The sequence below is a fragment of the Platichthys flesus genome, chromosome 7 (genome assembly GCF_949316205.1).
Source record: "Platichthys flesus chromosome 7, fPlaFle2.1, whole genome shotgun sequence".
NCBI classification, from domain to species: domain Eukaryota; kingdom Metazoa; phylum Chordata; class Actinopteri; order Pleuronectiformes; family Pleuronectidae; genus Platichthys; species Platichthys flesus.
In genome coordinates, this window is record NC_084951.1 from 21,357,524 (window position 1) to 21,500,093 (window position 142,570).

At 42.7% G+C, this 142,570-nt stretch overlaps 9 protein-coding genes and 1 non-coding gene across 11 annotated transcripts in view; 4 read left to right on the forward strand and 6 right to left on the reverse strand.

The window, feature by feature from the left end:
* Positions 1-6,143: 6,143 nt before the first annotated feature.
* On the reverse strand, positions 6,144-8,173 carry kcnk15 (potassium channel, subfamily K, member 15). Its single transcript, XM_062392331.1, has 2 exons — positions 7,312-8,173; positions 6,144-7,148 (listed from the first exon to the last, which is right to left on the reverse strand). The coding sequence occupies exons 1-2, from the start codon at positions 7,592-7,594 to the stop codon at positions 6,145-6,147; spliced, it is 1,287 nt and encodes a 428-aa protein (XP_062248315.1). The 5' UTR covers positions 7,595-8,173; the 3' UTR covers position 6,144.
* Positions 8,174-14,270: 6,097 nt separating this feature from the next.
* ogfr (opioid growth factor receptor) lies at positions 14,271-20,869 on the forward strand. The gene is made up of 7 exons (XM_062392330.1): positions 14,271-14,593; positions 15,134-15,199; positions 15,981-16,062; positions 16,170-16,248; positions 16,654-16,720; positions 17,587-17,735; positions 17,827-20,869. Exons 1-7 carry the CDS (start codon positions 14,468-14,470, stop codon positions 18,863-18,865), a joined length of 1,608 nt encoding a protein of 535 aa, XP_062248314.1. The 5' UTR covers positions 14,271-14,467; the 3' UTR covers positions 18,866-20,869.
* A 996-nt stretch (positions 20,870-21,865) lies between these two features.
* col9a3 (collagen, type IX, alpha 3) lies at positions 21,866-35,588 on the forward strand. The gene is made up of 32 exons (XM_062392344.1): positions 21,866-22,013; positions 22,936-23,004; positions 24,326-24,361; positions 24,773-24,844; positions 25,029-25,082; positions 26,699-26,734; positions 27,154-27,177; positions 27,284-27,337; positions 27,812-27,865; positions 28,000-28,041; positions 28,147-28,203; positions 28,370-28,423; positions 28,529-28,582; positions 28,862-28,915; positions 29,026-29,079; positions 29,208-29,261; positions 29,350-29,403; positions 29,483-29,536; positions 29,623-29,676; positions 29,802-29,846; positions 30,050-30,103; positions 30,265-30,318; positions 30,922-30,975; positions 31,076-31,147; positions 31,870-31,905; positions 32,130-32,174; positions 32,542-32,574; positions 33,533-33,679; positions 33,798-33,852; positions 33,950-34,132; positions 34,459-34,536; positions 34,812-35,588. Exons 1-32 carry the CDS (start codon positions 21,948-21,950, stop codon positions 34,994-34,996), a joined length of 2,037 nt encoding a protein of 678 aa, XP_062248328.1. The 5' UTR covers positions 21,866-21,947; the 3' UTR covers positions 34,997-35,588.
* A 366-nt stretch (positions 35,589-35,954) lies between these two features.
* On the reverse strand, positions 35,955-39,217 carry LOC133957128 (uncharacterized). The gene is made up of 6 exons (XM_062392570.1): positions 38,742-39,217; positions 38,312-38,468; positions 38,175-38,220; positions 37,959-38,079; positions 37,025-37,166; positions 35,955-36,339 (listed from the first exon to the last, which is right to left on the reverse strand). Exons 1-6 carry the CDS (start codon positions 39,215-39,217, stop codon positions 36,238-36,240), a joined length of 1,044 nt encoding a protein of 347 aa, XP_062248554.1. The 3' UTR covers positions 35,955-36,237.
* Positions 39,218-40,981: 1,764 nt separating this feature from the next.
* Positions 40,982-58,530, reverse strand: LOC133956949 (neuroblast differentiation-associated protein AHNAK-like). The gene is made up of 3 exons (XM_062392322.1): positions 58,353-58,530; positions 49,656-57,945; positions 40,982-41,105 (listed from the first exon to the last, which is right to left on the reverse strand). The coding sequence occupies exons 1-2, from the start codon at positions 58,375-58,377 to the stop codon at positions 49,979-49,981; spliced, it is 7,992 nt and encodes a 2,663-aa protein (XP_062248306.1). The 5' UTR covers positions 58,378-58,530; the 3' UTR covers positions 40,982-41,105; positions 49,656-49,978.
* LOC133957132 (death-inducer obliterator 1-like) lies at positions 58,511-77,356 on the reverse strand. Its single transcript, XM_062392573.1, has 15 exons — positions 77,229-77,356; positions 76,087-76,146; positions 74,206-75,352; positions 73,851-74,082; positions 73,337-73,678; positions 72,714-72,894; positions 61,146-61,674; positions 60,735-60,894; positions 60,339-60,455; positions 60,107-60,229; positions 59,819-59,981; positions 59,124-59,736; positions 58,848-59,001; positions 58,643-58,739; positions 58,511-58,524 (listed from the first exon to the last, which is right to left on the reverse strand). Exons 2-15 carry the CDS (start codon positions 76,130-76,132, stop codon positions 58,511-58,513), a joined length of 3,918 nt encoding a protein of 1,305 aa, XP_062248557.1. The 5' UTR covers positions 76,133-76,146; positions 77,229-77,356.
* Positions 77,357-77,738: 382 nt separating this feature from the next.
* LOC133956968 (MYND-type zinc finger-containing chromatin reader ZMYND8-like) lies at positions 77,739-94,783 on the reverse strand. Of its 2 annotated transcripts, none has more exons than XM_062392347.1 (20): positions 94,257-94,783; positions 89,182-89,252; positions 88,352-88,512; positions 86,247-86,390; positions 85,696-85,809; positions 85,508-85,600; positions 85,324-85,411; positions 85,184-85,239; positions 85,016-85,093; positions 84,798-84,913; positions 84,217-84,692; positions 83,618-83,746; positions 83,391-83,543; positions 82,289-82,801; positions 80,848-81,327; positions 80,589-80,737; positions 80,309-80,389; positions 80,148-80,226; positions 79,789-80,028; positions 77,739-78,881 (listed from the first exon to the last, which is right to left on the reverse strand). In XM_062392347.1, exons 1-20 carry the CDS (start codon positions 94,268-94,270, stop codon positions 78,703-78,705), a joined length of 3,414 nt encoding a protein of 1,137 aa, XP_062248331.1. In that variant the 5' UTR covers positions 94,271-94,783; the 3' UTR covers positions 77,739-78,702. The 2 variants fall into 2 exon arrangements, with proteins under 2 accessions (XP_062248331.1, XP_062248330.1); XM_062392346.1 differs by having other exon boundaries at positions 86,247-86,468.
* A 2,768-nt stretch (positions 94,784-97,551) lies between these two features.
* On the reverse strand, positions 97,552-97,624 carry trnak-cuu (transfer RNA lysine (anticodon CUU)). Its single transcript has one exon. It is a non-coding gene; the product is annotated as a tRNA-Lys (tRNA).
* Positions 97,625-98,842: 1,218 nt separating this feature from the next.
* Positions 98,843-108,442, forward strand: zgc:113278 (Translocating chain-associated membrane protein 1-like 1-like). Its single transcript, XM_062392054.1, has 11 exons — positions 98,843-99,265; positions 100,590-100,650; positions 100,755-100,873; positions 101,322-101,438; positions 101,550-101,608; positions 101,938-102,022; positions 102,623-102,693; positions 103,949-104,053; positions 104,140-104,283; positions 104,808-104,980; positions 105,121-108,442. Exons 1-11 carry the CDS (start codon positions 99,146-99,148, stop codon positions 105,192-105,194), a joined length of 1,128 nt encoding a protein of 375 aa, XP_062248038.1. The 5' UTR covers positions 98,843-99,145; the 3' UTR covers positions 105,195-108,442.
* A 10,313-nt stretch (positions 108,443-118,755) lies between these two features.
* Positions 118,756-142,570, forward strand: part of LOC133956380 (nuclear receptor coactivator 3-like) — a 62,853-nt gene continuing 39,038 nt past the window's right edge. Inside the window, exon 1 of the mRNA XM_062391360.1 lies at positions 118,756-119,074. The gene's annotated coding sequence lies outside the window, so the exon portion shown is untranslated. The remainder of the gene's footprint in view (positions 119,075-142,570) is intronic.

The window sequence follows — 142,570 nt, forward strand, 5'->3', positions numbered from 1 at the left end:
TAATATCTTTAGATGTAATCCGGCTGTTTCTAATAAAGTGAGTGCTGGCAAAACAAGTTGTCATTTTTATGTTGAGGCGGCGGAGGTGTTGTCGGCAGCTGCTGAATGTAACTAATAAAGTAACTTGTTATATAACTAAGTTACTTTTAAAATCAAGTAACTTGTAAAGTTACCAAGTTACTTTTAAAAATCAAGTAATCTGTAAAGTAACTAAGTTACTTTTTCAAAGTAACTGTGCCAACACTGATATTGTAAATATCAATTCTGATGTAAATAGTAGTATGTAGTATAACGACAATATTTCTCTCTGAAATTTCAAAGTATTGTAGTACTACGGTAAATATACTGCCTGCCTGTGGATACTAACTGTGGTATCTGGTAACTGTTTGATAGCAATGACAAAAGTATCATATTGAATCAGTGATTATACAGATGATTTTCTGTAAATTGATTTAAAATCAAAGGGAAGCAGAAATTGAGAATTTGTTAACCACCGAGCAGCAGACAAACAATAATAATAATTTACGCAGCCACAATGAGTAATGGGCATTAAATCTGATTCGATTTCACACACACACACAAACACATCATTCAGATCAGTGGCAGCTCGTCTTCATTTAAAATCATTAATGACTTTCCTGCAGAGAATTCAGCAAAGTGTGTGTGTGTGAGAGAAAGAGAGAGAGAGAGAGAGAGAGAGAGAGAGAGAGAGACGGTCTCCAATTCATCTTCTCTCATCTCAGATCTCAGTTTGAAGTAAGTGTTTAATTATTGTGTTGTTTGAGCGGAGCCTTCATCGTGCTCCGACAACATTTGCGGGGAAATGAACGATGGAAGATTTAGCATCATCATATTGGGATCAGGGCCTCATCTAGATCTTCATCATCGCTCATCTCCATCCGATACGCAGATCAGTCGTGTCAGGAGTAAAGAGGATGGGGAGACTTATTGAGGGCACACAAGCTACAGCTGGTAAAACATGTTCCATGCAAAGACCGAACCTGAAACTGAGAGGCTCTCTCACTTCGCCGTCCTCCCAGTGCTGCATCGTGAACAATGTGAAGAAGAAAATCACTGTTTCACATTTGTAAGATGTTCATGGCTATTAATGCACCAACACATAATTTGAATACACCATGTACAGTCTGTGTACTTGAATTATAGGCTGAGGAGAGGAGAGGAAGCCTTTAGACTTGGATTCACTGTTTACTGAATGAAATGTTCCATCCATCCATCCCACTTAACTGCCAGCTTGACGGGGGGTCATCATATAGAGACAAACATCCATTCAATCTCACATTCACACTCAAGGACAATTTATAGTTCTCCATTATCCTATCATCAGTCTGCAGATCTTTGGATTGTGGGGAGGAACGTGGAGTACTGGGAGAAAACCAATACAAACACTGTGAGAAAATGCTAACTCCTCACAGAAAGACGCCGGTCAAACTGGGATTCGAACAGGAAACCTTCTTGCTGTGAGGCGACATCTTTCCATCCTCCTGCCCTGACTCTATGTTATTCTGCGAGGAAATATTTGATTTGGATTTACTGATTTGTTTTATTAATGTGAAATTGCTTCATACATTTACTTGCCATCACAAAAAAGACCTGAATGAAATGGAAACAAAAAAGAAAACTGCCAGACATTTTACATTAGAAAAAATATGCAACGATAATGAGGAGAATTTAGCAACGAGACGACAAGAGCAGATGACGAAGATGCATTGAGAGCGTTTGCAAACAAAATCACTGTCTGCTTCATTCTCATTTGTTTGCACCGGTGATGAATTCAAAAGAATAAAGTCTCATAAAATGTTCAAATCAATTTTAAATAATCGTCATCATAGCCAGTCATATTTTGTTCAAGCCATCAAAACATGTGTCTGAGTGTGTTTCTGTGCTGCAGTCATCAAAGATCCACTCAAGAGACTAAAGAAGGAATCTTAACCTTCTGTACTCCAAGTAGTTTCTGGTAGTTTTTCCCTCCTGATACATTTTCTCACACTGTGGGCAAGTTTTTCACTGCAATTTAAAGTCCTGCTCTTCTGTGGAAACAGCAGGATCATGACTAGAGAGACCATGTGACAATTCTGAGTCTCTGAGATCCACTTCATGGGATCCATCATCCACTTCACTTCTACAGGAGAAAAAAAGAAAAAGGTTATAACGAGACTGGAGATGAGGAAGAACAGGAAACATAATGTTCCTGCAACGTCAATATTTTCATAGTCAAGATGAAGTTGCAGCGAGGGTCGGAGGTCTCTACTGAACTCTCCACAGACTACCAGCTCCACCGCCCATTTCGATAAGTCTCCCATTTGATAATCCCTTTCAAAACCATTTGAGCAGGAGACGTAGCACCTCACTTTGAACCATGTCCTTGAGCACAAAAAAAAATCCTCACAAAACCCCAAAAACAGTTTGAGCAGATAATAAAACGGCAGCACGAGATGAAGGGATTCATCTGTCGCCGGGGGGGATCTTTCTTGGGTTTATGTTATACTGATGTTTAAAGAAATCCACTTCAACCAAGGTGAATTCTACCGTTTGGATTGAATAGAAAAAAGGACACACTGTCGGGTACAAAAAGAAAGAAATAATTAGCAGTGTGATTATACTCTAAGTTCTTTGAAACTCATCCTTTTCAAACGCAAACCTCCCGTTCAAGGACGTGGTAATGAGACCAGCATGTGGCCAATCCACCATTTATCATGATGCACCGTGCAAAGTAATTCTCTAACTATTTTAACCCCTGTGCCATTAAAAGCTGCCATAATCCATCAATTGAAAACTAACTCCATCTGGGTTCTGTGCCAATACGTTGTTTGTACCAGTCAAGCAGTTCATTTAATAACTAGTTCCTGGAAAATACATTTTCTAATCGATGTGTTTAGTAGAAACCATGTAGCATAATTTGCATTAGAAAGGATAGCTACAAATGTTGTGTTGACAGATATCGATTGTCCAAGGATATAATGGCAGCGAGGCCGTTTAATGAGAAAAGTGTCTGTGGATCATTTAAGTGCAGAGGCGCACTGAGAGAAATAGTCTGAACTATTTTGGTATTTTACTTGAACTCAAACATTTTAAAACAGAGACACTCGACCATTGAGAGGATGTGAATCTTTTGTCATTTTGGTTTCTCAGTGTCACAGGGATTATTAAACAAGGCCCTGATCCGTCTCAGATCACATTCTGGTCATGTGAACACACTGTTCTTCTCTGATGCTGTTGAATGTGGGCCTAAAAGGGCTGTAGTAGACAGTAGTAGCCTCTAGTAATACATTCAACTCACCTCACAGAATATGATTCAACAGTATTTTTGTAAATAGTGATGTTTGGTCCCAGTTTTACTTTGTATAATCTTCTGATAACATCCACCTGCAACCATCACTTTGGACAGATTCAATTTTCTGATCTGGATCAAGAGTCCAAGGACTGAGGAGACTCATGCGATGCAGATTGTAAAGCACCTTCGGGAAAAGGTGTGATTTGTGATACTGCTTTATAAATCTAATTATTTATTCGCATTAACTTCATTCTGCAGTTGTGAACTATAGTTTGATAATGACCTGGATCAAGAGGAACTTGACACCACAAGGTTAAGAAATGTATAGATCCTTAATCTATACAGCTCAACCTGTCCCCAATTATAAATTGCAGCTGTTGACATGTTTCATATTTTATCATATAAGGGAAATGTACAAACTCAGATGAACCTCATTGATTTACACAATATTTAGAAATAATTCACCATTCTATAATACATAGTATGATAATTATCAAACTGGACATTGTATCTGTATTTTTTTCTGTTACACAATATATCACATTTTTTCTTTTATACAATATGTAACTTGTGCACAGGAGTTCATGTATTTATGTGACCGAAACTAAACTTGGCTGTTTTCTGTATGAATCCGAAAATAACTTTCAGTAAATGTTGTAATATTCTCCATCATGTCTGAATTGAGTCTAAGTTGTAAATCGCAGGGTCGAACAGGGGCCAGCTCACTACCACCACATGGACATATGCTGCCATCAAGTGGTTAAATCTCTCACATAGCGCTGTGTGTCTTCAAACATCCTCAAGGCCTTCGACACTGCAGAGGGCCCCCTCGTCAAAGTTATTGCATCACACTTCCCTTTTCTCCCTGTCGTAAGATCACAGCGGTGAGAACAATCTGACAGTTGAACACAGGAAGGTTCAAAACCAGAGCTTGTGATGTGAGGGTGTGAGGAAGTGGGTAAACATTCCTCTTTTTACCCCCGAGCAGCCAGAGCAGATGGGATTTCACAACCAATCACCGTTTCAGCTTCTATCGGCCAATCACTTTTACATTTATATGGAAAGTAGTCGCCTCCTCCAGCCGATCAACAGATGGCTTGAGATGGAAGCTCGGGGGACACTTACTGTACAGACTTCATGGTTTCGGCTCCACGTTGCAGACAGAGAACAGCTTTCTGAAGATGGCTGCAGGAGGAACTGTGCAGATGTTAAGACACATGATCTCATTGTATCTGATGACAGTTGAGATTTGTTGTTTAATCACTTGAAATATTGGCTTGGACTTATTCTTTATGCTGTTGTTTATGGGATTTTTACTGTTTACTACATATCTCATCCAGACAGTCATACGTGGGAGAGTAAATTTGTTTAGCTCAGCACACATATATACTTATACACACCCACATATATGCATTTACTATAGCAGATAGTTGTTGTATCTATAAAAGTGTGATTTATACAGTCGGCATATAATTTAGTTTAGTGAAGTGCAAAGGAGAATATTTGCCTCTGAAGACATAAAATAGCATTAAATGAAAAATAAGTCACATACCAAACCCAGAGTAAATGTATTTAGTTCCATCTTATCACCGTTATTTTCCAAATATGCATTAACTTGATAACTAGCAGGTCAAGCTTTTGGTTAAAACTTGGTTAAACTTTATTACACACACACACACACACACACACACACATATATTTAATTATTTTATAACATGTGAACATTTAATTTCAATAACTAAAAGAAACTTTTTGACCCCATTTTTTATTTTTTATTTTGAAAATAACCAATAACCTATGAGTACTGGGTTTATTATGTCAGTTAGTCTCCGTGTATGTTAATTCAGAGATATCATTTAAGCAACTCTTCCACCCTGTTTCCTCGGTACCACTTATATTGTGTAACAAGTACTGCAATAAAAGAAGGAAGGAAATAGACATGAGTCATTTTTTTTTTATTATGAAACAGAACCGGGGAAGACGATTGGTCACAAAAGCTGCAAAAAGAGTGGATTTCTTACACCTCCTAATGAAATAAGTACACTCACACATTCAAAGGTCATGTCCTTAGGTGTAAAAGAACAATGAGACTCACATCGAATCGGACTACAAACCAAGTCGACAAAGGAAAAAAGAACCTCTTCCGTAGAAAACTGCCACTTCTCCGGGAGTGGTGGAAGCTCATTCAAAACCCTGCTACATACAAGTTGTGTGCTACGTCAAGCAAAGGGTCATGACTCAGTTATTCAACAAAGCGTCATCTCTTTACGGAGCTGAGTGATGCACTGAAAAGTTGTTCTATCCCCCACCCCCCCACCCCTCCCCAATGATAAGACAGAAGACGATTCATTAAATTCACTGAGCTAAGACGCCACATCTCAAGTGGTTTGTTAAAGTTCTTTAAGGCTTTTTAATAAAAAAAAAAGTATAGTGACATCCTCTAGCTGTGGCGTGGAAACATTTATGAGGAGCAGAGACCACTTAGCTTCACTGAACAGTTGTAAATGAGCACTTTGTCCAAAATACTGCTGCTAAAAGCCCAAACTTCTACATCTTCACATGGCACTCATGCAGCCACATTGTGTGCTGTACATTCATTTTGAGCATGCACTGCACTTTGGCTTACATGCAAGGAAAACTGCAGAACCACTAACACAACTAAGGGCATGGTAAAAGATAATATGTGCTTTTCAAATTAAAATGTAAAATATAGCCACAATAGAAGTTATTCAGTTGACAGAATCATTGTGTTTTCACATGCACAAAAGAGGTGACACAAAGTACAGAGTCCTCAAAAATACTGTTAGTGTTAATACACTCAGTGCAAACACTTTCCTTCACCATGGTGCTCTTCACACCGACCTTCTCCTTGAGCGGGGGAACTCCGGGAAGCTGTGCCCAGGCGAGAGCGTGCTGCCTGGGGAGGAGAGTCCAGTGTTGTCCCTGGAACCCGGCGAGCAGCCCTGGATCCTGTAGGACACTGAGTTGTAATAAACAGAATTGATTTGGCAGCTGTGGTGTTCACTGTGGGACATGAGGGGACTATCGCAGACCCCTAAGCGGTAGCACACACAGGAGCAGAGGGAGCTGAGGCTCGACTCCGGCCTTACTCTTCCTGCCTTGATCTGAAAATGCAGCTTGTGTCTGCAAGGGCTTCGTCTCCTCTCCTGATCCTCGGCTGGGAAAGCGATGAGGTTGGTGCGGCTGGTTCCTTCCTCCATGGGGAGGAAGAGCGCGCTGTGGCTGCGCACCACGCTGCTCCTGCTCCTCCCCCTGTGGCTGCCTGTGCTCTGCTCACCCCCGACATGGAGGCTCACAGCCCCATCCAAAAAGCCCCTGTCCCTCTTCAGCGATGCCCTTTCCTGAGCGTCTCTCCGCTCATCCTCAGTGTTCATGGTGAGGAAGCGAAGCACCACCAGATTGAGGAAGGCCCCGATGACGGTCAGCCCCACCAGGATGTACAGGAAGCTGAAGGCCACGTAGGGCGTCTTCTCCTGGAGGTCGTCCTTTTTCTGCAGGGCCACAAAGTCCCCGAAGCCAATGGTGGTGAGCGTGATGAAGCAGTAGTAGTACGCATGGAAGAAGCTCCATCCTTCAAAGTAGGAGAAAGCCACAGCTCCCACACACAGTGTTCCGAAGCAGGACAGGAAGCCCACCAGGACCATGTTCTCCATGGACACCTCGGTGCGCTGGAAGCCTATGCAGTGCTTGGTCTTGTGCAGGAGGTAGCGGACGAATGTGTTCATCCTTTCTCCCAGACTCTGGAACATGACCAGAGTGAGAGGAATGCCCAGCACGGCGTAGAACATGCAGAAGACCTTTCCTGCCTCTGTGCCTGGTGCTGCATGTCCATAACCTTAATGCAGAGGTACAGAGATTAGAGATATAGCCAAATTCCTATTTTACTTTTGTTTATGTGAGATTAAAACAAGCCTAAAATGATGCAGACTCAATACAATGCTTCACTGCAAATACAGTAGAGACAAAAAAAAGAAGATGGATGCATTACACGAACTTACCAATGGTGGTGATGACTGTTATGGCAAAGTAAAAAGAGCCAGCGAATTTCCACTGCCTGCCGGCTCGGTGGGGCTCAGCTTGCAGCACCACTCGCTCGATCTCGCGGTAGTCGCCCTCGGAGAAGCGATACTTCTTCTTCATCTCGCTGCGCTTCTGCTCCAGGATGCGCCGGCGGGAGCTCTCCGACTCGGACTCGAGCGCGTCGAACACCGCGGCGCCGACCAGCAGGTAGGAGAACATGCAGAGGATGAGCGACAGGGTCCGGACGTTTTGCTTCTTCATCCTCGGCGGTTGGCACAGTTACAGGTGGCACTGCTGCTCCCCCTCCTCCTCCTCCTCCTCAGCGCGGAGACTCCTCATCGGTGATGCAGCCTGTTGCTTGAAAACGCGGGCTGGTCGGAGTAAAGCTGCACCTGAAAATCTTATCTTTAAATACCTTGTTGGGGGAAAACGCGCATATTCTGCGGTGCGCATCGAGGAAGGCGGAGGCTCTGGACGAGATCATCTGTTGCGCCAAGTGGCCTCCTCGCATGCGCAAAGCAGGCACCAATACAAGGATGTGTGTAATGTTATATATGGAGCCTGTGTGACACTTGGCCTCACGAGCAGTCCTCTCCCACCAGGGGGACGACAAGTGAGGTCCTGGCTCGATCCGCAACTGGTCCTGAAGCTGCGCGTCCGAGCTGGAGGCGTCCAGAGGATGAGGAAGATGGAAATCATTGAATCTACCCTGGAATGACATCTTGCCCAATAACTCTTTACGTTTTGTTTGTTAACAGGCTCAATTTACTTCCATAAAATGTAAGTTATTGTATCACTTAAGAAAACATGATAATACAGTGATTAAAGTGAGACTGTGCTGCTGAGATATACACAAAATAATCCACCATTACAATTACAGTTTTAATCTTTGTTAATCAGCATCATTACGGCTAATAACCAGGGCTGCATCATTAATTATTTTAAATATGAATTATTAATATGCATGTTATCATCATCATTCATTGTTATATCAGTTACTCATTAGTTCCTGGTCTCTCTCTCTCTGCTCTCGCCCCAACGGGTCCATGAAAGAGTCTAGTAGAACCAGAGTTTTATTCCCATTAGGATGGAGTTTTTCCTTTCTCTTTCTCATTGTGGGAACTGTTGGTTTTCTCCACAACACAATGAAAATGAGATAAAACTTGATTTACTCTTATTTTAAACACCCAACTTTAACCCATGGTGAAAACATGAATATAAAGTTGCCCAATTTACACAGAAACCAGCAACAACAATTAAAAATGTATTTGCGACAACAAATTAATGAAAAATTTACCAATATACCAAGCTAACATGAAAATACAAATATGTAAAAATCAGTAACCATACATGCTACATGTGAGTTTAAATGTTAAGTATCAGGATTGATGAAATTTAATTGAGTTTTTGGGCTTCATGACCTCAGCCTCTGTTTGAAAACACAGTGATGTGTGTTTCACATCTAAAGTGGCCGAACAAACTGCATCACAACACTCGGCTTCTGGAAACCTACTGTAAGTGATGCTGGTTGCCATGGTTACCCGTACCAGACTCTCTGTGAGGTTGAGGCTAATATGTAAAGTGTAATGATGCAGGGCCTTGTTCAGTGAATCTCCACTTCTCTGCAGCATGTGAACCGGTGAAACATGTAAAAAAAGAAGGAAAAAGACATTTCCCACAGTTTTACCAGAGACGGTCTGAATGGAAACGTCCTCCTGGTGTCACGGGGGGGGGGTCTCAGCAGCACTGGCAGGGCAGGTGCATCACTCTGTTTTATTTTTCCATCCTCTCAAAACACAGAGACCTGCTCTGCTTTGGCCCCTGTTTGTGTTAAGTGGTTAAATCAGCACACGTATACCTGTTGTGATTCAAAACATGCTCTCCATAAATCAATTACATCTCAGCTGATAAGAGAGGAACCTGAAGCCCTAATAGCCACTCATCAATCCACACAGCTTGTACTCACATCCTTTTCAAAGCCCGGGGAACTAAATGAGGAGGCCCATCAATCCCCATTGGGCCCGGGCTTAAGGAGAAGTATTTTAACTCAAAGAGACGCCTCATTGATTTAGTCTTGCTCTCTGTGTTCTCCAGTCCCAGGTGCTATTTATACATGTGTATATACACACACATACAATATAATAAATTGCAATATATTAAAATACTTACAATTTATTATTGAAGTGTTTTGTCCATGCAAGCTCTCAATTTTCCCCTTTTGGTATTTATGATATTAAGCTCTGTTAAATATATAAAGATATTAAAATGTAATTATAGATACATACATGGGTCTGTTTATATTGTTTGCTTAATGATAATGATGATTATTTACATTGAGATTATTGACTCTCACCTGGATGGTTAGTAAAAAATTTGCTTTCAGAACATTTTCTATTGGTGCAGTATTATAAAAACGTTTTGTTTTTAAGTCTCATAAAATTAAAGAGACCTCATCAGTGTTCCTGGTGATGCGGAGACTATCTATGCAGATGGTGCGAAACCATTTTAAAGATGCACATGGCATCATGCAGAGAAAAGAGGATCTGGTGCCTGAAGGCACATTTCTCCACTAAATAAAACCCATCTGCCAAATCCTGCAACAATAAAAATGTAAATCTTACAAAAATCCTAGAGGAAGGTTTGTATAAAAAGAAATGAAGCTGCTTTGTTAAAGCCAAACTTTTAGAAAAGAGAAGTGGCTCCTTAGCAGGGATCAGCAGCTGTGCTTTGACAAGAATAGGAGAGAAAATTACAGACGGGGGACAATACAGAAATGCAAGATTAGGAAGCAGCTTCGTACAAAGAGGATTTGTCTGCAAACCTGTCATTTGTCAAAGAAATCAGCGAGAAGAGGACGACAACCTGAAGAAAACCAGACATGGACATTGTGAAGGTAACTGCAAGGGCTTTAATCCAGGTATTGATCTGCTGGCTTGGTTTGATGAGTAAAGTCGTTTAATATTTCGGACTTTGAAATTGCATTTTAGGCTTCAAGGTTGTCCTCATCATAAATCTTTGTGTTTTCTATTAAAAATATAGATTAGAAAGTTCCCACAGTTAGAGTCTCTACCAATAACAGGACGCAGTATTAATTTAAAATGCAGTCACATTTCACTATTGAACTCAAAGCAGATCGTTGTACAGGAGCAGTATGATCGAGCTACAGTATAAAAGAGAAAGAAGCTTTAAAACTAAACCACAACGGGAGGATAACAGGGAGGAGGAGGCTTCGGTGTCATGATACAATAGAACATAATGTCTTTATGTGCCAGCCACAGAGTAGAGGCAAGAAAAGCCACAGCCTCTCAAAGCAAGTGTATAGAAATGTAATCCCTCCCTGATAATGTTACTTGAAGACAAAATTGTAAAGAAAAAAAATAACTTTTCCTTCTCAGTTCGATGTTTTTCTGATAAATTGTTTTGTCATTCATAGTGTTTCTAAGGTTTAATTTCCATCTTTGGCATTTTAACAAAAAGACAAACTAATTATAAATATTGCTTCCATAAGTCATGTACATGGTTAAGAGACACAACCAAAAACTCCCGACATTAAAAGGATATTGGGATGGAATTTTCGTCTCTTATGGTATTTTACAGAGAGGTGATATGCAGAGAATTGTGTACTTACATTAGTATGCTGGAGGCACTGATACCTCAGATACCTATCTCATATACGGAAAAATTGAAAAACATGATTTTGCGTTTGCAGAGGCTAGCTCTCCTCACACTGCAGCTCTCAGACATACTTTGTATGATTTCAGGATGGGGTCTCTTAAGAAACACTTGCACTACTGTCAGCACATCAAGTCAACATGTTAGAATAAACATGCCTACATCTGCACAGGAGAACATGCCAAGTAAAACAAATTAAGGCAAGATTATGGATGGACATGGATCAAATGCTGAACAGCCTGACCGAGAACAGACTGAGGGTCTCCAATGGGTCTTCACTTGCAAATTATCCCGGAAAGAGACATGAGACGGTAAACGGTCGTAGAGACATGATCCATAATCACAAGGAGAGACCCAGCAACTGCAAGTGATGCAATAAGCTACTAGATATGCTGAGTGACCGGAGACACTAAATGATGCAAGATCAAAAAGATACAAAAAAATAACAATCTAAAAGAAGATTGAAAACTGTCACGAGTTTACTTTAAATCTCTGGCATCCGTCTTTTTCGTCAGACGATGGCAGCGCCCTGGTTGGTCAGGCTCAGTTGTTTTGGGAGCAGCTGGGTGTTACCGGAGAAATTGGAGTCTGGCTCCTGAATTTGTTGTTTGTGCTTCCTTCAACATCTTCTGTCCTCACGCTGCTGGTTGCACTTTTCTTCGCCCCTCTTGACTCTGTCTCGGACAGCGTGGCACCGTCTCCTATGATTGTCGGGAAGCTGTTCCCAGCACGGCGGGGTCGGTGACTTTATCTCACCATGTGATGTTGAGGATTCGTAGTAGGGATACCAGGTGAAAGTGATCTGCAAATAGCTGGTGCAACGGCTCTGGTGAACACAGTTCCCCCAGACGACCCTCAGCTCCATCCTCCCACTTCCTGCAGGGATAAACTGTAACAGGCAGGAAACCTAGTTGAAATGAGGAGCAGATTAGCAGCTTGTTTCAGAGTCAATCAATTCCCTTCACAGCCACACAATCAGTCTGGTTTCATTCAAGTATTATCATCTCCGTTTATGTTAACAAATCTTTCCATCTGCATTGACTTCACAGAGAATGAGGCAACGTGGAATCCATTTTATTATGAGGCAGAGGCGCTAAATGGCAAAAGCAAACACTGGATGCCTGCAGAGCCCTCTCAGTTTCCACAGTAACTAGGACCAAAAATAGAAATCCACACCAGCGGCCATTCAACATTGAATCCCCTGTGATAACGCACGGTTCTATTTATACCTCTAATGCTGAAATATACTCTCACGTGTTAATGCATTCGACTGGTTGCCGTCAAAAGATGGACATCATAGTCCAATTACATGTTCGCACTTCTGAGTCCGTCCTCGTGCTGCGGCTCCTTACTGCGTGAAAACTGAATCAAAGTCATGATACTGTGACACCGAAGATGCAACAAGAACATATGCCACAGTGTAATGACACTGGATCTCTGGATGTATTGGACTTTGCATTCATTTGTGTGGGTGGAGGGTGTAAGAGAGAGAGCGAGAACAAAAGCATGTGAGTTTGTGTGGGAGCGGCCGCAGTGCTGTCTAACGCACCTAACACAGATACATTCTTATCTCGTCTTTATTGTGTTGGCGGTCGACACAGAATGTCCTCAGAAACACTCCTCAGAATAAAGACAGGCACAGACTGCTCCATTTATAACTACATGCACAATTTTAACACATTTAGCTGTGTATTGATTACTCCCAGTCGCTCCCTGTGCATCTATTTTTTCCAGCCTCATCTCATTTCTGGTAATCCAGTCCTGCACAAAATAAAAATGATCAGTCAATTATCAGTCCACAGAAAACAGATCAATTCATCAGTTTATTGCTGATGTAATCTCCACGCTGCTTTATTTTGCTGTATAAGTTCATAATGATCAACCTTGGTTTCAAGATATTCAGTGATGGGCATTTATCACTAAATGGTAATTACACTGTAATTGTTTCAATAGAGCTATAGTAGCCCCAAAGGAGACGTAAGGTGCTTTATGCTACAAGTCACACACATTCACATACACCTGCATACAGTGCTTCTGTTATATAGTTATAATTTGTTATTTTACAAGTTATCATTACAACTATCATAGCTTGACTGCTGCTCTAGGTTAGATAAGAGTGAAAGTGAACATTTTAGACAAACTGACTCACACCAACTGGTTTACAGTTTTTATTTCCAACGAACAGAGCAAGTGTGCTGCCTTCAAGCTAGGTCGGAAAAATCCTATTCTTACTTAGAAAGTACATAACACAGATAGATAGATAGATAGATAGATAGATAGATAGATAGATAGATAGATAGATAGATGGATGGATGGATGGATGGATGGATGGATGGATGGATGGATGGATGGATGGATGGATGGATGGATGGATGGATGGATGGATAGATAGATAGATAGATAGATAGATAGATAGATAGATAGATAGATAGATAGATAGATAGATAGATAGATAGATAGATGGATGGATGGATGGATGGATGGATGGATGGATGGATGGATGGATGGATGGATGGATGGATGGATGGATGGATAGATAGATAGATAGATAGATAGATAGATAGATAGATAGATAGATGGATAGATGGATAGATAGATAGATAGATAGATAGATAGATAGATAGATAGATAGATAGATAGATAGATAGATAGATAGATAGATAGATAGATAGATGAGACTAGAGATAAACAAGAGACTTGATACAGGAGATGACAAACTATGTACAAGAGACAAGTGTGTAGAGTTGCAGTAGTTGTTTGCATTTAAAGACAATGAAATTTAGGTAGGAATATGACATACACAATATGTGGTATAAGACATTTAAGATAAGATAATCCTTAAAGACACGAGTACAGTCAGAATAAATATGCAATATTTATATATGTAGGGAAATGTTAAAATATATACATATAATACATATAAATAGAATAGAACTATATATATGTATATATATATAAAGTGCAAAAAGATTGAATTGCAAAGACAGAAATTAATATTGCACAGACAATAACACAAAAATATTGTGAAATTGTTATGGTCTAATTTGTCAGGAGTTGGTGTTTAGGCCAAATGTATAATAAACAGCTTCCTGAGGTCGAGAGGAGATGAACTATCATCTAATCTGCTGTGACACGGTCATAGTGTGACTCTTGAACCACGACGTCTTTGTCTGAACAGGAACTGGTTTCTTTTTCTAGATTTTGAGGTCACGCCAAAGCGAGACTGAGATGACCGCTGCTCCGCGGGGGTGCGTGAAGGCGTCGCGAGCACCTCAGCCGCCCGCGGAGGAGCCAGTGACGATGGAAGCCCGGAGAGAGGCGGGTGGTCAGGGCCGTGTGTAACCGCAACATGCGAGGGTAAACCCGCGTCCGTGTCCGCTCACAGACGGCGCTCACCCGGCACCGACGCACGTTCGGTACCGCTGCTCTCCCAAGACGGTGTGTGTTTGATATCGGAACAGGATGGAGGACGACTGTGTGTGCGAGTACGACTCGACCTGGGACACCGAGAGCGACGGGGACGAGCCGGCTGCGGAGAGCCAGACCCGCCGCTCGAGTCAAGACAAGAACAAGACCAGTTGGACCCTGGTACGTGTTGTTTCCCGAACCTCCACTGACACGGACAATGTTAGCCTGGTTAAACACGACGAGTCGCTGCTTCCCCAACCGGAAACCACCAAGACTGCAGAGCTAATGTTAGCTTAATGCCCAGCTGCTGCAGGCTGGCTAACTAGCCTAGCTAGCCGCTGTCGTTAGCTCTCTTTAAGAGGGTTATAAGTCCCCCGGCAGCGCTGGTGTGTTTTATTTCCAGCTGTTTGCAGTGGTTTCTGTTAATATGTCTTAATTCGTGGTTTAAATGTAAGGCTGTGAAGCTGCTAAATCCGTTTCCGGTATAGTGTGTGTGTAGGGGGGGGGGGGGGTTGAATAGCTTGGCCTTTCCATATGTCAACTTGTTTAAGGCTGTGTCAGGTTCCTGCTGTCATGTTGTGGCGTCGTCGGTAGAAGACATCGTGTCGGTGCCGCTTCACGTCAGTAAACCGCCACCCCGTGTGCTGTCTGTGATCTGTGCTCTTCGATCGAACCCCGAGACACTTGATGCAGTTATTTCACTTTCACTTTTGCTTGCAGTGGCACCACACGCCCAGAAACACGAGGGCAGCAAAGGACATGCAGACGTACAGGAGAGGATATCCAGTAAGTAGCAGGCTACACGTTGCATTAGAGCTGTAGATGAATGCATCGCCAGGAGTTATAACAGAATATGGTTATGCATCACGCAAGCATTGAGGAGTAATAATGTATTCATATAATTGATAGACCTCAGATTAAGTTAAATTTGTCCATCTCTGTCCAATCACAACCTTCACTCAAGATCAAACTTAAAGGAAATAACGTTGTGACATTTAATGTCATAATTATCTTCACTGATTTATATGAAATCTTAATATTGATATAATATCTGGCCATCTTTTCCATCCGTATAGCTGCTTTCAGACATGCACAGATCTCCAGAGAATCTCAGGACATTCTCCGGAGGGGCTGTATTTGTGAACACAAATGTTGAGTGAGAGGACTTTCTCCGTCTCTAGCCTTCTAGTAGAAACCCCGGTAATGTCCGAATGAGCCGATGTGAGAACACAGCAGTAGACAGATGTTAAAATGTAATAAAAACAAATGCAATACAAATATCTCAGGAAAAAAAGGCGGAGCCGTACACGTAGAAGACATCAACGGAGATGGCGAGACATTTTGAGGATAAGAGTTGACGCCAATGAGCTTTAATCAAAAAGCAGAATCAATAAGCTACCTCCTGCCTCTGCCGGCTGCACCACCCCTCACATAAATTCTGAGAGGGTCCAAACCCAGTTGTTCAGACATTCTGTCAATTCATTTGTGAAAACGGCTTCTGTTGCACAACAGAAAACATGTTGTCACGAAGAGTTATGACACATTTCTTTTGCTTGTTTTTCTGCAGAATCTCACAGATGACGAATGCTCAGAAGACAAAATGAACAATTTGCAGTTTTATCTGAATAAATTTCCCTCCTCCCCTGATGGTAAACACATTTGGATGTTAACACTTAACAAGACACTCCCAAGTGTTTGGGAAAAGTTGTCTGTGTGTGTGTGTTGAAGTTAATACCTTCTTTCTGGTTTGGTACAGATGTCTACATAGAGTCATTTCATAAGGAATGGAAAAATGACTACAAGAGACTGGAGAGAGTTCACTCCTACATCCAGTGGTATGTATCGTTTGATTCTTCAGGTTTGTGTTTTGTTTGTGTCTGCAACAAAGTCAATGTTGTCTTATTTTTGGCAGACACATGACCTTGTAGTCTGGGTTTGTGTCCCTACCATCGGTATTCAAACTAACGATGCTGGATTTTTCAGTGTTGTGTTTGTTATGACACAATGTAAATTGTAGAAGCAGCTTTCTTATCCCAGTCACTGTAACTTTGGCAAAATAGAAAACGGGGAAGGACGTCTTGTGAGTTCAGAGTCGTGCAGTGTTTTTCTTTTCTGGCGTGAAGCACCAGATGATAATGGTTTTATGTTTGGGTTGTGAACAGCTGACGTCTTCATTGAATTAGAGCACAGTTTCATTAGGTGTTAATTGGTTTTGTGTTGTTTCTCTCTGCCTCTGTAAGGTTGTTTCCACTGCGAGAACCGGGGGTTAATTACATGGCTTCAGAACTCACCAAGAAGGAAATTGAGGTAAGATGATGCTATAAAGTGTTATATAATAAGAGAGCGTAAGTGAAAACATCAGTGTGTTCCTGCTGAATTTGATAACTTGCAGACCTTCATAAGCTCAAGAAGTTTTGAGCTTATGAAGTTTTTTACACAAAGCTTTGTAACAGAAGGTGTTCTCTTTCTGACTGGTTGAAGGTGAGAGCATCTTTTTAGAAGCTCCAGAACCTGAAGATGGAAAAAAAACCTTTGTAAATTATTAATTTGTTTCAGGTTTTCAGGTTCAATGTCTTTTTTTTGTATTGGTGTCTATAATGTGTGATAAAAGCATATTCATCAAACCTTAAAGAACCACCACAATCTCATATCAAGTTTTACCGGCGTTGTAAGAGTAACATGTTCTCCTGGAGCAGCAGCTGAAAAATCCACACTGTCCTTTGCTGTGGATCATTTGCTGCACATAAATCTTCCTTTTCATACACTTCCAAGTACAAAACATTTCCTTGTGGTGTTTACTACGCTTTGGGTTTATGATGGATATATTTTTAATATAGCATGTCTTCAACTTGAAGCAACTGACATGGAGAAGCTCAAAACGACTCAAATGCTGCTTTGAGAAACGTGTCAAAATTGTAGAGCATTTTTACTCTCTTTTAAACTTTAAACTTCTAAGATCGATAATTATCAGGAAATAGGAGCAAGGTCTTTTTATTTGGACATTTTCTTCTTTTCTATTCATTTTTCTGCATATAACTACCATCAGTTGGCTATGTATTGATGCAAACCTACAATACGCTTATAATAGTGTATTTAATATGCTTTTTTACACATTTTGACACATTACTTATATTTAAGATTACATTTTTCTAATTGATATTTTACCTCCTCAGGCCTTTAAGAAGAATGAGGAAGCCAAAATGAGACTAGTCGAGTCCTATGAACTCATGTTGGGCTTCTATGGCATCCGTCTGGTCAACAATGAGACTGGTGAAGTGAAACGGGCCGAAAATTGGAAAGATCGCTTTGGAAACCTGGAGCGGTAAGTGTTGCATGTTCTCACCGCAGCACCTTTTGAGATATATGTACTTTTTCGTTGTCAAATTCAGCTTCAACTTTCTGATGTCTTGCAGGAATATGCACAACAACCTGCGCATCACTCGCATCCTGAAGAGCCTCGGGGAGCTGGGATTCGAGCACTACCAGGCCCCACTCGTCCGCTTCTTTCTGGAAGAGACTCTGGTCAAGAAGACCCTCAGTAGTGTTAAGCGCAGCGTACTGGACTATTTCCTGTTTGCTGTGTTGGACAAGCAGAAACGTCAGGAGCTTTTGCGCTTCGCCTATCTTCACTTTGAGCCAAAGGACAAGTTTGTGTGGTGTCCCAGGAAGATTCAGAAACAGTTCAGGAAGACCGACAAAAGACCCGATGCCATCGGGAATGGAGACGGAAAGGATGAAGCGTTTTCACGGAGTAAAAGCAAAGACGGGGAAGCAGGTGTGCAACCGAAAGAGGAAGGAGTGGAAAACTTAACAAAGAGTCAGAAAGGAAGCGATAAAACAGAAAGTAAAGACAAAAACAAACTGTCAGATGAATCTGCTGAGCCAGAGCCAGAATCAGAACCAGAACCTGAGACTGTGGCAAATGGAAACACGGAGGTTGAGTTTACTAAAGAAAGTCTGGGGAATGGAAATGTCTCTGATGAGGAAATGGATCTGTCGCTCAGTCCTGACATTGTGGCAGCCACAAGTGAGCCCGGTGCCGACAGTGAGAACAAACTGACCAACAACTCAGACGATACCGTCCAGAAACCCGACAACAATATGCAGACAGAGGACATCGACAAAAAGAACCCACCGAAGAAGAAGAGGGAAGATGAGCAGGTGCTGCCAAGCAACGGCTCGGCCGGGGACCCCGCCTGTGTGCAAATGGAGGAAAAAACCATCGCAAATAAAGCCACTGGTCCAACGAGCCCGGCAGCGCAAACCCCTCTAAAGACTTCGAAACACTCTCCCACTCTTTCATCTGGAAGGGAGGAGAAAATCCCAAGGACTGAATTTAATGAAGTGCCAGATAAAAAAAAAGAAGACGATGAAGAGGAGGACATGTCGCTGGAAAATGTGTCGGCAACAAATGGGTCACAGATGAGCATCGGCAAACCTGAGAATGAGTAGAGAAATGGGACGTTGATTCAGCATCAAACCCCTCGAGCTCAGACCAAAACTATGGGACTTCAAGACTAAACCGGATGTTTGATTTGACTTTAAATGAAACATTATCTAGGGACAGAGAACTGAGAAGTCACTCTGAGCCTTATTTCTACTGTATTTAATGTTGAGATAATGATTCTTTTCACTTTGAAGGAGTATATGGATTTATTCATTCATCAAATGTGGGACTGGATTTGACTCAGTTTCTACATGTCCATCAGATATTGAAGAATAAGTCTGGTGATATTATATATTTCATTTTTTTGGCTCAGCAAATCCCACGAAAAGACCAAAAGTGATGAGTTAGTTTATTTGTTATTTGATTTTGTTTCTAGCTCCAAGCTCCTGTGATCCTAAGAAAGATTTCATCCTTTAAAAACTGGTCAGACACAAATTATGTAAGTTTTGGTTTTAAAGGGCTACATATAATTTAAAGTGTTACTCAAGCAGGAGTAAAGAGTGTTTTACTGGGGGATGTTCCCAGTGTGGGAGATCGTACAGCAGCACAGTGGTGTACGTGGGTTTATTGTAATGAAAGTGTCACCAAGTGCGACACTGTGGCTTCAATTATGTGACGTGGACTCTGAGGGAACAGAACACGTTTGTTTTTGGTCTTTTCATGGGATTTCTGTACAATATGAACATTACCAGACTTCTCCTTTAAGGCAGTAACGGCTGAGACTGTCAGCAACTGATATGAAATATCTATAGAATACATAAAGCACTATTAATGTATGTCAATGAAATGATTTCAGATTTCCTAACAACTAAATACTTTCACAATTGAACTTTTTTTTTTGCACTGAGGAATAATGGAGAGATTTTTTTTGGTGATGAAAAACAACTTGTTCTGGACCCCGCTGTTCAAATGGATTTAAGATTGAATGTTGCACGTCTGTGCGTTTTCGCGCAGATCTGAGGAAGTAGACTTTTGATCACCTGCCAAAAAACAATGAGAGACTGGTTGATTGTACGATACGTCTGTTATCGGCAGAACTGAAAAAGCTTTGTCTATAATTTAAAGTCGGCTCTGTGTTCGTTTGAGACTGGATATTTACGAGCCAGAGTTGGTTATATTGATGCATCTTTTTTATATTTGCACTTAATTTTGAAATCTTAATTGTTGAAGTTATGATATTTACATAATTAAATGGGAATAACTTTACAAAAGTACTGATTCCTTTATAAATGATGCTTTTTCTTGTTTTTTCTTCTGAAGTAAACACCTGGCTGTTGACAAAGCAGAATAAAGTTATGCTATTTTCTGATGCTTGTTATGACATTGATCTGTTGAGTTAAAATCTGAGTGCCATCATCATTAAATCGCTGTCGTCAGGATAACGCTGTCGGCTTTGGCTCATAATCCTGATATTCTTCTTCTCAGCCGTATATATAGTATGAAGCACTGGCCCTCGGTGAAGTGGTGTGACTCACAGGAAGAAGCATGTTAAACTTAGAGATACTGACGCAACACGACTTGTACAGATACGCAGGATCAGTGTGGAGGTTGAGGTGTGTTTTCTAACTGCGTCGTCTGTGGCTGCCTCCATCTACAGATCCTCCAGTGCCTCACCTGAATATTATAAATAACACTGTTGGATTGTTTTAAATTCAGACCAGAGCTTGCTTGTCCTCCTCAAAATGGACTGTGATAGTTTGATAACTGATGTACTTCTTCTCTTGTGTAGATCCTTTTTCTGTTCAAGATATTTAATAATAATAATATATTCAGAATATACTTTGTCTGGGGTAGTGTTGAAATGATTAGTGAGCTACATTTTGTATATTCCTTTGACTTTTTGGAGCCTGAGCTTTGTTTTTCATTTTTATCTCCAATAAGGAGGTTATGTTTTCACCCCTGTCTGATGTTTTTTCAACAGGATTACGCTAGAAACTACTGAACAGGTTTCCATTCGACTTGATGGCAGATGCGCCAAGAAAGAGCTCATTAAATTTCCTTAACATTGAGAGATGGGATTTATTTGTCATTTTCACTCAGTGAATAATTCTCATGCAGATCTTGATGGGGGAATCAGGAACATCTAGGGGACTTTTAGTATTTTGTGACATCTTTATCAAAGTCTATCCATCAATCAAGAAAATGATCTGCAGATGAAGGGGTGAAGGTCATTAGTTGGAGCTCTGGGAACAGATGGGGAGTCAATTTAAGTATTGCAGCAAAACCTAAGAGGCAACCGCTCTTAAAAAATGTTTAAATCTCAAATGCCTCAAGTGTTTTTTTGCGGTTTTTACCAAAATACATAGTCAGAATACACTGAAAAATATGCAAAAGGTAATTCTCTCTTATTAAGAATTTATGCTGATTAAAACCTGATTGCTAAAAATCCATCTGTTTTCTTCATAAATGCAAGTTTTGCTAATCTTAAGAAAAGTTGTACCTGGTCTTGTATTTTATGTAAGATAATGATGTCGCCAGGGTTATGTATAAAGTTTGGATTAGATTATAACCAGAGGGATATGATTACAATTTGCTTCTGAGTTGCATCATGGGAAATGTAGGATTCTGGGACTTTACATCAGGATACTAGAGGCATTAAATCTGCCTCCTTTGAGAAACCAGGTGTATTAAATGGATGTGCAGCACTAAATGTGAAGGAGTTCTTTATTGTGTTTGTGCTTCATGGTGACACCAAGGAGCCTCTAAAGGTCTACATCACACACATGAAGGTTTCATCTAACACTTCAAATCTCCAACCTCTGGATATTTTTAACACCTTCAGCTCAGCCCACTTCTTCCCCGTCCGAAACGGCTCCTCTCTGCCCCCCCATGCCTCCCTCACCAGTCCCACACCTCCTCAACCCCCCTCACCCCCCTCGCCCCTGTGCACTGTGCGCCAGACTGAGTTCAGCCCCTTCGGCTGGAGACTCGGGTTTATCTGGGAGCAAAGGGAAAGCCATTCAGGAGCTGCGCGCCGTGTGGTGAAGGAAGGCTCCGTTGCGGACGTTGGGGGGGAGCGAGAGAGTACCACGAACCGGGGATTTTACCTTTTCCACATAAAAGTTTGTGAGGCCGAGTGGAGGAGACATGGCGGTGTTCTCTGCTCTGTGGGTGCTCTTGCTGTGCCAGCTTCTGACTTCATCCTCAGCCCAGGTAAGAGGCACCAAGTGCCGCGTCCGTCTCTGCATCCAGCCCCTGGAGCTGCTCTCTGTGGGGACGTGTGCAGCTAAAGTTCATAGCCGTGACTTATTGTGAGAAGTTACTGGGACCTGCACATCCCCTTGTTGATAGATCAAGTGTCTCCTGTTGCTGCTGATGAGGGTCGCTCTCTACCTGCAGCTGCTCGAGGCCCGAGCTGCCTGCGCGTCACACGGATGCTCTCTGGATGTTTCAGTGCAGTCAAACAGTATCTTAGTGCAGTTTTTGTTCCTTTGAGTGAACGTGGAAAGTGTTTTTCTTCTTCAGTCGTATCATTCTAAGTGTCTTCGGGTTCTCGGTCCTTTCGCACCACTTGGTGAAGTCGGGGTTATGTTGTCCCTGAACCTGTGGAATGCGCAGGATCCGTGCCACGGCGCACAATGCCACCTCTGTTCACTCAGCCTACCTCACTGAGCTGAACGCAGGAGCTCATTTAGAAAAACATGAGATGTTTATTTTGCTGACACGAATCTGGTTTATCTGTGTTTTTTGTAGAAATCTAGCTTAAATCGCACTCTGCTTGTGCGTAAATTCGGATTACAGCGTCTTTACGCACGCACTTGTTTGCCCATAGTTTTGATAGTGTTGCAGTTGTCATGAATAATTTATATCTAATTATATGTTTAGAATTTGCCTAAATTATATCCTTTCGTTAACATTATCCTGATTAACTATTTTATATCATTTTGATTGATGTTTTCACCATTTTGTCATCAAACATTGTCAAAGACTTATCACTGAATTATCCAGTTGATCTCCAATCTGTACTTTTCTTCTTGAGGTGACTGCATCATATAAACTTTGGATACATGACAGTCACATATGACACATGAAGAAAGGCAAGGTTCTGAATCTGAATTTGAATTTTGTGTCACAGAGGCCGGGCCCCAGAGGATCTCCGGGGCCATCAGGACCCTTTGGACCACCAGGAAGAGATGGCACTGATGTGAGTTGACCCGGATCCTTACTTAAAGATCATACGCCTAATACATATTTCCTATTTAAGATTTAATATTCCACCAACTGCAGTGGGTGAGGAAAGTGTCACCTTGTTTTCTCTGTGTGAGTAATAAACTAATAAATATTTTCCTCCTCTGTATAAACATTATGAGGAAAATAATTTGTATTAAACTTGAGCCACACACACACAAATCACAGGGATAGTTCACAGCTCAGTGGCTTTGTATCCTGGACTGTTGCACTTCAAAATCTTATTCAGATTTCATTTTAAATTCCCATTCAGGTGCAGCTTTGGTAGAAAAGTGTTTTCTTTCTGCTTAAACGGGGCTGAAATGTTTCTAGATGTTTTATCACAGTGACTCCTCCCACAGCTCCACCTACAGGTATTAAATGATAAGCATGGACATCAGGTGGGCAGGGTTTAGCTGTGTATGTACTAAGTTTACTGATAGAAAAAATATCTGGTTAATTATACCTTATTCCTATATGCCCTGTAAAGCTTAGATTATATTAATGCCATGAATGGATTCTGCTTCATCTTTAGTTTGTGTCATTGACTAATTCAACTTGGTTTGTGAACAATTCAACAGAAATCCAAGCCCCCAGATTCTTTATTATCTAGGATATGATGTTATTGTAGAAATCTGAGAAAAATGACGCAACAAGACTTAATTTGGAAATTGGATAGTTGAGAAAGTCAAATTAACGAAAAACTTGGGTAACTTGGAGGACAAAACTCTAGACTAAAAGAAAAAGACTAAAACTCTGTCGATTCTTTTTATTTGATTTGATCTGCGACATGAACAAAAATGTTTTATGTCCAAATCTGTCTGGTATTTTCTTAGTAGTTGATATTTCTGTGACTCTAGTGAAGTGCGGGCACACAGAGGGCTCATTCATACATTCCCCAACCCTGTGAGACCATCTAGAGTTTCACCTCACACCTCCTCCCTCCACCTTCAGCCGCCCCCCCAACCCAACACTACCCCCCCAGTTCTAACCAAACCGAGGCTTCCATCATGTGACCAGTGGGCATCGGCTCAGTTTTTTCTTCCCCCGGTTGCTGCAGAAGCTAAACATTGAATCCTTTTCACTGGTTCAGACCAGGGACTTCACTGTAATATACCAGTTACTGATGAATTTGAAACACAAGCAGACACTAGACGTCTTTAAGTCTGCGTGTCAGTGGACTTTAAAAGGCTTCATTTGTATGATCCAAATTAAACTCCAAAGTGAACTTGAAATGAAAAGGAGCAACAGGTGTCTCTCTGTAGCTGTGATGCTCATTTGTCCTTTATAATCAACAGGGGAAAGATGGACCTGCTGGACTGCCAGGGAAAGCTGTGAGTATTCCAACTCGTCCAGCCAGTTTTATTTACAGTTGTTTTTATGAGACCAAGCTGCGGGTGTCAAAGTGCATCTCTTTAATCTGTAGCACAAAGGGAAGTGGTCTTTTTATGTAACTATGCTGCAAATGAAGGCCAAAATAAAATGTAAATTTCGGATGAGAAGACAATGAAAGACCAGCTGCTCGTCCAGTCTGCTGCAATTTGTGCCAGAAACAGAAAAATAGAACCATCCTCTCCAAAATTACAAATTTGTCTCAATTTGCACAATGTATGATATTGTCTTTCCTTAGACTCTTGATCCCGGTTTAGAAAAACCTCCTGGTTAAATCATTTCATAGGTTTGAACTAATGAATATATATATAAATACATTTCCTGTGCACAACTTCATAAATGTCTTTATGTAGGGTCCTAAAGGAAAAGCAGGAATACCGGGCTCTCCTGGGAAACCAGGCCTGCCAGGACTTCCAGGAGTTGATGTAAGTGTCCACAATTAACAAAACACACACACACAATCACACACAGACACGCACACAAAAATCATCTCTGCCCAAACCAAGTGATGTCTCTGGAACTGGGACTATTGATTATTGATTGTGTCAAAGCAGCAGAGCACAGAGTTAATCATCCTGTTGTTGTATAACGTTCTCTCTCTCTCTCCAGGGTTTGACTGGTCCTGACGGTCCTGCTGGGAAGGATGGGCCCCCTGGGGACGCAGTAAGTGTCTCGCTTAAGTCTCGTGATCTCTCTGGGATGCTGAGGATCCACTTACACATACAGACAGTTTAGTTCTGTGACCCGTGGGCCTCAGATTGCCCCTTGTTCATCAGAGGTCAAACACACAAACGCTTTCGCAAACTCCTGCATCCTGAGTGGAAGCTGTTTACAAAGGTCTGTAGGAGAATCCAACAGGGACGAGGTTTCCGTGTTTCCGTGTTTTCCTCTGTCAGCCTGGATTTGTTAAGCCGGCTCAGCGTCTTGGTGGGAATATTTTTAATGAGGGATCAGAATGGGATTTATTTCTGCTGCTTCCCTAATCCGGCCCGGAATGCAGCCCGTTTCCCAGACTGCAGGATGATGATGATCGGTTGCCCTAATGCCGAGGGATACAGGTGTTATCCTCCGAGATGAGACGGTGGAATGTGGAATTACAGCATGTGTGGGACATCAACCCTAATGCAATATCTCATAATTAAACAGGGAGACGTATATTTCCCAGGATATATACAAGGCACAAAAGAATAACTACTGAGGGAGCTCTGCTGCAAAGCTGCAAAGTCACTGTCAAGACAGATAAACGCAGCCGGCAGTTCAGCTAATTAGCAAATCTAATGAGGGAGCCTGCGTCAACCAGTGTCTCTAATTACTCAGATTACTCCAGTTGTAGCCGGATCACTGGGGCTTGCGGTGCTGGAGACACAAACAGGATCTGGCTGCTGGAGTTTGATACAAGAAGTCAGCTCAATGTTCAGCAGCAACCCAGATATTCATTCATTCTTTAAGTGTAGGGCTTTTAGTTGTTGTATTCACATGTCATTTTCTGTGTGGTAATGATTTGTTGTCTCGTTTGCGCTCTGGGGAATGTGGTAAATAAACGTCTCTGTGTCAGGCCTGATTATTTGGGGTCTTTTGCCCTCTTACCTCTGGGACAACACAAATACAGCTGTGAGGGGTGAACAAACAGCTGGAGGAGGAGGAGGAGGAGGAGAAGAAGTAGGAGGAGGAGGAGGGGTAGAAAGGAAAGAGGAAGAGGAAACCACATGTTTATAATTCATGTGTAGATTGATTTGTAGGAGTCTCATTTCATTTCACTGAAAGCAACCATAAGGGTGCATGTAAAGAAATAGAAGTTTAGTAACAATTATTATTATTTGACAGCAAACCACACTTCACATGCACGTGATCGTCCACATTCTTGTGTCTATGTTACTGCACTTTATTCTCCTTCTGTCTGCCAATACCGCTTGTGACATTTCTGCCTTTATTAGTGATTTATTAAGCATTAATTATAAATGGGTCTGAATCATTAATCATGGCAAAAGAGCGCTGGTCAATGATACAGTGTATTTTCAACACAGTTTCCATTATAGTTTTAATAACTATGAAGTGATTCTATAGTAAATAATAAACAATGTAGCAACACTAACAAACAGACAAAATCGTTCAGATAATGCTTATTACAGGTGACCCTATTAATAGTCACGCTGTTGGTATGTAGCCTACACTTGATTTATTCAAATGTAACGCAGCCAGTGATTTTCATGAGAATGTAATATATTTATTTTGAAGTTGTCTGAAAGGTTGATTGTGATGTTTCCCTTTTCTCTCCTCAGGGGGACCCTGGACCTTCGGGGCCACCTGGACCTCCTGTAAGTACCCCCACACACCAAGAAGCACCACATCACACCATTACACAGCAGTGACTTCATGAAGGAATCCACCTCGCTCCATCCATTAAACAGTATCAGTCATCAAAAGAGAAAAAAATCTGCTCATGCACAATCTGCATTTTTCACAATTACACACTGGAAATAACTTCAGAGAGTCGAGTTCTGCTCCAATCAAAAGACGCGTCGCGATAAGATGATGAAGCAGCGTCACACATCATCGCTCTCTTTGATCTAACCGGACTGAGACGGTTCATATTCACCTCACGGCAACCACCAGGGACCAACTGCCCAAGCAGATTTGATGCAGTTTCTTATCACGTGTTGGGTCCTGATGCTGTGAGAAAATCCAATCGCCTCTGAGTGTTTGTGACTTAATTTGTCCTCCTGTGTTTCCGTAGGGCAGAGGGAGAACAGGAGCTGCAGTGAGTACACGACTATGACATGTCATGTCCTGCTCTAGTGCAGAAAGTTGAGGAAAGTCATATATTTGGATGATTTGCACTTTTACTCAGTGTCTTCTGTTTGCAGGGTTTACCTGGAACCAACGGGTTGCCGGGCGGAGTCGGACCCCAGGGTGCAGCGGTGAGTAACTGATCCCCTTGATTAGACTATCCATCTATCCATATATCTATCTATCTATCTATCTATCTATCTATCTATCTATCTATCTATCTATCTATCTATCTATCTATCTATCTATCTATCTATCTATCTATCTATCTATCTATCTATCGATCAGAATCGTATATCAGCAGAGGCTCAGTTATTCAGACATTTGCTCCAAAAACACTGGATCATGTGCTTCTCATTGTTTCCTCCACCAAGGCAGTTATATTTTCACCTCTTGCTGTTTGTTTGTTGGTTGGTTCATTAGCAAGATAATGCCAAAACTAGAAAAAATTGGTGGAAGGATGTGCGTCAGGAAATAATCCAGATCAGGCGTCAATGAAACATGTGATTGGAGACATTTCTCAGTAGTGATGATGAGAAATCTCCTCAGTTACTTTAGACTGAGGTGCTAAAGATCCCTCTGATCTTTCCTGTCTTCTCTCTCAGGGAGCTGAGGGTCTTGCAGGACTTCCCGGACCTGCTGGCTCTGATGGACCCCCAGTAAGTGCAGTCATCATTATAGACTTGACGAATGCTGCTGGTACAATATGGTCCCACGTTTTCACCACTGCCACCCAGTGGATCTGCAGAATGAAGGGAACGCTCTGACTCCTTGTGTCCTCTCCCTCTCTCAGGGTCTTCCTGGTACTCTTCATGACCTCAGCGGTGACCTTCTGGTAAGATGTAAATCATGCTCCCTGTCAGGGCAGTGTTAATGCCGGTGACCTGAAGCTGTGTCCTCTGCAGACAGTCCTCAGTGTTTTGTCTCTTTCCCTCTGTAGTGTCCTGCAATCTGCCCCGCTGGTCCCTCTGGTGCTCCTGGGATGCCGGGATTCAAGGTAGATAAATAAAGCTCCTGTCATGGGTTCTTCCTTTTTCTATTTGTGTTTAATCATATGTCGCTCAAAATATGTCCTTGGAAATATATACAACATAAGTCACCCTGACCTCACCAATATGTTTCCTCATGCCTGTACTAACCTCTGTGTATTTTTGCTCACGTAGGGTCACACAGGACATAAAGGAGTCAAAGGAGAGCTTGGAAAAGATGGAGAGAAGGTGGGTTTGTGAGGAGACAAATATCCGGGCCTCTCTCCCTGATTCTAATTTGTTTCTGCGATTTGTTGTTTTGATGCAACACTAAGTGTTCTGTTCTGTCTCCAGGGTGACTCTGGTCCACCTGGTCCCCCGGGTATTCCTGGCACTGTGGGTCTGCAGGTGAGTGACATAAAAACTACTCAGGGAAATGTCTTATCATCCCATCGTCATCTTCCGTCAACAACAATTATTGCGATAATATTAAATGTTTTGCTGTTTATCAAGTGGTTGTCATTCTTCGCTCATAAAGAAGAACTAAAAAAACGCAACCTTCAAACGAGTCTTTAAACTTAGAAATAAATAATAATGTGACATTTATCGTGATAATTATCGATATCTGAAAACGGATTGTGAGTGTTGTGTGTCTGAAGCTCACGATGACCTGATGTTGTGTTTCAGGGCCCACGTGGTCTGAGAGGTTTACAGGGACCGATGGGAGCTGTAGGAGACAGAGTAAGCAGTGTTTAGAACATGACTTCTCTTCTCCTCTCCACCTTTCATATCACTCTCAATAATCACACACCAGTTTGCCTCCTCTGACCTCCTCCTCTGTTCGTCTCCAGGGTTTTCCTGGTTTCAGAGGCAAACCTGGCATCGCCGGCATCATCGGAAAGACAGTGAGTGTCTCCTTGTTGTAACTTATGATGCAGTGGAATAAAAACGGCGTTTGATAGTAGCTTACAGCAGGAGTCGACGGCTGCTCCCATCAATGAATAGCTGTGTGTGTTTCATCTGATGTCTCCAGGGTGATGCTGGAGAAAAGGGACCACAGGGATTCAGGGGACCCAAAGGAGAAATTGTAAGTAAAGACTTTGAATCCTGACTATTAGTTTTTTAACGTGCACATAAAAGGAGTATAAATTACATCTTAATGTGTCTTTCAACAGGGGAAAATCGGTCCCAAAGGAGGCCCAGGGGGATCAGGACCCAAAGGGGAGCCTGTGAGTGCAACAAATTATACTTTTTAAAAAATACGTCAGTGCTCAGAACCATATTGATCATATTCCATGTCTTCTTCAGGGTATTCCTGGCAGAGATGGCAAAGATGGTACGCCGGGATTAGACGGCGAGAAGGTAAGATGTCCTTTTCTCTTCCTGTTAGATGTTTAGATGCGAGTCCAGAGCTGACGCAGCAGTCACAGTGATGTTTGTGTCGACAGGGTGATGCCGGACGCCACGGAATCGTTGGAGAGAAAGGACCAAACGGCCTTCCTGTAAGTATTGTGATGTAGACGTGGTGATACTGTGACATGGAATCAGTCATTAATTTCATTCTCAAAAAAGTGATCAGTTCTGAGCATGTTCCCCGTAGCTCATAATTGTGTACTTTCTGTTTCAGGGTCTACAGGGAAAGGCTGGTACAAAGGGATCTACAGGAGAAGTTGTGAGTATTTAGACACCAACAGACATTAACTCGAAATCAAATCACAACAATGGAGAACAAAAGAACAAAAAAATCTTGTGTCCAAGAAGCTTCGTGCATAAAGTATCTACAAATATCTACAACCAACTTCGTTAGCCTTCAATCCAACGATGACCGGGACGAGTGAGAAACAGAAAACTGAACTTTTGTCTTTTTTCCAACAGGGTGACGCGGGGAAGACTGGGGAGACAGGGCCCTCTGGAGAGCCAGGTATTCCTGTATGTATCTGATGGGCTCCTCTTTGGGGGTGGGGGTGGGGGGGGTACTACTGGGTCACAGCCTCTCTGACATTTCACCCACATGAAACTTTAACAGTGATTGTGTCTCGTCTCTAAACGTTTCTGACGCGTCTCCAACATCTCTCCTCTGCTGCCTTCAGGGTGACATTGGTGTCCCAGGAGAGAGGGGGATAGCCGGACCCAGAGGAGTGACCGTGAGTGAACGTCTACACTGTGTGGATATTGTGTGTTATCAAATTGCTGCACTGCGTTTATTCCTTTCATAGCTTCAAAAGCATATGTTACAGGATATTTTAACATAATCTCGGCCCCATGTACGAGGCAAATTATGAGAATTTCTGCTGCACAGAGGGACGTCTGGTGATTTTGAGCAATTTGCAGGATTAAGATTGAGTTTTATGGTTCTTATAATCAGTGCGGACAATTGAATGCATGCCAGAGAAAGAAAAATTATAATTATAAAGCAACCGTGTAGAATGCTTAGAGGTTTCTCGCATGAATATGAGATATAATAAACATCTGCCCTTCGGAGTTAATGATATTCTGCTGCAAAGGCACGGAGAGCGTCGCTGCTGATTCAGGGTCTGAGGTGGAGTTAGAGGAAATGCAGGTCCAGTGATGAGAGCAGATTCTCATAAACAGAGAGGTCTTTGTTTTTCACATCAGATCCTGTGACGAGCAAAAGAAAAATGATAAAACAGCACAGGAATGAAGAAACGTCTTTGCGCCTTTATACAGTTGTTTGCTGTATTATGTGTTTTATAGTGCGATGACATGTGAGTGTCTGTTTCCAACAGGGAGGAATTGGACCAGTGGGCAACACTGGACCGCAGGGAGTCAAAGGCTTTCAGGTCAGTTGCATGAAATCACTTATCGTCATCACTATTTTTAAATGTTGTTTTTTTTGCGTTACCTTACTGACTGTGTGTGTGTGTGTGTTGTGCGCTGCAGGGGGTGGCAGGAGGATTGGGGGATTCAGGTCTCCCAGGCCCGACAGGAATCCGTGGAGAGTTTGGTGAAAGGGTGAGTTTGACGTCAGTGACGATATGAAGCGTGTGCCGGGGTTTAATGCCACCCATCATCCAGGATACAACACAGGGCTGTGGCTATTTAAGAGTCTTGTAATAATGAAACATATTCTCTTGATTAATCATTTGGTCTATATAGTATCAGCAAATGGCAAGAGAAAACTTCCAGTTTACTATCACAAAACACAAATAAGATAAAATAGAAAATATTCAAATCTTTAGAAGATGGGACCATTTTTTTGAGACTCGATAAACTCGATGAATCAATAATCTGAATAATTGCAACATAGTTTTTGTTTGATCGAATAATTCTTGCATCTCAAGTCCAAAATTCAGAAAACATACAGGTCAAATGAAACGTCTCTGCACAGACACAGCAGAGACATGTGTCTGTCCCCATACGAGGGTCCTGTGTGTCTGTTGCCAGGTTGTACCTCCTCGCTCTGAGGTATAAACCGAGCGGTGGTCGACACAAAGCGGCCTCCTGTTCAGAAGGTGAAGACAGAACAAAGCCAGTCTTTATACCGATCCCAGTTCCCCCCAAAACAGCCCACCTCACTTTACTCCATCCCCCCCCTTCCCTCTCCCGCAGTCGGCCTTCCGCAAAAATATCTCTCCATGCAGCTCATTTACTCTCCTCTCTCTCTCTCTCTCTCTCTCTCTCTCTCTCTCTCTCTCTCTCTCTCTCTCTCTCTCTCTCTCCTCAAACCCCTGCAGGGTCCGAACGGAGCTTCAGGAGCCAAAGGAGACATGGTAAATATCTCTGAGTCAAAGTTCAACTTAGGTGTGACCTCCCCTGAATGACTTGTAATAGTCTGCACTCACCTGTTATATGTAAAAGAGATTTTTATACAAGAGTTTGATGTTTGTTGATGCTGAGATTGTGATGTCAGCTCAACAAAGTCTCAGTTATTAAAAAGTATAAAAATGACAGTTGGATGAGATTCAATCACATAATCCAGATGTTGTCTCTTTAGGGCGTCGCAGGAAGTGACGGTTTACCAGGAGAGAACGGAGAACCTGTAAGTTCTGTCTTTCATATTTGATTTCATATCAGTGAATTGATGTATAACTGATTCAGGGCTCTGCTACCTGACAGCTGACTGTCAGACCAGGTGATAGACAACACCAATTTGAAAGCCTTTACACTGGTTGCCTGTTTATTTGACTTTGTGGTTCTGCACTGGAATTTATGTCCCAGCAGTTAATCAGTGATTCTGAAAAGCAGCATGAAAACCATGGGTGGTGCAGATTTGATTTTTAATCGTTTACTGTGTATATGTGAGCTCTATGAAGCCATAAACATCATGTTTGAATTATTCATAGATTACTTGTTGTATAACAGTTTGTTTTCATGTATATTCAACAAAAATTCAATCTTTTTTTCAGGGTCCCTTCGGACCAGTGGGACAAAAAGGAGAGGTGAGCGACAGAGTTACACAGCAGATGAATTCAACAGATCCCTTTACTCAATCTGAAATTTCTCTCTATCATTTATCTATTTTCTGAGCTGATAATTTATTATGAATGTAAAGCTAATCATTTCAACTTTTATCCATTACTTATAACAATTTAAAAAAGTTATACAGTACTTCTACCTACGTATATCAATAATTTTCTTCTTGCTCGATAATTGCTTTTCACACCAACAGTCCTAAAACAGTGTTCAGGTGTTAAACTGACTCAACGTCAGTTCATTCATTCTCATTTTTAAATCTCCCAAATTCCAATTTTTCAATCAATTTGAGCTCAACGATCTTCCACACGCTCCCGAGCAGCTGCACAAACACTCCCTGCAGAACTGAGACCCCTGGTTGTGTGTTACTCCGATTTGTGTCTATCAGCACAAAGCACATGAAGATGTTGTGTGTGGGTGTAATTAGCAGCAGTTTGCCCCCCCGCTCCCTCACTGAACATTAAAAACAGGAGCCGTGCTCGGAGCTGTCGCCCACTTGTCAGACCTGTTGCATGTGATGCAGCCTCACATTCCAGGTTTAATAGGATTAATTAGAGATAGGTATTGCTGCTTTAGTTTTATTGGCCTGTTTGCTGCTGTCGCCATGAGAGAGAGAAGCCGAGTCACATCAAGCTGCAGCAGATTTTATGTAACTGGAGTTGCGGCGCCGAAGAGCCTCCTGCTCACAGTCTCATTTACTGTTTGCTGCTTCTCTTTGGAGTAATTATCAAGCAACGAGCCGCCGTGTGAATCCGCCCCCGCTTTGTCTCAACAGAGCCGCTTCAGTTTGCTCGTTAGCTTGTGTTCAGTGATTAAAGCGGAGGATTGTGGGAGTTTTTTTTAAGTTCCAGTCTGAAAGGGAATTTTGTTTCAGTTTTGTGAAATTTAACGAGTCATTAAAAGGGTAATTCTCATTAATAATAGTCTGGAAAACGTGGTGAGCTGGGACCGAAGGGCGTGACGGGTCCTCAGGGAGAGCTCGGGGCCAGAGGGCCTCCAGGAAAACAAGGGATAATGGGCTTCCAGGGAGAACAGGGTCTGCCCGGGATCTCAGGAAAGACAGGCGTACCTGTGAGTATTTTATTTTCTCCTCTTGGTATAAATCTCCTGACCGACGGAAGCATATTAAATGTTAATGTCTCATAATAAACTGCACGAATGAGGTTGCATTTGAAAAATGTCTCTCCAGGGTAAACTGGCGAGCGAGCAGCAGATCAGAGAGCTGTGTGGCTCCATGATTGATGGTGAGAAACCCTAATTAGCATTTGTCCATAATTCATTCTTGCATCGACTAAAAGCTGGAAATTCATCTCTTGGTTGTTGTTTTTTTCTATCACACAGATCAGATAGCCCAGCTGGCCGCTAACCTGCGAAGACCCCTGGCCCCTGGCATGGTGGGCCGCCCGGGCCCTGCTGGGCCTTCAGGAACCCCAGGAGTAGCTGGGTCTATCGGGCATCCAGGCACTCGTGGACCACCAGGGTACAGAGGTCTGCCAGGAGAGCTGGGAGACCCTGGTACCAGAGGTAGGAAAAATAAACTCTCAATCACTATTGGAGCCAAACAAATAAATCATTTCTTTTTAGTTTTATTGTGACATGTTTAACTCATTAAAATGACAGTGATATATTATCATACATTAAACCATTCGATTTATGATACAGATTATTCCATGGCAATGCATAAGGAGCACGTTTCGAGTTTTAAATATTTTATATACAGGCAGGTAATATGGTGACATCAATCTCAGGGTAGTGTTGTATAACTCGATCTTTTAAACTTCAGATATTATTATAAAACTGAACTTAATGACAGTGTTATGGTAAATTCACTTTTGAATGTTTTACAACAGGTGATGTTGGTGAACAAGGTGACAAGGGACCTGTTGGTAAAGCCATTGATGGGCCAACTGGAGACCAAGGACACCAAGGTATGAGGCTCCGATGTGAGCTACAACACTGTGGGTTACTAGAATGTTCATATAGACCTTACTCATGGAGGACGTATAAAACCAGTAGGGCTGATGACAGCTGCTTCCACTTGTAGGGTTTACTGGTACAAATGGAAGGGAGCTATCAGTATGTTATTATCTGTGAGAAAAATGGACTCTTGGAGATGTTCTGATTGTCCTATAACAGCTTTTAAATACTTGATGCCAAATCATTTGATCCACGCAACTAAAACCAACTCTAATCTTTTGCGTAGGTCTTCCTGGAGTTCCTGGAATCGTCAAAGATGGCCGCGATGGATCTGTAGGAGATCCAGGTGAGCCTGGAGAGTCAGGCAGGGTAGGTAGGACTGGGCACCAGGGACCTCCTGGTATCTGTGATACCACAGCCTGCCAGGGAGCAGCAGCCGCTGGGAAATCCTCCAACCCCAAAAACCATTAAACAAGACTTCCTGCACCCTGCGGCCAACCACCCCACGCAGGAAGGGTGAAAAGTGAGGGAAAGGAAGAAATGAAAGAAGAGTGATCACAACAAAAAGAAACTGTCCTCCTCCTTTATTGAAACAAATGTATAACAAGATGGGAAGAGTAACGTCAACAGAGGAACGTCCGAGGAGAAACACCAAGAGAAGAGCAACTGAGAGACAAAAACATGGAGATGATACCTGAAATAAAGTGGACAGAGACACGAGTGCAACAGAACAAGTGCATTGCTCCAAATACTGTCACATCCGACTTGATGACCTACAAAATTTCAAAAAATGAAAACGAAGAGTCCTTTTGTGTATAAAAACTTTGTACATGTTATTTCAATGCCCCCCCATTACTTGTTTTAAACGAGTGTTGGTCTCTGCAGTGAATGTGCATGCATCACAGCCCATGAGTGGAAATCACAGGTGTTACCTCAACATACGAGCTTAACGTGTAATATATGGAAATAGGTGCCGGAGGCGAGAAGCTGTGTTTGTACTGTACAAGGAATAAAAGAAACAACTACCCAGGTGCCCAGACATTGTGTAGATTGATGCAACAAAAAAAAATTATTCTAAATTACATGTGAAGCTGATTCTCCAGATTTGAGAATCAAATGTTTTCAATCACAACATCCACTTTGTACTACCAGTGCTGTAACTATTAAATATACAAGACTTTAAATACTATTTATTATTTGTGGGTGACTGTTGTATGTACAGTAAGATGCTACAGCGACATGTTGTAAGAAAGAACAAATAAAGCCACTTTTCAGTAAGAACAAACTCTTTTCTACACATCAAATGAACAGTCTTCACTTCACAATAATTAACTCCCTGAACATTACTTAACCCCATTTAATCACCAGGTAGTAACACTTCATACGCAAGATTTAATTATTTGATTGAAGACTAAATGCACGTGGAAAACTGAACAACACTCTGTCTGAACACAGTTTAACCGAAGTATTTAAAAATCAACGCAAAATTTAAATTAGGTATAAAAATAGGCCGATATAAATACAGTTAGTTAAGTCTATAAGTTGAGGAACGTCAATGTTGCTCTTCAGAGAAATGTCCATTTTACCAGGGGAGCAGTGCCACCTGTTGGTGACTCTATGAAAAGCACCCTCCCTCCCCCAGGCTTAGAGAGAACCAAAACACGGGACTTTGCTGCACAACCTCAGCGAATGTTCTCAAACAGTCGGACTTACTAGATAAACGTCTCTCTCTCCTCCTGGATAGAGTCCGAGCCTGAAGAAGAGCTGGACTTCAGACACAGTTCTTTCGCGTCATTGAATGATTTCTGAAACTCCTGTAAACAAGGAAGATATGAGATTATTGTAGTTAACGACAAACTCAAACTTTTTTATTTTATCAACTCAACCAAGGAGGTTATAACTTCCTCTGCGTTGGTCTGTTATTTAGATGCTTTACATAAAAACAACCCGATGGATTAACACAAAACCTGGTGGCAGGAAATAACCCTTTAAATTTTGGTGTAGATACAGGGATTTTAACATTGCAAGAGAGGATGTTTTTCAAAATATTTGTATGCATTTCTCAAGTAAAAATGCAGAAATCTTTATGAAAACCAAACAGCCATGTGCAGATTGCTAATACCTAGGAACAGGTGACTGGTGGTGTTACCGCACACTGTCAGCATAATGTGGATACACAGCACAAGGGCCTGTTTTAATTAGCTGCCATGTATTTTTCACAGACTGAATAACCACAACATTAGATAATCCATCACGGTAAAATAATAACGCTTATTTGATTTTATACTGAAAAACTAAGAGGAATTTGATTTTGAACTCTCTAAATAATAAAAGCAATATAAAGTCTAGTGCAGCTCTATAATTCAACAAGAGGAAATTTAATAAAGATCTCATCTCCCCGGCTTTGAGTCTCAAATGATTCAGCTGCGGGGCGATGGAGCCATAAATGTTTTTCATCAATCAGTGTTTTAACTCCACGATCAAACCACACAAATATACCTTTTTGAAGGTGTCTCCGTACATCTTGTTGATGTACACCAGGAAGGCGGTGGTCCACTGGAGGGTGCTGACTCTATCCGTGCCCGACTGGCAGAATGGCACCAGCATGTTCAACTTATCGCAGTATAGACGAATCATCTGTCTGCAGAGCGACACGGGACATACAGACGTTTCTCAGACGTAATATACAGAACGTTTGATTTTGTTCTTTGATCCTTTAGTCTCATGTCGCTCTTTTAGGATATATAATGGTATCTATCCATTGCTGCAACCCACAATTATTCCTCTGCTGTTTATGTTCTGGGTTAATCATTGACTCGTCCTGTGAAGAAGCATCAGATGACACTGATCAACACAGTATCCCAGAGCCCGAGGTGAAATAATGTCTTGTTTTGTTTAACTAAGAGTCAAGAGCTCATGAACCAAAACAATTTTGGAGATTCACAAAACGTTGATGTTGATGACCCTGAGTTAAAATTTGTATTTGAGTGTTCTGGTTATTCTCCATCCCTGACTCAGGGTGGTGCTGTTCACCTGTTCCGTTTTCCCAGTAAGTATCATGTTGGATGTGGTGCTGGTGCTGACTGGACCGGAGCTTGGTTCAACCAGTTTAAAATGTGGACTGGGGATGTCCCAACCCCAGTCTGTGCTGTGTTCAGTATTCAGTTTGCTATTGTGATTCTTGAATGTGGGACCTGACCAATGTTGTGTCATTGTAAACAGTGTAAATATCTTTCTGGCCGTCTGCATAGCTGCAAGGGTAAGAAACTATTTTTCTTATAAACTATTTCCCCCTGTCTGTGATAGGGCAGCAGGTAGGATCCCTGTATGGTATTTTCCTTTTTCTCACTGTGAGGTAAACATTTGTTTAGTCTGTTTTGGCTCAACCCCAACTTCCCTTTTCTAAGAGAAATGACTTAATCCACCTGCTCACCTGCGTTCCCTCTCGAGACTGTTGTGTCTCTCCCGGCTCTGGATCAGTGACATACTGGGTCGGGCCCTTTGTCTGCTCCTGTGACCCCACTTCCTGGTCACAGCAGGTGACAACACCTCATCTATTTAAAATAAACATGACAGCGTACAAGACTCATTTAGATACAAACAAAACAAGCATTACTTTTGAAAATTATCATTATTATAATTAACAAACCCTGGTGCTTGATTGGTTCAACAGTGTGAGGAGAATGGTCAACCACCTAAGATTTAAAAAAAAGAAACAAATGATTAAAACATTCTTTAATAAAACAATAATGAAACTTAAAGTTGTGATTTGTTTTCCCACCACACCTGAGCACACATGGTAGTGACAGGGTTAAATACCCCCATGGCTTTGGCTGGGCTTGAAACCCCTAAGAGACTCCCTCCTTCGGTCTTCATCCACTTCTGCATGTGTGGGCAGAGTGTGTTCTGAGCATTTCCAGGTTGCTGGAATAACTTTACAAAACTGAAAGACAATAACAGATTTCAACATCAATATTATATGTATTAATACGTACAAAGATGTTTTTATTTCTGTGTTGTGATGATTCATTTGGCTCTTCCCTTGTTGGGATAACAAGAAAAACCTAATTTACAAGCATTAACTTCTTCTTTTTGTATCACATATAGAAAACATGTGGGTGGGTGGATGGATGAGATAAGATGGTCTGTGTTCCAGAAGCAAAAGGAGAATAGTGAAATACACAATCTGTACGGGTAATAAATAAGTTAAACCTACTGGCAGACAGCTGCTGACTGGACATCCCTCTGTCTCTGGAGGTCAACAGCCATTGTGTTGAACCTCTTCTCCAAGCAAACTCTTGCAGAAAACCTCTGACCTGGGACCTGTGAGGCCGCGCGGCTGTTGAAGGGCACTTTAATCGGACTCCTCTCAACTCCGAGTCCCGCCAACACAAACCCCGGGACCTCCGCAAAAGAGGCTGGGGTCGTCTGTCCTGGTATCACCGGACTGGGATCCTCGGGGGCCACCGACAGGTCAATAGCTTGTGTGGTTGCAAGGGGAGAGGTCAGTGTGGGTCCAGGGACGTCTGTAACCGTCCCTGCAGCAGGATGATCCCTCACATTAGGCCAGGCTCTGCTCATTAGGCCACCATCAGGCCCACTCCCTGCCTCCATGTCGGCCGGGATGATGCGCTGGAGCTGTGAGTACTGACCATCGGAGAACTCCATCAGATCGAGCTCCGCCTCCAACATCTGGCCCTGTGTCAAACCCCTTGTCTCCATATAGCAGAGTGCCAGACCCGGAGTTCTCTGGATGGATGTGAAACATGAAGCATCTCACTTGCTTGGGGAAAGGCTGACATTTTGTTTTACAAACATATAAGACAACTAAGGTAAATTTCTCTATTAACACCATTACCATGTAGCTAGTTTCAAGCTAGTCACAGTGTTATTAACATTATATTTATGAACTTAGCTCAAGATGATGTCCAGTTTAGTCTAAACAAACACTAATGATGTTGTGTTCATTTATAATATTCAGAAATCAAAGATAACTCATATATATTAACAAATGCTAACTACAAAGACTTATATGAGTATGCTAACATCAAGCATTAAGCTAGTATTAGTTTGCTAACAATCTGCTTTAGTAACTTCATAAACTCATAGAAGCATTGACATTGTTTACAGAAGACTATTGAGTCGTCCACTGGAACTGGACTCAAACAAAGCTGCAGTTATTGATCTGTTTTTTTACAAGTTCATTACCTTCCGGTTTTCCACTTACTTCACTGATCCGTGATCTGTAGACGCGCTGCTCACAGCCGGGGCCGGCTAATTCCTGGACGACGATAGACTTGAACTGTCACAGTGTCGGATTATTGAAGTGTTGCCGGTTTATATTGTGTGATGAGAGAATAGATTTATAATACCTGACACGTTTTAAATACTACTGCTACTATGTACTTGTACTCAAGTACATAACAGAAGCACAAGTAATAGTAATATAGTATATAGCTTAATATAGTGCAGCACCGCTCAAGTACAATTCAGAGGGAGATTAAAATATTAATAAACTATATTTTACAGCACCTTTCATAAAATAAATGCGGCTCAGAGTGCTTTATATACAATATAGATACAAACATATTCTAGCTGGATATTAAAAGTACTCTCTCCTTATATATATATGCACTTTATTCAAGTACACATTTTTTAGAAATAGATTACTTTCAATTTGGTTTACAGTATGTGAGGTTATTGTTTCTAATGCGCAATCAAAGTCTGTAATCATTAACTATAACTAAATAAATCTAGTTACAATCCTGCAACCAAAGCTGTATCAATATCTTCTAATGGCAGAGAAGTGATTAGACTGAATGCTGTCGCCCCCCGATGGTGGGACATGAGCTCTTCTGGAGAGGGATTATATAGACAATATAACTCATCCGTCAGCATAGATGTTTTTATTCCCAAGGACTTCCTCTGGCTTACTTACTGTCTCTCTCCATCTTGTTGTCATGACAGGAGACCAAGAAAATCAGAATCAATTCAAAGCTGGTGCTTGTAATGTGAAAAATACCAGAATCATATGATCTACGCATGATAGATAAGTGTAAACAAATACATATATTCAAATGACTTTGAGGCTCTTGTTGTTGAATATTCATATATTTTACTTTACATTTCTAACGTTCTTCATCTCATAGATAGATACTGTACCATATGTATTATAAACAATTCTAAAAACTATAATTAGCTTATTTACATTTACATTTATTTTCCAGTGGAGTTTCTTGCCTTTATTTTCACAAACAATGAAGCTCTCATAATAAGCTATTAAGAATATTGTCTCTAAAGAGACACCAGACACTTTATAAATTGTGTCAACTTGTGTAAAGGAACATTTTTGACTTTACTTGTAAAAGAGTAAAAATGTAGGGGTTTTATTTCTTCCCACAAAAGGCAAACCACATCAATCAATCAATATCATGACAAAATCAGACTTAATACAAATTTTAAAAAAGGTATACGTAACTTTATTTACTTGAAACAAGCTACGTTGTATCAGCAGAGGAACATAAAAGCCAGATCAAGGTTACTGTACCGACACTATGGCTATGTTAAAAAAAAACTAAAACTGTGTGTAACCCACTTGACAGGTAAGTACACACTAGGTTCGCAGGGCAAAGTAATAAGAAGAGATTGGACACCGCAATGAGTAAAAGGAACACACAGGTAGATTTAAGCAAAACACTGTATTAACATATATAGAAAATAAACAGTTTACATACACTGCCGACAGTTACTTTTGTTCTTATTTGAAATGTCTTTTTTACCGGGTGCACCCTAAATAAAATAAAATGTTTTACCCAAAAGAAATAGTTCAATTCGAAAGTTCTTGGAAGTCCTTCCCCACAACCCTACCACTCTGGCAGGACAGAGAATGAAGAATGGAAAGGTTCCTCCTCAATCCAAATGCTCACGCGGGTAGCTCGCCATCCCCCTCGTCAGGGAGAGAATCACTCCAAATCCACGGTCCAGGATCTCAGGGTATCCAAAAAACCCAGCCGGGACAATAAAATAATAAAACAAACACAAGATGTTCCCAGGGTCGCTTCAGTGGTTCACCGGACTTTTCTCTGTTTACACAGTTCCTCCTTTTAACAATATAAAGTGTATTTTTTAAAGTTTCATCACTCCAAAACCTCTGTGTCTCAATTATCGTCCTGCTGCTCTCTGTGTATTTTCCACACACTACCGCAGCGTCTCTAACCTGAAGGAGGCGGGACATGCGTTGCCTTAACCAATAGCAACTCAGCTAAACTGAAATGAACCAATGAAATCAATTTGAAAAGTTTTTCTTCACAGGACCATCTACTGAATCAAAAAGACCTCTGAGATCAAATGAAATGATCAATGAAATGAAGAATAAAATAAAGAATGTAGTTATGAATTAAATAATAAATGTATAAATTAAATAAAAATTATTCTCAATGAAAGAACATATTTCTAACATATTTCTCATATTTGTAACACTTTCTTCCAACATATTTAGTAACAGTTGGGTTTATTTTTCCAACAGGTTACACACTCCCCCCTTAAATGTATGCACGTCCCGTTGCATGCACAAAGGGCTGCTGGGTAACTACTGATTCTGCCACTTCCAAAGGAATGTTTGTTAACCAATCTCTACTGGTATTGTTATTAAGAGAATTGGTGAAGGCGGTACTCAATCCTTGAAACAAGGAAGTAACAACAGAAACTAGGGGATTCCCCAACTCAGGGTAATGGAACCTACGTGATGGCTCACGTTGTCTGAGTGATCTTCTGACAGTAATGTCTGCTTCTGTTTGTTCCTCTGTCTCTTCTTGAGTTGGTATCTCTGCCTCTGTATGATCTTTAGCTTCCGGTTCCATAAGACTTTCTTCCACAGGTTCTGAACTAGTATCAGGTAGGTCTCCAGGTAAGTTATGAGTTTCCTTTTCAGGTACATTTTGATTTTCCATCCCAGGTAAGTTTGCTTTTTCCTTCTCAGATGGATTTTCTGTTTCCTTTTCAGGTAAGTTTTCTATTTCCTTTTCAGACTGAAGGACAGCACTTGGCCTTACAGCTCCTGGGTCTGAATCCGCATTGACCTGATATGGGTGAGGTGTTACAGGGCTTTGACTATGATTACCCAGGGCGGGTGATGGATTGTGTCTTGGTATATCATACACTTTGACAAACCTCCTGTCTTTGACATCTGGTAAGGCAGCAGTTGCATTCCAGCTTTCAAACTTGTCATCATCGTCTGAAGCAAAGGGTTCTTCATCTTGTTGGATGGCACTTTGCTGCCTTGTTCGAGGTCTCTTTGGACTGCTTTTCATCTTTTGTTCCTCTCTCTCAGTTTCAGGAAGAAATCCACATGGAAGTAAAAGGTCTCTGTGTAGCGTACGTAGTGGACCTTCCTCCTTTTCTGGTTTCACAGAGTAGACAGGTAAGTCTCCCATCTGCTTGGTAACCACATAGATCATTGGCTCCCAACGATCGGCCAGTTTATGTTTGTTCCGGAGGCTGAGGTTACGGACCAGGACTCTATCCCCGACAGCCAATGTAGATTCTCTGACAACTTTATCGAATCGCCTCTTGTTTTTCTCTGCAACCTTGCGAGAGTTTTCGATGGCAACCTGATAACTTTCTTCCAGGTGAGATTTCAGGTTCCTTACATACTGAGAATGTGAACTGGACTCTTTTCCCTTGACTGGCAATCCAAAGGCTAAGTCTATGGGTAACCGGGGTTGTCTCCCAAACATTAACTCATATGGGGAGAACCCGGTCACATCATTTCGGGTGCAATTGTAAGCATGAGTGAGAGGTTTGACATGGTCTCGCCACTGTATCTTCTCTTTGTCTTTCAGAGTGCCTAGCATGCTGAGGAGTGTTCGGTTATACCGTTCAACAGGGTTTCCCCTGGGATGGTAAGGGCTTGTCCTCACCTTACGAATACCTGCCAATGCACATAGCTCCTTGATGGTATGAGACTCAAAGTCCCTACCCTGGTCGCTGTGAAGGCGTTCAGGAAAACCATAATGGCCCAAGAAGTGTTCCCATAAGGTTTTAGCGACGGTACTAGCTTTCTGATCTCTGGTAGGGATGGCTACGGCATATTTAGTGAAATGATCCGTAATAACGAGGATGTCCTTAGTGTTGTGGCTGTCTGGCTCTAGTGAAAGGAAATCCATACAGACCAACTCCATTGGTCTAGTTGTTTTGATGTTCACGAGTGGGGCAGCCTTGTCCGGTTGGGTCTTCCTTCGAACACATCGCTCACATGTTTTCACTTTTCTCTCTACATCAGCAGCCATCTTTGGCCAGTAGAATCGTGATCTGGTGAGTTCAAGGGTACGTTCAATCCCTAAATGTCCCATGTCATCATGGAGATTCCTGAGTACAATAGGCCGTAGGACATCTGGGAGTACCAGCTGAAATAGGGTTTGTCCCTCACACTCCCGTGTCCTGTACAAAAGGCCTGACTTCAGTTGAAGCCGTTTCCACTCTCTCAGGATCAACCGTTCTTCAGGAGAATCTGCCGTGTGATCTGCAGGTAAGTTGTCGGATTCCACCAAACTGATAACACTGCTGATGCCAGGGTCTTCTCTTTGCAGTTTCATGAGATCAGACTCACTGTATTTAGGCACTGTTAGGATCCCATCCTGTGACTCATCCTCCTCAAGGACAGCAGGAATTGCATCTGCATGAATGGCAAGTGAGTCAACATAGCCAGGGAAAGGTGAGAGCTCTTGATCTTGCTTCACAGTATGCCTTTGACAAGTAGCTTCGACAATTTCTGGAGTCACCAGTTCAAACTTGTTTATTGATGTCAGTAGCTGAGAAGTGAACTGGTCAATCCTTTGGCTTTCCTCTTGTGATGTGGCATCATTTTCCAGCGCACCATGATGTCTCCTTGACAGACCATCAGCATCCATGTTCTGCTTGCCAGCTCGATACTTGATGTCAAAAGTGAATGTTGAGAGCGCAGCTAACCAACGGTAGCTCGCAGCATCAAGCTTGGCTGTGGTAAGTAGGTATGTCAAGGGATTGTTATCTGTGATAACAGTGAAAGAGTTTCCATACAGATAGTCATGAAACTTCTCTGTGATGGCCCATTTAAGGGCCAAGAATTCAAGCTTGTGCGCTGGATATCTTGCTTCACTGCAGGAGAGTCCTCTACTGGCATAAGCAATTACACGCAGTTTCCCGTTTTGCTCTTGATATAGAGCAGCTCCTAATCCTGTCGTGCTGGCATCAGTGTGGAGCACGTAAGGAAGTTTAGGATCTGCGTAACCAAGGACTGGAGATGATGTCAGTTTGTGTATGATCGCCTCAAAGGCTTGTTGACACTCAGTGCCCCAGCGTTCACCAAAAGGCTCTTTTGGGTTGAGGTATTTCCCATCACTGAGGCCTATCTTGACTCCTTTCCGCCGTGGTGGGTAGCCAGCAGTGAGTTTGGTCAAGGGCCTGACTATCCTTGAATAATCCTTCACAAATCTCCGGTAGTAACCGGAAAATCCGAGGAAGGATTGGAGTTCCTTTAAGTTCTGTGGTCCCGGCCAGGTTTTCAAGGCTTGAACCTTTTCAGGGTCGGTCTTCACTCCATCGCTGGACACAATATGCCCCAAATAACGCACTGAAGTCTGAAAGAACTTACATTTATCAGGTGAAAGCCTCAAGCCATATTCCCTGAGACGGTTGAGCACGTGGGTGAGCCTAGACTCATGCTCCTCCAGAGTGTCCGAAAACACTATTAGGTCATCAAGGAAGACCAGGACCTCCCTCAGATGAATGTCACTCATGCACTTTTCCATGAGCCGTTGAAATGTGCTCGGTGCATTGGTGACTCCCTGAGGCATCCGGTTGAATTCCCAGAATCCAAAGGGGCACACAAAGGCAGTTTTTGGCTTGTCACTTTCATTCATCTCAATTTGGTAGTACCCAGACTTCAAGTCCATCACTGAAAACCACTTGGATCCAGCGAGAGCAGAAAATGACTCCTCCAAGTTTGGTAAGGCATAAGAGTCTTTTATCGTTTGCAAGTTTAACTTTCTATAGTCCACACATAGGCGTACATCGCCATTCTTCTTTCTCACCACCACAATTGGCGATGAAAATGGGGACTCTGATTCTCGGATTACGCCTGCATCAAGAAGGGTTTGGAGGTGCTTTTTGACTGCTTCATAATCACGAGGGTGAATTGGACGGGGTCTCTGTTTGATGGGTGTCTCGTCTTTCAACTTGATGTGGTGTTGGATTTTCGTCGCATGACCAAAATCGAGGTCATGCTGGGCAAACACATCAGAGAAGGTGTTGAGCTTCAGAGTGACTCTTTCCTTCCACTTCTCAGGTAGAGAGGGCCCAAAGTCAAAGCTTTTTCCAGGACACGTCTCCGTTTGATGAGTGGAGCAGTCAACAACATGCTTCTGACCATCCCCATCAATTAGGTGATTCTCCACTACAGCATCTGCAACAGTCAGGTCTGCAATGACACAGTTGGTAGGTAGAATGATGTCATGTTCAGTTTCATTTCTAAGGAGAACAGGCAATTTGTTGGAGCTATGCTCTGGCAAGGAAATGAGACAACAGTCTACAAACACGCCACCTGGCAGAGTTGATCTTGATGGTTGTTCAATCAGAGCACATTTCTCTGTGTTGACTAGGTTGACACACATATAGCCTTCAAGCAGCACTCTTTGTTTTGCTGGGAGAACTGCTTGTTCCCTTCCTCTGAGCTTCACAAAGCCGAGTTCTCCGCTTGTTGCTTGTTTTCTCCTCAGTTGTAGTGTGCGAAGGACCTGTCTGTAGCCATAGCAGGATGAATTATGGGAAAGTGAAAACTCATCACAACACTGATCATAGAGGGGATCTAAAGTGTTGGTGCCGATCAACAATGGGACACCACTGTTTGACCGGAGGTCAGGAACGATTAAAGCCAAGGTTGAAATTTCAGGCTCTGACTCAAGAAGGGCTCTAGGGAACTTGAGGTCAACCTCTATATAACCCAGGTAAGGAACAGGTTGGCCGTTTGCTCCCTCTACTTCAAGGATGTTGCTGATGGGCTTGATAGGATGATCAGATAGATGGGTCTGATAAAAGGACTGGCCCACCGTGGTGACCTGTGACCCTGTGTCTAGTAAACAACTACAGTCCACCCCATCCACATTTACATTGGCTGTACACTTGCTGCCTACAAGACGTTTTGGCAATTCCCTTTGTCGTTTGACTCTGTGGCTGTGAGTCATGGGTTTTTGTTCGCCTGTAGATGGGGGATATAGTGGTTTCTTGGCTTCCATTTTCCCCTCAACAGAAGCCTGTTCTAGTTTGACTGGCGAGTGGTGAGTGAACCATTCTGAGCTTCCCATGCACGCTGCTTCTCCCGGAGCTCTGCTCTCTTGGCCTGCACAAGGTTGGGATTGGGTATGTTATCACATGTAGATGCAATGTGCCCATCTTCACCACATTTGAAGCAATACCATGGCTTCGGTTTCACTGTCACAGTCATTTGCTGGAGTTGTCCTTCCGGCTGGGTATTTTTTGTCTTCTGTTTCTGTCTTACACTTACTGTTGTTTTCTTTTTCACAGGTTTCTCTGAACTACATGCACTGAGTTTTGCCACCTGAACCTGAAGTTCAGCAATCTGTTTCTGTATGTCTTTGGTCATGTTTAAGAAGGCATCCTCTGTATTCTGTGGCATGACAATATCCTCGTCGTAGGACATGTGTGCAGCGTGCATGTTTGACATGACTTTTGGCTTTGTGAACCCAAGGTGCTGCTTCATTCTGCTGGTTTTGTTAGCCTGTTTGTCCTCCTCAGTTCGCAGTAAGAGCAGGAGCTCTGCAAAAGATGGTGGCTTACTCCTGAGCTGTTCAAGCTGAAGACTGGTGATCAGAATACTATTCCAACATCCACGACAGAATTGCTTGAGACGTTGTTTGTCAGAGTCGCCGGCAGCGATTCCTCCTTTATTTACCACATATCTCAATGCTGTATGAAGTCGCTGCAGGTAATCAGACGCTTTCTCCCCAGCATTTTGATTGATGTTCAAGAATCGTGCAAAAAGCTCATCCCCATCTTCGACAGTGGCATAAGCAGAATCAAGTAAGTTCAGGTACTCTTTTGGAGAAGCTTGAGGCCCTAATGACTTGACTATGTTTGCAGCAGGGGCCAAAAGACTTTCAACAATTTTCCTCACCATTTGGGAGTCAGGGATAGATGGGTCATGCAAACAGAACTCCACACTGTTGCGCCACGTGTCATAGTCGACTTCAAAGTTTGGCTGAGGATGTCGCCCAGAAAACTGTTTCAGTTTACAAGGAAATTGAATGTGAGATGAAACTTCACTGCTCTTGACAATGTGCTCAACCACAACACGCTGTACTTCAGGTGTGCTGAGTTGATCTGAAGGCAAGTGGAAAGTGCTGGTTCTTTCTCCTCTTGGAGAGAGAAAATCTCTGACCTCGATGCCAGTCTGGGGTTTGTAAGAGTCCTGACTCACTTCATTGGGGACACTGACAAAGCTAGGGCCTGCAGCTTGGATATCACTTTGTGTAAGGGGTGGCTCAATTTCCACAGGCTCTTCACTGACCTCAAGTGGGGTTTGAGTTCTAATGGATTTACTGATCCTAGCCAGCTCCTCACGAAGGATGTCTACAAACTCCCTGCCGCTCAACTTAGCTAAATCTTTCAACCCAGAAAGGTAAGTATTTGTTGCACTGGTGCCTGCATCACTTGTGTAAACGCTGGCAAGACTCTGAACATGATGGATAACTTCAGGATTGTCAGTGCATGGTCTTCGGTAAGGTAAGACGTTGGCTTCAAGGTCTTTCACAGCGGTGCCATGTTCAAACTCTGCAATTGCCTGGGTCTCAGAGTCTGCACTAGGTACTCTGATTATCCTAGCGATAGATCCATATTGCTTGAGTAAATCAAAGATTTCATTGTCAACCTCAGTGTTGGTTAACCCACTAACTAAAACAGCATTTGGGATTTTCACACTCTCTGTCAAAATAATATCCATGTTTAACCAAGGTAAAACTGAAATGTCAATAACTTGAAAATGATATGGGTTAATACAACCAAAATACCTCAAATGTTGAATTCTCTTCCAAATACACTCGGTCACAGTCCAGTTACTCAAAAGATGTCCATTTAATTTGATTATGAATGTGAATTCATAAATTTCTCCTGGCTAGCTCGCCAAGTTTTACTGTGTAACCCACTTGACAGGTAAGTACACACTAGGTTCGCAGGGCAAAGTAATAAGAAGAGATTGGACACCGCAATGAGTAAAAGGAACACACAGGTAGATTTAAGCAAAACACTGTATTAACATATATAGAAAATAAACAGTTTACATACACTGCCGACAGTTACTTTTGTTCTTATTTGAAATGTCTTTTTTACCGGGTGCACCCTAAATAAAATAAAATGTTTTACCCAAAAGAAATAGTTCAATTCGAAAGTTCTTGGAAGTCCTTCCCCACAACCCTACCACTCTGGCAGGACAGAGAATGAAGAATGGAAAGGTTCCTCCTCAATCCAAATGCTCACGCGGGTAGCTCGCCATCCCCCTCGTCAGGGAGAGAATCACTCCAAATCCACGGTCCAGGATCTCAGGGTATCCAAAAAACCCAGCCGGGACAATAAAATAATAAAACAAACACAAGATGTTCCCAGGGTCGCTTCAGTGGTTCACCGGACTTTTCTCTGTTTACACAGTTCCTCCTTTTAACAATATAAAGTGTATTTTTTAAAGTTTCATCACTCCAAAACCTCTGTGTCTCAATTATCGTCCTGCTGCTCTCTGTGTATTTTCCACACACTACCGCAGCGTCTCTAACCTGAAGGAGGCGGGACATGCGTTGCCTTAACCAATAGCAACTCAGCTAAACTGAAATGAACCAATGAAATCAATTTGAAAAGTTTTTCTTCACAGGACCATCTACTGAATCAAAAAGACCTCTGAGATCAAATGAAATGATCAATGAAATGAAGAATAAAATAAAGAATGTAGTTATGAATTAAATAATAAATGTATAAATTAAATAAAAATTATTCTCAATGAAAGAACATATTTCTAACATATTTCTCATATTTGTAACACTTTCTTCCAACATATTTAGTAACAGTTGGGTTTATTTTTCCAACAGGTTACATGTACATTTTCTGTACAAAACAATTCTGTGTTTTCGAAGGGAAATTCACAGCTGGTTAGGTTTAAGAGACATTTCACCAAATAACAAAAATAAATGATTAATTTAACACAAAACTACAACAACATGAACTGAAATATCCTAAGCATTTCCATATCAAGCAACAATGTGTGATCTTGCATGGCTTTGACCGTTGATACATTCAGTGTGGTTATGTTGTCGTATCTCTTTCCATCCCCTGCACTGAGGGGGCCCAAGCATTTCGATTTTTTGCCCTCCTCTAACCTGGCTTGACATTTGTTTTATTCCCGTCCCTATTTATACTTCAACTGATCCCTTGTTTATCAGTTTCACTACTCTCCGGCCTTTTTTCATTTCCCAACCCTGTGTTTGCATCTGCCAATGTGCTAATTTTACCAGCAGGACTTTTCTCCTGCTCTTCTCTTTGCCCTTGGCTTAACTGTCTGTTTTGACCCACTGCTCTATCTCTACTCCACTCCCTGTCTGCAGAGAAATGCATCTGTTTTGGTTTCGGGCTGAAGACATTAGAATGGTTGATCACATTTGGGGAGCGCATAGGACCCTCTGATGGAGTGGGAAGTAAGGCTGCTCTAGGTCTCTGTGGTTTTCCACTGTTTGAAGGAAAACCTGGGGCTCCATTGAACACTGCAGAGTGTGGATTACTAGGACCTTGGAATCTGTTCATGTGATGTGGACTATTGAAATGACATGATGCAGATTCATCGGAATGTCTTATAGCTTGCATGTCATTCATCATGGCTGGCTCAGATCCACTGGAGTCTAAACCCTGGCCCATCATGTCTGGACCTCTTCTATCAGACCCAGGAACATCATAGTTTGGATCCCACCTACCAGGCCAATGTCTTGCATCTGGACTTTCATCAGGCCCTGGCCGTCTCATGTGTGGACCTCTCTTCTCCCTTCTAAACTCATGCTCAAATCTTCGTCTACCTGGTCCATGGCTTTCCATGTCTGCCTCTCGCCTACCAGATCCTAGCCCCCCACAATCTGAAAACAATCCATCAGCCCCTGGACCCTCAATGTCTAAACTTCTGTTTACAGGTTCTGGTCGTCTTAAATTTGAACCTCTTGAACCTCTTCTATTAAAGTCTTCAAATTCTCTTGGACCTCTCCTATGTGCACCAGGTCCTTCCATGTTTGGCCCTCTCATATCCCCCCTGAAGTCTGGCTGCCTCCAGTCATTTGCCATATCTGGACCCCCTTTCATATCTGTCCCTGGTCCCACAAAACCTGAACCTCTTCCATCAAGGCTTTTTGTTCCATTATCTGGATCTCTTTCTCCTCTAAAATATGTCCCTCGTCCACCTCTGTTTGACCCAGCACCTCGTCTATCAGGCTCTCTCTGTTCATTTCCAGGTTCTCCCCTTGGACCTTGGTACATCATGTCTGGATTATCTTGGAAAGGCCCTGGACCACCGCAACCTGTAGCATTCCAATCATCTTGTGGACCCATAACAGGCCCTGGAAAACTAAAATTGTGTTGTTCCTGTACTGGTGTTTGACCCCTCTCTCCAGCACATCTCCATTCACTTTGAAGACCTTGCCCACGTTCTTGGCCCTGCTCATCTGGACCTTCATGGATAGGTATTGGGCCCCTGTTGCCATGTCTTTCCAAATGATCTCCTGAATATTCTTGCTCATTGTTGACAGCCTCCATATTTGGCCCTCTCATATCGGACCATTGTTCTTGTATGTTTGCGTCCCTCAATTTCTCTCCCCGAATTTGGCTAGAATCTGGCCCTGGTCTTTTAACATTTCTCCCGATAGGCCTTGGACCCCTCATATTTCGACATGTTCTATCAGATCCTGGACCCTCTATACCTGGGATTTCTCGGTTAGCATCTGAGTCCACAAAATCAGCCATTCCCCAGTCATTTCTTCTATCATGCCTTTGACCTTCTGTATTAGGTCCTCTCGGTTTTATGCCTGGGCCTCCCATGTCTGGACCAACTGATCGTCTCCTTTCAGGTCCAGGTTCCCTGAAGCCTGTGCCTCGTGATTCTCTCCTACCAGGGCCTGGGCTCTCAATGTCTGGACCTCTGAATTCACAACCTGGTGCCCCAAAATCTGGACCTCTTGGACCAGTATCATGTCCCTCCGAAACAGCTCTTTCAGGCCCCATGCTTCTGAAGGGTGGACCTCTCCTACCAAACTCTGGGCCATCCATTTCTAGAGGGTATCTTTTTAGTTCAGGACCCATGAACTGTGGGGGTCCTGGAAAATTCATACTATTATCTTTTTCCTTCATATCTGGAGGCCTTCTCTCTGGCCCAGAACCCATGAAATTCCCTCTGTCAGGCCCTGGCTCCTGTATGTTTGAACCTGGATGTTGAAGTCCTGGTCCCCTCATGTTTGGACCACCTGCCATTCTCCTATCAGGCCCTAGGCCCTCCATATTTGGATACTCTCGGTCAGACCCTGGACCCCTGAAGTGTAGTCCTCCCATTCCCTGACTTTGAGTACCAGGTGGTCTGTCTTGTCCCATTCCTATGGAGTCAGGCCCAGAAAGCCCCATATATGGGCCTGGCTTATCAGGACAAAGTCCACCAGCATTTTGATTTCCTGGTCCTCCTCTCCAGTTAGGTCCCTCCACAGAGTGACCTCTACCTTGACAGCCAGGCCCTCTGTGTGGACCTGCTGGTACTCTCCTTTCTGGCTCTTGTCCTTGGAAATCTGGATGCCCTGGTCCTCGTTTGACAGGACCCTCCATAGCAGGATGTCTCCTTTCACTTCCTGGTGGTCTGTAATCTGGACATTCGGGTCCCCTCCTGTCAGTCCCAGGGCCTTCGATAGTAGGACAGCTCCTTTCAAGTCCTAGTCCTCTTAAATGTGGACTTTCAATTCCTCTCACGTCAGGCCCCTGACCGGCCATAGAATAACCTCTCCTATCAGGCACTGTAGGTCCTCTCCTGTTTATTCCAAGACCCCCCATAGCAGGATCTCTCATTTCAGGCTCCGGTCCTCTGAAATCTGGACCCGCAGGTCCTCTCCAATCAATCCCAGTATCCTCCAAAGGAGTACCTCTTCTTGCAAGTCTCAGCCCACTGAAATCTGAACCCACAGGTCCTCTAATGTCAGGCCCAGGACTCTCTATCAATAAACTTATGTTCTCAGCTCCTGGCCCTCTGAAATCTGGACCTCCGGGTCCTCCTCTGCCAGGTCCAGGGCCATCTATAGTCAGACCTCTCATTTCGTGTCCTGTTCCTTTAAAAGCTGGACCTTCGGGTCGTCTCCTATCAGTGCGAGGACGTTCCATAGCAGGACTTCTCCTTTCAGGTCTTGGTCCTCTGAAATTTGGATCTTCAGGTCCTCTCCTCTCAGTCCCAGGACCGTCCATAGCAGGACCTCTCCTGTCATGTCCTGGTGCTCTAAAATCTGGACCCTCAGGCCCTCTCCTATCAGCCCCAAGACCGTCCATAGCAGGACCTCTCCTTTCAGGTCTCGACCCTCTGAAAACTGGATCTTCAGGTCCTCTCCTGTCAGTCCCAGGACCTTCCATAGCAGGACTTCTCATTTCAGTTCTTGGTCCTCTAAAATCTTGACTTTCAGGCCCTCTCCTATTAGTCCCAGGACCTTCCATAGCAGGACCTCTCCTCTCAGGTCTCGGCCCTCTAAAATCTGGATCTTCAGGTCCTCTCCTGTCAGTCCCAGGACCATCCATAGCAGGACCTCTCCTGTCATGTCCTGGTGCTCTAAAATCTGGACCCTCAGGTCCTCTCCTATCAGCCCACAGACCTTCCATAGAAGTACCTCTCCTTTCAGGTCTCGGCCCTCTGAAAACTGGATCTTCAGGTCCTCTCCTGTCAGTCCCAGAACCGTCCATAGCAGGACTTCTCCTTTCAGGTCTTGGTGCTTTAAAATGTGGACCTTCAGGCCCTCTTCTATCAGGACCAGGGCCTTCCATAGCAGAACCTCTCCTTTCAGGTCCTGGTCCTCTAAAATCTGGACCTTCAGGTCCTCTTCTATCAGGACCAGGACTGTCCATAGCAGGACCTCTCCTTTCAGGTCTTGGTCCTCTGAAATCTGGACCTTCAGGTCCTCTCCTATCAGTCCCATGACCTTCCATAGTAGGACCTCTCCTTTCAGGTCTTGGTCCTCTGAAATCAGGACCCTCAGGCCGTCTTCTGTCAGTCCCAAGGCCTTCAGTAGTAGGACCTCTCCTTTCAGGTCTTGGTCCCCTGAAATCTGGACCTTTTAGTCCTTTCCCATCGGTACCAGGACCGTCCATAGCAGGACCTCTCCTTTCAGGTCCTGGTCCTCTGAAATCTGGACTTTCAGGTCCTCTCCTATCAGCCCCAGTACCTTCCATAGCAGGACCTCTCCTTTCAGGTCTTGGTCCTCTAAAATCGGGACCTTCAAGCCCTCTCCTGTCAGTCCCAGGACCCTCCATAGCAGGGCCTCTTCCTTCAGGTCCTGTCCTGTGAGTTCCGGCGCCCTCCATAGATATACCTCGGAAATCCAGATATCCAGGGTCTCTTTTGTCAGGCCCTCGACCAACCATATCAGGCCCTCCTCTTTTGGGCCATGGTTCCCTGAAATCTGCATCCACCGGCACACTCATGTCAGGTCCTTGATCTTCTATAGCTGGGCCTCTTCTCTCAGGCCCTGGACCTCTGAAATGTAGGCCACCAGGATCCTTTCTGTCAGTTTCAGGATGCTCCAAAGCCAGACCCCTCCTGGCAACCACTGGTCCTCTCATGCCAGGTCCTAGATTGTCCATTGTTGGATCTCTCCTTTCATACTCTGGTCTCCTGAAATCTGGACCTCCTGGCCCTCTCCTGTCAGGCATATGAACCTCCATATTAGGTCCTGGTGCCATGAAATCCAAAGCCTTTTGTCCTCTGTCAGGCCCCTGTGTCTCCAGGTTGGCTCCTCTCTTATCAGGGTGGTAAGCCATCCATTCATTTTGCATAAATGGCATTCCTGTACCTGAACATAAATTTGCCCTGTCTGTACCTCTCCAATCTTTTCTGTCTGATTCAAGGCCAGTCGAATCTGTTGGAGCCAGGCTTATATTTTGACTTCTATGACCAAACATATCAGGACCAATCACACCTGGTGCTGAACCTCTCCAGTCTGGATTTGTAATTTGGGGTATGGGACCTCTGTCCCCTTGGCTAAATTGATATGGTCTCCGTGCACTTGACTCACTTTTATCACCTGTTGTATCTGAGCCAACCTTACTATCAATATCTTGACCAAACCCTCCCATCAGATTTAGCCTTTTAGGCTCAAGCATAGTGTCTGATTCTCTTGTGTTCAGACCATGCCTACTCCTTTCAGCCCTAATATCTGTCTGTTGCTCCTTCATATGTTCGGCATGTGCACAAACTGAACTGTCATCGTGTCTTGATTGCATTCCAACACTTCTTTCATCGCTGAGAGATGGACCCGCACCGCTTAAATCTGGACTCTGATCTCTTATATCTACACCCATAATAGCAGATCTCGTACCCCTAGTATGTGGACTCTCGCCTCTTTGTTTTTGGTCTCTTGACTCTGAACCACTTGTGTAATGCCCCAATCTGTCTGATGATTGCATTGGACTCCTCACCCCTGAGTCTCTAATGTGTGGCCCAGGACCCCAAATGCTGGGGCGAATGCCTTGCATGCCTGCTCCTCTCCTATCAGACCCTGGAATTTCTGTGTCTCTTGACTCTATCTGTTGTTTCATATCTAGTCCTGGATTCCTTAAATGTTTTGACAGTTGGTCTATTTCAGGGCCTTGATGATCTGAGTCTCTGGCTAGCTTTAAATCTGTCCCCCCTTGACCCAACATTTGTGGATGGATTTTCCCCCCTTCTGACTGTTTCTCTGCCTCAATCATACTTTGATCTCTAACACTTGAGTCATGTAGATGTAGAGTTATCAAATCCAAATTTCTGATATTTGATTTTGGACTTCCCACTATATTGGGCCCGGTTGCTTCAGCATCAATAGGCAGATAAGTATTTTCAACTTTAACAAATGGCATTGAGACTTTGATATGTGTCTCAGGATCTCTGATTTCCTCAGTCTTAAAGGATTCACTCTTTTCTATGCTGCTATGTTTCAAGAATTGTGGTTCTGGATCAGGGCTTTGAGGAGAATCTCGAAGGGGTGGGTCAATTTCTCGTAAAGGAACTGTATTTTCATATTTATTGTGAAACACGGTTTGCTGTTGAGGTTTTTTTTCCACCGGGGTAGATGAACCACTGACTGAATCATTTTGAAGGTCATGGGATTTTGGTGGTTCTGATATCTCAAGCTTCACATTATGGACAGGTTTATGTGAATGAGGCAAAATGTCTTTATCTGGGCACTCAGAAAGTGGGTCATTTTTAATGGTAACAGGGGCAAATGATGGTGTGTTACTCTCAACAGATTGTCCATCAACCAACTCCAGCATATCACTCGGGACATTTGCAGAATTTGATTTCTCAGGGACTTCAGGAAAAGGTCCTCTTTTCTGTTTCGGTGAAAGGGACGCAGAATCTCTTTTTATAGGAGACGATGGAGATCTTTTATGACCATGAGAATGACGGCGTGTACTATGCTCTCTACGATGGCGACTCTGACGTTCAGACGGGTTTCTAGCTCTGTGCCTTGACCTGTCGCTTTCACTTCTTTTGTGTCTATCCTTATCTTTACGTCTATGGGAATGTGAAGGAGAATGCCTCTGTGACCTACTTGAAGGACTTCTATGGGAGTCCCTTTCACGATGACTCCGCCTCTTTGGTGACGACTTTCGCTTTCTGCTGTTGTATGAATTCGGCAGAGCACCCTTGCGGCTAGAACTATTCCCTGTTGAATCATATGTCTGCATACTGCTTCCTTGAAATACATCCTCTTGAATTAAATTAAAGAGTGATTCATCCTCGGGATCATAGGCTACATCAGAATCTTCAATCTCTCCGGCAGAAGAATACTTTTCACCTTCCTCAACATTGTTTTGCGTTTTATCTTGCTCTACATTATCTGTGTCATTTTCAGAAGCAGGGAAGGGAGTGGCTGGTTCTAACTCAACAGATTGTGAATCTACATTTAATTTGTCCACAGCCCCTGTGGGGATGCTGGTCTTGTCTGTTGATTCCGATGGCCTGGATTCTGTTTGCATTACGCCACACTGCAGTGATGACAGTTGACTAAGAGGCAAAGATTTTTGTGGAGGAGACATCATGGAATCAGAAACAGAAAATTTTGCCATGAACATACCCACAGCCTCTCTCTGTTGACGTAGTGCCTCTTCCTGCTCTTTCAACTGTAGTTTCTGCTCTTCAATCTGCTTATTAAGCTCCTCGAGCATGCGCTGCTGTTCAGACAATGTTGCAGCTGAGACAACTACAATGCCTGTAGGAAGAGTTGGCATGACTGCAGCTGGGGTAGTTTCCACCGGAGTGGTAGTTGCAGATGGTGTTACAACCTGGGTAGAAGGTGGTGCTAGGCTTGATGTCGAAGCTGATGTTGTAACAGGGGCCTTTGTAACATGAGTATCACTTTGAATATCTTCGAAGATAGTCTCATCCTCTGGATCATAGGCTATATCGTCCTCCACGAAGCCCGTTATTGCAGGGCCATCTTTCTTAATCTTTTCAATGCTCTGTGGAGCAGCCACTCCATATCCCATGGCTGGATCATACTCCTCCTCCGGGTCATATGGTCGGTCATAGTAGTTTTCCTCTACTTCTATCTTTTTCACTTTGGATTTCTGCCCATATTGTTGGACGATTGGATCCACCATTGATCCAGACACGTGAGAAAACACATGTTTGTTTTTAACCCATGTCTTTGCTGCAGAACTTCCTTCAGCAGAGGCCATAGAGTCAGTTTGCTTGTTGCTGTAAATAGATTTCATAATAGTCTGTAGTGGTGTTTTGTCATTAGATTCTGTTTTGGTTCTCTTGTCCGAGATGCTATTGGAGGTAGATGCAGAAACACCAAAAGGGGAAGAAACAGGAGGAGTCACTCTCATAGAAGTCAAAAGAGATGGTACGGTAACTGAGCCAGAAGACGAAGAATCTGATGGTGAGCCAGGGCAAGATGGTGAACGAGGATGGAAAGAAGTAGCAGGAGTCTCTGGATCATAGGGTTGGAATATCTCAGATTTGTTAGAACCGTAGAGGACTGGTGGTTTTGGCATCCACATTGGGTCTTTGGACATTTGAACTTTGGGTCTCTTTTCTTCAATTTCCTGAGGCAAGCCACCTGGACGTTTTGTCTTCTGGATAATTGCAAGACCCAGCAGAAGATTGGGTCGGTTTTTTTCAAGCCCTAAGAAATAAAGAAAGGCAAGAAAAATAAATCCTTAAATGAGATCTTGGTCGGAAAGGTCAAATAAATATTCAGAGTTGCATAACAGACATGTACTGGCAAACAACTATCAAAATTATATTGTTATGTCCTCTGATAGAACTGACAGTGTGAATTGATCGTCTACTATTAGAGGCCAAACACTGACATTGGCCACATTTTTTATATTTTATAAAAGGGAGTTGGTTATTTAATCATAAGAAATGTACAAGTAGTGATTTAGTGGTGAATAACAATTCAAGTCTGACAACTTTAAGTCAATAAACTTGATATTACTGTTAATGCCATTAATATAGTTGCTTGCCTATGCCAAACAAGGTAAAGGTTTTTTATGCAAGACTACTGCTGTAGACGAGGTATCATCTCACCTGGCCCTTCAAGAGGTTGTAGCATCGATGGGATTGATTCTTTTGCACCTAGTGGGACAAGGTACACATCCTTGAGAGAGCGGCTGCTATTGGCAACAACCCCAAAGCGACCTCTACTGCTAAAATACGAAAACAGGGAGACGTAGGCAACCTCCTCCTCATCTGTTGCGGGCTGAAACCGGATCACACATAACTCCTAATAGGCAAAAAACAAACAAAACAAGATTCATGATACTGAAAAACTTGAACATATATTGGGTGCAGAAAGAGAGAAAGTATACATTGTGTACTGCTTGCCTTGTTAACAGATGTCTTTAGCTTTGCAACATAGTCCCAAACTGTTTCAGGCATGATTCGTCCCCCAATTTGTATGGTATCCGGTAGATCCTGCACAAAACAACATACAGTAAGTTCCAGTTTCAAAGACAGATTTGATGAATACTGTGCTTGGTGAATAAGAGAATATGTATGAAAAGTTGAAGTGCAGTACTGTACCGCTTTTAGGATTTCAGCAGATCCTGAAACCAGATATCCCTTCGTTACGAACTTGGCGACATTGAGCATGTTTAAGAAGCCTTTCCACATTATCTCTTGCTTAGAAAGGAACTGAGCAGTCTCTCCAGCACCCGGTGATTCAGAGATCTCAGTCCTGAAACACAAGCCACAACAGCACAATAACAATCACATCCACACATCATGCTTATTTTTAATCTAATGAATATTATTTCAAACAGAATATATTTACATTTAAACTTCAAGAGTTGTATATACCTTGATGATGGGCAATAGAGTCGAGGATCGGACGACGGCTTCATTAAGATAGATTTCGGTAAAGGTTTTGTTGGTGGAAGTGAGGATCCCGATGCTAGTGAGGATCCTGATGCAGAGGTCAAGGCAGAGCTATTCTCTTTAATAGACATATAAGGGGATGATTGGTTAAGGGTTGTGTTGCTGGGACCAGAGGAGCTACTAGACGATGCAGAGAACCTGCTTGCTGCAGTGCGGGGATCACGTCTTGAGATGGTCACAGTGGAGACAGCTGGAATCACAACTGGTGTGTATGCTTTCTTTGTTGTAGTAGCTTTAGGAATGTCTGGAGTCGGGGATGCAGGGGACTCTGAGACAGGGGAAGCAGGAGACTCTAAAGTTGGGGAGGCTGGAGAATCCCTCATGGGAGAAGCAGGGGATTCTTCAATGGTCAATACTGGAGAGTCAATGACAAGGCAGGATGTTGGGGAGTCCATGTCTGGTGAGTCAGGTGGCGCCCGCAGAGGAGAGTCACCTCCTGTGTACCTTCTCCATGAGGGTTCGTTCCTTTCTTTTGTTTCTGAGATCCTGGGTTTTTTCTTTGAGGGTTCATCCTCTTCCCCGGGTAGTGTCTGGCCTGTGGGAAGAAATCCAATCAGTATTAGAATAACTAAAATAAGATAATATCTGTTTAGTATTGACCAAATATATTATAATACCTGTGCATATCTTGCATTTCAGGTCAAAGAGGTGAGCTTTGTGCTCTGATGTTGTGTCCTTAAGCATACAGGTGAAAAAATCGGATGTAGCGCTGCTCTGGTTTGGATGGTTTATTCTGATCTTGAGAGAAGGAACAGTTCTCTTCTGTTCCTGGGGAGCAACCTGTACCGACAAAGAAACAAAAACAATGAGACCCCAAAACACATCCTTGGCCTTTCATGAGCAATGTGTCCATGGGACACGAGGCACAGTATATTGATACATTTTATGAAATAAGTTGTTCACACCATGCTCTCCGGTCTTTTGCTGGATCTTCTATCAGGTCTAACAGGATTCAAACTGGGCAAATCAACCTTCACTGCTTCCGGCTTCTGCTGTAAACGTGTTGCTTTAGCAGCAGCATCCTTAACCTATATACACACAGCAATGGAAGAACATGGTCATTTCTGACACAAACATACCGATAGTGTAACCTTTCTGAGGCATGATAACAAGTTTAAGTGTAATATACCACTCTACCTCTGCTGTTTCTTTTGCACTTGGTTCAGGTGCCTTGGTGGCCTGCATATCCTTCTGGCTCATCCTTGCAAGTCTGAAGGGACTGATATCCCCTTGTACAACCCGATACAACAAGCCCTAGAGAGAAACCCGTGATTAGACTATTTACAAGAAACATATTTTCACTATGAGCTGCTTGTAAAAAAAGTTCTCTAGAAGCATTTCTGTAATATTTAGGTGCACATATTATGATTTTCCTTGTCCTTAATGTGTCACATAGCTGGTTTGTCTTGAAAAATACAACAAATAAACTCATTCAAGTAGAGGAGAATGTGAATATGTGAATAGGACAAATATGGGCACTTTCAGAGTAAATCACAAAAATGTAAATCACAAAACATTGATAGGTTGTATCACCTTGTTTCTTGGGTCTTTTAGGTTGAACATTATGGTTCTGTACTTGTTCATGTATTTGCTGTCTGTGTTGCGAAATATGTCGAACATCTCCATCTCAATGTTTGCGACAAGCTTTGCAGTGTCACTCTCAGACATGTCCATGTCCTCACAGTCACACACCCTTAACAAACAAAAGCAGTAAGTCAACAAGTTGTTAGACAGATATTCATGATATGTAAGTCAATATTATTTCCAAAATTTGCATAGTTTAGGAAAATGTAACTGAACTGTAGATGATTGAAGAACCTCCTAAGAGCAAATTTTCAATTTAATCAAGAGTGTAGTATTTGTACAGTGTATGACAGGACTTTGCATTTTCAGAGAATCACAGACTGAGGTTTTCAGTCAAACACTTTATAAACCAGTTCTCACCTTTTGAACAGGATGCCGGTGAGGGAGCGCTGGATGCTCTGTCTGACCTGGGTGTTGGGCTGAGAGGGTCTGGAGGAGGGAGCGCTGGGCGCAGGAGGCACAAGCAGGTTACGGGTTTCATTCAGCAGCGTCAGGGTTGAAGACGACTTCTGGCAGGATGCTGAGGCTGATACTGACGGAGGCTGAGGTCCAGACTGCTTCTTTGGTATGACGTATGAGGTCTTAGTGACCATGAGGGCACCGGTTTCATGATGTCTGAGCACTGAGGTGGTAGGGGATTGTGCAGCCGGAGATGGACTAGACATAGCTTGAGTGGGTGCTATTGTGGGATCGGATTCAGCCGGTTGTGGCCTCGACACACCACTGTCCTCTGGCTCTTTTGCTTCTTCTTGAGAGTCTCTGTTTGGTGGGCCTGGCTCAGGGGCATGATGGGAAGAGGGAATGGTATCTGTAGAGGAGTCCTCTGGAGATTGATTTGAGGGAGTTGCAGCCTCACTGTCAGCCTCTACTTGTTCATTGTCTGTATTAGCTGTTAGAAAGAAGAACAGTAGGACACTTTGTGAATATGAAGAAATATGTGAACATCGACATAAGTGATATGTTAATCAGTAGAGTTAAAAGAAGGGCCAACAGTACATGACAACTAAATATAATATATACGGTGTACTCTGATACATGATACATAGGATTAGCAAAGCTAATATCACAACCTCCAGATTTAAAAGAATATAGACCCAAGCTCCTGGCTCTGCTGGCTTGGTTGGGCAAAGTGTGAGCCTTGATTCATATGTTATGGCATAAGTGTTTCATTCAATCTCGGTTTTAATATATATAAATCTCTCCCCATGTCCTTTTTTAGGATATGGAAAGAAGTGAGGAAAATAGTAGGCCTAGTCTTCATGGCTGCTTATAGAATGATTTTGCCTAATTGGAATTCTTAGGCCAGAACGTTTCTCAATAGAAACATGGTTACTTGAATTTTCCAATCTTCTTCATATTGAAGAAATAGCTGATCTGATAAATCCTGTAATATTCTGAATTGGGACCAAATTCGGAAATGTGTTTCCACATGGCGTATTTGAGACTTAGTCAGATTGGCACTGAGCAGCCACTATTTGAAAAGTTCCTCACTTTGGTTATCCATATACATATTCATATATTCAAGATAATGATTTCGATACTACCCATGAGGCAATGTACTGTACACCCCCTTTATGTTACATGCTGCGGTGTATTGTGTCATTGTAAGTTTTTGTACTTTTCGTTGATGTTTTTGTTATGGTTGCAGTTGTTGTGTATCAATCAGATGATGTTTTTTTGTGTAGGTCGATAATAAATACAAAAGTATAAATAAAAATATAAAAGTATCTGAAAAAATAAAATAATTGTGCATAGGATTTAAGGCATTGCAAATTACCTTATTAATGAATACATGTGTATCTTTTTTTACTGGGTTTTTCTATTGAATACTGGAATGTTCATATCCAGATTTATATTGTTTATAAAAGGACTTTGCTCCAACTTGTTGGATCATGTAAATGTGATTCACACAAAACTTTAAGCTACACTTAGGTTGTAGTTGAAGTCTGCATTTCTTGATTTCATCATTATCATCATCATCATGTCAGGAAGTTCCTGTCAAAACCTCTGAAGCATTTTTACACCAGTTATTAAAAGTACCAATCTTTAAATTGGCTTAATTTAACCTGTATATCACAAAGGACTCATTGATTGTAGATGATTTATCAATTAATCTCCCAAAAAACTGAAAGTGAAGGGAACTTAAAATTAGCCAGCTCTGACAAGTCTGCCCTTGTTTCTTTTATCACACTGTGAATAGCTATAGGGCATAATATTGCTGGCACATAGGGAATAAGGTCAGAGAGCAACACATCCACAGCTGTTCCTAGTCACCTGCAGTGCAATATATTAAGTTGTTATATCCAAACAGACACATAGTTTTTATGTATGTGGAGGATCATAGACATATTAAATAAATGTGATCTGTCAGTCTCACTGCCAATGGGTGTAAATGACTATTTGTGTCTTTATGTCAGCCCTGTGATATTCTAGTGACGTGTCCAGGGTGAAAAATGCCTCTCACACAATGTCAGCTGGGACAGGCTCCAGCCCCTGTTATCCTCCGAGGGGATAAGCAGTACACATGATGGATGGATGGAAAAAGCTAAATCTTGTCGGCTGCCAAATCCTATAAAACTCCACTGTGGCAAGATAAACTGTGTGAACACTTTGGAGATACCTGTTTTTCTGCATTGGTTCTAAAGTGTGAACTGGTCTTCTTCTAAGTAAAAAGCGTTGACAACCAATATGCTTATACTATTAATAATCTATTGTATATTTATAGAACACATCAATTAAACAATCCCATTCCAAGTGGAATGAGTCAGTGAACACTTCAACTGAACTTTGGACCTCGATGGCTCCATCCATAGTCTCATCAGTCCACAAACATTTTACCAGTAGAACAGCAGCTTCCTCCATGGTGTCCTGTTGCTCCATGCAAACATGCACATTGATTTCCATATGGTTGACTGATGAAAACAGCTTCCTTTAAGCTTTTAGTTGTTTCACTGGGCTTCATCACTAACTGTTCTACATAGTTCCTTTGACGCATTTAGTAAGAAACCCACTTCTCCATGTATAAACCATGGACTGATCAATATGTAAACACTTTGACATGACAGCTTCATACCAATCAACTCTCAAAATGTTTGAGTTTGGTTTGTAAATCAAAGTAGCTCTAACCTTTAACCAGCTCTAATCTTGTTTCATTGAATGGACTCATTGTTTTTTATCTCCTGACTGCTGACTCACAGTATCTTTTCCAACCAACATTGTGAATGTTTGATTGATGGGTTCAATATTGATACGATTGGAATTCAGATAAATATCTGAACATACTTTATGATAAATGTGTACATAAATGCACATATGTAAAAATATTTGCTCATGTTGAAGATGAACACAATGTGGGCTCACTTTATTCCCACATACTGCACAGGCACGGATATAATGGTGCAAGTTGTTTGATTCTGTCCTGTGAGGAAATTCATCCTCTGAGTAAATAGTTTGAAGAAATTAAGTGCAAAGTGTGCAGCCACAATGCAACACCTTGAGACCAACTCCAGTTCTGACGCCAGTGGCTCAGTCGATGTCTAGGCAACATCAAAGCAACAAAGAGAAAACCCTACAGAACCATCGATCCAAAGGGCCATGACTTGCTGTACATATTGTGATGAGGTGTAAATTGAGGTGTAAATTGAAAGTTGAGCCCGTTGGTGTGAGAAGAATACAATGTGATTGAGCTGATGTGCACTGACCACTCACACCAAATGTTTGTGTAGATGCTTGATTAGTTTCATAGCGATGAATTGAGGCTGAATTTAAGTCTGATACCTATGAACTTAGACTTCCTGGGCAAGCGAACAGACTGGGTCAATGTCCATATACACATACTTCAAGAAATAGAAGACCTTAATAACAGCAATGCATTAAAGGAAGTAGGTGAATGATTCAGGTTTAGTGAGTCATCTGAAGAAATATCCTTTTTTCTGCTTTAGGCCACTGATGAGCAGGAAGCCCAACATGCATTAATGAAAACTTATACTTTACTTATTACTGACTGAAGGAACAAATATTTAAGTGAGTCACTTTCTACATACATTAGGAAATGAATCAGGGACTTTTGCTTGTACTTCAGTATGCGTGTGTATGTGTGTGTGTGTACGTGTCAGTCAAAGTGAGGAGGAAACGTGCAGTTCTCCAGGGTAAATGTGGTTTCAAGGTAAGATGCCCCTGCAGTGGTCAATTATTGAAAATATCATCACCCCCTCTTTAAATTATTTGGAAAACATATTCGATACCTATGAAGCTACTGTACATACAATCATTTATATATTCATTTGGGGTATTTCATGCGGTGTCCATCTCTACACACTTTTTCTATTTCTGATTTCATATATGATCAAAGTCTCTACATTTACAATTCTGATGTAAACAGTCAATGATCACTCTGAACCAGCGTTACCTCCAGAATGTTCCAAGGAGATTCAACTGAAAGTTTCTATCAACCACCAGCTTCCAACTTTACTGCCCCCAGCATCAAGACTCCAGGGGCACACTGTCCTTTCTAATATCTTAGTATGGGACTTTTCTTAATGAGGAGGCATCACATCTATGTAGGCTAATCAGCAAAGCCTTTCTCTATTAATAACTACTGCGATACACTTCCAATTACATTTCTGGTGAGCATTAAATCAGTCGAGAATGTGAAACAGACTTAAGAGCATCAATAACACGGCTCTAACATGTTTTGTGTCTGAAATAAGATCACGATCAACCACAAACATAATATCTGGATGATTTCATTTTTATTGTAGCACCGTTTTCCCTTTTTTCATATAACTTTCGCCGCATTGCTGCTCGAGGCAGCTATTTTATCCACATTGAGATAAAGTCTCCAGCGCCATAAACGTCCTCATCACTTCTCTGAGCAAGTGTTCACTTAAGAAGCAATCTGCGGGGCTGAGATGCTTCATAAATCCTGAGGCTTTTCTTCGTTTCCTGAATTTACACATTTCTAGGGAAATTCTGTAAACCCAATATAACTCACAGAATTTCACCACTATTACTTGGAAGCTTTGCAGTCCTCTTCTCTCTGTTGCCATCACAACTATACACCTTGTTTTGTGAAATTTACCAATAGGAATTTCCTTGACAGTATTTTCTTAACCTGGTTTCAGACCCATGACACACTGCTCATAACTTTGATGGCTCAAGATTTGTTCAGAGAAAGGAAATGGAAGTTCAGTCTGAATGTCAAGTCTGCACCAGCAAACACTTAACGTAGGTTTCTCTGAACTCTAAACTATTTTCTTTTGCACAAGAACAAACTTAACATTTCACTTAACTTCCCTGAATCAAACTCCAAAGTCGTTGCAGCCATGGCTCCATACCTGGCTTCAGAATGAATCACTGTACGAACCATCATGGAACACCATCATAACCTTGCTGGTCAGGTAAGACAACCGGTCATTGTGAGCATGGAGGTGAGAGAACCTCCAGGGGAACCAGGGAGCGGTGACTGGCCCAGCTGAGACAAGTTGGCCAATCAACTCTAACTGGATTCAAAAGGCAGCAGCGGAGACACATGGGACGAAGACAGACACACAATGAGAGCCTGGAAGAGGCTGAGCCTAGAACCCTGAAAAGGCTATGTGGGACAAATTCTGTGTAGTTTGTTGAGTTTATGTTTACAGCTGAAAGCTAAAAAGCTACTCGTGTATGTGGGAGCCCCCGGTGGCCTCGTCATATGCCACCGTGCCTACATGCTCACTGTCCTATATATCAATTACTTTTTCAAAGCTCATTCAACAGTGGAGTAACATATTTACTTCACATATTGCATTAAAAGGCCTCCTGAATGTGTCTCCTGTGACCTTGTCATTGGATCTCACTTCCCCGCTCTATATGAAAATGAAAACGTACATCATTTCTGCTTACAAAAATCCATCATTAAGATGTTTTTGCCCGTCAGACTGTATAGAAAGTATATTTGTTTGTGTTTTGGTTTGAAAAGGAGAGAAAGATGGAGAGAGGGAATCAAAGCACCTAGCTTTACAATAAAAAAAGATTTTACTCCGTTGAAACAAGATAAAAAAATCTGTATAGAGCAGCCAATGTTCATATTGTTGAAGTGGCCACAACTAAATCAATGTATGCACTGCAAAGTATAAAAATGTTTTGGTTGTGAAACTGTAGCAGGTCAGAGAATGGCAGTTGAGTAGGAGGTCCCTCAATGTGGCCCAGGACATATCTGCATCCACACTGATAAAAGAATGTGGACACGTGTCCTCAGTGCATCTTGGGTGTGTCCATATGTACATAGAGCTGTCCACATCATCTGTTAATACCAGGTCTGAACGAGGTCCCAAAGTCGGAGAAATGTTGTAGTGCGACAGTGTGAGCACATCACTGAATGATATATGAAGGCACCAGGCACATAAGAAAATAAAAAAATGAAGATACTGACTTTCTACAACATTAAGCAATTCAAAAGTAGTATTGTGTCCCATTTACTGTGTGATGTTACTAGGGTGGAACTTTTCCACATTCTTGAAATTTGTCCAGTTTACGTTTTATTTGACGACTTTGTGATCCTGTATGTCTGTTCTCATTTCCCAATAAGGGAAATCCAAATATCTTTTTTGGGCAGCTTTGAAGTCAACAGTTGGCTTCATGGTCTGCATAATGATAATGGAAATATGTATATGTTTGTACCGGCAAGCACATATACTTCGTATTACATATGTATAAAGGCTTTGTACAATTGTATTTGGGAAACTGTATAACACTGTAATCTTTTTGATTTAAAAAGAAACCGGCATAATCCCTCACAAGCTGTGAAATACGTGGAATGTCGGCTATTCATTTTCTGTGGCTGCATGTTTTCTGTTTGGCCAGTAGAGGGTGCTGGGGTTTTACAATTAAAAGCCTGAGACAATGACGTACTGAAATGAAAGCGTTGAAAAAGACATTTTTAGGAAACTCATGCCTTGACATCCTTTGATTTACAAGCTAAAATGTAAATAGATTTGAGCTAAAAACCTAACATTGTCGGCATCACTTATAGTTAATACCTGTCTTGCTCAAAGCTCAAATCATTGGAAATCAAATCCCAGAAATCACATGACTCTCTCATTCCAGTTACACTATATCATGTGATCAAACGGCACTCAGTCACCACAAGGGTCCGACTGTACACTCTTAACAGAAATTCAATTTACTCCAACCTAGAAATTAGTTCATCAAGAATAAATCTAATTTGTATGACCAACTACTAGCTAAACATTTTTTATCTTTAAGATCTACTTATTACTGACATCCTGTGTCATGTATAATAAAAATAATAATAGAGGTTTGGGTATTTGGGTAATCCCTGACATGACAGTACCAAACCATTAAAGCATCATGTATGAGTGGATTAGACATTCGCAAGAGGTTTGCATAATGAAAGGCCAGTAAACTAGTTCTGAAACATGTCATCAGTGTAGTGGGGTGAAACTTTCGGACACCTGTTTGTTTCAAAGGTTGAAATAAGAAAGGAAACAGCTCTCAGTGAGAGTTTCACTCAGACCATGTAGAATACACATGATACAAAACCATTAGACCGGACGACTATTACATGATGTGCAAATGGCAACGCAACCTGTTTATTTGAAGCCACAACTGCTCTTTTGGGGCTTCTGCAATCAGGGAATTCGTAAGTTGGGTTTAAACTATTCCACCGAGGGGAGACTGTACCAAGAGAGTGGACTTTCCCTTCCAGTGACTGCAGACCAGCCACAGCCCAGCAAGGCTTTTACAGACACATAGGGCACCATTGTGTGCTTGTGTTGTGTGACGCAGCACATGATGCACCAGGGGTCAAGTGTGAAAGGATTTTGACTAAATTCAAGGAGAGAAGAGAGATGACAGAGAAGACAAAAAGATGTTGTCCAAGACATTTTTCTAATATATGATGGGAGTCATACCCATGACTAGCCATCAAGTGTTCTAACAGAAATCTATATATTTTTTGTGAATCGTTTATTTTTATTTTAAGTTATCAAAGCTAAAATCCGTTTCAACATGTCAAAATAAAACTTAATAAAACTTTCCAGTGGAAATGGAATAAAGTAAGTTTGAAACTAGTATTAAAGTCTTCTGCTGAATCACCAGAAATAGTAAGGCACCAAAAACGTACAATTGGACATTCACAATGAGGATCACTGGGAGGACTCTGAGGTACAGCAGCAGTATCATTCATGTTATCATAAAGGTATCCTAATTTTAAGTCAATATCGCTAGGAATCAAATGTCAATGCACTTTGCTTCCTGAGTTGATGTCATGTGTTGATGAAATTGTGCAGCGACACCACCCCCCCATCCGGGGAAAAACCTCTGTTCCCCAGGTCCCCTCTGCCCTATGGACTGCTAGTTAGCAGATGCTGTCTCAGCGTGCAACATCTCCTGACCTCAACCCCACTGAGAACCAGTGATGCAGGCTGTAACACACAGCTGGAGACGTGACCTCTGTCCGCCAAGAGCCAGAAGCTTAGTCAGAGGTTTCTCCAGAAGTCTCTGCACCTCACAGTTGCACATTCAGAGGCTCATTGGCTCCACGAGGTGTCGAGCAGAGGGGACTGCGACAGGGGATCACCCAGGGTTCTGATGGACTGCTGGATAACTACTGAAGAGATGTGGTTCTTTTTTTGGACAATGTCGAGAGAGATATTCTGAAAGTAGTGTTCAGAGAGTTTCTTCAAAAGGTTCGGGTTCAGTGTGAATCCGCAAAGGTAACTGTGGGCCACTGGAAATATTTGCTGTTGTAGTTCTTGGTGGTTGGTTGATCAATGTTTTTGATCATAGCAAAAAGATAGAGCAACCTTTTGGACATACTTAAGCTACTTTTCGTAGAAGTGGTTTGGAAGGAAGACTGTTCGCACTGAGAGACAAAATACTTAGTCTTTTCTGGATAATACCTGGAGGAACTGGATGTGTCAACACAAAAGTGTGAACCAGTTGAACTAGATAAAAAACAGATTTTCTCCTATCAGCTACAGAACACGGTCTGTGTAATGTCCGACTGAGTGGATGTGCACCAAGAGAAAAGTTTGAGGCAGAATGAAAATTTAATGTGTTGACCTCACAGGCCTATTTAACAGCAGATACATAGACATGTCACATTAGAAAAAGTGTAAATTATGAAATTAATTACCATGGAACTTGAAGGTGAAATAGTTTCTGTTGATTTTACCACTAAGACCTGTGAATTTTCTGTGTGCTTTTTGGGGTAATTTTTGTATTCTAGATGTCAATTTACTTCAGATATGCCAAAAAAGGTTTTGTGATAAGTGGCCTTGTGATAAGTCCTTTACATTATGTCAATCTAAACCTTTGAGTGATGCCAGAGTTTGATAGTGACTCTGGTTCAGTTGACAAAAGTTATCACTGAGGTTTGAATTTCATAGAATATTTCAAATGTTACTATAGTTGACTAGTACCGGAAGAAGAAGCGGATCATGATTTAATGCTCCAAGAAACAAATACTATTTACGTGTTTGTATAAATGTTAAGAGAAAAGTTGAGATTTTGCTGCTATTACTTAAGATACGTATTTAAAGAGGCCCTGTGGAGTATCTTCAGTGTTATTCACCAAAACAGAGGTCAAAGGGCTACAATGCATTTCCTTCCTTATTAAATGTGCATAGAGATGTTTTAATAAATGCAGTAAAGGTTATAACCATGCTTGTAATATTCTTCTTCTCTGCCTTTGCTTGTGTATTGCAGCCTATCTTGCCTATTAATCAGGTTGAACAGTGTGAAACCATCGTCTCATAATTTTCAATACAGGTTCAAACTAAACTGGAAACCCCTCAAAAACAGTTCCTAGAAGTCTGCTCGGTCAAAACTCCCAGGGAACATTTTATGTGTGTTTTACTTCTTTCCTTTTTGTGTCGGGTTATGAGCCCATAACAGTTGGTCACAGTGCATTTGAGTTGGAAGTTACATCTGACTTATGTCAAGTTTTGGACTTTACCTTTGCCAAGGAGGTTTTGTTTTCACCCACGTTTGTTTGGTTTAACTGTTAATATAATACACAAAACTAAATAAACCTATATTGACCAAACTTGGTGGAGGGATGGGGCCTGGGAAGAACCTATAACATTTTAGTGTCGGTACGGATTTAGGGGCGGATCAAGGATTTTTTTTTATTTCATAATCTAGATCGGAGCACTGTCTTTTTGTGAGCACATGTGAGTGTGTGCGTAATCAGAAGGATAGGGGTTTGAAATGTCAGGAGCGTGGGTGTATTCATTCAGTTTGATCCATAAAAAGTTAGATCAAACAGATTTTCTTAAACACTAAACCCTGTGTTAATAAAAAGAAAGTTTGATAATTCCTTCCTCTCTAGACTTTGTGTGTATGTATGGTGAGCAGCAACAGTTTCTTCCTTTTTCGTTCAGGCTCAGAGGAATGTAGGATTTCACTGACGGAGGCCCGCTGACACCTCCAATCACATCTTCATGGAAACGAGACCACAATTCTCCTTTTCGCTGTTGGGTGGACTCCGGGTGGAACCTCTTTCTAGCACATGCACTGGTGAATCCTCAAGTTCTCTCTGTACCAGCAAGAAGTCCACTCCTGCTCCAGTTACCAGATGCCCAGTCCCTAGTCCTTCCAGATGCTAACCAATCTGGGATTTGTGTGTCTGTACCAACTGGTCCAAAAGTGTGTGTTTGTGTGTTGAGTGTTGAGTGTTGATGGTTACGTCACTGTTAGTTGCAACATCGAGAGACCTGGTTTAAAACCAGGTTTACCAGGTATCTCAGACCTGGTAACTTGTCTGAACACGACATGGGGACAAGGAAGGTTGTAAAATGTGTATGTCCAAGCAATGAAGTGCATTTCCTGTATTAGGGTGCAACTTAAAGTTCAATTAGCTTTCAGCATATTTTATGCAACTGCCATCACAACTACAAGATACAGGAGTCCATAACAAACCATAAGGTTTGTGTATAACGATGTCAAACATTGTATGCACTGGTACTAAAGACTTTTGAAGGGTATGATTTCTCTGCTTGATGATGAAAACTGTAGGTATGGTTTTTATTTTTCTACATTTTACTGACTTTTCACATCACGTCAAATTGTCATCAGCAAATCTATGATTAGTGAATTAATTGCGCAAAGCCAACAGTGGCATGCAAAGGAAGTGGAAGAGTTCAAATGTTGCGGAGAATTGGATTTTAAAGTTGTGATTCTTGAAGCTTCTTGAAGGCAAAAATCAAGGTGTTTCCATTGTTGAAATTGTCAAATGTTGTGTGATCCTCTTCCAGTTGACGCTGAATTGACCATTTGCACTGCTTGTTATGGTGAAAAGCTGAACCTCAACCTTGATTCTCAGGTCACTCTGAAGAATTATTCACACTCTTCAATGCAGCGGATTTCATCAAATGAATCACGTTTCCAGAATGAGAGACTCTTACCAAAAGGCTCAGTGTGTTAAGTGTTCCCCATCATCCTTCTGTGAGTGGTTGTCATGTTGTGTTTTCAGTGAGCTTGCAAAAAACCTCAGGGAAACTGAACATGGCAATGGTGTTTGAATACATGGATACTAAACGTTGTAAAACACCCTGCCTACCCAGCAATACCATACACACTCCTGTATTTGGTAGGTTGCTCATTTAGCAATTTCCAGTTATGAGACGTGTGTAAGTGAGTATGTTTTGTTGAATCCTGACTGAAGACCGTATCAGCAAAACACTTTGGACATTTCGATTCAACAACTACAAAAGTGAAGATACTTACCCACTGCTGACCCCTGCTACTTGTATGCCATCCCAGAGAGAGAGGGTATTTGCATGCGTGCTTATGTATGATTGTGTAACATACTGCATTAATTCAAAGAGGGAGGAAAATCTAAATTGCCAATAGAGACGATTTGTGCACAGTGTTTGAACCGCTGTATGATTTGAATGTGTACGAGTAGTGAATGGTACATACACGCTGTGTACAACTTAGGTGATGGTATTGAAGTGGCCTGAACTTCTGTGAGAACGGGGTCACAGGATATGGGAGATGCAGCCTCCCCATTTCCTCCATCCTCCTCCTTCATCTCCTCCTCTTCAACTTTTTCCTCAGCTTTCACTGCTAACCTCTTAGACGTCCTAACAGACCTCTGACCCTGTGAAGAAAATGTTTACGGAGGTCAAGGATAAAGACACCTAAAGGTTTGTGTTACACTGTAGTTGTAATTAAATACAGCATATGGAAAACACCCAACAAAAAAATATGTAACAATGTGAAATTTAGGTGCCATGATTATTGTCAGAGGAAATATCATGGTTTCATGGTTTTCAAGAATATTGATACTACAGAATGAAAAGCTAGAGGAGCTGGTCAGAACCCGAAGGTAAACAAGAGTTCTTCAAAGCATGACTTGCGGAAGATTTCTCCGCACGGCACAACACACAAATTAAGTAACTCGCGAGAAGAACGACACCTGTTAGATTTAGGTATTCTTTTTAATTCTATCCGTTATGAAACAGTTACGTAATGAAACCACATCCCTATTACCTACACACATCAAACATCTATCTCAATTTCTCCATAATTCAATTCCTTACCGTTGCAGCTGGTCTGGCAATGGAAACCTTTCTCTGTAGCCGTCCTCTGGACTTCGGCACCTTAGGGCCAGATAGTGTCTTCATAGTGAAGGCAGCGTGCTGAAGGATGCAGTCAGTGCCACAGTAAACAGAGTCCTGTAGGGCTTGCTTGAAGCACCCGGGTCCTATGCACAGGGGAAGAGAGCTGTCTGTCTCCACCTCGGCTTCAGATTCAGGTTTAGGCTCAGGTACAGGGTCAGCTTCAGGTTCAGCTTCAGGTTCAGCTTCAGGTTCAGCTTTAGGTTCTAGTCTGATCATAGGGGCCTCCTCCTCCACCTGCTCATCCTCAAACACGACAGCATCCTGAAAACAGATCCTCATTTTTAACCAAGAGAACATAATTACTTCATGCAACACATTGTTTGACAGCACAACTATACTACTAAACAAACTACTGCTGCAAAGAAGTTGAACAGATATTTTAAAACTTAATGAGCAATCTGTAGATAACTTGCAATCAAAATAAAATGTTAACCTTGAGGAATTGCTGCTCCTCCCCTTCTTCGCCAGAAGGACTCAGTGTCAAACACTCAGGAAAGCTTAGCTCAGGCTCTGGCTGAGGGTAAGGCTGAAGTTTCCTTTTGGTTGTGCAAGGGGGGCAGACATATTCTTGCCCTTTCTTCTCCATCTTACTACCTTGTGTCTCACTGACACCAACACAGTCGCCATGGAACCATTCCTGGCAACTGTCACAGCAGATCATGAACCTAGAGGAGCCAATGAACAAATAGAAGTGATGAGGAAGTGAGACTAACAGATGGTTGAGGTATGCAAACCTCTGAAAGTGCAGCTCTGCTTAAAATATCTTTTTACCAAAAACGGGGATGTACCTTTTGTTGTGTTTCTGTCTGCAGATGCAGTACAGAGCATTGGAGTCATAACCTTCACTGTCCGATATGCTTGAATATTCTGCTATGCTTGTATATTTCTCCTCCTCTGGTGCATCATCATACTTGCCAGGAGTTACATCGGTAGTCTGGTCTAAGTCAGTGTCTATGATTATGCAGTCTGAGTTTGATCGTTGCGCAGGACTCAGAGTCATAGCAGAGTGAGCAGGTGATATCACTAGATCAGTAGGGATGTGTGGATCGTGTTTCTCCTCTTGCAACTGCTGCTGCGGCTCAGCTGCACTGACAAACATCACATCATCGTCATTGTCCACTTCATCTGCATTGATTGAGTGAAGCTCCACTGCCCTGCCCCTCCCTCTGCCTCTTCCTTTCCCTTTTCCCCTACCTCTTCCTCTGCCTCTACCCCTTCCTCTGGCCTTTCCTCTTCCACCTTTCCCCCCTCTACCTTTTGTGTCTCCCTGAATGTCTTTGGATGCCAGCTGCTCCTTAATCTGTATCAGAGTCATGTCATCACTGTCCTCTTGACTAGAGATCAACACCACATCACTTATTCTGTCTGATGCACAGTCGGAAGTAAGCGGCTGCGAAATTTCCATTTCATCAGCAGATTCCATATTATCAGGCCCTTCAGCTTCTATACCCTGAGGAGAAACAGCCTTAATGGCATTAGTAGCCTCCAAAATGTCAGGGGCTGCAAGTGCATCTGACATGCCCATTGACAAGTCCTCATTCCCGCCTAGCAGCGAGAAAGCAGTGTGGAAGGCAGACCCAAAGTCCTGCCATAAGCTGGGGTCGAGACTCCCTCCTGCAGAGGCTTCTGAGGCAGGCTTGCTCTCTTCTGAAGCAGGTGAGGAAGGTGCAGACCATTCAAGCTCATCTATAACGCTCCTAGACGTAGATGCAGCTTTCTGAGGGCTGCAGGCCTCTGTAGCAGCGGGGGGTGTCTGATAGGTTCGACGAGCCCTGCCCCTGCGTACAGGTGGAGGGCTGTGTGTGAGGTCTCCAACTTCTTCCATGAACTCTCTTCTGGCAATGGTTGTCCGTCTGAAGCCCCAGGACTTTGTGACCTGCGAGAGGGATGGCCGAACACTCGACTCTGCTTCTTCTGTCTGGCTCAGCTCTTCCTCTATAGAAAAAGAGAAACGAACAACAGGAACACAGTGAGAACTAGGGCTGGGAATCTCTAAGCACCTCACTATTTGAATCTGAATCACAGGGCTACGACTCACACTTAGAGCTGATATTTGTAAAAAAACAGCTAAACTAATATTTGTGCTCCTGGATAAGCGGGATGTCACTTCTTCTGCAACAATGAAGTTTTTAAAAAAGTGTGCGTTGTGTGATAATCTGCGGGAAAGTACCTCTCTCCTGTCTGCAGCCTGTGTGTATGTGTGTGTGTCTGAGTGTTTGCCCATGTCTGTCGCTCACAAAAATTGATTACCACATGTATTTAGTTATTAATCAATGGTGTCGGACCATGAATCCAGAGGATTCACTTTAACCCTGACGTCCTGACTATGTGCATCACATGTCGTGTGTAGCTATGCTGCGCACATGATTAAATACATACCTCATAAACTTAAAAGTGAATTAACAAACACAAATTAAATATCAGTAATGTTCAGGTCCTTATAACTTATGATTAGTGTCGGTGTATATTGTTGAGGTGTAAAGTGAGCGCAGGTCAGCAGGAGAGTGGAGGGAGGACAGTCAGACAGGAGACTCTGACCAGACCTTTAATGTGCTTTGTCCTCTTCCGGAAATTGCATCTAATAATGGAGAAGTTTCTACCCCTCTAGTGAGAAACTACATCTAGTTTATACTGATCAGGAATTCATGAACGAAAAGAACATGATTTACCTGTATTACTATCATCTGTGAAGCAGTTATTTTTCATGGAGTCCATGCTGATGTCCAAGACTATGAAAACACAGAGGAAATAGTTAACTGTTGGTCTGTTAGACAAGGACTTGATGGAGGGATACATTAGGGAAGGCACATTACATAATGGATCTTTATTAATCCAGACACACAACTTGACATTATAGCTGTTTAACTTAATTTCTAAATATTGGCTGTTGTGGTTGATGACTCTCTGTTTAGAATTGTTTTGGGGGACATTTGAAAATGTCATTAAAAATCTCATAACTTTGATTTAAGTACAAATGTCCTCTCAACATCAAACCATAACAAAGTTTATGAAATACCAAACTGAAATGACATGTTTAGTTTTAGTTGGCAATGTTTGAGGAATAGATTCTGTTCAACTCCAGTTCATATGTTTTATCTTGACATGTGTTCCTATTGATAATTCATCAATGCTAAACATAAACGAAGGTGCAATAATTTACTTGTTTGTATGTTAACCTTAAAAAATGGACATGATATATTCACTAAAGTTCTGCATTTTAGTACAATATGAAATAACTATTTTATTCTGGCTGCTTTATACTCTTAATCTTCAAATTGTGATGTAAACATGAATGCAAGAAATCATAATAAAACAATTTATTGTAGTGATTATGATGTATGATTATCTGATGAAATCCTCAATCAGCCAAGAAGTGGATCTCTACAGTTGCTATGTTGGTTTCCAGTGAAATCGACCTTGTATAATGGGATTAATCCTGCAGACTCTAATCAGCAGAAATGAGAAGTAGGAGCTCTTCGCCTCCATGTTCCTGACACTCGAAACAGAAACTACCACACACAGACCTGGTTAATTTCACAATCAGAACACAGCCAAGTGTAGAAGCTCAGAAAGGAAACGTCCTCTCTCCCACACTGTTACAAGGCGTGAGTGTTTCTGCAGAGGGAGAACAGGGGACTTGTGTCGGAGGGCGACCGACATTGTTCCCATCAGTTTGCTTGGCTAACAGCTAACAGCTAGCAGCTACACTACCTGGTAACAAAGGCGACACGCTGACGGAACAATGCTCCCTGAAGACGAATAACATGTTCCTCGTATTAACACGCACACGAGGTGAAAACAGAAACCATACCTTCCGTGTGTGGACGACAGTTTCCCAGTTGCGGAGAGATTATCTCAGCTAGCTAGTTAGCTAGCGCAGCCTTCCATTTTCTCTGCCGTGGTGACACGAACTCTCGCGAGAGGTCACATCGGGGAAAGCCTGAGGTCACAGAATCTGTTGATCATTCTATTCTTTTATTTATTGACATTTATTTATTTTTCCGTATATATTCAATCATATTTTTGTTTTTAAATGTGTTTTAAGCCTGGACGTCCTGGCTTTTACAATGTTTTTCAGGGACTTAAAACTAGTAAATAGTAAAAGTAACTATAAATCAAATTATATATATATGATTAATAAAGCATAATTGGATCATAGTATTAAATGTCATTGTAATAATTATTAATACATTTTCTGTTTAATGAGCCACATCCTAAATTGCTTTATTATCCTATTATTTAATCTGGATCATTTTCTATACCCATGATGGACGTTTGACTTCTCACCGCACTGAGGACGTATCAATAATCAATAAGCACCTCACTGATCAGAGCATTTTTATTTTTGCTTCACAAGTCCATATATTGTATTTACAATATGTAAACAAGAACGAGACACAAGCTCAAAACATACATGCTCACAGGAAATAATAACCAGCCAAAAATGCAATTTTCTATTCATACCTTCCCAGTTCTTAGACACAGTCTGACCAGGATTTACATCAGCTTTGGATAACTGGTTAAACAGAGACTTTGCTCAGTGCTGACATTCATATGAAGTAATTTATTTTTCAAATAACTTCTTTTTTTAGACACATAGAAATGTGATTTCATTTAACATACTATAAAAACATATAACACTATAAATATTGTTCAGTTATCTTCTTACAAAACTTTGTACAGTTTACATTTTTTAGTTATTTTTTCTTTTAATAAATCACAGATATTTTTTGATGGAGGCCTTTACAATGTTGAGCAACAATACAAAACTGGTATGGGCCAAAAAATGTCATGAAGAGGACATGGTTAAAAACAGTCAAGATGAAACTACTCAAAATACCTCTGATGGCACCGTTATAAATGAGCATCAAGTGTTGATTGGCTATTTTGAATTGTTTGTATCTTAGAATATGGAGAGTAAATCAACTCTGTGAAACCGCCAGGAAGTACTTAAAAGCAGCATTGAATGTGATAGTGTGGTAAATAATCTGTGGGAACAGAGTTGTAACACAGAAGACAGTACGAAAACAGACAGACTCACATTTTATTTCTCCTCAGTCTACTTTTCCATGGTGAACACAGATTTCTGGGAACTGCGATTGATTGACAAACGAAAAATATCGGCTAAGCAGATGTACGTGTGGGAATGAAAAAATTAAGAGTTTCTTTTTGTCAGACAGACACAGGCCTTCAAGCACCAATCTTTTTTTACGGCAAATGTTCTTGATGCCACGAGCCCTTCAGTGGCCTTGGAAAGATCTTCCAGAGTCTCTGTAGCGTCGCAGTTAGGTCACAGTAACAGCAGCACTGTCCTTACTCTTGTCAATGAGTGAGGGAGAGTTGCTTTTGTCTGATATGGATCCTGCTCCTGAGGGCAGGGTCTGTGTGGCGGGAGAGTGACCTGATGGTTTGATGGGAGGTTCCGAGTTGGGCTCTGCCTCCGGATCCTGTTGCGAAGCTGAGGCTGGAAGGGAAAGCAAAACGGAAAATGAGAACAGGGATCACAAACACAGTGCTTGTGTCACAGACGTATACAATTTGTATACCAGTGTCTGCCCTAAATATTGAGGATTTGTTGACTATGATCCCACATTACTGTATATGCCACTATATATTATGTTTATAGTGTGTATAACTTCTTTAAACCACAGGGAGAGTGGGGACTGTTTTCGGTCCCTTCTCTCTTCAAGCAATACCCAAGGTCTGGTTATAGATAAAGGGCCAACCAACAGTACATTGTAGTGTCTACGATTAGTCCCTTTCATATCTAACTCAGATGCAGAATCTCTTTTGCGAATTTCACCAGTGGCAACACGAAAGGACACAATGTGATTTAGGAAAGCATATTAAGACCATCCAATAGGATGCGAAAGCCAACATGAATCATAGAGTGACATCAATTCTAGCATTTCATGGATGTGCCGGAAGGGGGGGGGGGGGGGGGGGGGGGGGGTCCTTGATGCATCAGGTCTACGGTAAAATATGCTGCATAAGACATCAGCTGCTGCCTGAGTTCTCCTTTCACCAGCTTCCATAACACTTTTCACCAAAAAGCTCTGGACTCTCATCATCAATCTGACATCTTCTACATGAATGAACACCTCCTTTTCATCTGCAACCCTCTTTGTGTTCTTCTCTTTCAATTTGTGCATCTGGCTTTTGTTAGAAACGTCCTCAACATGGGCTCACTTCCCCAGAGGTTTTACGAGGGAGCTGGCAGGAAAAACTGCAGGTCAGTGCTTGTCTGAAACCAGCTTGACACGATAGTTCTTATTGACTCTCTCTGCCACATGTCCTACAGCCAATAACAGGTTTCTGTCAGTGTACTTCATATATGCAGTACTGGTACATAATGAGCGTGTCTATATTACCTGACTGCGTGCAGGACTTCATATGCTCAGGCCAATGGGCTTGCTGACATGGGTAGTCACAATAGCTGGTGTTCCAGCAGCAGTAGAAGATGGCCTCCTTCCTGCAGTTGGCGCACCACTGTTTCTTTTTGGTCTCGTCCACCGCCTGCTGCTTTTCCACCTCTGTCTGCTTCTTGACCTCAGCCACCAGCCGTTCTCTTTCCTGCTCCAGACTCTGCCTCATCTCCGCCATCGTCAGTTCTACGTTCATAACATTTAAGAAAAATTTAAATAAAACACAAATGTAAATACATGATATTCAGGCAGACTGGTTCAGTGGGATGTTGACGCTTAAAGATGCAATGACGCCGGGAACTTACCTAGATTGTGCTTCATCTCTGACAACTCTTGTTGATGCAACCACTGGAGTTTTTCAATCTCTATTCTTAACCGTCGTATCTGAGACAAAAATACACAGAGATTAGAATCTGCTAAATATTAGTATTATAGCACGTTAATCCCAGTGTGTGGCAGTATTTACCTCTGCAATTGTGTTTCCTGATGTGTTTTTGGAAAGGTCGCTGTAGATTTCAGTCATCGTCCCTTTTATTGTGTCCATAATCTGCAGAGATTTGCCAAAAAAAAATGATATTAGTCAAAGTTTAGAGTCATGGCACGTTTTTCTGAGATTTATTTCTTTGTACTAGTTGCCATTGATGCAAGACGACAAGAATTAAAGTGATTATAATGCCTACAACAGCCTTTAAGATAAATAAAACTGTGAGTCATTTTAATCACTGGTGTGAGAACGCTTAGCTTACCTTATTTGTGTACTTGGTTATATCTGCAGCCACATCTGCAGAGACTGTGGGGATCTGTACGTCTCCTGACATGAAGGAAGAGGAGCTAGAGGATGTGACCTGTGCAGCTGTGGATGAGGACGTATTCTGAGGCGGGTCCTTTGGTAGCACTTGAGATAAAAGTGGAAAAGGGGAGGTAAATTATGCATCTCTCAATACACAATTTATCCCATTATATTAAGATAATTGCTCAGAGGATTGATTATAGTGACGTATGTACCTTTGGCTGACTGTCTGGTCTGATAGCGGGTGCTTGAAGAGGAGTTCTGTGGTTGAGACGGCAGCTGCTGTGGGCTTCGTGTTTGACCCAGCGTCTGGGCCTGTGTTTGCACTGCTGACTGCTCTCCCTGCTGCTGCTGCTGCTTCTGCACCTTCTCCATTTGCAACTTCTGAGAGGACGCTGGAAACTTGGTGGGATTCCAGATCACTGCCCGCTGCACGGCCTGAGCTGTCTCTTTGGGCAGTAGGGGGCGCTGTTTCTTTAATGCTGCAGGAACTGGGGATGCTGCGGAGACCGAGGTGGAGGCAGGAGAGGCAGCACTGGTTGAGCCGCTGGTAGCTGTGGTGGAACTGGACTGACCAGATGCTGCAGTGGCGACGAGGTTGAGGGCAGCGGTGATGGAAGGTTGCAAGGCATCTTTCAGGGAGGAGGCAGCGTCCCGGGATGGTGCTGCCGCTGTAGCAGATGAAGGAAGTTTACCTGCAAAGAAAAAATAGACATATATTGTTGTTTAAAAGAGGGAGACACTCTGGATTTTTAAATAAAGCACTTTCAGCACAGGAGGGTTAAGTTATTACAAACTTGAATCCATTTAATGAGTCTACTGGATAAAATTATTAAGATTATTCTATTTATTATTATTTAGGATTACCAAAACCACATTGAAGGAAGTAAATTGAGTGTATTGTGTTTTGGAAAATGCAACTTTGTCTGTTGTTAACACAGGAGGAGATTTTCCAGGTCATACACGTTCACAACAACAAGAAAATCTCAGGAGTGATCACGGGGGGGGGTCAGGTGACGTCTGAAGAGAGCATGCAGGAGGCAGGAGATTAAATTCCACTGCGGAAATCACATGTTTTTGTTTACAGCACATTAACCTTGACCCGTATCACAAAAAGCTCTCCGATCTCGTTGTCATTCCAGGCTTAAGTCTTCTTACATTTGCAGAGCTATGTGTGTTACATTAACACACATAGCTAACATTTAGCTAACATTTAGCCCCTTTAGATACATTCAGAGTTCAGTGCATGTCTGAGAGCAGATTATTTAATTGTATATTTTGCACTTTAGCTCTAAATTCCCTGTTTGTGTGAACGTGAGCATGAATGGCTTTAAACGTCAGATCTTTATAATAAACCGGCAACCTATCCAGGGTGTACCCAGCCATACGCCTAATGATGGTGGGATTGGCTTTAGCCTGTGACCAAAACATGTTTGGGAAACTTTGAATCTATGGGGCCTAATCTGTCACGACACAAAAAGTGGCCACCCAGACAAAGGCAAGCTAGAAGAAAGTTTTACGGTAGATAAAGTGGTGCTCTGGAGACGATTTCTGTGAACTGCTGATGGACTTGTATGGTCTCTAATTTAGATACGTGCATTTAAAGCATAAGGATATTATGGATGATCACTGAAGAAAATATTTCCAAGTCCTCACCTTCCAACTTGACAACATTAGACTCTTTGGGAGTCTTGGCAGCCGAAGCTCCTGGCTCTCTTCTCGCCCTCTTTGAGTCCCGACCTCCGTGTTCATCACCCAGGTCAATCACCAGCTCTCTTTCAGAATCAGAGTCTTGCTCTGTGACTGATGTAGCAGCATCTCCCTTGCCCTCCTCTGGGGCTTTGGGCTTGTCAGCGAGGGGCTGAGACTGGGGCGTTCTGGGCTTGTCCTGGAGGTCCCTATCTGGGCCATTGGCCCCCAGTTTCTCTTTGAGCAGGGGTTCAAGGGTGGCTTTATCCCCTGGCCCTGTTCCTCCCTCCTTATTCTCTCTGTCCGTGCTCGCCTTAGGCCTCTTTTTCTCTGCTTTGTCCTTGTCGTCCTGGGTCGAGCTCTTTGGCTTGTGTTCCTCGTCGCTGAGATACTCGCTGTCACTTGAGTCCGACTTCTCAGAGTCTTCAGAGTCACTGTGATCCACACCTTTATACACATCTTCAGAAATCTCATCGATCCCTGGATGGATGAGAAACATAAATTCTTTATTATGTCAGAGAAAAAACACTTTGACAGATATAGTAGAATAAAGACAATATCTTGGGTGACAGCCAAACATACGGTTTCACAACTATCACCAGAAGTCATAGAGAGTCAGATATCACATGTTTCAGCTGCACTATGATTCGGGTAAATTCCTTATTAGTATTAGACAATGGATGTGGTACCCAGCACCAGGTACAACCCAATACAAGACCCATTGTAACCAGCAGAGATTGTTCTCAGTGGCTTTGCTGCCTGTACAGTTCCACAACATTTTAGCTTTTGATGGCCACAAGCTCGGCACGTTGTCGCTGAAGGTTTACTTTTCGCAGAGCACAACTCCACCACCAAGACAAGAGGAGGCCATAACTCATTTGATCTGAGTGGCAAAGACAAAATCACAGATGATGGGTCGGGTCACGAGTCACATGTTAACAGGTCTGGGTAAATCCAGATTTGACTGGGAGATCATAGTGGGTCAGGTCCTTTACGGAGCTTTGTGGGTGCAGGTCTTTGCAGGACGCTGAAAAGTGCAACAATCAGCTGAGGTTGATTGGTTAGTTACCGAGCTGAGCCTTGCAGCTCTCAATTGTCTTGTCCAGGCTCCTGATGTGTTTCTTTGGGGTCGGGAAGGCGGCAGATGATCCTTGTTGCTGATTTTGTTGCTGCTGCACAGTTTCACTTAACTCCTTCAGATCCATTTCAGCCTTTACTCGATCTGAAAAGGTCAACGTTTAGTTTCAGAGCAAATTCTCTCAGCCTCATAATGACACCTTCAATTGTGGTACTGACCCAGGTTGAGATTTAGGATGCCGCCTGTGCCCGAGGTCCTTTCCTGTTTGGGCACTAGTCCAGGGTTAAAGGGTTTTGGGCTGCCTGTCACACTGCCTGTAGGACCCATCCTGCCTGAGACCGGAGACCCTGTAATCACACACACACACAAAAAAACTTGGTTACTTTTGATTTAGCTGATGCATCCTTCTACTGTAGGCTACACAGTTAAGGTGATGTAGAATTTACACCTGCAATAACTGATTTTGGAGAATGGCAGAACAGAACACAAGATGGACCTATCGTCACTTAGTGATATAATGAACATCCAGATCTGTAATTCATGTGGAGTCTTGATTGTGGACATTTTTCAAATATAAATCCAATTTTCACTCTCTTTAAGCAATGCCTTCGTTTCAACCAATTCCAGAGAGAAATATGCCTTTTCGGCCTCTAAAAGCTTGTCTCTAATTTGATCTGTATACTGTCAAGCAGGTATAAGAGCGATGAAAGTGAATTATGTTTATAGAATGGGCAGCTAAACAATCAACTGAAACAAGCTCTGTCACCACTTCCATTTGCTGTATTGCTATTAGTCCATATATCTACACTTTTGTTACCTGAACAGTCCATTGATTCCTCTCCAGTGCTGTAGTGGAAACCAGGATTCCTGCTGGCCTTCTCCATGTCCTGCTCCCCATCAGACCCTGTGTGGACAGACGAGCCGGTGCTCATGGGGGACCGAGGCATGTCCGTCATGGAGACCCTTCGACTCATCCCACTGTGTGTGGAACCTTTGCTGAGAACCATCTTGGGAGATGCGGTCGTATCAAAGTTTAAGCGAAGTTTCTCGTTTTTCTCCGTCTTCACAGTCCCAGCACTCGGGTTGGAGGGGTCCAACAGCATCTGCAGCTGGTTGTTGGGTGTGAAGGGGGTGCGAAAGGGTGCGTAGTTGAAGACCCCGAATTTCTTGCGAATGTTCTCCACATAGACCTCCATCTCCTGCATGGCACTGTTGAAAATGCTTTTCGTCTTTTTCACAGAGAAGGGGATCTCTTTGGACATGAGGTAGCAGTTGTTGATGGGGACCCATGCCCTGCAAGAAACAGTGACCACATTAGATCACCTGGAGACAATCTTGGCTCCATTTTGTTTCAACGACAAGGCAATTTCTTCTGCGGTGCTCAAAAGAAAATCTCACCTGTCATGTTGACCAAAGAACCGTGCGTCTACCTGTCCGTCCTTATCTCGAAGTGCTTTTGCTGGCCAGAAAGGAAACCCCTTTAGCTTGGCCCAGACCAGGGGGTGGGGTTGACTCTATTGGGGACAAATGAATAAATCAGCATTTCACACATTTAAGATCTCAACCTGTACAAACACTGTTTAAATATATTATTTAAGATCATGTAAAAAACCTACACATGGCTCACAAAACCAGTTCTCCCTCTTTTGGCATGAAGACAGGTAACACTCTGGACACACCTCGATTTCATTCATCTAAGATGGAAAGACAAAGATGTGTTTGATTTCTAAGAGAGAGGAAACATCGGAAGCTTTGCCATCGATGATTCAAAAATGCTTCTTTACCTCATGTTCACAAATCTTGACGATGACTTTTGCAGTTGCTGTGAGTTTATGATTACCTGGAAGAAAGTCACAAGCAGATTAGAGGTTTTTAAGACGTCATAAGTTGCCATATGTTGTTGATAAGTCTCGAAGTTGCCTACCTCCATTATAGATGATGCAGTTGTGCAAGATCCATTTCATATCAGCAAGAAAGGCTTCAGTGCAGCCAAACATTTTCTTTTTTACATTCTATAGACAAATAAAGGAAATTCAATTACACACAAGGAACTTGAAAATTAATCACATTCAATTTTTGTGACAAGCAAATGAAACAAACAATAGTACCTTTTCTAAAGTACACAGGTCCATGGCATGGAAGATATACTCAGCGTAATCTGGGTGTTGTTCCAGAGCCACAGGCTTTTGAAAAGGCTCAGTCTGCCCACACAAATATAAAAGAAATGAATTAATGAAACAGGCTTAAACAACGATTTGGATATCTCATTTCCTCACAGAGAATGTAGCATTCTTACCCCTGGCTGTTTAATCTTTTGGAGTGCAAATTTGAGCAAGTAGGACAGTTGGTCTAATGTCAGCATTGTCATTGCCTTGCTCTGGGTTTCAATGCATTCGGCAACTGTTATTTTCTGCAACAAAAAATTATGAATTACATTGATGAAAATATACAGAAGGTAATGAAACCTCAAGCAAACAGACTGACCACAGAAATCCAAACAACTTTACAGCTTGGTTTTTGTAACGTTTACATCATCTGCATGTCTTTTGATTTAGCGTTCACAGATGTTAGATGATCAAAATTGTGCCAATTAAAAAAAGTTAAGAAGCGGATAGAACTTTAATCTTCTGACATGTCGAAGTGTGAGCTATCGGTTGAACTTCCAGGGGTGTCAGAGCGTGTGTCTCAGAGGAAACGGAGTTCTTTTTTTGATAACCCTCAGATTGTCCCTGGCTGAAGCCGCTCACGACACACGACCCGACATCCCTTTCGTTAACCGAGCAGGCGAGATTGTGCGACAATCACTTGCGTACAACCGCACACATACACGTGTCTTCGGCAAGATACCTCACACTCTGGACAGAACCAGTCGCCCTCGGGCTCGGCTGGTAGTTTGAGGCACTTGGCGTGGTACACCCTGGGGCAGAGCTCACAGCAGAGCACCTGGCCCTCGCGGTGGCACAGCCAGCAGTAGAAGTCATTCCTGCCGTCCTGCGGTACAACATCAACAGGGTCTGTGGTGAGTGCTGGCTGCTTCATATAGTAAAACGGACCATGTCTTAGCTCTGACTGAAATGCAGGTAAGAGAGACAGGGGGGAAGGTTTCAAAAAAACACGCAGGAACACAAAAAGGTGCAATGCAACACAAACGAGGCAGCAGTAGGTTGGGATAAGCAGGGTAAGCAGCATAGAGGACAATATCGGTAATTTACCCAACACAGGACTACTTTTTTATCAAATACAGTATACAAAACTGTGACACCCCTCATCAATATCACTGTAATGATAATTATAGCACACAAACTGTACATTCAATACAATGTCAAATGTCTTACTATTTTAAAAATAACTAAATTTGGAAGTCCCGAGTGACACTGCAAGTATTTTGTATGTCCACCTTTATTTCTGACGACACATTCTATTGGAAGGATGCAATGAGTGGGATGATGTTCTGCCATTTCTCACTGATTAATGCTTGTTGACAGTATATTTTCTAATGTTGCATATACAAATGTGTTGCAGTGTCACAGGTAAACTGTCTTTTTGTGAAGCATATTTTCATTTAATTCTAAATTATACACAAAGTTTAATCAAAAAACAGCTTAGAGTTCTCACGTTTAGAATGACTTGACATTGTAGTGATACTTCAATGGGGTGTGTCAGCTTTGTTGTAAACAATCTGGTCATGTGACATTTTCAACCGTGAGTCAATCAAAACAGGTTTCACTATGTAAATGTTGCTCATCTTTTAGCTGAGAGCAAACACTTTGCATGAGGTGATAACACAACAGGTTCTTTTGTTAACTAGTTATTCATGCATATTATTGGATAAATCCACTCTGGTTAACTGTTAATCTCTCTGTAGTAGTGTTGGTAGAATTTAGCTGTCACTCGTAGAATTAGCTTCTATCATCATGCAAGGTCAACATGGGGCTTAAGGACACAAGGGAATCACTCAGCACCACATTAATCTGGCAAACACGTTATAAAATCATCTGCATAAAATTCCACAGAACAATAACTTAACATAAGTGACTGTGTGTTATCAATGTCACCAAAAACACAAGAATTTAAAATGTATTAAAGTATATTTGAGTTGACCAGGCTACAACCTAAACAACTTGTACGAGACAAATCCACTGTCATAGACATTTTCAGCTGTAATCTACAGTCATAATCAAAACTGACATGTTCTCACAGGTAATATGGCACTCTGCTTTTTCAATGCTCAAGATTACCTAAAAGCTACTGGACAAACAATGAGACTTCAGGGGGAAGATCCAGGAACTTTTAAGCCCCTTACACAAACATTGTGAAACAGGGCGATTTCTCAGGAAAAAGTTAATGGATCTTGGTAAAAAAAAAAGGCATATTTAGGGATCTGATATCTACAACCGTCTTCAGACATGTCCTCCGGAGGAAGGAACAATTTAGGGTCTGGACGTTCTCTGCAGTTTGCTTTTCACACATGCAAAACGTGTTCACAACAGCAGCAACTCCTCCGGAGGATTCAGGCAAGGGGTGGCGCCGCAGGCAGAGGCCGGAGGTATCATTAATTATGCTGAAGAATCACTTGTTTTTGTTTACAGGAAATAAAAACTAGCGCCGACTCCATCAGCTCAAAGTTTGAAACGCTCTTCTGTGTCCTCTACCTCTGCTTTACCATCCATTTGTTTTGTTTTTACATTTATGTGACTGTCACGTGATGGACGCGTCATCAGCATCCCTGTAGCTTGTGGTGAATCCAGCAATGGATCCCCTGCTGTGTTCTAATGTTGGCTCTGTTGGAGTTTCAGCTGACTTTCTATTTATCGTATTGAGTCAACAGACCGTTGGGCGTTGCTTTTTACAGAGTGCCATTCTAGTTTTTGTTTTGGCTTCTATCTTAGGGTTTCGACTCTGCCTATGAGAACACATCAGATTTCAAAAATGAGTAAACTGAAGACACTTACCTGGTCTTTGTGACCGCTGATGGCCCCAGGCTTCTTCTTCTTCTTGACAGGGCTAGGGGAGGTGTCTGAGGGAGAGTGTCCATTGGATGAGTGAGTGGGACTCGACACCTTCCTCTTCTGTGGCACCACCGGTCGTTCTGCTAACGCCGGTGGATCAGGGACTGGAGGCAGAGACACAATTGGGTCATGACATGACATTACAATAGACAAACAGGCCTTTAAGGCTGAAGCAGAGTCCTGTCTGACAAGTTACACATATTTAAGATGAATAAAAGTCTTGAGGGCTAGGACACTAATTTAGCTATTCCTAAAATATATCAAGGAAACCATAATATGGGGGAGAGCGTAGCATAGGGGATAGAGCGGGTGTTCTGCAACAAGAAGGTTGCCGGTTCGTATCCCACTCTTTTCCATCTGCATGCCTAAGTGTCCTTGGCAAGATACTGAACCCCTAAAATGGCCCCTCATAAATGCTCATTAGTTTTCAGCTGATCAGTTAAATAACAAACAATAATAATAATGTGTTGAGCTAAAACCAAACACACTGATCTAAACAGCAATTACAGTGTAATTATTAGAGATGCTACAATAAAATGACACAACTACATTAACACCTGATGAAAACAAATGGCCTGAGGGCTTCCTCTTAACTACCTAGACCCTGTGTGGATACTTTTGACACAAACAGGCAGCAGGGTATAATGAATTATCTTTGAACTCCTGAGAGAGCAACAAAATGTATCACACTGTCCTGAATAACCTCAACGTGAAACCAAGTCACCTCGGAGGTCTCGGCCCTAAACGCGAGCCGCTCGGCCTCGGAGTCTTACCTTTGGGTCGCAGAGACGCATCCATCCCCTCTACCACATCCGACTCCGTCTTTATCTCCTCCTCAGCCAGACTGCAGAGCGCCGCACAGGAAAAACACAAAGTCAGAAATGCTGTTCAGAAACCAGAAACCACAACAACAGCACAAGAGCAAACAAGTGGAGCGCCACCTCATGCACCAGGGTCCCAGTGGGTCCGTCAACAGGGACCCTGCAGGTTTCCATTGTTACCGTTTCTTTCCACTGGATTACAGCACATCCCTGACACCAAGTTCACATCCCCTCCATACTATCAGTAACAAGCGAGTGTGAATATGTTTCTTTATGTTGCAAGGGAGAGGATGGTAGCAATCGCCATGGCAACACTCCTCTCCGCTAAGCACGAGTTGATATTCACAACAACACACAAGGCCATTTGACTAACATTGTCCTGCATCTCGCTGCGTGGAGGCATCGCAGCTGTACGAGTTTCAGTCCCGACTAGTTCCCTGATACGTGATCTGTGCTAACGAGAAAGCCGGAGGGAATTGGGCCATACGACGGTGGGAGCAGCGTCTCGTGATGAATAACAGCATATGCTTCTGCCACCTCTCAGGTCCCTTCAGTAGCTACAAGGCGGCACACCCCCGGAGGATTTGGGCCCATTCTTGGGAGACAAATAACAACAGATCCACCTAATAGGCTTCCAAGCTAATGTCTCCTGTTGTTGAGCCCCTGAATGTTCATCATCACAAGCGCCGCTGATTAAAACACATGAGCCACATTGTATATTTAGAAAATATCAAAATAGAAAAGTAATAGACGTTGGCGTTCCTCAAATTGTAGCTCACATACGGGCCTCGTTTACTGACGTGTTTACAACCTGACATTGACATCATATGTTAATAAATCCACAGATTGTAAAATATTCCAAATGCTAAGAATTAAGCTCTGTCCATTACACACACACACACACACACACAAACACACAGACACACACCAGGAATTTAAAAAGCCAGATTTCCCAGGTCCAGCTCTCGTCTCATTTCCTCTGTGGGGGAAAGAGAGAGAGAATAAAGAAGGGTCCAGCCATAAATGAAGGGCTTTGAGAGTTTGGCTCCTCCTTTGTTCGAGCAACAGAAGGCCTTGTTCCAAAGATTGTAGCTTTTATTCACGAGCCCCGAGCAGAAGACACCCCTCCCAAGGACCCCTGACAGGTCACACACTTGACCAGTTCATAGCGTTTGGCTGCAGCTCTGGGTTCCAGTGAGGATGTTGGGTTTACAGGCTACAACACAAAGGTCAACCACGTTTGAAGGGATAAGCTTTTCTCTTTTTTTTACTTTTCCTCTCGTCTTCTGAAAGTAAAAGAATGTTCTCCGTGTCCCCTCCTCCACCATTATAAAGGCGTTCCACACATGGTCGATCAAAAGTCAGTTCACTGGCAGGGACACGATGGGTAACATACATATCATAAAGGATTTAGTGAATTAGATACAGCAAACCCAATGCTTAAACGAAAATGCTAAAGTATTTAACAGTGGTTAAATATCTCATATCTGTCCAACAAAAACAATACTGGACCAAGCTAACACTGCTTCTCACACCCATCAAGGCTTTTCTAAATAAATCCCCTGCTCTTTCAGACTTTAAAACTGGAAACCACAAACAGTGCCTCAAACTGAACCCAAGAGGAATGTGCATTGTAACTTGTTTGATCTGACATGGCTTGAGCAGAGATTCTTTCACAATATGGCACATGGGTATCTTGTTTCAGCCTGCCAACCGTCTCACACACGCACACGCACACACACACACTACCCCTCCAGGGCCTTCCTGTTCCGGACTCAGTGAACAAACCAGGCCCACATGAAAATAAGAAGACATTAAGCCAAGTCTTTCTGCTACGTGTTCCACAGCCCTGAGAGAGAGAGAGAGGAAAAAAAAGATACGCCATCATCAGGCAGCACCAGAGCTGCTGAACGACGTACCAGCACCAGCTCATATTGTACACACACTCAATGACAAGACACTGCAGCCGCAGCCACCAGGAAGACAGGATGAGCAGGAGTCAAAGAAGTAAGCTGATCCAAAGGGCCCTCTCAGATCAGGAGCTATGATCCATCACAGTATAGGCAAATAAATCCTCAGCAGGTTCTGGGATATTCCACAGAGAGACCCTGGTTCAAGAAAACACATGACAGCCATTTCCCCCCTCTGCTGCAAGTGGTACCTGATGGACAAGAAGGAAACAACACTGAGTCAGTGCCTTTGGATCCCACTCCTGTGAGAGAGAGACGAGCAGGGTTCTCTCGTCACAGAAAATGGAGGCCACGGCTTGCTCCCCTCCCCCCTCGCCCCCATCCCCCACTCCAAGGCTCGCACTCAGGCACTGGCACATCCGTGCAGGAGGACCAGGGAGAGATGTGTGGAGATTACAGTCCCACATAAAAATAAAAATAAATGCAGGTACAGGATCATCTCAAAACAAAAAACCCTCATGCTGGAAACACGGACATGAGAAAATCCAGCAACGCGAGAGAGAGGCACTCATCTCTCACTCCCTCTCTTTTTTTTCCTACTGTCTTCAATCTTGGCTTCCCTCCTTCTCAGTGAATACAGCTGTCATAGAATAATTACATTTCATTCTGAGGCGAGAGACACCAACATTGTGGAGCCACACGCAGATCCCAGCACAGCTAATCCCTCATACCTAAAAGAGCCAAACAGGTTTTTTACACATCATACAGACAAATATCTGAGTAAAAATACAAGAGCGTCATTTGATATAAACATTCACACTAGAACCGGCATTGACAACACTTAGGATTAATGCAATGGACCAAAAAACAACAGGGCTCCTACTAAAGAAAACCTCTGAAAGAGTATTAGTTTCTGTTAAAAAGTTAGACACATTCACAAACACCAAAAACAACATGCAGACAATGAAATACAAATTATTAGCTTGTGCAAAATAATCAAAATGAAGATTTTCATTAAAAAAAAAATCAACTACACTAAGATAATACTTTTACCCCCCCCCCCCCCCGCCCCCCAACAGTTAAATCAGCAGATACTGTACAGAGACAGTACACACTGCATATCCTGTATGAAAGATAGATTTTGACCTGGATTTTATATAAGGCTGAAAAAGGCTGAATCAAAGATGGCTGTGGAATTTTCCAGAAGGCCCTTGCTCTCCCTGCTGCTCTCCCTCTGATTGTCAACCTCAACTGCAGCTGCAATTGGCTGCAGGGCCAAAAGGGTGGAACATTATTGGTCGGCTGTGCTATGCCACACTGATCACAGTGTGCAGGCTCCCCTCGTCCTTCTAAAATGCTGTTTTTTTTTCTTTTTTGCTGCAATGCAGACATTTCTCACTGCATTAGACGGTTTACTTCCCTCCGGGTTAGCCGGTCCTTCTAGGGTTATGACAGTAAAAGCTGGAGGGGATTTGAAAAAACGGCCTTAATGGTTATGATTATATTTGTGGTTGCGATGCATAACTCATTGGCCGTCCTGTTTACAGGCTGTGTACGCCGGGGAGAGGCCCAGTGGATTTGTACTCGACCCCGTAACGTTACGCACTGACATCTGTGACTGTCAATGATACATTTACACAGCACGCTCATGTAGGCACTGTGGAGTTATGCCTCTTTAGTAGAAGATCACTTTTGGTTTTGGTTTTTACAAAAGGGAGTGAACTGGGCTGAGATGAGACACGGATTGTAACGTGACCATTTTCTGGCAGTCATGTAGATAAAGTGAGTCGAGCCACAGGAAGGAGGAAGAAAACCTTTGTCTTCTCTACACAGACGCAACTGTTATAATGATGACTAATGACGTGAAACAATGTACTGTCCCTACATGTGCTGAAATTGTATATAGCATGTTCGTTCTTAAAGAAACACATGATATTTTCCACACAGGGATTTTTTAACCACCATTTTAAATGTTTTCTTTTCATGTTTTCTTATATAACAAGGATCCAACTGCCTCTTTGAAATGTGCCATAAATAAACTTGCCTTATATTGTGTGTATTTTGCTTTAAATAATCAGTTTGTATCTATCGCATGCATATGACATTTCTGTTCAAGGTTAAATCGTGAGAAATGCAGTGTAAAAACCTAGAAGAACGAGGTGAGAGGTTGTCGCTCAGTTCTGCCTGTGATCCGTAAGAGAAGCCTCTCTCCCGAGAAGACCTCTCTAGACACAAAATGGCCACTGTGTGAGGATCAGGGAGTGGAGGAAGCGGTTTCACAACACGCCGTGGAGCTGACGAAGCCCTGCGCTGTAAAACCCTGGGCCCGAGGCCTGCTGACAAAAGGGTTTGTTTTTCGAGTGGGTCGCCCTCTGACCAGACGGGAGTGAGAGAGTGAGTTCTCCTCAGTTGCAGGAGAAGCTGTTCCTGTTACATGTATGTGAAATCAAACGTCAGACAGAGTACAGGCTGCAGTCATGCGTCCTCTGACAAGTGGTTGACCCCTGCGTCTATTTCCTGGTCTGACAGAAGAAAACAGCACAGAGCCAATGCACGTACAAAGGACATACACCCCCCCCCCTTCTGTCTCTCTTCTCTTCCTCCACTGCCCATCCCCCATCTCTCTCTCTGTCTGTCTCTCTTTCTCTCTCTCTCCCAGGTTGCTACAGCATAAAAGGAGGTGTGGGTGCCATTTTTTAACAGAACTCTCCTTTAGATTCTAAGAAATAAAATAAAAAATGGGGTGAAAGGGATTTGCCATGGTCCACTCTGCCTCCTGTGTGGCAGCATGGCAGTCTGGAGGGGAGGGGGGGGGGGCACCCATGTGACCCTGAGACAGAGAGAGAGAGCAAGGGTGAGAGTCGTTACCCAATCCCCCCCCTCCCCTCCTCCTTCTCCTCCTCTCCCGCAGCCGTGGAGCACGGAGGCCTGGTGTGAGGCCTCCAGCTCCTCCTCCTCTTCCTCCTCTTCCTCCTGTTCCACTAAACTGATTTCAAGGTGTGAACACTCATCATGAGAAACCCCAACAGTCACCACAACAACGAGGGAAGGAAGCCATGTTGGTTATCACAGAGCTCAGAGAGATATAGATCTATGAAAAAAGGAGACAGAGCTTACCTCTGTGGATGCATGGCTGCCTGACACACTGTTATGTCAACACTTATAAAACATGGAGGACACTCTCAGCCCTCTCAGCCGAGGGGAAGGCTCCGCTCTGCAGGCAGAAGGCGATCCAGGCCCCGGCGATGCAAGCCGCCCCCTGACTGGTCGGCCTCCTCGCGGGCGGGATGCAAGGCCGCGCCTGATTGGCCAAAGCGTTTCCTTGAGTGATTATCTTTGTTCGGTGCAGGCAGGGGCAGACAGGCAAGAGGGGAAGCGAAAAACGAGCCGCAGAAACAACGTGGTTCACGCGAGTCCGTCTGCACAGCATCGCCTCGAAAGCCTCCCAGCGAAGAGTCAGTCGGTGGTTGTTCTCATGTAGGCAGAGGTGTGAGCGTGGGGAGGCAGAGGAGCAGGACACCAGGGCTGCTCTGCACCAGCCTCCATGTTTTTTCTCTCATGTGGACTAGGCCTTTGTTTAAACTCCTCCCTCCCTCCTGGCTGTTTCCAGAGGAGAGAGGAAAAAACACACACAGCTCTCAACTGTAATCAGTGAACCAATCTGCAACAGAAATAATACACCAGGTAGACGTCTATTTGGCTGCAACACGCTTCCAGTCACCTTGTTATTAAAATATTTGAATTGTCAATATCTCTCCACTGGCACATACTTCTTTACAGTGACAGCTTTGTGGTTGTTCTGGTGGCCTGACTTCCTTTTATTATTCTTATGCTCTTGTGTTTGACTGTTTTGTGTGATACTGGATGAGAACACTCCCCTCGCGATAAATAAAGTATCTACCTATCTATATATCTAGCCATCCATCTGTAAATATATATATATATATATCCATCCATCTAAATATTTATCTATCTATTCATCTATCTATGTACCTATCTCTATCTATCTATTCATCTATCTAACCATCTATCCATCTTTCTATCCATCAATCTATCTATTTATCTTTCCATCCATCCATCTATCCACCCACCCATCTATCTATCCACCTAATACTAGATACATTGAGATCATACTGCCTAACAACTCCTCTAAAATGGTGCAAAGTGCACTATGGGTGTCTTTGCACCATTTTACCAGCCTTAAATCTGTGGTTATGTATATTTTCGCTTAGAACTGAAGAAGCCTCTTGAGATGAGAAGTGAAATGTCTTTAAGAAACTCAACCAAGTCCAGTTGACCTGATTATTAGCACTTGGATAAACCCAGACCTGGATGACTGAGAATATTCATACACATCTTCTGTGTATATTTTTGCTGGTCTTTGTGTTTATGTTTGTTTTTTACTGCACAGTCCTAAAAGACTGCTAAACACACAAACCATGACAATAAACAGCTTTTCCATTCTGTTCTATTCGTTGTGGCACATTTGTCAAGGAGTCAAGGGTCTTTAGTTGCTTGGTTACGAACAGGAATCCTTCCTCTGGCCCTTGAAACTGGCAGATTTAAAAAAAACATCCAGGTGGACGACACTCAGGTTGTGTGCATTTTTTCAATCAGGTGAAGTTTTCTGTTTCTGTTTTCTTAATGGTGCTTTGGGCTGGGTATGTTTAATGCTTGACACAATTAATAAATAAAATCTAAAATCTACATCCACATATATTCTATTCTATAGTAGAGGAGAGGAAAGGAAAGGAAAAGAGTATTGAGGTCACCTTTCCTTTTCTGTCATACAAAGTTTTGTTACTGTTATGTCCCCGTCATATATAATAACACAGCAATAGTGATCAATCAAATAAATATAAAATATGCATGGACCCGTCACATTCTCCATAAAAAGAAATACAGAGGCACAGTTTGTTGGAAGTGTGTGTGTCTGTGTGTGTGTCGGGTTTCCTCTTTGACGCCTGTGCTCTAACAATGACCATCAATTATTCAACACAGCTGGATTAAGTACCATTTTCTTTCTTGTGTGTTTAACTTTCAGCAGCATTGACAGTCACTTATAAGCTCAGTGATCAGAAAAACACATATTGTGTAATCCCACGTAATATCGCTGCAATAAATACATATCTTTTTATTTGGGGCACTAATAAGTACGTGAAGGTGTGTCCAAATATTAGAGCATGAATCCTAATGTCAATACATGAACATACCATGTGTGCACATGGCGTGTATTTTGTTACACTTAACTGAAATAATTATATTCTGTTATCTTAGTCTGCAATACACCCAGAAACGTGTCAATAGATATGAAATGGAAAAGTGATCAAGAAAAGGACAGGGTTGCTTCCGGAGGATCAGGCCACATCTGCAGCCAGTATTCATTGATGCGGCTGATGTTGAGGTTGGTCAGGACCTGTACATACCTTGGACTGCAGCTGGACGACAGACTGCACTGGTCAGCGAACACAGACCCTCCACAGAGAGGGGCAGGGCCGGATCTGTTTCCTGAGGGGGGATGGGGTACTTTAACATCTGCAGGAAACTGCTGCTGATGTTTTACTAGAAAAGTTGTTCCTGTGAGATGCCAAGCGGATGGACAGACTGTCACCATTACTGCCCAGGCCAGATCTAGAAGCCTAGAATTTCTACTCAGCCCACCCCTGTGGGCAACTTTAGTCTGTCTCATTTCAATCTGCCAAACTTGTTTATTTCATTCTCCTTGTTCATAATTTTACAGTTTCCCGAATTACTGGTTGGACACAGTGCTGGCTTTTAAAAGATATTCTCTGACTAAACTGTATCCTTATTTAAATATTTTTACGCGTTCTTTAAAAGAGAAAAATGCTCACCACTAAGTTCACTGTGAAGGTGCCCAACCCAAATTTATAATTGCCCCCACCAATCTGAGAAATATAGATCCGGGCCTGTTACTACCTATGTTTAGCTTGATCTTATTTTATTATTTTTTATATATATCTCTAGGCTCTTGCACTGTTTTTACTTTACATCTGCTCTACCATAATTTGTACAGGCTGTGTTAGTCTAACACACCTCTGAATAGCTTCAGTTATTTATTTTCAAATCTGTATATTTGGCTTAAATACTCTGCCTTGGTTACTTGTGTCTTTCAATCACCTTATACTTTTTAATAATAATAATATTACTTGTAACATCGACAAATCCATATTCACTTAATAATTTATAGAGACAGCTTTTTGGTAGTTCGACTTTCATTTCACTGATTCATTTAGACTTTTTTATTATTCTTATGCTTTTGTGTTTGACTGTTTAATCTGTTACCTACATTTCTCTTGGATACAATGAAGTATGAACCTATCGGTATATCTATCTCTCTGAGTTTATTTTTACAGGGACACCAGCAGATCTTTACGGAGCAAAAAGTATGTAGCGCCCAACGTGGGGCTCGAACCCACGACCCTGAGATTAAGAGTCTCATGCTCTACCGACTGAGCTAGCCGGGCGACGATACACCCTTTAACCCGGAAGCTAAATTTAAATGTACAATGAAGGTGTAGATTCAGTTAGTTTATGCCTGTCTGTGTTATACTGCCTCCTAGCGCCAACAACGGGTAATAACAGATGTTTCAGTGGAGCCAGTTTGTTTCCAGCATTATTCACTGGCCGCTTTATCTATTATCAATGTATCGTTTATTTTTCTTTATGTGATTATAGGGGCTTGCACAGGCTTTGTTATTACTTTTTTATTTGAGGACAATTTGGATGCAATCTTAATTGGGTTCAGGGCATCGGGTTGGACATCAACAGCTCTGATATGAAAACATACGCATCTATAGTTTGTATCCAACGTGTGTCAAATATATAACAATAAATATAAAACAATTATTTCCTTTGACTGTTGGTAAAGTACAATGTTAGAAAATAGTGAACCTTAAAATTATGAATAGATGGATAGATAGATAAATAGATAGATAGAAAGCTAGACAGACAGACAGACAGACAGACAGATAGATAGATAGATAGATAGATAGATAGATAGATAGATAGATAGATAGATAGATAGATAGATAGATAGATAGATAGATAGATAGATAGATAGATAGATAGATAGATAGAGAGATAGAGAGATAGAGAGATAGATAGATAGATAGATGGATAGATAGATAGATAGATAGATAGATAGATAAATAGATAGATAGAAAGATAGACAGACAGACAGACAGACAGATAGATAGATAGATAGATAGATAGATAGATAGATAGATAGATAGATAGATAGATAGATAGATAGATAGATAGATAAATAGATTGATAGATAGATAGATAGATAGATAGATAGATAGATAGATAGATAGATAGATAGATAGATAGATAGATAGATAGATAGATAGATAGATAGACAGAGAGAGAGAGAGATAGAGAGATAGATATTTAACTTCAAAAGATAAATCATAAAACAAATGAAGCCACTGAACGTGTAACAGAAGATGAAGCCCCTATCATTTCAGTTGATGTTTGCTCAAATACTAAACATCCCAGAACAACGGTGCATAACTCGGGTAAATGTCAGAGGAGAGTTTGGAGATCATCCTCTCTAGGTGCTCTCCTCTACGGGCCCTGATGATCCCGCACACCGGCTTCTTCCGTGCAGCACGTGAAGGCAGCACGGTGCCGGGTTCTCCTGCTACGTCAGCGGCTCGGGGCGGTTCATGAATCGGGGGTCTGAGGTGGGAGGACCCCGTCATCTGACTTCACCACCGGAGCAGCAGCGACGGGAGGAGCGGGTGTAGCGCGGCGGTGCGCGGGCAGTGCGTCTTCATGCCTGGTTCTAAGCACGCGAGCAGCGGTTCAGTGCAGCGGAGCGACCGGAGCAGCGCGATCATCCAGCGGTTGAGACGTGCGGCGGGGGCAAGCTAGCTCCAGCCCCGGCGGAGGCACACTCAGTGACGGACTGACGCGCAGGCAGCACTCTCCCCCCTACCCACCTACCCGGGACCCTGAAGGTAGAGCCGCGTCGGTGAGCCATGGGTTTCCGCAAGAAGAACAAGAGCCCGCCGGTGCTGAGCCACGAGTTCGTGATCCAGAACCACGCCGACATGGTGTCCTGCCTGGCCATGATCATCCTCCTGGGCCTGATGTTCGAGGTACTGTGGAGTTAGCCCGCCGATGCTAGCTAGCTGCTGTCAGGTCAGCTAACGGCAGCTAGCGCTCCAGGGGCAGGGCGCTAGCGTGTCGCTCCCCTTCTCATGTGTCTCAGTGCTCGGCAGAGAAGTTGGCAGAGGAGGCCCAGTGGCACCGCTAACTGGTCAATCACCAGTGTGCGGCTAATCCACTGCCCTCCATAGCAAACCATTACATTACCTGTAACAACAACATGATCAGGATATGTCTGTCTGCTCCACATTTGATCATCAACCATTTGACTTTACTGTATTTGACGTTTGAAGCTCGTCCTCCACCTACTTCACCTGTCTCCACCCAAACCATCCTCAAGCCTGAAACGTGGAAAAGCTTAAAATCTCAATCAGGTTCAATCTGTGAGGATGAAGAGAGGGAGAGGGCTCGAACTTGCAGAAGAAAAACCAATGTCTCTCCTCAGGATGCAGATGATCCACTGTCACCCTGAAACAATGACAGTCATTCTAGCAGAGGCAGTTAACTTAAAGGTTTACCTCAGGCCCCTGGGAGCCCCTTCAGGCACCTTCTGAAATGGGACCACAGTCACAGCAGTGCTCACTCATCACATGTATTTACAAAACAATGACAGAATATTTCAGAATCGTGAGGGTTGTTATAAACAGTGGAAAGGCTTCACTTTCATTTTGCAGCTCATACAAACAAGCAGAGCTATAAAGCAAAGCAAGTCAAAGTGTGTTTACATTGCACTTCTCAAGTTACAAAGTTCGAAGCGATAAACAAAAAAAACACACAAGTATGAACACATTAAAATAACAAAAAGTACGGGGTGCGTTCAGGCACACAAATGTTCCTCGTGTGCATTTTTTTTACTGTTAATAGTCAAATATATTTTGAAAAGCAGGGAATATATAGAAAATAAAAAAAGGATTAAAACATCAAATATCATATATATCTGCAAAATTGAAATATTGCAAAAAAGCAGATGAAGTCAAGGTCTCCAGCTCAACTGGAATTGAAAGCCAGTGAGAATAAGTGGGTTTTAAAAGTGTCAAGGGTCTGAAGGCTTCTGATATGAAGTGAGTCAGAGATTCTGATCTGTTGAACACTTGTTTGATTCTATATATCTCAGGATGTCCAGAAGAGTCAGTTGGGTTCACCTAAATAAAATAGTGCAAGTCCATTCGAAATCAAAAAAACAAACAAGGTGTTTAATCTTTTAAAACAGTGAAGAGAGGCCAGAGCAAAAAACTGACGATGCCATTTTTTTGTTAATGCTGCTTCTTCTGTAAGTGTCTTGCATGTGTGTGATGTGTTTTTTTTATCTTCCAGGTCACAGCAAAGTTTGCCATCATGTTCATCACAGTCCAGTACAACGTAACACAAGTTCTCGGTGAGTCAGAGTGTTTTGTTTTCAGTATTTAGATTTCAAAATAAAAGCCACTTCGGTGATTGCTTTGTTCTGCCTCTTCAATCTTCAAAAAAATTTTTTTGCAGATGAGAAGAGCGATCCAGTGAACTTCTACCAGTACGGTCCTAAAGATGTGGCCACCGTGTTCTTCTACCTTCTCATCGCGGTCATCCTTCACGCCTTGATACAGGAGTACATTCTCGACGTGAGTACCCGGGCTGAGCATCACATATATCACTGATTTAATTTTTAAATTTCATTTATATGTAGAGAAGTGGAATAAGGGAAACTGAAACCTTTGTGTAAACGTATTGACTTTGCACACACGTCTCTTTTTTACAAGAATTAAATTGAATCCCAGCGTCTGATCCGATATTTTTACTCTCTACAATAATCTTTCTATTGTCTCATTTCAAAAGGTATTCAAAGTATCACAGGCAATCATTTCTATACAATCAGTTTTCTGAGAGCTGTCTGTGAATGATCATATCCCATCCTTCCAGCAATGACAGTTATAAGTCAGTTAAAGGCACCTCCTCAGGAATCAAGTGAAAATGAATCTAAAAATATTTCCTTATATCTTTCTTTTTGAAATGATGCCCCCCTCTGTGTGACATGCACAGCATTAATGTGTTCACGTGTTTTGATTTCAGAAAATGAACAGAAGGCTGCACCTGTCGAAGACCAAGCACAGCAAGTTCAACGAGTCCGGACAGCTCGCAGCGTTCTACCTGTTCTCCTTCATCTGGGGCTGCAGCATCCTGACGGCGGTACGAGGATGTGTCTCACAGTCTCACAGTCACACAGACACAGCGTCTCAGCGTCTCAGCCTCTCAGCCTCCGTTAGGCTTTGTCTCACACTCTCTCTTCTTCTCTGACAGGAGGACTTTGCAACGAATCCTACATTCTTATGGGAGGATTACCCACACACCCACATGGTGTAAGTAAATTAATATGTAATCATCAAAACATCGTATTGTATAACTGTGAATCATCCTTAGATCTAAACTCTTATGTTTAATTTTTTTTTTATTTTATGATCTTCTATCAGAGTTTAATGTCAGCCATCAGTGAGTAATAGTGTCAAGCTACACAGATCAGGGGCGTGATCAGGGGCGTAACCCTAACCCTAACCCTAACCCTAATTCATGGATCTCCAGATAAAGAACAGAACAGTGCACATCATGTTCTCTTTTATATTAATATAACTTGTGTCCGTGTTGAATTAACACCAGGCTCTTCTCTCTGTGCCACCTGTCATCTGTCCAGTTTTCAGGTCAAGTTCTTCTACATTTGCCAAATTGCCTATTGGCTCCATGCACTTCCCGAGCTGTACTTTCAAAAAGTCCGAAAGGTAAGAATCAATTCAAAGTAGCGTACACTTAAAATGTGTCACTCTTGTGTGATGGCATTAGTTTGCAGAGCAGCAAGTTGTTCATGCAAATTAATAGTGTTGCAGAAATGAGATGGAACAACAACTGTAGTGTAAGAAAAATCTGTTTATTTTGGGGGCAAATGCATGTGAAAATCTAAATTTTCATTCGATGGAGGAGAAGAGAAAATTTAAAATGTGTTTTTTATCGGAAATTCTGAGTGTTTCATATCCAAATTTGAGGACATCTATAAAATTGCTCAAATATTATTATAGGGATGAATTTTATGAAGGATAAATAGTCATTATATCTTCTATGTAACCCTAACCCTAATTTATGGAATAGGTATTTAATCTAAACATGTTAGATTAAATACCTATTGTTTATTGGACACTTTCTTTTTGATTGTGTCACTGTTTATTAGTTATTCATTGGGATTTTACATTTTTTTACGAAAGTTACAATTTAGTAAAGTGTGTTAAAAACGTAATCTAGCATAATAATCGTTCATCCAAACTGTTGCTTTTTGCCGTAAAGCGTCTCCTGTTACTAACTCACTCTTTTCCTTGTCTTTTCCGTAGGAAGACATTCCCCGCCAGCTCTATTACATCTGCCTTTATGTTGTCCACATCACTGGTGCCTATGTCTTAAAGTGAGTAAAATAATACTTCACTTGTTGAAACGCATGTTTTAAACCAGTGCTGGAGAAAACACTTCTGTGTAGAGAGTATTGTTAGTTTCTATGCCTCCGCACCAGCTGACGTCTTTGGCTGGAGGTGTTCTGTTCACAGGTCGTTCATACGGACGTTCACACGTCTGTCCCATAAGCATCAACACGATTTCTCCACAACGCCACCAGGGGATTTCTTTCAATTTGGCACAAATGTTCACTGTGATGAAGTGATAAGACATTGAAGGTCAAAGGTCAAGTTCACTGTGACCTCACATCCTTCCCATACTATTGAATTTCATGTATCTGGAATACTTGGAGAAGCTTTACTAACATCTGTCACAAATATCCACACAGACTCCAGGAGGATCGGATTTTAAAATTGGTGGTCAATGGTCAAGGTCAGCGTGACCTCACAAAACATGGTTCTCACCATATCCAAAGAATTTAGACAAACCTTCACACAAATGTCTGACAGAATAGAATAAAGCGGTGTCATTTTTCTTATCTAAAAGGTCAACTCCAAAGTAAACGCATTACCCAAGAACAGAGGGGGAGATTGTGGAAGTATTTTCTGCAACGTGACTAACAGAGGCATGCTGATGACTGCAGAGCGGTGTTTCTAGTTTCTGTTGCAGGGAAAAGTATGAAAGCAGATTCCGTTCACTATTAAGTGATTAGAAAATAAAACTCCTCTTTGGGGGGGTGACCTGATAGCCCGATGGTTAGGGTGTGTGTCACATAGGCGCACATGTTCTGGGCAGCAGATCCCACCCGGTCGGATCATTTATCTTTACCACTCACCCCTGGTTCCTGTCTCTCTGTCAAATGAAGGCAGAATTGAAAAAATGAAGAAAAAAAATCCTCCTCCTACCTGGTTTCTACTACATCTAACCAAAAGTCAATGGACTCACTGTGATGGACTGATAAGTCCTGTGATGGACTGATAAGTGGCTCAATTGTCTTATTTGACTTTCTCTTATTGTCCTGAAGATCATGAAAACTCTTTAAAGCTTTAATTCGTCTCAATTTCCCACCTCAAAGAGAACTGATGCTGAAATGAATGGATCATTTAGTATTTTGACCTGTGAGTCTCTTCCCTATAGACGTCCACTTTTCTAAGTGAATTGATTTATTGATATGAAACTAATGTCTTCAGGTTTTTTCTCTAATAAGAGGACTTATTCATAGTAATTCTCATAACTCTGCTGCCCCCTCCCTCACTCTGTCTCCTCAGCCTCCACCGACTGGGCCTGGTGCTGCTGGTCCCTCACTACCTGGTGGAGCTGCTGTTCCACGCTTCACGCCTCTTCTACTTCAGTGATGAGAACAAGCAGAAAGGGTATTGCATTCAGTATTTATTGGACAGAAACACGTTGCTGATCTGAACAACCGGATGAAAACTGTATTTCTCCCCCCCCTTCACAGTTTCACCCTGTGGGCTCTACTCTTTGTCATCGCCCGCCTCCTCACCCTCACACTCTCCGTCCTGACGTTTGGCTTTGGGCTGCCTCGTACTGAAAACCAGGGCTTTTCTCTGGCGGAAGGAAACTTCAATGTGCTCACTATAAGGTGAGTCCAGGTGGCGTCTGACCGAAGAGGCAGTAATCTCCAAACTAATTTACTAAGTAATGTAGTTCACAAAAACTACTGGACAGATTACCACGAAACTTGGTGGAGGGATAAAGTCTGGTTTAGGGATGAACCCATTACATTTTCAGTGCAGATCCGTATAAGAGGGCAGATGCAGGAAAAATATTTCTCAAAAACATTGCGAGATGGTGCTTTTTAACAATTTTGAGAATTTCTCAAGAAATATTGCAGAGATCTCCATGAACAAAATCACCTGTAGGGCTAATATGTATATGAACAGGTGGGAAGTATTTGTAGGGGGGGGGTTGATCTTTATTCAGCTACTGTACAAGAACAAATATTCATTTTAACTAAATCCAAGAATGGATATCCGGCCTGTGTTTAATGTAAATGTAAAAATGCATGTCTTTACAATTGGTGACAAGTGATAAGTGCTCTCCAAGTGTCCTTACCAATGGCATTATACTGTAGTTTAGTTTTCTGTGTCCTCCTCACCCCCTCAGGATGACTTGTCTGGCAGCTATCTGCCTGACACAGGCCTGGATGATGTGGAAATTCATTAACTTCCAGTTGAAGAAGTGGAGGGAGCACAGCCAGAACCAGGCCTCGAAGAAGAAGACGACCACAATGACGGTCAGCCCGAAGAGCAAGCCCCACAAGAGGGAACCAACAAGGGGTGAGAACTCACTCTCTCAGTCACAGCAAGTAGACACAACGGGATTCTACATTTCATGTTTGCATGTTGAACACTTGATTTGTCTGCTGTGCCGTATATTCTCTTTAATCGGGGGTGTTTCCATCCACTTGTCTTGGCAGGAGGCGCGGCTAATGGGGTTGTGAAGTCCGAGGATAAAACATCACCACGGGCAAGAAAAGCCAAAGCGTCATAGAGACGGAGGAAGAATCCAAGTTACAACCGAGTGAGGGAGTTCTGACAGTGTGACATTGTTATATGTCTTAACACAACTTCACATTTTGTCCACTGCTCTCCAAAACAAATGTTTCAGCGCACTAAGAAACCTTACCTGTCCCTTTTGGGGTTGAAACTCCCCCTTTTGGAAAAAAAAAAAAGTTCAGTGTTACTGTGTCTGCTTGAAAACGGTTCTGATTCCTTTGGGTTCTCTGCAGAGGGGACGGCAGTGGGGCAGAGTTGGATTTGATGCTTTAACAGGGAAGATTTAGCTCTTCAAAGTGTCCTTTGTGTAAAACTACGATCACTCGTCGGGTATTTTCAAAACGGGAGTTGCTCTGCGGTAATTTGGCGTTGCATCAGTTAATATCACGGTACCTTAGAAAGAAAAATATTTGACCTCAGGGCAACTCAGCAAAGTGTTGATGTACAGGTCGACTGTGCGAGGCGTCATTTTTCAGTTTGGACCTTATTCAGCTCAACTCACAAAGCAGGCCACTGGTTCATGTCCCCAGAATAAAGCTGTTTCTCACTCTGCAGGACGGCACCGAGATGTTCTGCTGCTTTCAGGAAATTATCCTAAATCAGTCGCTCCATGGGAAGATTTGTGCTATTTAGGTATTTGATATGGCTGCAGCCAGAGAACTGAAGCTTGTGCTTAACTCCTTGATCATACACTGCCATTATTAAACAGCCTCTGCCTTTGAAATCCGACACGCCACCGGATTGAGGCGCTTTGGTATTTTCATTGCTTTCATCCCCGGCCTGGTAACCAGCCTCTTCCAGGGCTTCATCCAGGTTGGGAGACCCACTGAGAGGAAGCTGTACTGTAACCTGTGACGCTGTACTGTCCACACACACATTCATATCAGCATGACTGGAGACTTGAGCTACAGGCTGTATTGAGGCTGCACTTCGGTCTTTTATATGGTAATGTCCATGCATGATGGTTTTAAGGCTAAAAGACGTTGATGTCTAGTTCCTACCTGTGCTGTTGTGTTTGCATCTCTCTCTCACACACACTCAAACACCCACAAACACACACATATATATATATATAAAGCTATATATATAAACACACAAGCATTCAGTGGCCTTTTTACAACTGCTGCAAAAGGTTTGAGTTATTTATGTTTGTCATATACAACTGGTAGTTATTATTTTCTATGCTTTGAGAAGCTATAACCAGCAAACTCAGCGGAACATAGCAACTGCGTTCAGTTAATCCAAACAGTACAATCTTTCTTAAAGTGTCCTTATAACGTCGGTGGTTTGTATCACTCGTTCTGCTTGTGTTGCATTCTGTTTGCCTTCTGTTTTTTATTCTTGGGTATCAGGGGACAAGCTATCCGCCACTTAAACTATAAGTTACATCCCATATTGCAATGGGAGGTGTGTTTGTGAGGGATTGTGCTTGAATGTGTGTGTGTATGTGTACTGTGTACAGTATTGTTTTCGCCCACTGTGTGTGTGTGTGTGTTGGTAAATTAACTGGGCCTGAATGATGATGACAACGATGTTTATTGCTTGTCTCGTAAAAAAAGCTAAATTATTGCCTGTGTACAGAGCATGGATTGTGACAATCTCTTCATTGACTCCTGCCCTGTTGGTTGTATTTCACAGTCACATCCTGTATTTTAGTTCACTTTCATTGGGCCCCGTCCCGAAAAGCTTCTACGTGTAAAGCACTGAGTTGTGGATTGGTGTATGTTCTATAGAATATCAGTTACTTAATGCTTCTTTGTTCTGTCTCTGCCCCTCAGATGTCCTTTCCTGTGCGAGAGAGATTTAGTGATTTCTGTTTTGCCAAATGCGGCATGTTCTGTCCCTCCTGCTTCACCTTTTCAATGATCCTGACATTTGCCATGACGGAGCACACGTATCGTACTGTCGGCCGCACTCTTTCCTGTCACGGACCAAGTCCTGCGCCACTAACAAACCACTGTGCATGTGAAGCTCTGTATAGAGATGTCTGTACTGCCTGTCTGCAGTCGGCTTGGAGTTTGAGTCCAGAGCAGGGAGGAGATGCATATGCCGTCCATGTTTGCTCCCTTTAGTGCTCCTTGGTGGGACTCTGGTCTTTTAAAGCCCCGTGTCTGTGTGCGGCAGTGTCATAGGAGGGAAGGGGGAGCAGAGGACTTATGTACCAGCCTGTTATTGAACTGTCTCAGATGTAAAAGAGAAAAAAAAACAAAAAGACTTAACCCAACACTGTACTAAAAATATGTGTCAGATTTTTAAGCTATTTTTTATAGAGGGGGGAACAGTTGAAAATCACTGTTGTTCAGTAAACACGTCTGAATATATTTGTTTCGCATCCATATTGATATGAATTGTTTTTTTTTTATATATAAGAATGAAGCTTGCTGATCTGTTAATGTGGGTAGACATTGTGGTATGAGTATAAAAAATCATTTGACTCATGGCCTTATTAGAGCAAAGTGAACTCGGTTGTATAACAGTGCTCAGTTAACACAGTGCTGCAGGTGAACACTGCAGCCGTCACCACTCCATGTTTCCTTAAAGCGAGACGCACCCTCACAATGACACAAAATACGACCAGAGGCGAGTTGGTCAGTAGACGTGTGATTATATAGATATTTTTCTCAGTTCCTGTGATCACGGGCGCCCGGATGTAGAACCAACAAACGACTGTAAGCTTCTCTCGCTCATCAGAAGTACAACAATCAGCAGATGTTCGGGCTCTGAAACATGAGCCGCGCCGCAGTTCACACCCTCCTCGCTTCAAAACACAATAAGCCTGAATAATCCCACAGGAATGCACTTTTTTATTTTTTGTGCACAATATGCATTTTGTCAGAGCAACATAACACTGCTCACTTTGGGCCGTTGCTGCATCGATATTCTGCGATTTGGAAACTGCTCGATTAAAGCTCTGTGAATAATGCAATTGTTGGGGAATCCTATTTTGAAAAGCAACCTCTGGGTGGCCACAATCACGAATGCACTCGAATGCATGATCACTTAAACAAAGGACAGAGACACACGTTTGTTGTATCGGATTAATTCATTCTGCACTGTCCTTTATTTGTTTTCATACCGCTGCTTGTCCGTAGATGTTGCAATATATATTTCGTTTTTTGGATCTGTTGTCTCTGAACTGCTCTGATGGTATTATATTTATGCAAATTTATTGTTAGCTCTGATCATTTTCTGTCACTATTTTTTTATTTCATGTTTGAATAAAGCTTTTGATCATTACACAAACTTGTTGAACATGTTTTTGTATTTGTGTTCCCTTCTGCCCACAAGCAGTGGATCTGTCACATTGGAAGAAATATGGCATTTTCAAAGTGTGTAGTAATTTCAGGGTTGTAGTCGTTTTTTTTTAAGTCATTCATAAAGCAGGGATACTCGCATGTCCTTAGAGGATTCCTCCCTTCTCACCTCCTGCTCATTGCACATTTCCACTGGATTTCACTTGAGGGTATATTCCGAGACCTCAATTTTAAACATTTTTTCATTTATACTACCCACCGGGAATGATGTCAGGAGACCTGATGAAATATTGGCCAAACTGTACTTTGTGGCTAATTACCACCAGGGGGCAACACCGAGCTTTTCTTGCCTGAGGGACCGAGGCAGTCTGCAGGGGCATAGCAGCATGCAGACCTGCATTAATAAATCACCAGTCAGACTGAGAAAGACGAAAACGTTGTCTTATCGCACAGCGTGCAGCTCGGCACTCTGAAAACAGTCTTCACCGTGCAAACCAAATCACCTGATGGGTTCTAATATGTCTTTTATATACATTTAATAGAAAATCTTGGAGAAGGTTTGACTGCTGGGCCAATGTAAACATGACATCTGCGTCCATGGATGTGAAGAACGAGCCCCGGTGCAGAGCAGAGACACCTGCAGCTCACAGCTAATGTGTTGTGTTGTTTCAGACTAATGGCTTTTCTCTGGGCAATCAGACAGCATGATGGATCAGTGGGAACCACAGAGGCAGGCCGAAGCTCTGCAGGGTCAGCACAAGGACAGGGGGTTCACACACACCGCTCTCCGTCACACACACACACACACAACCGCAGCCCGATTGTTGTACCCACCCCAGCCAACCTAGACAAACATGACCTGAACCCTGCTTCAAAAGCAAACCTGCAGAAAGAGGCTGAGAAAAAGCAAGGGGCCAGCTGAGGCGAGGGGGGGGGGGGGGGGGGGATGATGAGCCTGCTCCTCCCCTCCATCCAATGAGGATAAATCTCCGAGTGAATCGTGAGTATTATGTGTAATTTCCATATAAATTAGCTTCATTAAAAGGGGAGTACTTTCTTATTTAACGAAGCTCATTTGAAATTCTGTATTTAATAAGACATGTAATCCCAGACTTTCAGACTAATAGCCAACAATTAGCATGACCGGAGCGTGTGTGTGTGTGTGTGCATGTGTGTGAGTGTGTGTCAGTGTAATCTCTTGGAAGTATTGTCGTCCGTCAATGTTATTTCCATTGATTGTCCCAAATGAGCAAATTGGGCAGCAGCTGCTCTCTCAGACAGGTTTACTTGCAGCGATCCATGAAGCTCAATGGAGATCTGAAGCGTTCATGACCTCACGGCTATTTGTGAGCGAAAGCAAACGAGAGGGGAGAGTGTGTGAGTTGAGCGGCGGAGCAGGTGTAGGCCTGGTGGAGGTCAGGATGAAGGAGTGAGGAAACATCTGGAGGGATCAGAGGACTGAGACGGGAGAGAAGACAAAGTGTTGAAGGGAGGGGAAGAGAAACAGACCGATGGAGAGTAATGTCGAGTAGAGTGCTATGATTTACAGTAGAGCTACAGAGAATAATGGAGGGGAGAGAGAGTGAGAGAGTGTGTAGTGTGTGTGTCTGCATGTCTTTCTTCTCCTGTGAGGACAAATTCAGGTTCAAAGCCATCATACTAGGGACATATAATACAATCAAATTAAAATAATAATACAATTTCTGTTGCATCTAATCAATGTTACTAAGTGCTCTACAAAATCCATGGGGAAAAAAACACAAAGAAGATAATAAAAGATATAACATGAAAGAAAAAACACGTGGCTGTGGGTTGTCCACCACCCAGAGGCCAAGACACTGAACCCCAAATTGTATGTACTGTAAAGACAAGAACGGTGCTATATGACCAATCTACCACTAAAGCCATTCAAAAATCAGGCATTAAAAGGCTTTTCTATTGAAATATGTGTTAAGCAATGATTTAAAAACAGGTAAAGTGTGAACTAGTCTCCTCTAGGTAAAGAAATCCAGAGCCTCAGGGTCCGGATAGCTACCAGGCTTGATGTAGGAGCTACTAGCGAGAAGATCTTAGTTAACGTCTCGGAGCATAGGGAGTTTGTAGTTCTGTAATATAACTTGGAGCCAAACTGTGTTATTAAAAAATCTTTAATCAATCCTAAATTAAATTGTTCGCAATGACAAGGGCTTTCGGAGAGTTAAGACTTGGTTTGAAGGTCATGGTTAGAATTAGGTTTAAGTCCGAGGTTTGGTTTTGCATTAGGATAAGAGGTTATGGAACGGATCCTGTCACTGTCGTCACAGCTATACAAAGACAGACGTGTGTGTGAGTGTGTGTCTGTGTTGTGAGGAGACGAGTCGTGCCCTATCAGTGTCCATCAGAGCCGGCAAATGCAAATTAGAGAAGACTCTGAAATGGTACAGATAAAAAGAGGAAAGGTGAAATAGAGAGGCCACAGAGAAGATTGAGATAAATGAGCGACTAAATGACTGGATGGAGGGAAAAAGAGATAATAAGAAAAGGAAGAGAAAGAGCTCTCAGTAGGTTTATTTCCATCATTAAATGGGTTTTAGTGTGTGCATGTTTGTGTGCAACTGTTTTAATCAAGGTCAGTAAATAACAACAACAAATTCTGATTAAGTCACAGCTTGGTAAAAAGAACAACGCTGACAAAAATAGACAAAGGCAGAAAGCGACAACGCACTATACGTCTATGGAAGTTCATTAGCGACAAAAACAATTTAGAGTGCAAGACTCAAGCAAGCACAGGGATAAGTAACAATATACTGAGAGCAGAGTGAAGAAGAACGAAATGTAGTGGGAGCTTGGACATTCGAGGCCCCATCACAATTAAAAACATGACAAATTTGCAGTGAAATTACAAAAAATTCCCTCGCTGGGGTTAGGGTAATTTGTGCATAACTTTCTCAATAAATTGAAGTTTGGTGAACACAAATATGCTTTGTTGACCGAGATGTCTCGACACTTCTGATCTTCATGGGCACAAAAAGCCAAAGAATTCAAAAACAGGTGAAGCTATCAAAGCTTATTAACTGTGCTGCACATCATCCAGTTTTATTTCACCTAAAAATGAGGAAAGTTTTGCGGATCAATGATAGAATTTTGTATTTTGAATGAATGGTGTGAGCCATAGACTGTGTGTTTAAAGATGGACGACATGACTGTTCCCTAAAAGTGAAGCCAAACCATCTTCCCCTGGTGGCCGGCGATAGAATAGGTCATAAAGACAACAAATGAATACAGTTGGTGTTTTTTGTAATTTAAGGTAGATCCTACCATACTGATGTGTTGTAATGTTCATTTGATGCTATATAAACAAGGTTTTTTTTTTTCATTACGTCACTAATAACTCATAATAATTATGATTTAAAAAAAGAAATCCTTGAGAGGTCACCCATCGACAAGGTCTGTTTTATTTTTATTTTTTTATCATTTACCTCCAGGCAGAACTATGGAATAGATGTTAACTGACAACCAGTTTTAAAGCCTCTCCTCAAGTTCTCAAAAGCTCAGACTACCGACACGTCTGGGTGAAATTATGAGGACACGTGTTGAGCTGAGTGCACGCAAAATCAGGATTTTGCGCTTAGGACTCTAAATCTGTCCCTGTGTGCTCTCAAATTGAGATTTATTGCAATTTGAATTTGCTCTGTTCTCTCTTAGAAGTTTGGCAATTAATTAACTTCCCTACATATGGAGACTTTTAAAAGCTTTTGTGCTCTTGTGGTTACTCCTGGCAGCCTGGGGGCGTGCGCAGGATTATTATGTGCCGTGTAGCACTGTGAGCTTATAGAGTTGGTGGAGACCTCGGCCGTGGACTCACACATGTCCTTTTCGCCTCAAGCGTTCACATTGCGCACCACACAAATCAACGGAAATGTGGAGGGAATATGAATATGATTTATGCATGTCCTCTAGACTGGGTGGAATGTTTTCTGTGGGTATGTGCAGCATGCAACGTGGGGGGGGAGACGACAAGCTGTGCATCTGGAACATGAATTTGTACACACCTATATACGCGTGTGCATGCAAACACACACAACACAACCCAGCCGGCAAGTAGGACAGCTGACAGCACGAGCAAGGTCACGTGTGCTTGTACAGTCTCATCTGCTCCTTCAGTGCCTGCACTCTCTCTCTCTCTCTCTCTCTCTCGGTCACACTCGTTCCGTGCACTCCTCCACTGTGACAGTAAACACACCGTCCCGGGCTCCATCTTCCTTTCTCACTTATTCCTCCGCCTCTGTGGGTTTTGTTTTTTTTCCAAACAGCAACTTATAAAGTTCCCAGAGGCCTTCGAGCCGGGGATTCAACAACTGCCCCCCCCCCCCGTTTTTTCGCTTTATCTGCTCAATCATGTCATATTGATTTTGCATTGGACGATGCTGAGGTAGGTTTCACAAACACAAATGGAGGCAGGGGGCTAATGGCTACATGGGACTGGACCAAATGGTGGATTCATAAATGTACAACAAGCTAATCGTTTCCCACAGCATCACCTTTATCTTTGCGACAGAGTGCTGGGGCCACTTGAAGGGTAAAACAGATCGGAGATTTTGAGAATAAACATGTAGATTACACACAAAAAGTCAATACTTTAACAGAATAAGTTGTAATATAAGGGTCAGACACTGTCAGGGCAGATTCACTAGAGAGGAGTGAATCTGTGGGCAAGCGAGAGGGAAAGTGAGGCAAAGAGCTCTGCACACGCTAAGATAATGAAACAACAATGCAAAACACTGATTAAGGGATCTTATTTATTATTATGAATGTGTAAACACAGTAAAGAAAATCCTATCTCAAAACAGCAGGTTCAAGCAGAACCCAGGCTCGCCAGAACTGATTTTGGATCTTTCTGGATCCAAAACCTTGATGAACAATCTCATCGCTTCTTGAGTAACTATGAAGTCCCTTTGAATGGATTCCATATGTACGATGTACCTGCTGCAATTTCCTCTTTTCAAAGTCTAAATTGTTACGATAATGTTAATATTATGAATTAATTCTCATAAATTGTACAACTTTATTCTTTATTCTCAAGGTCGTTGACACCGTTATGTCCGTGTGTCTGTGTGGGTAGACCTCCTTTTCTTTTCTCATTAGTGACCTCAGAGTAATTTCCTTCCATTTGGTTTTTTATATTGTACATTTATTTGAGTGCAAATAAGCCCACTTCAAACTTTGTCTTTATATATATATAAAAGAAGGCCACCTATTAACCTTCCTGTATCATATTTACCACCAATCTGTTGGATGTGGAGCATTAGCAATGCAGCGTCCAGGCTCCAGTCTTATGTGTGAATACCTGTCGTTATACTCAAATATCTTTTCAAGCTGCAATTTTCCTGATGAGGGCCAAAATAAAGCGGATTCTTCAGTTTCCAACTTAAATTTCAAGTTTCTTAATTCAAACCAGTTTATAATGTATATTCTCTTACAGCACAAACAAGATACAAAGCAGTGACTAACTCATTATTTTTTTATCAGTCAATCAACTGTCAGACAACAGCTCAAGATACCAGTTACCATTCTCCGAGTCTTGGAAGGAGAAAAACTCATTATGTCTGATGAGAGGGACAAAAAAAATATTTATTGTTATATTAAACAATCAAGATTTACTAACACATTAATCTATAATTAGGGAATGACTGAGTGATTGATCTATTCCACCAGGGAGCTATCACTTAATTTTCTGTTCATAATTTCCCTTCGACATAGAAACGTAAAAGGATTTTCTGCATTTTCTACAGGTTGGCTCTTTCCTCTGACCATGTCATTCTGTGTGTGTTTGTGTGTGTGTATGAGTGTGTGTGTGTGTGTGTGTGTGTGCGCTGCTAGCGGTTCCACAACCCTCCTGAAGCCTTGTTCCTACCTGTTTAGAATTTTAAACAGCTTCCCTGTTCCTCTCACCTTACCACAACCCCCCCCCCTCTCTCTCTCTCTCTCTCTCTCTCTCTCAGTTCCATCCCCTAAATTCTCACAGAGGAACTGTCTCGACAATACGCTGGTAAATAAAACACGTCCGTCCTCTGTCCACTCTCTACGCATTAATGAATTGACATTAGGCTGTAAGTGTTTGATGCTGAAGTACAGTTCAAGTAATTCTGCTGCGTGTGTGTGTTTCCTTACATTTTTCACTTCCTGCCATTTCCATTTTCTTGTAGCCTCAGGCAGCGCTGTGGAAATTTTCAAATGACAGACAATAAGGACCAAAATAATGTGGCTTTAAATATTGTGGAAGTGCAACCTGAAGCTACAGACAACAATTCACCACTGTTTTTACTTGACGCAGAACAGACCTGTTGAATTCTACTGTTTCACTCTCACAGGCGATTGTGGCCGATTTTCTTAGAGGCAGTTCATCTAATTCTTTGTGGTGACAAATATCTGAAATATCTCCCATAACGTTTAGTAGAAGTCATCGATCCCTTTGCTCTTATCAATCAATCAAATATTTGTATACATCCTATAATCAGAAATCCATTTGTCTCATAGGGATTTGATGTAATAATAGTTTAAAAAGTATATTAACTGTCAATTTTAATAATATAACTCATACATTATTCTGTGTGTGCCTGTTCAAATGTTTGGCCAGCTGTCGGCCATTTATTACAAACCTTGCTGCCAACCATTGTCCGAGCCGGATGTTTAGGTTTTTCAATGCTAAATCTTTTATCCTACCTTCCAGGCAGGCATTAGTTTTCTTTCCGTATCACATGAATCAAGTTGTGTTTTGTAGTTGAGCTGCCTAAAAAAGCTAAAAACACATGGCACTTAAATAAAAGACGATCAAATAGTGATTATTGTATCTAGATTTTTTTTTAAATCTTAGCAATAGCTCTGTGAATATAGACTAATATATAGTATTTATGTAGATTAACGTGCAGAATCAGTTTACAGACAGTGTAAAGGGCAGGTATAGAAAATAAAATGCATCTTGAAGCTCACACAGTGCTCTGTAAACTGATGATAACTCTCTGATGCTCGATGGTGTGATCCGTCCAGCGAACCTCAAATGTCTTCCGAGTCTAATTTATTTTTTTAAAGGAGGCTTAAAGTGTCTCTAAATCCTTTGGCTTCCACTCATCCCTGCATGTGTGTGTCTGGGTGAATGTGTCTATCGGTGGGTGTACAGTACAAAATGAACTGCTCACACTACGCTTGCTTGTTTCTTTTCAGTTTGATGTGCACAAAAGTGATAAACTCATAATTAAATTCTTAAGAATCTTTGAAGCATCATTTCTGCGTTCACTTCATTTTTGCATCTCTCACCGAGGGATATTTGAATCAGATCTTCTCCTCCTTTAGCCGTTCTGTTGCTTTCGCCTGATGAATTATGCCTGACCCACGAGGCTAATTGCTTAAACCTTCTCCACAACCATATTTCCACATTTCCTTACACTCCATCCTTGGTCCCTTACAGTTTTCTCTCTCTCTCTCTCTTCTCGTTTGCACCCCCTCCCTCATTTTTCCCGTAGAATTGGAGCAGGTCTTTCTCATTTTCACTCCCTCCAGGTCCTTTTTTTTTTTTTTTCTTACGAGCTACACCTCCCGTCGTCCTCTATCAAACTGACAACTCTGCAGTCTCCTCTTCTCTCGCCCGTTCTCTACTTTGTTGCCTTTAACACTTATAGGTTTCCCCAGCTCCCCTTCCCTTCAGGCAACGGGCACCATTTATCATTATCTGTGATCTTGTCTCCGCGTCCTCTTAATCTGCCTTAAACTAAACTCCACTATCTCATCATCTTGTCTCACTGCTCTCTCACCTTCCTCTTCTCATCTTCTTTCATTCCCACTGTCACTGACACAATAGGATCTTGACTCATGGCGTGTGTGTGTGTGTGTGTGTTTTCCTGTGTGTATCTATCCATCGATGTGTGCTCCTGTCTGCCTGGTATAACCATGGTGACAGATTTTGGTGCTGTCTTTCCCTGCCTTGTATGTCTTGGCAGCAGAGTCGGGCACCGCGTGGACGTCACTGCTCCATTCTGACCCTGCCAGCTCGCATATGGAGCTCACATATGCGCCTCATCTATAAGAGATACGTGGCCTGAAGGAGCCACGGACCCTCGGGTCAAACAAACCCAGTTCACAGAAGGCTGGCTCCTGCAGAAAGAGCTGCAGGGAAGTGGAGTGACATTTCGTTTCATGAGGAGCAACCACCAAGATTTGATGGTAGAACGATCCTTTTTCTTAACAAGTTGCCTCAAACGGAAAAGAGCAGCAAATAACATTTCCGTTAGCAATTAATCTGTCAAACGCGGGGAAATTACCAGGGAGTGCACCTCACATTACAGGTTGGCTTTTAAATGTCTTGTATAATTAAAACCAAAGTCATAACACCCCTAAATATTTAGAAACTTCACATGTCATAGGCTGGAATCAGATACAATTTATGGTTAGTTTGGATAAGAGGATTTTTGTCAGGTTATTACACAGAGTAAATGATGTAACTAGTTTGTTTTTGACACATCCCACTGAGACTGAAAAACAGTTATAGAAATCATAAAATGATAATACATGTAAAGAAAACCGCTAGATTTGTCCATACAGAAATATTATAACTCACTTAATCAGGGGGTGTGACTATTTGACGTAACATCTGATAGTTTCCTGTAGTTAAATACTCTATATTGATATAACTGACCCACTGTAAGATCAAATTTGTGAAATGGTTTTTAATATAAGACTTTTATTATTTTGTCTTTTTTAAGCCACAAGCTGGTCCAAACACAACTGTGGCTGACAATCGATTATTATCCATCCCCCTTGTAACAGATGTTAGCATATAGCAGTCGTCAAGAGATGATTAACAAATCAGAAAAAAAAACATCAACTACCTAACACAAATATTTTTGACAATTTTACCTCCCAGTGTCAATAAAAGGCTTTCAGTTTATTAAGGTGGTAGAATTCACTCTTCAAGCCTTCAAATGCTCACAGCTCATTCAAATATTAAATATTGTGTCTGATGAGGAATCACAAGTTCACTTTTACTAATTTAATTAAAACACACAACCAGTCACTGTTTCATGATAAAAAAATATAATGATGAAATAGGCAGAAAGTTATTAGACAATAATTCAGGCAAAAATTGAATTTAGAGAACATTACGAGTGCTTTTGCAAATTACACTTCAATAATTACACCACCAGGCCGGCTCGGATCGATTCGATGAGAGATGTTCTTTTGTTTTGTTTTCCCAAGTCAGCCCGAATACAGCAGCATTAGCTCCAACATGCAATTCAACACTGACCAGTGGGGGGCGATATCAGAAAGTAAGGTTGGCGGCAGGTTTGGCTCAACACATTATTGGTGGAAAGGAAACTTTTAAAACTCGTCCTCCTAACGAACCGTTTTGAATGAACCAGTTTCTGTCCTGTGATCTCAGCATCAACAACAATCGTAAACTCTTTACTGTCTGACCAGTTTCTTTTATTACACAAGTTGAACGTTGCTCCTCACAAAAGACAAACAGCGATATTTGTTTGTAGGTGTTTTGACTCCAGACATTTTGACTAAACTCTTTCAACTGCCATCTGCTTATGAATGCAGATAAATTAAATAGCTGATGCATTTGGGTCAACGTGTTCTTTTGCTCTCCACGTGGACTTTGTACCTGCAGGGCAACCAAAGCCTCATCACATGTGATTGGTCAAAACTGGAAACGCGAACCAGCAGGCGTCCACCCCCGAAAAACCTCAACGCTTGACTACAGATTCTGCATCTTCAAACGTGGAAGCTGTTTATAGCGATTACATTAACATGTTTTGACCTCCCCAAGTGTCGCCACACTTCCTCTTCCTGATTGGCCCCCTGGTGGATGTATGATTTAATCCTCCATATGCAAGGTGCGCGAGGGGGCACGCGAACCATCATGCTGGTATTGTAGCAACATAAGTAAAAAGTAATTACATTGGAGACCTGACGTGACAGCATGGCAGTGAATTGAGTTTTACAAATGGAGCGGTGCTGAAAAGTGTTAACTAATCCCAGCTTTCATTAAAGAGGATGACCCTGGCGCGTGAACCACTTTTACTTTTCCAAATGGACCAACTCCTCCTCATCAGTGGAGGATAAGACGCCCGCGACCTAATTTGCTCTGAACTTCAGTCTGTCTGCTCCTCTGTGCGCTCAGACGCGTCTTTACGCACAAACTCCGGATATTGTGCTTCACTTCACGCGTCTTGGAGCAAATGGGTCGGAGTTGGTTTTAACGTGGCGCTGCTGCTGCTGCTGCTGTGAAACATAGAATACAAACCGCCGCGTGTGTGTCTCCTCTCCGTCACTGACATACGTCTGTGAACAGCGACACAGACAGCGGCCGATCCACCAGCGCCACCCCCGTCTCCTCCCTCCCGTGGCGGCGGTGGAGTCCTCCTTGTAGTCCGCTTCCGGGTGGTGGGCGGCGGCGCAGAGGCGACGCGCTCCCCTCGCAGGAACTGCTTTACCCAGAATCCCCCGCGACGCCTCAACTTACAGAACTGGCTTCTTGAGCTCCGGGAGTGTTTCCCATTTAAACAAACAGTGCCGAAGATGGCGGAGAGTTAATGTTTAAAGAAGAAATTATCGAGCCCGGCGGACAAACAGCAGCGACAAGGTAAGACCTCGCCGCGGGCTCTCCGGTGTCACTCGGCGGATTTCACGCCACTTTTCATTCGGTTTGCGATGCGAGGTGGAGCACGGACACGCAGCGAGTGTGCTTTCCCAGCGGCGGTGCAACACACAATATTGGCATCGGTGCGGAGGGCACAGTGCATGGTCATCCAGAGCGTGACAGCGGGGCTTCGCTTACCTCTCCGTGCCGGGGGTGAGGTGTGCACCGGGGCTGGCGCTCGTGTGACAGCCCGGGCTGCGGCGCGGAGAGCGGTTCAGCCCGGGTGAGAACTTGGAGACGGTGCCGGGGCTTGGGTAGTTTACGCACAGACTGACTGGGTCGTAGAAGTGTTTCCATATTGACACGATACCGCGGGAAGTTTGTTTTATTTTTGCACACGCACACATGCACCGCACAGTTTTCACTTGCACACGCACACACGTTGCACGAGACAGACAGCGGTGACAGTTGACGGGTTTGTCCGGGCTGCAGAGGGCTGTCGGTGGGTGGGGGGGGGGGACTGTGCACTGGCTGAAGCAGTCGCAACATGAGTGGAATCTGCACGGAAAAGATTGTTGGTGCAAATTTCGTGCACGTACGATCACATCGTGGATCACATGCATCATGTCTGATAGAGACTGTGTGTGTGCATGTTAGTGACAGGGCTGAGTCGATGTCGCTCAGCCTGCCCGGGTCCCGTGTGCTGAGACCATACGAAAAGTGCACCGACTCCCCTGCATGTGTCCAGTGTGCGGGCTGGTGCACCGGCTGGATCACGCATTGGCTTTGTACACGCGTGTGGTGAGAGAGTGAGTGGTGGCTGCTGGTTGTGTCTCCTTCATCACCTCCTCCTGTCATCTGCTTCTTCCTCAGTAATGTATTTCACTGTACGTCTGCAGGGGGCAGCATCGTGGCCCTGTGCGTAATACACACACACACACACACACACACACACACACACACACACACTGCCCTGGATCCCTGAACGTCCCCGGGTTGATCCCTGTGTGTGTGCGCGTGTGTGTGTTTGTAAGTGTGTGTCTGTGTGGAGAAGCACCGTGTCCTTGAGCATGTCACCAGAGCCCTATTACAGTACCTGCTCACACTGAATAATAGTGGCCATCTCTTCACATGAGGTGAATGGAGGTGATGCTGTGTGTGTGTGTGTGTCAGTGTTAGACAGGTGAGGGGTGTGTATGTATTACATTGTGGTCAGTGTTAAAATCTACCCTTTTCATCTGTAATATTGTTTCTTGAAGATTATTTTCATTATTGTCGTTTTCCTGGATTATATTTGACGTCGACTGACAAAAAATTATAAATGACAAACACCCCCTTCTTCTTCTTCTTCTTCTTGCATAAGCCTGACAATGAAATACCCAAAATAAAATTGTAATTGTTCTTGAATGTAGCTATCCCATACACTTGACCATGTTGACATATTGGTTAGGTTGTTGTGATTATTGTTGTTACGTGGTCAGGTGTGTAGTTGTCCCAGTGTCAGTTATGGTTGCGTAATAAAGAGATTTAAGGCACAAAACTACCACTAAGATTAAATATCATTGTTTGAGGAAAAACGTGGAAGAAAAAACACGCAGCAATTGAAAACTGATTTTGACGTAATTTATTTTGGTGAAGGTCAAAGGTGGGAAGCTTCAAGGCATTCGGGTCAACCTTAAAACTGTTTTTTTTTTATTGAGTTGATCGACTTATCAATGAATCGACTAATCATTCCATGTCTTCTTTACAAATTGTTTTGTTTATTAGGTTCTGAAATGATTTGGAGGTGGTGTCATATAAGAGGTGTCACCGCTCCTTCTGTCGACGTAAACTCACACTTAATCTACAGCGTATTAAAGGGTTTTTAAACAATAAATCTATTATCTCAATAATTGGTGATTAATTTGCGTAGATCAAGCGTTTAATGGACTAATCGCAGCTGAACCCTCTGTTGGCCAAGTGAAGGGGTGTGGCAGCGAGTAGCCCACGACGCCTCTCACAGCCCCTCTCTCCTGACAGATTTACAGTCGACTCCGTGGCCCGAGTCCTCGCACACGTGCCGACACACACGCGCCTACGGCCTGCACACAACAAACCACGTCAGGGAGGGGGACGTGGGCAAGCTGCTCGGACCCCATAGGCCCCCATGAGAGGACCTCGGTAAGCTGACTGAGGGATGAACGCTAGGACGAGGAGCAGGAGGCGGGCGACATTGATGCATGATGTTTGCTGAATGGGGAATAGGGGGACAGAGGTTAGCATGGGATGCTGGTGACTGGGTCAGGCGCTGGGGGGCTGGGCTCACCAGGCCAAGCAGGAGGGTGAGCAGAGAGAGAGAGAGGATCCTCACACACCAGTCTCTGTGTGTGTTTGTGTGTGTAAAGGGGAGGGGCTCAGGTGGAGCCTCTTGTTGTAATTTAACCTGCCATTTTTTTCTCTTTTGTGTCCTTCCTGGTCTTTTGTGGAACTTGTTTTTGACGTCCTTTACTCTGTGTGGATCTTTTTTTTTTTAACTCCTCTTCAGTGGAATCAGGAAGTCGTCTGACTCAAACCGTCCACATGCTTTGCTGCTCTCTCCCTATGTCTCTCGCTGTCCCCTGCCTCCCCCAGCAGCAGTGCAGTGAGCTGAACTGTTGTCCTGTTGTCGTCGGGGCCCCTCTCCCATGTGTTAGGATTTGTTAAACAGGAATTAATCTTCACCAGCTCTCATTGATTTTGCTTTGTGGAGGAAGGGTCTTTTTCTTTTCTTTTTTAATCTCACTTATTTGTGTCCTCCTGTCATGGACTCAGGCATCTCGAGTCCGGCAGTGGACATCCCCCGTACTCAGTGAGTCCCAAATGATCGGTCTTGGTATCTTTTGTCATAACTGACAATATGATCGATAACTATTTAGCTAATAATATCTGAGTGTTTATTGAAGAAAGAATACCAAACTTCTCCGGCTCTCCCTAATATGATAGTAAATGTCATATCTTTGAATATTTAATGGACAAAACAAGACATTTAAAGACATCATGTTGGACACTGAACATAAAGGATGAGCATTTTAACCAAATTCTAAAACGTTATAGACAAATAGTAAACAGCAAATTGTGGCTTTATTATTAATTATTTGAGTTTTGGTACTAAAACAATACTTTTACCATTACCTTGTCAAAGCAGAATCAGCTTTCAAAGTTTTTCGTAATAAAATTGGCAAAATTTGTATTTAAATCAGGTCTTTTCTTATTATATAAAAAGTTAACACGACTGCTAATGGGTTAGTTAATTGAGTGGAGCTATTTCAGCCCCCCTCCCCTCTGGTAATATAAGTCTGATTAATTTGAAAATAGATGATGTTAAGTGACTCAATGTTTGAGCTCTAGTTTTTCAGTACTAGCAACTGTCTCACCAAATATATCACTTGCCGTATTTTTTCTATTCAATGTTCAGAGGAAACCTTGGATGATGAATAACCTAATTGCAGCTTGTGTTAAAGCAGATACATCTTAGGTTTCACGTATTTGCTGTTTTAATTGTTAGCAGGATTGCAGATGTTGATTAGGAGGCATTTAGGAATCTTCTCTTCACTTTGTGACATACGGATAATTTCCAGATTTTTGTAAAATTGTCAGGGAATAATGGATAAAATCATAGATGTAGATAAACCTTCAACTATCATTAGTGTGTAACTGAGGTAAAGTGGATACAGGTTTATAGATTAATAGGCTTTTGATTGTTTTATAAGTGTGAGGCACTAGACAATGGTGTTGCTCAGCCTTGCAGGAGGACTTGACTCTACTGAGAGACATTGTTGTGTTTTAATTAACTTCTTACACTTTAGCTTTCTATGTGTGGTTATGGAAAGGTTACGGTTTCAATGTTATGACTGGCTCCTCAGGGGAGAGGTAAAAACTAGTAAATATTGACCTGACATTTGATGCCAACTTGGGGCACCAGATTTTAGTTTCAGTACTGCAGGCAAAAGATAAATTAAGTATTGAGGTTTGATACTCTTGATCACTCAAACAATAAACACAAAAACTGGATTCCTTCTGTTCTTCCTCTAATGTTTCATCAGACATGTTTCATATGTCGATGTAATATGTCTCTCTCCTCCCGAGCCACAGAGTCAGCACTCCCACCTGCAGCGTCATCAGGACCCACACTTTGCTGCTGCTCTTCTGATAATGAATTGGAGATAGACAGAGGATTTATGAGCTGGCTTTGGCTTTGACACCCAAATGAGTTTAGTTTTATCGTACGGCGAACAGTTTGAAACCAGGGCTGCCATCCACAGCCAGTTAAAAAAACACATTGGCTGCTTTTAGAGCCTCGTAAGGCCATTTGACTTATTTAACAATCAATTAAATAGTGTGAATGTAAAAGCTTTAAGTTTTACTTAATGAGCATTAGAGATGTAAGTTCATCCTGTAAGGTTGCGATTATTTTAATTACTTGTTGACTCTTGTTCCTCTGACTTTCACTGTCCTTCCCATAAATGCACTCATAAGTATTTCACACTCGTATAAAAATACAACTGTAACTTCCTTTTACTTTGTGTGCGTGCGCGTGTGGGTGGGGGGGAGCTATTGCTCTTGTGGTTGTGCCGGAAGTTGCTTTCACGAGTCGAGATAATACAGTAGAAAGTTTCGGTGCTTCAACACCACAAGCTCTGTGTCGCAAACAACAACCCCTTTAAAAAAAGTTGTGAGGACACTCAAGTCCAGAGAATCAGATTCGTATGAAATTTAAAAGGAATTGTCTGACATTGTAATTACAGTTTGGGTCGAGCACAGTCTGACATTGTATTTCCCAAAGTGGGATTTGTGACCGACACAAACTTTTGTGTTGTGATGCATCAAAACCGCCTTTGACCGCTTACACCAGACTGTTGGCTACAGTCGTTATTGTTCATTCAGGCATTAAGGCTGCAGGATACACATAACTGCTGCAGCTTCCCTGTAGAGTTTTACCAGCACTTGTATCAATCTCAATTTTCACTTCTTTAAAAGTGGTTCCGGCTGGTTTTCTAAATGGAAACCTGTCTGTGTGTGTGAGAAGTGGAATGACAGACAACAATTAGTTTTCCTCACTATTCACAATATAGTTACACTATACTTTCAGCAATTCCCCGGGGACGGTATGAACTGCATATAAAAATGGACGACATGATTGCTCCCCAAAAGTGAAGCCAAATTTGCCACCTGGTGGCTGACTGCAGTATAGGTCATGAGTCCCGCCTCCTCCGTGTTAGCATGGGGAATGGGGCAAACTAAAAAGTTACAGTACACGTCTAATACATTTCTAAAATATGTTTGTATTACTCTGAGTAAGTATGATGTTGGGTTTGAGCTTCATCGCCATGAAGAGCATTGTGCTGATATGATTTCTTGTGTTTTCAAACATGTTGGATGTTTTTTTGAGAATTAATTAATAAACTATTACACGTAAACTGACACAAACCTTTGTTTCATGACACTTTTCTGTTGATCAAATAGCTTTTTAGGGAAAACCTGATGATTAATGTTAACTTTCACCAGACACAGATCTGGAGCGAGTTGTGAAACCAGGTCACTTAATACGTGTTGACTCGATCACACTAACAGCAAACATGGGTCAGGTCTGCGCATTGGCCTGAAATTGATCCATGAGCTGTGCCAGTCACTTCCACTATTTGACCTGTTTGGGAATTCTGTCAATCTTTATTTCTGAATTTCCTCACTTCCGATGAAAAATGGCTTGAGGGAGGTTTACAATATATTATATATAGCAGAGAGAGAGAAAGAGAAAGAGGGATGAGCTGATGCTCTCTCAGAACAACAGTCGACTCTGTATCCTTGCTTTCTGTTTCCTTTCTTTCCCCACAATGCCTCAGTGCAGCTAGTGTCCTTTTCTGAGAGCTATTTCTTCTGTGAGCTGAATGTCAAGTGCCCGTCTCAGTGCGTGTCTCCCTGTTCTGCATTTAGTTTTGTTACTTGCACTTCTCTCCCGATTTCCGTCTTTCTCTCCTCTGCCTTCTTTGTCGTCTTCACGTTGCGTTTCGCTCCTGCTATCTGCAATCACCTGGCGGCCAGGAGGCTAGATAAGTTAATTCATTAAAACGTACTGTACTCGTGCGGCCGTGGCTTTCTTTTGTGTTGTGGTACGAGCCCATGTGTCTGAGTGGAGAATGGTGAAGAGGGTGGGGGCAGAGGGTGATGAGGAGGGTGAGGGTGAGGGTGAGGGTGAGGGTGAGGGTGAGGAGGAGGAGGAGGAGGAGGAGGAGGAGGAGGAGGAGGAGGAGGAGGAGGAGGAGGAGGAGGAGGAGGAGGAGGGTCGCTTTATTAACGTGGCGACTCCCGCTAAAATTCAGGGAGTGCTGTTGCATCCAGCTGTTACTGGTTGCGCGAGGCTTCGTTGCCATGGCAACACAGCCCTTCGCGCCTGCTCAAGGTCGTTCATCCAGTTCTCAGAGAGAGAGAGAGAGAGCGAGAGAGAGAGAGAGATTCAAAGTGACCAATCAAAAGCACTCCGGTGACGTTGTGGTCAGTGAGCATACTCAGCCCTCCATCCACCCCCCTCTGACACACACGCACAAACAAACACACACATGCACACTGTTACTTTCTTCAATAAAGAAACAAACAAAAAAGAGCCTCTGGCCTTCGGGCTTGTAGGTTCTTTTGCCAGCTGATAAAATATTTAGCTGGTCAGTGGAAGAGAGAGGAATACAGTGGCTGGAGAGGAATCAAGCAGCAGAGCTTGGCTTTGTGTTTTCCTCTCTCTAATGGTGAAGCTACCTGGCTCCTCTCCTCTCCTCTCCTCTCCTCTCCTCTCCTCTCCTCTCCTCTCCTCTCCTCTCCTCTTGTCTTCCTCATCTCCTTTCCTCCCCTCCTTTTCTCCCCTCCTCTCATGCCCTACTCTCCTCGTCTTTATAGGATCAACCATCTTGAAGGTTCACTGCATGTTGCAGTAGATGAAGTCTAATGGCATCTTGGTGACAGCCTGTGTCAGGTGATGAGATCTAGTTTCTAGAATGATCTAGAATCAGCCGTATTAACAGCTCTGTGAGACTTAAACACAGTGAAATGCTAATGCTAGCATGGCAACATTCTTGCACTGACATGTGTTTGCATGATCTGCTAAATCAAACTCAACATACAATAAATAATGCAGCTGTGTACGTGTGTGTGGTCCTGGAAACACCCAGTGTTGTGTCAACTACCGCAGATGGGACTGTAGGTACTTTGGCAGATGTGTGTCTGTGGACAGATTTGTGTCACAACTCTGCAAAATGCCCTGACCAAAGTTTTTGCACATGTCCAATTGAGATGAAAATAAAGGTCGAGGTCATGGTCGCGCCTGTGTTTACTGAGGACTCGTGTGATAATGGCGAAATGACCACTGAGCGTCCAACATGTTGTGTTGCAGCTGGTGTGATCCCAGAGCAAGATGGTCTCTGGTTAGTTCTGCAGGGTTTTAGTCATATTCCAAAGATTTACTTTTGTCTGTATCTGATTTAAGGTTGTAGATGAAAAACCACAAATGTAAACTACATTATAGGGCATGCAAAAAAATCAGGACATCCCTTAAGTCTGTGAGATTCATCCTCTGGGCACCATGAATACCTGTACCAGGTATAACGGCTGTATTAAATGTTTCCATCAAAGTAATTAATTATTTTGTGAGCGTAAAGAACAACGGCAGTTCAAAATTACACTGTGGGACACGTTTGAGTTCATAGGCGGTCACCAGAGCTCAGTTAATTCTGGATAGTACAACAGGTTCATTTTATAAGTTTATATATTATCAAGAATATAGTCACTAGAAAAATGACATTGCATTAATATTGTTTTAAGGACATACAACGATATTTCACTCTAACCCTCAGTCTTTCACTCGTAATTATCCGAGGCACTCTTGTGTTTTTTATTATTTTATAAAGCATTAAAATAGTGGTTGCAATGTTGCAGTTTAACCTGAGGCTTTAATCCTAAATCTCAAGATACTCTGATTTTCTGACAAAAGCCGCGTTGAGCTACTGAAACATCAAATCATAGGACCACTGTTTTAGGATTGATGACGAGAGACTTGACCTAATTTCCATCATGATTGTCAACTTTTATCCAGGGACCACCAAAATCAAACAGTGTGGGGTCCCCAAGAAACCTGGCTCACATGTTGCGGCTCCGCAAACACACAAAGCATAAGACCATTGTCTGATAGCAGAAGACCCTTGTCGACGTGAGTTACAGATAAGAGCTCGCCTACTGACAATATTCCTCAATCTGCCTCGAAATAGCGTAAAGACAACTTGTACATGGGGCCTAATATGGAGGCAGGTTTTGTTCTACTTCTGGTTTTCTCCTCTCGCTCTCCACAGAGTGCACACGGAGTTCAGCAGGATTTTTCGCAAGCTGACAAAGAGTCACTATTTTCTGGGAGAACGGTGAAGAATCGTGTCACTTTTTGTGGTCAGTGACGTGATGGCGTTGGGCAGCCGTGTGTGTGTGTGTATATGTGTGTGTGTGTGTGTGTGTGTGTATATATCATTGTTAAAGAGGGGGTTAGAAAAACATAATTTGTCCCTTTTTATGTGAGCCCCAAGTAAAGGAGAGCTGGGGGTTAGGTGGAGGAGGTTCATGTTTCTACTGCAGTAAGGTAATAGATGCTTGTTAAAGAGAGTGAGTGAGTGTGTGTGTGTGTAAGAAGGTGACTTCTGTTTTTTTACTTATTTTCCATTGTAAAAATCCAGGCCTAGTTTATGTGTTTTAAAGCTCCTTAACATGCCCTTGCACACACACAAAGACACACAAATGCATACACACGTTTATGTGGTAGGAACTGAGGTAAGTGTTACCAGCTGCAGCACAGCGAGCAAGTGGTTTAAACTCTACCTGAACCCGGCTGTTACGTGACCACCTCCTCAACTAAATTCACTCCTGTCCTGCCTTCCCCTCAGTCGCCACACCTCCTGTATAACTCTACTCCAAACCTCCCCTTACACACACACACATACACACTCACACAAACACACACGCAGCCATCTTCATCCACCAGTTCCTCTCACCAGTGTCATCAGCAGCAGCATCACTCATCTCAGGATAGCGGGAGAGCACTTCAAGGTCTGCTACCCCCACCTCGTCACCTTGGTGTATAGAAGCTGGCCGAGCGGGACTCGTCTGATTGGCTACCCCACCACCCTCCCCTCTTGAGGCCACACCGTTGGAGCTGTGATGTCACAGGCTTGTTTGTTTGTTCCTCCCGTCAAGCTCAGTTGTGACTTACTGTACACAACAGCACCTTTCACAAGCATCGGTGATTGGCCTCACTTTATTTATTTGTAGGGATCTGCATTCATCTTCCTACTGTGTGGTCGCCATACTTCCTGAAGTCGAATCGAAACCCAACAATGAGCACAATTAACAAAAACAAACAAAACTATTTGAAATCCCTCTTTGTCTGTTAAACAAGAGAAAGCAACAAGACCAACGTTAAGTTGAGACAACTTGCAGAATAACAAATATGGGGACGCCTGCGAGCTAGTTCTGGCATGCAACTCGAGATGCGCTGCGCCAATCATGTGACATACATCATGTGACATAAATCATGTGACATACCTCAATCTCCACAGCCATCTATAATACACACCCACCTTATCAGGTGGATTATTTAACCAGAGAGACATTTCCCATCAACCCCTCTTGCTTGCACTGCTGCTGCAGTATTGCTACCTGTTGCTTCAGCCCCTCCCCTGTAGGCTCCAACGGGGGGGGTTACAAGTATTTGCTCATCACTCCCATCATTCCTGTGTAATCATATGGGGGAGTGATTAAGTTGGAGCCTAAACGCCAAACACTAAATCTGTTGTAATAAATATATTACATGATCGAGTGTGAGTTGTCTGACTGAAATGAAAATGGTTGAAAATGTGTATAATTTACCCCTTTTTCTCGTAATAAAATGTTCTATCAATTGTTTTCCTATAAATTATGTTATGAGATGGTTGGAGCTGCGACTCGGTTCAGCATCAAGCTCCTCATGTTCTTCTGGCCGTTTGAATTATTTCTGAAACTGTTATTCTCCTGGGATATTTCCTGCACAGCCGTCTCTAGAGAACTTTTTAAATTAATCAAAAAACGTCCTCACCGCTAATGCCTGAATGATGAGAGAGGCCCAGTACATGCCTGGCATTTAAAGTGTGGCCCCTCATGCGTCTCGTGATCTCAACTTCCCACGTTATACAAACAAACATGCATGTCATTTCTGTTTTGTGAATACCAACTTGGATAACCACTCTTTATTACTACTCGTGAGCAGAAAAGCATCTCAGAATTGGATTTTTACATGGATGGACCACAACAGCAGAAGACCACACTGGTTCCACTCCTGTCAGGCAACAACACAAACCCTAAGGCTGCAGGGGACAGAGGTTGATACAACTGGACAGTTGAAGACTGGAAAATCCTAACTTGGTCTGATGAATCTGGATTTCGGCAGTGGCACGCACATGGTAGCATGAATCCATGGACCCAACCTGCCTCGAGTCAACAGTCCATGATGCTGGTGGTAGTTTAATGGTGTGGAGAGTGTTTTTTATGGCATACTTTGGGCCACTCAACATCAATCAGTCATCGTCTCAATGCCACAGCCTTACTGAGTACCAATGGTGACCCTGTGCGACCCTTTATGGCCCAAATTGACCATCTTCTAATGGCTACTTTCTGCATGGTTTGTCGAACAGGACCATAACAGTCAGGTTAGTTTACTTCAGCCTGACATCTTTTAAAATCCTTGCTATGAAACATTAAGATTGTTCTGAGAGCAGATGGAGGCTTTACCCGGTATTCGTATGGTGCTTCTAATAAGGTTCTCAGTGAGCGTATGACTTGGGAAATTTCGAAAGCCTGCCAAAGACATACAAGCAAGACACACGCTCATGCTTTAGTCAAAGTGCAGAATTTCACACTCAGCTGTGGACTTAGCAGAGTTAATGCCTTTACCCATCTGGTTCTGCCAAGCTGGGGAGTGAAAGAAACCCTCCGTGAATTGGCCCTCAGCTCAGGCAGAGGGGCGCGACTTTGGTTGAATCAGCTTTTTCTTGTCTAACGCCCCACCCCTCTCATTTTCTTATACTGCCTCCCTCCCTCACCATGAATCTGCTAGTCCTGTGAGATCTGAGTCGTAGTAAACAGGCAGTGACATCCGCCTGCTCTTGTTGGAGGAAAAAAGGGGCCAGAATTTAAATATTGATTTGATGCAATGTGAGACAAAGATTCCGGTTCTTCTTGTTGTTCCTATTTCTGGGGCTTTTTATAGCTGTTGTTTTTGTATTTTTAGCGGATTTCCAGCAAATCACCAAAAAGGAGGCTTTGCTTGCGTTATTGCTCGCTGTGTATGAGTGCAAGATCCTGTAGCTGAGTCTGGCATCGGCTGGTTAGATTTGATGCCCAGGATGAAATATCATCTCCTGCTGGTCTCAGCTGCCCACTCAGGTAATCGTCAGGTGAGCTGCCTCAGCTTTCCTGCAGACCGAGAGGTGTGGTTTATTGAGCAGATCAAGCCTGACTAATGGAGGACTGACTGACAGACAGTTGACATGTGTGCGTGCTATGGGAAATTCTGCATTTCCCTCTCCAGGTATTTGGAATGATCAACAGATCGACATAGTCATCTCTAGAGCCATGCCAGTAGCATATCTAGAAAAATGTTATTTTCAGGTCAATAGTATCGAGTCAGTTAAGACTTGTCTGTGTCTCTTTCTGAGGAGAGGTGGACAGACATTTTTTTGAATGATTACTTTTCTGCTCTTTCTATGAAACTCCCTTCTAAATGGACACAGTGTTGAGTCTGTGTGACTTCAGTGGGTTTCAGTGCCAATTCCAATCAGCCAAAGCATCCTTGAGCAAGTCAACGTCTTCACTGTCCCCTCTGTCTGCAGTGGTTTAACACTGTTAACCTCTCAGGAGCATCTCCTGGCAATTTTATTCAAACTAGAACCAGGAGCACAAACTTGAGCTTCACTATATATTTAAGTAAAGCTCACGTCCACCCATTATCGGTTCTATGTGTCCTTTTGAGGGTTGCAGGGAAGCTGAAGCCAATCCCAGTGGACATTGGGCTAGAGGGAATGTACGCCCTGGATAGGTTTCCAGCGTATGCAAGGACAACCATCCACTGCATCTCACATTCCCATGTAGAGTCTCCCATTAATCTAACCCCAATCTGTATGTCTTTGGACTGTGGGAGAAGGACGGAATACTTCCCACAGACATGGGAAGAGCATGTCCTCTGAGAATGAAACCACTCTTAAGTCTAAGGGTCACGCAAAACCACAGCCCCTTTAAGTTGGAATGGGTTTAATGGTCTTCCTCAATAACATGTAAAAGTCAGAAAAAGCATATTTGTATAGTATATTAATGATAATAATAATTATTACTAACGATCATATCAAACTTCTCTGGATTCAAAAACTAATCACACTAGAAAGGCCTTATTTTATCTTGCAGGCTCTCAACCTTGACCCACTATCTAAAGCCAAATATCCCACTTCAAGCGCTGAAGAAGTATACCTGAAACACTGGCCGGTTGTTACGGACTTTTGCAGACGAAAACAAATCTTTGAAATTACAAGAAAATATTGTTATAGTATTTTTTGTAGTGTTAAGTTGGTATTAACTGTCATTCGATTTGGTCGTCGCTACAAGTTCTTAATCAAGTTTTGAAATATTGAGATTGCTTTTGCAGTCTACAAGAGGGGAAAGCAGCTTCATGTGATTCGACAGTAAACACATGGTGGAACACATTCACTGTATGTGTCAACTGAATTCCATTTTCCCCTCACATGTTGGTGACAGGTCTCCAGTAAAGGCCTGGTGGTGAGTACGTGGTAGCCCAGCACGATCTCTCTCTCCCCATCTCATCAGGGCTAAAAATAACACCATCTCCACACTACACTTGAACAGTGAGCACGAGGGAGGGAGAATTCAGAGCGGGTGGAGGGGAGTGGGAAGGAGAAAGTGGGGTTGACTGGATGTGAGGGAGCAGAGTGAGAAATCAACAATCCAGGCAAGAGACGGACGGACGGATGGAGAGCAGAGGTGCTGGGAAGAAAAGAAAAATAGTCATTAATAATTTACCTGGAGGACTCTTCTAGTTCGACCTTTAGCTCTGGTCAGGGGCGTTCAGCAGAGAACAAAGTGTTCTGTAAAATGTTGTATAGTGTTGGGAAACTCTTTCACATGATCTAACTGGTATGTGCAGTCTGGAAGCCTATGCCCACAGCCACTGCCCAGGTGTACTCAGGTGCGCAGTGGACGTTTAGACCCAAAATAGCACTCGACTACGGGAGAAGGCTCCAGCGAGGAGATGAAATATGATCCAGGAAGGACAGTTTAAGTAAAAGATTAATGAGTTTCAAGCTGCCAAAACGAACAAGGGTATACTATGAGGATTTGAGAACTGTGGGAAGTTATCACAGCTAAAATAATGTTAACCTCTCTCATGATGAACTTGAGGTGTGCTTAATACTTGCCCTGTTCACATTGCAGAGTAAATTACCCACAATCTGCATTTTACATTTTGCTCTTAAGGGTTAAGTTCTAGAAATCCGCTGTCTGGGGATGGCACTTGCTTTCCATTTCCTGCAATTAAGGCTTTTCGGTTTGCTGTAATTTGATGTCCAGGCAATCATAGATAAATAGAGCAAAGGCAGCTATTACATCTACAAATGAATATTTTACTTTTGGGAAATGCTGCTGTTTATAATGCATCAAGGAGGTATCTTCGTAGCACAGACAAACTCTTCCAAATTATTCAAAGGTGAAAGCTGAAAACATAAGATACTAAAATTCAAATATCAAAGATCTCTCTTTACCTCCTTCCTGAAGCTGCTTACACTAATTTAGAAGTTTGAATCATTATTCTTAGGTAAATAACTAGTTTTTCGTTCTGGTTCCTTACTTTCCATTTCATAGTAATGGCTCATTTCTGTTTTGGATTTGCAAACTTTTACCATTAACCAGCTCCAGGATGTGTTGAGCAAGCAGTCGTTGGCTAAGACATTGAGTAGGCTTGTCTCTCGCAATTTATACAACTTTCCAAAAAAAGACAGTTCAACCAGCAAAGTCACTTGAGGCAGACATTGGCCAGTTTTGTGTCTCTCAAACTCTCGATTTTCACTTCTAGCACAACTAATTCCTTACACTGTGGCATTATGTCCATTTGCGCAATTCATCCCCATTTACCCTGTGACCACAGGTTTTGTCCTATGACGTGGGAATGTGGCGAGGGCCTCTGAAGCTGTGGAGAGTTTCCTTGCCTGAAGTTGTTGGTTTTAAACTTCGTACCAACTGTATTTATTTCAAGCACATCGAACCCCTAATCCATTGCTTGGTCAAAGTTGATCAATGTTTTTGGCACTTCACGATTTTATAACGAAGCAAAGATGAAGTCTGGGGCTTGATGAAACTCAGCGAAAGGGATTTGAACAGTGACGATTATTTGCAGAATCTAAATCACTACACTGAAGTTTTCATTAAAGATGATTTGCTGCGTCAGGAAGCGACGGCAGTATTGCTTATTTGAATGGTTCCTCAAAGCAGTTTGGCTTTGTGCAAGGTAAGTTTGACATGTGCAGGAGATTTAATCTGTGAACCAGGAGGCTGATTACAACACTGACAAGCTGACGAGCCTCTGTTTGTCCTCACCAATTTTTAGTCATTGTATTGTGCCTGCTGTATATCTTCGTTAGCTTTTCGTATCCTTTTGACACCACATTACTCACACATAGATTCAACTCTGAGTAGTTAGGACTAATTTGTGACCGCTCTGCATTTAACCTTTGTCCTGACACGCTTCAGCTGCACGAAAGAACAGAAATATAGCCGTAGGAGTTATGCAGGGTTAAGGGGGTTGGGCCACTTGTTGTTGTGGGACTATCATTCTATGGCAAACACTGCGCGTGTTTCTTTCTTTACACACTTTCATAGTTAGTATTTACCAACAAAACAAACCGAGGCAAAGTCAGAAGGCGTTGAGGAGAGAGGCCCAACGGTTTTAGGTTTTACTGCCCCAGGGGGATGGGGGAGTTGAAACAGCAGTTGACATTATTCAATTTCAACTGTTTTTTCAAAACGTCCATTTACGGTGTAACTTTAAACCCAGGGGTAGCACTGCTCTCTCCCCCAGGCAAGGTGCTACAGACAAACAGTAATGGTGCTTGTTTTGAACTCCCATGTTCACGTGTTTGATCGATTTTTGCATGAATTAAATGCTTAAGCAACTTAAACAGAAAAAATCCACTGGTGATCTCTGTGACCTAAGAACTGGTCAGTAAAATGGTCACATGACAAAAGAGAGCAGTGGAAAAACCAAGTGAAACTCTATAAAATAAAATTATACAATCCCACCTTGGCAGATGAGAGGGAGTGGAACTCAACAACGTTATTGAGCTTGAAACAGCAAGATACAGTGTGAGAGTAATTAAATTATCGGTAGAAGAAAAGGATTAAAAGGTTAAGAAAACAAGTAATAAGACTGAAAACAAATATAGTAGTTATCATGTAAGTTTGTAAAATCCAATCCCTCAGGGTTGGCTGGTTGGTCCATGTGGGTCAGGTTGTGGGCTGGATGTTACAGAAGCTGAATAAGCACTTTGTGTATTTCTTTATGACTGGTGCCCTTTGGTACTTTCATAGCCTACTTTATAATGCAATAGGACATGGAAATCAAATTTCTGCAAACATGGGACCTTTATCAAGACGTCACTTATTACTAGGAACAGGAAATGGTCACATTTGAGAAGCTGGAATCAGTGAATGTTTGAGATATTTTGTTGATAAAGATAGACCAAGTCATAGACCAGATTTTTAACACATTACAGTTGGAACAAATTGTATGAAATATGAGTATTAATATTAAATCTTAAAATAAACTTCTCATACTCTCCTCAGGGATACATGAAATAAACATTTATAAAAAAGTCATAACAGTGATGGTAAAAGACTGTATTTTTGCCACTGTTCATCAAATGCCATGAAAATAGGGGGGAGGGGGGGGTCACAAATGTATATATATGTCTTTTAAAAGGCTATATAATTCCTTTAATCAGCTGGGCATTAAATTTAAGGTGTTTGAATAAGTGGAGCACTGTTCATGGTTGGATTTAATGCTTTAGTATTGCGATTATTATAAGTAGCAGAACAGTGTATTTGGGACTGACTGAAAATCTATTTGAAAAAATGTATGGCGAAGCAGAATAAGATATGTCCGACTCACAGAACCCTTATTACTTTATTTCTGTTTCTGTATGCATCATATTGCTTTTGGTGGCAAAAAGAAAAAATATAAAATATCACCAGGATTATTCTTGGAGTGAAGCTAAATACAACAGACCTTTTTTTTTGGTGCTAAATGGGAAGAGAAAGTCAGCTACAGGTGGAGGGTGGCTATATATCTCATCAGGTCTCAGAGTCTACACTTCATCTGCTCACACCCGTGAAAGCCTGGTGCTCTCTCATGAGGATGTGTGTGTCTAAGTGTAAGTGTGTGTGTATGTGTGTATGCACACGCCTGCATGTGCCTTATTATCGCAGTCAGGTGGATGGAGGAGGAGGAGGGTGCGAGCAATTGTGCAGTTGATGTAGGGAGAATAGAACAACAGGGAGCTTCTTCAGAGACTGTGGCTGTTAATTAATCAAATACGCACATACAAACTCAGACAGTGATGAAGCGGCCACAAAAAAACACACACACACACACACACACACACACACACACACACACACACGGTCTCGTCTCCTTACAAGAGGCTTGAAGCCATTCTACTGTCGCCAGCCATGCCGACTCTCTGCTCGCTCTATTTGCAGAGCCACCCCTCCCCTCTCTGATGCTATGATCTAACTGCAGCCTCCTCCCCTCTCATAGATACACACTTACACTCTCTCCACTCTCACATGCCTGCACACACTCACACACACAAACACACACACACACACACAAACACACACACACAAACAAACACACACACTCAAACAAGTGCTCATACACCAACCGTTCTGCTCACTGGCGGAGTGCGGGGTGTGTCTCTCTGCACTCGGTCTGTGAGTGTTTATGTGTATGTTGTTTGGATCGAGTGGTGTGTGTGGACTGTGGACTCCAGTGTCAGTGTGCGTCCTGGAGCAGAGGCTGTTGATCTTGTGGTTTTTTTCCGACCCACACGCCGTCTAGGTGGCGTCTGGTTCGTCAAGCAAAGGAAAAGTACAGAAATGTCGGAAAACAATGAAGGCATCCCCCTTCTCACAATCCCTTTGGACAACAGCAACAACTGGGTTTCATAATTGTTTTTTCTGTCCTCTGTCATCAAGGACCTTCAGATAGACATGAAGCAGGAGTGGGCGCAGGGGGGGGCTGTCCACTGCATGGTTAAAGTGGGAATAAAAAATAAGAAACAGGAGAAAATGTAAAAAAGTGTAAGATCAGTTCAGATCTTTACAGCCAAATTCCCTGACTGGGTCAAAGTTCCCCCAGCAGCCGGGGACGCGCTCTGATTGGCTGCGGAAAGGTGAAATTAAAACCACGGTAAACTTTTGACCCCGCAGGAACCGGGGAGAGGAACGCCCATCGCTATAGCGAGAGCGAGCTTTTCTCCCTCCTCGCTAGTCTCCCACTAACCTACCCCCCCCCCCACCTTTCCTCTTTTTCCCGAAGCCTCTCACTTTCTCCTCTGCCTTTTTTTCTCTGCCGTTCATCCTTTCATTCCCTGTTAGTCTGTCATTCTCTCTTGTTTTGCTCTCTTTTCAGTCCGAACCAGGCTCCGTTTCAAAAACCCACTCCTCTATCTCCAGCTCTCCTTGACTCTCTCTCTCTCTCTCTCTCTCTCTCTCTCTCTCTCTCTCTCTCTCTCTCTCTCTCTCTCCCCTGATGAATTTGTGCCTTGCTGCATATAGCCTGATGAGAGGGAGGGAGGGAGGGAGGGAGGCAAGCAGGCAGGCAGTGAGGGAGGGAGGGAGGCACAGAGCAGGAAAGAGCTGGGGGAAGGGTATGGAGAGGAAGGAGACAGCCAGAGAGAGGGGGGATGGTATTAGAGGGAGAGGAGCAGCAGTAGAAGAAGAAGAGGACACGGGGAGAGCAGGGCAGGAGGAAACGCAGCTCGACTCGGTGCTGCACAGACTGCTCCCTGTCAGAGAATAAGACAATGCAAAGGGGAGTGAATGTATAAATAGACATATAACCCTGGCTCTGACTAAAATCTGCTGAGCGACAGGGCGGGGAGAGCCCATTTTTTACTGCTAATGGTTTCTCTCATTACACATCAAACGGCGGGGATGGAGGGGGTGTGTTATGTGTGTGTTTTGTGTGTGTGTGTGGGCATAATGGACCGATTTTTAAATTATTTCAGGAGCCATTTAAAAAGGGCAGCCCTCTCACTTCGCCGCTTTGATGCAAACCGGCTTGCAGCTGCATATTGGTCATTAGCCGTTCCTTAACTACACAGCACGGCGGTGGAGATGTGTCTACTGTAATTGTCGAGTTATTTTGGCGTCTTCTTCACCCCCCCCCCTGCTCCCTCCCTCCCTCCCTCTTGTGCTGCACACGTGCACATGTAAACATGCTCTTGAGTGCTCGTCGTCATCATCAAAGATGTCACATACCGGGCACCGTCAGTTGTCAGATTTTTAATGCGATGGAAGTAATCCTTTTTGGTTTTGGATTAAGCGCTCTACAATGAGACGAGGGGTTGCTGCAGCATCTAGGTGTGGAGGTGTGGAGGAGACGCTAGGCAGAACCGGTTGTCTGGGATGAGAGAAAGCAGGAGGAGAGAGGAGGCTTTTCTTTTCTTTTTTTTGCAGTGAGTTAAGAGAGGAGGATGTGGATGTTATTGAGTTAACCAGACAGAGGCGGAGAGAGGGAGAGAGGGAGGGAGGGAGAATCTGTGGGAGCTGAGACTGGCCTGATAAACGAGTGGATGAGGGCTGCGCTGTGGTGCCCTCCCTGCCTCTGCCGCACAGTGGGCACCATATGGTCCTCTGATGTACAGAGCATACGTCAAGTTTGTCTGGTCTCTCGAAAAACTCTTCTCCTTCTCTCTCCTCCTCTCTCGTCCTCTATCCTCTGCCCTCCTTCTTCTTCCAGCAGCCAATTACTTTTCCCAAGAGACAGGCCATTAGATAAAAAGCACACACACACACACAAACAAACACACACACACGCACTCCCCATGCCTCCCATTAGGTAAGGAGCACCCCACTGACATGCACCCGTACCATCTTCAAGATAAGAGGCACCCCCCCCCCAACAAACACACACCGATACACACTGTTAGATAAGGGGCCCCATCCCCCTCTAATGGGAAAGAAGATTGATACCGACGGAAAAAAAGATTTCTCAAGATATCGCTCTGCCCCTGCTTCCGCTCTAAATATTTAAAGCAACCATGTTTTGTTTTTTTTATTGCATTATCATAGAATACACACACACACAACCACACAAACACACACACACACACACACACACACACACAAACTACCCTGAATGCCTGAATGTACAGTTGATGCGTCCTGACAGTGATGTGTGTGCAAGTGAATGCTGGTTGATTTCTGATTGGGGAATATTGTGTGAGAGGAGGGTTTTCTTTATGCCTGCTGTATGTTTTCAAGGTGTGTTGGCTGCTATGTGACCGAGTGTGTGTTGTGTGTGTTTGAGTGTGTGTGTGTGTGTTTGTGTGTGTTTGTTTGTGGGTGGTTATGCAGGTTGCCATGCAGTTTCCCTGCCTCTCCGGCATGTGCTTTTGTCTGTGGGAGTGATGGATGTCAGGCAGGCAGCTAATGTGATTTAGATGCTCCACCAGGAGTGTGTGTGTTTGTGTGTGTGTGTGTGTGTGCTTGTCCCATCCACGTGTGCGCAGCTGAATCTGCAGTGTGTGTGTGTGTGTATCTACCTCCCTCCTCTCCTCTTCTTCTCTCCTCTTCCTCCACACGTCCCACCCCCCATCATTTTTTTCCCCCTGTGCTGTGCGGTTTTTGGACTGAGTAAATAAACAGAGGGAGGAGGAGGGAGGGAAAGAGGAATGGGGGGGGGGGGGGGGGGGGGCGGGGGGTGTTTATGTGTCGAATCTGCTCCCTCACTGTCACAGCGAGAGAGAGCGAGGGAAGGAGGCGCGGAGGGAAAGTCGAGGTTGAGGAGAAGATGGTGTTCTCTCGCTAGGACCACACTGATAGGTTATTGTGAGCCAATTACGTCCCATTCCCACTAAAGAAACTCTCAGCTCTTGTTTCTTTCTCTCTTTCTCGCTCACACACTCGCTCTTCGACACACGTCAGCAGAAGAATTGCTCTTTTTTCCTGGCAGCAGTGAAGAGCTTGAGTTTTATATGCACGCAATTATTTTACTGTTCCTTCACACTAATGCCGAACACCTGTTTTTAAATTGTTTTCAACTGCACCAAGTTTTGTTAATTGACCTTTAGGTTCACCTCTCAACATTAATCAGCTCTGATGTACAGAAGCTGCTTTTCATAAAGGATACGGATACATTTACTCAAGTATTGTATATGAGTATAAATACAAAATTCAAGTATTTTGCTTACCTATTAGTCTATTGGTAATAATAATTCAGTAATATTAGACTCTCAAAATCATGTATTAATATGTCCTCTTTGATACTTGTACCTGTAAAGGAGTATTTTTATATTGCAGATTTGCAACTTTCTAAATTGAAATGCTTACCCCACTGCCGATGAGAAGATCTCTCCCATGATGCCCTGGTGTAATGTTTTCTAAAGCTATGGCCTGACTATAGTACGGAACATGTGGTAGTTCAGTGCTACTGCTAATTTCCGCGAAAATAAAAACTGAGATGTACCTGGATGAAACTCATATATTTCAAAGATGCGGTATCGGATTGGTACAAGCACTTCTGCACTATTGGAGGCATTTCCAAAGCTGGTATCGTAAATTCTCTAATTTAGTATTTTCATTCTAAATTACAAGTAAGTACTTGATGACCATGTGGTTTACACCTCACTAAAATAGATGACTAATCATCTAATAAACAGTTGTGCAGTAAATCTATGATCCATTTTATTTGAAGGTGTTTTAATTTATCTGTGTGACGAATATCTTGGCGGATGAAGGGTGATGCTGCTGTTGACCTGTCTTCCTGTTTTGTTGCATAGTGCGTAATATGTGCATATTTTTTCTGCCGTGAAAAGAGGAAAAACCTGCATGTTCCAGTGGTGACAGAATGAGGGTCAGAGGCGTTGTTAGCGATGGAGGGGGTTGTTTTATTGATTGACCTGTTCCACTAATTAGGCAAGAACAGTCTGGAAAACTAGCCACATCCACAGCCCGTGGCCTCATTGTGCCTGTGCTGAATGACTGTAGAGATTTGTCTAATCCCCCCCCCCCCCCCCCCCTCCGGTTTCCGATTCATTTCACCAGCGACAAAAAGCAGTTGACAACTGTTTATCTGCAATTTCACCGGATTTTTCCTTCTCCTGAGGCCTGTAGCTAGGCAATTTACCCTGTCTGTCAGGAATGTTTTAAGTATTTACTAAATCTCCCGTCACTCACTGTGTCTTCCATATGACAGCCTGGTCTCTCGGCTCATTGTTAATTAGCTCTCAGAAATGGAGCTATATGTTATGATAATGTAAAGCTCCTGAATAAGTGATGGTTTCCAATGAGGCGTTTTATTTAACCTAGTTCTCTGCTCGACTTTGTGATCAGTCCCCACACGTTCTGACACTGAGAATAAAAAGTCCGTCCACCTGAAAAAGTCCATGTCAAGTGAAGGTGAGAAATGAGGACACGTGTGGTTTACTGTCCTTATCTAATCAGGGACGGTTGCTGGCTCCGCAACATTACTGTTGTCACTTGACAAACAAGAATGTGTCCATTCCTTCATAGCCTACGGCCCTCCACTTCACCCCACCCAGCCCCCCACACCCTCCCTCCTCTCCACACACATGTTCGGCACGTGGCCAGGTTCAAATAAAGCTGTTGTTGACAACGTGCACAGTTATTCTGCTCCGGGTTCGACTGAAACGCAAGATCACAGTCCAGCAAAGCACTTTAATGATCTCGGTCAGTCCTCATTCAGGGCTTGTGCAGCTCAAGTTCCCCGACACGGTTCATGGGGGTAACGTAGAGACTCTTCAATTGTTGTGCGACTGCCCAAACCTGACTGTGGCGCGCTTGTTTACTGCGCACACAAACACAGTGTCAACATTGACACTTGAGAGCGACTCGTTTGACTCGGAGGCACAGGTTGAACTTTTCTATGCAAGGCAAGAAGTTTCGACAAAGTAAAATAAGCAGCACATAAACTCGTAGTACATGATGTACTGACGGGTGACAAATTGGAGGGGAAATCTGACTTGATGATAGGAGAAGTGTAACAAATGCATCCATACAGCACAAAGTTCAAGTGGGGGGCACGGAATAGTTTAGACAAGGAGGCTTTTTGGATTTGTCACTTATTCGGATGTGTAGTTTGCACCTGCAAGTTCTCAATGTGTGTTGCTGCTTTCTGACGTGCACCGGAGTCTGGACATTTTCCTGAAATTTACCAAATGTCAGAGTCAGTTGCGCTGGTCATTTTCCTGAACTTTTCCTGCCAGCCCCTTAGTGAAATGTCTGGAACATGTCGTGCTTGAGTCCGTGTTTGGAAAATTCAGAGCGGGCGAGAGTTTGCGTTGATCATGTGTCAACGGGACAAGGATGCAAAACAGGAAGAACACAAATATTAAGGAGAATAAAAAGAGCCAAATGAATAAAAATCAGCTGTTTTGGAAATTATGTTATTTCATTCTGAGTAAAAGTTTGTTGTTAGTTTATTTAATGGTCAGTTCAATCGTGATATAGTATAGGTATGGCATAGTAAACTCTTTTTTTATTTTTTTATATTTCTCATTGCATATACTTTACAGGTATCCCCACAGATATCATTAAAAAATCTATTATATGTACACCAAAGTTATAGTTGAAATTGAATACTGAGCATTGGTAAATTGTAACATGTGTATTATGAACACAGTGTTTTCTCTAAAGTAGAGAAAGTAGCACGGGTTCCACGGACCAGTCAGGTGCAAGGTCATTTCATCAGGAGAAACCAGAATATAAACAGACATGAAGCCGTGCGTGTGCGCAGTGATCCCCTCGTTTTTTGATCTTCAAATGTGGTCTTATAGTATATATATCCCCAGAGAAGAAAATTGCCTGTTTTATTGCATCGAGTGTCGGCCTGTACTCAAAGCAGATGTTGCTCTGTAAAGTCATTTTAAAGTGGCCTCGGGCTGTTATTACAAAAACCTGATGCAATAATTTGTCTTTCGCTTCTTTCTACGGTCTCTTCTCTCTCAACTGTTTGTCCTGTCTGTGAGTCGAGCCGGCTTCTGTTTGTGTTGTGTGCTGTAGCGCTGCGAGGCTGCTTCCTCTACCTTCGTGGAAAGGATGACTCATGCGAAACGACTGTTTCCTTTTTTTGAATATGTAAATGCAGTTTGATGGCAGCCCGACGGCAGACACGCCCTGGAT

Excerpts from the sequence above, each read along its gene's own strand:
- LOC133956949 (XM_062392322.1), bottom strand. The coding sequence starts at position 58,377 with ATGCTACAACCTCTTGAAGGGCCAG. Across the intron at positions 57,946-58,352 it reads ACAACCTCTTGAAGGGCCAG|GGCTTGAAAAAAACCGACCC; the intron begins GTGAGATGATAC and ends TTTATTTCTTAG.
- ogfr (XM_062392330.1), top strand. The coding sequence starts at position 14,468 with ATGGAGGACGACTGTGTGTGCGAGTACGACTCGACCTGGGACACCGAG. Across the intron at positions 15,200-15,980 it reads CGTACAGGAGAGGATATCCA|AATCTCACAGATGACGAATG; the intron begins GTAAGTAGCAGG and ends GTTTTTCTGCAG. Across the intron at positions 17,736-17,826 it reads CGCTTTGGAAACCTGGAGCG|GAATATGCACAACAACCTGC; the intron begins GTAAGTGTTGCA and ends GATGTCTTGCAG.
- LOC133957132 (XM_062392573.1), bottom strand. The coding sequence starts at position 76,132 with ATGGACTCCATGAAAAATAACTGCTTCACAGATGATAGTAATACAG. Across the intron at positions 74,083-74,205 it reads AGACAGAAACACAACAAAAG|GTTCATGATCTGCTGTGACA; the intron begins GTACATCCCCGT and ends TGGCTCCTCTAG. Across the intron at positions 59,982-60,106 it reads GCAAAAGACCGGAGAGCATG|GTTGCTCCCCAGGAACAGAA; the intron begins GTGTGAACAACT and ends TTGTCGGTACAG.
- col9a3 (XM_062392344.1), top strand. The coding sequence starts at position 21,948 with ATGGCGGTGTTCTCTGCTCTGTGGGTGCTCTTGCTGTGCCAGCTTCTG. Across the intron at positions 27,866-27,999 it reads CTGGCTCTGATGGACCCCCA|GGTCTTCCTGGTACTCTTCA; the intron begins GTAAGTGCAGTC and ends TCCCTCTCTCAG. Across the intron at positions 29,080-29,207 it reads CCGGCATCATCGGAAAGACA|GGTGATGCTGGAGAAAAGGG; the intron begins GTGAGTGTCTCC and ends TGATGTCTCCAG.
- kcnk15 (XM_062392331.1), bottom strand. The coding sequence starts at position 7,594 with ATGAAGAAGCAAAACGTCCGGACCCTGTCGCTCATCCTCTGCATGTTC. Across the intron at positions 7,149-7,311 it reads AACAGTCATCACCACCATTG|GTTATGGACATGCAGCACCA; the intron begins GTAAGTTCGTGT and ends CTCTGCATTAAG.
- zgc:113278 (XM_062392054.1), top strand. The coding sequence starts at position 99,146 with ATGGGTTTCCGCAAGAAGAACAAGAGCCCGCCGGTGCTGAGCCACGAG. Across the intron at positions 101,439-101,549 it reads GCTGCAGCATCCTGACGGCG|GAGGACTTTGCAACGAATCC; the intron begins GTACGAGGATGT and ends CTTCTCTGACAG. Across the intron at positions 104,054-104,139 it reads GATGAGAACAAGCAGAAAGG|TTTCACCCTGTGGGCTCTAC; the intron begins GTATTGCATTCA and ends CCCCCTTCACAG.
- LOC133957128 (XM_062392570.1), bottom strand. The coding sequence starts at position 39,217 with ATGTTGGAGGCGGAGCTCGATCTGATGGAGTTCTCCGATGGTCAGTAC. Across the intron at positions 38,221-38,311 it reads TCACTACCATGTGTGCTCAG|GTGGTTGACCATTCTCCTCA; the intron begins GTGTGGTGGGAA and ends TTTAAATCTTAG. Across the intron at positions 38,080-38,174 it reads TGAACCAATCAAGCACCAGG|ATGAGGTGTTGTCACCTGCT; the intron begins GTTTGTTAATTA and ends TATTTTAAATAG.
- LOC133956968 (XM_062392346.1), bottom strand. Across the intron at positions 85,601-85,695 it reads AAAAGATTAAACAGCCAGGG|ACTGAGCCTTTTCAAAAGCC; the intron begins GTAAGAATGCTA and ends TTGTGTGGGCAG. Across the intron at positions 84,693-84,797 it reads TTCTTTGGTCAACATGACAG|GGCATGGGTCCCCATCAACA; the intron begins GTGAGATTTTCT and ends TGTTTCTTGCAG.